The sequence below is a fragment of the Amphiura filiformis genome, unplaced genomic scaffold, assembly GCF_039555335.1.
Source record: "Amphiura filiformis unplaced genomic scaffold, Afil_fr2py scaffold_82, whole genome shotgun sequence".
In the NCBI taxonomy this organism is placed as follows: Eukaryota; Metazoa; Echinodermata; class Ophiuroidea; order Amphilepidida; family Amphiuridae; genus Amphiura; species Amphiura filiformis.
This window is the reverse complement of record NW_027305546.1, coordinates 179,722-323,900: the sequence shown is the minus strand read 5'-3', so window position 1 is coordinate 323,900 and position 144,179 is coordinate 179,722. Positions and strand designations below refer to the sequence as shown.

The 144,179-nt window shown below is 37.4% G+C and overlaps 6 protein-coding genes and 1 long non-coding RNA gene across 7 annotated transcripts in view; 3 read left to right on the top strand and 4 right to left on the bottom strand.

Moving 5' to 3' along the window:
• Positions 1 to 14,659, bottom strand: part of LOC140144793 (NLR family CARD domain-containing protein 4-like) — a 20,183-nt gene extending 5,524 nt beyond the window's left edge. The window contains exons 1-2 of the mRNA XM_072166594.1: positions 14,099 to 14,659; positions 10,938 to 13,674 (exon numbers count right to left, since the gene is read on the bottom strand). Of these exons, the coding sequence (XP_072022695.1) occupies positions 11,033 to 13,674; positions 14,099 to 14,414 (2,958 nt within the window). The 5' untranslated portion in view covers positions 14,415 to 14,659 and the 3' untranslated portion in view covers positions 10,938 to 11,032. The remainder of the gene's footprint in view (positions 1 to 10,937; positions 13,675 to 14,098) is intronic.
• A 6-nt stretch (positions 14,660 to 14,665) lies between these two features.
• On the bottom strand, positions 14,666 to 31,294 carry LOC140144797 (uncharacterized). The gene is made up of 4 exons (XM_072166599.1): positions 31,191 to 31,294; positions 18,946 to 19,434; positions 18,011 to 18,184; positions 14,666 to 14,719 (listed from the first exon to the last, which is right to left on the bottom strand). The coding sequence occupies exons 2-4, from the start codon at positions 19,420 to 19,422 to the stop codon at positions 14,666 to 14,668; spliced, it is 705 nt and encodes a 234-aa protein (XP_072022700.1). The 5' UTR covers positions 19,423 to 19,434; positions 31,191 to 31,294.
• Positions 31,295 to 44,807: 13,513 nt separating this feature from the next.
• Positions 44,808 to 57,976, top strand: LOC140144796 (equilibrative nucleobase transporter 1-like). The gene is made up of 10 exons (XM_072166598.1): positions 44,808 to 44,987; positions 46,079 to 46,532; positions 47,651 to 47,774; positions 48,218 to 48,310; positions 51,460 to 51,670; positions 52,041 to 52,256; positions 53,168 to 53,272; positions 54,544 to 54,730; positions 56,055 to 56,178; positions 57,800 to 57,976. Exons 2-10 carry the CDS (start codon positions 46,138 to 46,140, stop codon positions 57,974 to 57,976), a joined length of 1,632 nt encoding a protein of 543 aa, XP_072022699.1. The 5' UTR covers positions 44,808 to 44,987; positions 46,079 to 46,137.
• A 2,172-nt stretch (positions 57,977 to 60,148) lies between these two features.
• Positions 60,149 to 75,405, bottom strand: LOC140144799 (replication factor C subunit 2-like). The gene is given in 9 exon segments (XM_072166601.1): positions 60,149 to 62,609; positions 63,423 to 63,617; positions 64,718 to 64,783; positions 65,605 to 65,863; positions 66,581 to 66,682; positions 67,357 to 67,420; positions 67,423 to 67,462; positions 67,877 to 67,988; positions 75,212 to 75,405. Coding segments are annotated over 9 exon segments (1,068 nt in total). The 5' UTR covers positions 75,328 to 75,405; the 3' UTR covers positions 60,149 to 62,495.
• Positions 75,406 to 75,490: 85 nt separating this feature from the next.
• LOC140144800 (uncharacterized) lies at positions 75,491 to 97,805 on the top strand. Its single transcript, XM_072166602.1, has 9 exons — positions 75,491 to 75,623; positions 81,267 to 81,592; positions 82,896 to 83,098; positions 90,508 to 90,579; positions 91,078 to 91,153; positions 92,354 to 92,430; positions 93,571 to 93,640; positions 96,498 to 96,578; positions 97,390 to 97,805. The coding sequence occupies exons 2-9, from the start codon at positions 81,281 to 81,283 to the stop codon at positions 97,522 to 97,524; spliced, it is 1,026 nt and encodes a 341-aa protein (XP_072022703.1). The 5' UTR covers positions 75,491 to 75,623; positions 81,267 to 81,280; the 3' UTR covers positions 97,525 to 97,805.
• A 6,118-nt stretch (positions 97,806 to 103,923) lies between these two features.
• LOC140144804 (uncharacterized) lies at positions 103,924 to 117,118 on the bottom strand. Its single transcript, XM_072166611.1, has 3 exons — positions 116,946 to 117,118; positions 108,584 to 109,886; positions 103,924 to 106,737 (listed from the first exon to the last, which is right to left on the bottom strand). The coding sequence occupies exons 1-3, from the start codon at positions 117,021 to 117,023 to the stop codon at positions 106,574 to 106,576; spliced, it is 1,545 nt and encodes a 514-aa protein (XP_072022712.1). The 5' UTR covers positions 117,024 to 117,118; the 3' UTR covers positions 103,924 to 106,573.
• A 16,297-nt stretch (positions 117,119 to 133,415) lies between these two features.
• The window catches only part of LOC140144792 (uncharacterized), a 13,390-nt gene continuing 2,626 nt past the window's right edge, over positions 133,416 to 144,179 (top strand). Inside the window, exon 1 of the long non-coding RNA XR_011857939.1 lies at positions 133,416 to 133,544. This is a non-coding gene — a long non-coding RNA (uncharacterized lncRNA). The remainder of the gene's footprint in view (positions 133,545 to 144,179) is intronic.

Below are 144,179 nucleotides of genomic sequence, written 5' to 3'. Positions count from 1 at the left end.
TTCCCATGAAGGTAAAGGGACTGTGTCAACTGCAATTGCTATCTCTGTTATGGTTTCTTTGAGAATTTCGCAACTTTGACAAATTTCATCATGTGTGTGTTGGCAAGTAGTATCTGATTCTGATCCCAAGGAAGGAGTGTTGAAAGCAGTGATCGGCAACTCTAGATGATTCTTCAACATGAACCTATAAAGGAGACAAAAAAAAGACATATTTTGACATATATTCCAAATGCATTTACATGTAGGGGCTAAACTTGAAAAATATTTACTTAATTTTCATTTTAAACAGTTTTCCTCACCTTGTAGTCACTGGTGAGGTATTGCTTTGATGTACGAAGCAGCACGTTCTGTTGCTTTCCCCATTCGCCACTCATACCAAGTTCCACCAATCTGTCAACAATGCTGTGGAGATCAAGATATGCACGTCCATCTGAAAATCAAGTAAAAAAGTGGCAAATTTAGTTATAAAATAGGGTTAGGAAACTGTAATAGCAGACAGTAAAATACTCTTTCATAAACTCAAAATCTTATGCTCAATTGTTATTTATACTTACTCTGTACAGCATAGTAATCTAGTCCCTGTAAGGATTTCCTTATCGATGCGCTGCATTCCATTAGAATTGTCCTCAATGTGGTCCTGCGGATTGGTGCAAATCCTGTCTCAATGCAGTATTGTTCGTACTGTAAGATGATTCTTTCGGGGATCATTGTCCGTATAACATTAGGCACTTTCAGCATTTCCCTGTTGACAGTTTGAGGATTTTTCTCCAAACGGTAGGTCTTGCACAACATGACCACTTGTGATGAAAGTCAGGAAATGATCAAGTTTTGAGATGTCAATTTTCATTCTTGGTGTGTGTGGGGGTGAAACTGGTACTCCTCTTCCGTGTTCCATTGCGTGCTTTCTAGCAATGGACACTTTGTATCTGGGATTAGAGTTTGTAGTTGAGGTACAGTGAGTTTGTCTGCCATGATAGACAGAATTTGTCTTTTAGTGTCCCATGTTGCAGCATTATGGTAACATTCTACAAGTCCAGTAATGATTTCAGATTGAACCAGGTCCAAATCTATTCCAAGGCATTTGTTGACGATGTTTGATTGTTGAAGCTCCATCCACAATTTATCGGCTTCACCCGGGGTCATAATGTTCAATACTGTCCCAATTACTTCCCCCACTTGTTTCAGATGGCGTCGCTTGGTCCTGGGCTGTGTTTCCTCCCAAGAGGATGTGAGAGCAACTGGTTTTTCTACACCACAAGATGCTAGAAATTTGTCAAGCAGCAATTTGGAGGTTACATCACCTAATGTTTCACTAGATTCTGTCTCACTTGAAGCAGATGAAGGTTTGTAGCCTGGTGTTTCTGGGGGTACATGTTCTTCACCACGTGATTCTCCACTGCTGTCTAGAGCTTCCTCTCGTTCTTCACTCTCCTATAGCACAGAAAAAAATTGGATGATTCGTTTAACAAAAATGAAATGCGAAATTTGATTTATCTGTGTTTTAATCCATTAGTATTATATATATTAGTATAAAGGCGGAATGAAAGAAATAAGTATTTACAATATTCAAGGCTGCAATTTTCTCCGTAATGTCCAGGGCTGCTGCTTGTGATTCTCCTGGTTGGTCTTTCAAGATACTCTCAGCTTCCAAGCTAGTCCTACAGGTTTTACATACAGCTGAAAGAGTAAAAATAAGTCCATTAGACTCTCAACAATGACGATAATAAACTTTCAAGGGATCGGATAGCAACATTTGCACAGTATTTTTGTGGGGCATGAGAGCACATCAGATACAATAAATACGAGGAATGACCTTCTGATATCAAATTTATTTATTTATTTGTTTGAAATTTTATGGCAAATATTAAAAATTGATATGTTTGACATTTAACAGTCCTTAAACTTTATCTAAGAAGGATATGTACTCAACGTGTATGTACCTGGGTGGAAAAACCATCTATTGTTTGAAATTTGTGACCTTTATTATTGAAGATGTGCCACACTATTTAAAGAAAATCAAACATTATCAGGACATTCCTCTCATTCAGAATACAAACGGTGCTATCCGATCCCTTAAAAGATGTATCCATCTGATATCTATATAGGCAAAACGTCAACATGCTAGAAATGAATGGATTAAATAATAATTTAAACACACGTTTTCGGTCTATAGATTTTGGACTATGACAGGAAATTTATAACTAAATATTATATTATGAGGTATTTTAATCACAATTTTGTGACTTAAGCAATTCATATCGCAGTAGGTTTGGACTTAAATTGACTACTTTAGTTACAAACAAACACAACCATTATACGCTTATGTAAATAGGCCCATATGCCTAATTTTAAATATATTTCTTGTTAAATCATGGTTAAATTAAATTTGAAGGTTGTGTGACTGACTATTAATTGATTAATCTTAAGTACTGCTTAGTCAATAGAGTGGTAGAAAATGACACAATAATGCAAAATGATGAAATTATCTGTACTGGTAAATATTCTTAGCAAAAAAGAGAAACAAACCTTAGTATTCGCAAGTATTAAATTAGGCCTATTTTTATCGAAATTAAAAACCACAACAAAAATTGAAGGCCTATATAGGCCTATAGGTCTATATATTTCATACTTATTTACACGTGCATGTACATTTCAGCTGTTTGTACCATAAATATTTATAACTTTTTGAACTGCTAGAAGATGAAATAAAAATTATATAATAGGCCTTAATTTATTCATTTACGTCTCAAGTTATTCAACATGTTATATTCACAAATTGAGCATGTGCAAACGAATGATATCTTATATTGCTTATACCTCTGCACTCCCGCAAAGGGATTATGTTTATGTTTGATTTTTCTGCCAAGAGAATTATTTATAAATGGAAATTGAAAGTAACCAATGTAGTAAAAATTTAATGTTATATAAATTAACAATAAATCAAAACATAAATACCTGATCCAATGGGAACCAGAATCTTGATGGTTTCCATAATCTTTTTAGATTGGAAAAACCCCAGTCCTCTGTCACCAATAACAAATTTCTTAGAGGTGCTCCTGTGGCCTGCAATTTCATCTGGTACTTGGCATCGTTTAATTCTCGATCTCCAGTAAATCCCCAAGTTTCCTCTATGTGCAGGGCAAATTGTCAAATGCAAATAACTGCTACAGTCAAATATTCCAACTCTTGCTAGAATTAATGACGCTTCCGATGTTATTGAAGGTGGCACTCGTAATTGCTCCAAGTGTGAAGTTATATCATTATCGCATGAGTTTAAAGATACAATAGAGTTTCCATGTTTTTGAAATCTCGGATGTGACCCACAGTCGGTACCAGTCATCACATAAAATGAACAAGCCATTATGACAGTTTTGATTATACGAAGAAGAAACATTTATATGTAGGCCTACATACATAAGAGCAACTGCAAAAGTTTACTTCTACATCTACATGTACTATGACTATTTTGAGACATTCAGCTCAGGTCAGTGTGCTTAGCTTGAAGCACCAATACTGACTGGCCTGAGCATGGTTTGACCAATTCTTCTATTGTACATGCAATTTTATAATGTAAACAACCCATGCATTTTTGATTTTTCATAACATTAGCAATTTCTAAGGCAAACATATTTTGCTTGACCATGGGTCAAGTTGACCAGTATAATGTAAACAAATCCCAGCCAAATATAAACAATGTCTGAGTCTGATGACCCCTTTCAGACAAGCAATAGATTGAATGATTTTATAGAAGGGATATTATCATATTGATGATAACTGGGGTATGTGTATAATGCCCAGGTATATAGGCCTAAATGAAAAAAGTTTCTTAATGATCCAAGACATCAAAACATTACGATATTTTATGTTGAGAATATAATTCACAAAATAAAAATGATACATGATGATATTTATAAATCAAATGCCGGGATCAAATGTAAATTTGTGTATTTTTAACACTATTTTGAAAGTCACAAAATACATATAACAAACTAAATGAAACTCAGATTAAATGAGTCACATAAAGACATTGTAGTTTGTGAATTCACGTGAATATATCTTTTCTATATACCTTTTGGCATCTGGCAACACTGTATGATGAACTTTTTTGTTTCCAAACATTCAAAAGAGGTGATTACTGATTATGATAAAATGACTTATGATAATACACCATATTATCATAGATTCATACATGAAAACTTGACTATTTGGGCTATTTTGCTGAATGTAGCTTTCATAATTTTGGGCATCTGGCAACACCGCATTAAAATTAAACTTCATTTATTGTTTCCAAACATTCAAAATAGTTGACCATGATGATAAAAGTGACTCTACATACAACTCATTGCATCACATGTGCTAAATCCACTGCTAATTGCAGCAAATTTTCCTTTTATGAGAATTTTGGATTTTTACAAAATGTATGTTTTTCTGGCAACACCATCCTTAGAGAAATACATTTCCCCAAGCTGTTCTTATTAGATATGTTGGGGGCAAGGTATGGTCTACCAATAACCGTAACGTCAAATTCCTAGGTGAGCGCGAAAGTTATTTTTTCGTATCGCCAAAATAGGTAAAAAAATGACATTTTTCAAATTTGAAAATCTTGCAGTGTTGCCAGATCCAAAATCGATATTTAAGAAAGGAATTTGCAAACCCTACTTCGTTAGTAAAAAGAACAAGGATATGGCTTTTTTATGATACAATTGATTTTTAAATACCAACTTGTATATTAAGGTAACGACGCACCCTTTTAAGGGCAATTTTCACTTTTTTAAGGTTCAAAATAGGCGAAAATTGTCAAAAACACAAACCGGGCCGTTGCCATGGCAACGGACTTCAGCTGAATTTTAAAAATGCATTTTTGTAACCTTCAACCAAAGTCCTTTCACCTCAGCAAGAAAAAAATTTTTGACCGTGGCCAACCCTACTAAATAAATATCTGATATTGCACTTAAGTACGTTGGCTCCCTTTACAGAGTTGTTTACATTCTTGAGACTCTCCAAATTTACTCCGGCTTGAAGATCAACCTAGATAAATCAGAGTTGCTCCCTTTAGGTTTGTATAGGGAAAATCCTCCTGATCTAAACAATGATGATTTACATTTTACTACCAATCCTGTTCGTCTATTGGGTGTATTTTTTAGTTCTGATCTGAGCAATATTTTTGAATTAAATTTCGTTCCAAAACTTAAAAAGCTCAAGGAAATCTTAAGAATTTGGTCGATAAGCGATTTAAATCAAATTGGTAAAATTACAATTGTTAAATCCTTGGGTCTTTCTCAATAATTTTGTTTTTTGTTTTCTGTCTTACCTAAACCACCTGATAATTTTTTGAAGGAGGTGGACTCGATAATATTTAAATTTATTTGGTCTGGAAAACCAGATACGAGCAGTAGAAAGTCCATCATTGGTGACTATGAGAAAGTGGGCCTTAAGATGGTTCAGTTATTAATGGGCTTAAAGTGGCTTGGGTTAAACGTCTCTTGGATGTGAACAACAATGGTAAATGGAAGGGGTTTTATATGAAACAGGTTGGTGGTAATCATTTTTGGGAATGTAACACTAAACCAGAGGAGAAATGTATTAAGCTTATTAAGAATGTGCTTATTGGTGAAATCCTCAATGCTTGGTGTACAATATTACTTATGATTCTTCTTCAAGTCATTTTAGACATCAAATATATGGAACAATTCATCTATTGTTATCGCCCAAAACACTGTTTACAAAAAAGTCTGGCATGAGAAAGGTATTAAATTTATTTCTGATATTTAAAATGAATTTTAAATGATCATGATGATATGCTTGCTCTTATCTGTTCCTCAAAGAAGGTCGCAAATTGGTTCACAAAATTTGCGTTGACAAGTTATTTAACTTAAACTTTAAGACGCCCAAAGCCGAGGCCAAATGGGCTGTCTTTCGTGATGATATGAATTTAAATTGGAACGATATTTACAGGATTCCCTTGTCTTCCTCTACCTCCTATCAACCAAACTTAGGTATTTTCAATTCAAAATTCTGCATAGAATTATAGGTATAAATGAAAATCTGTTTAAATATGGTTATGTTGATTCAAATCTTTGTACATTTTGAAATAAGGAGTTAGAAAATACCCCGCATTTATTTTGGCAATGTGGTACTTCGGCTCAATTTTAGAAGAAGGTTCAAGATAATATCTATAAAAAATAATAATAACACATTGCAAACAATAAAGGTGAAATGTATGAATGGAATAAAAGATGGAACTCTGTAAATATGTAATAACTGTTACTTTCATCAATGTAATATTATTGTACTTCATTTGTTTTGTATAATTGTGGCTAATATAACTATGTATAACTGAGATTATGTTTGATAAATAAATGCACAAGGCACCTTGTGTGCTCTGTGGAAAGATAAAAAAGCTTTTAAGTATTAAATTGTCAAACACGTTTATCATGTATATGGTATTTTCAAACAAGAACAACGCTTCGGACATTTTTGCTTTCAAACACAGTCCAATTATTTCGGAGTAAAATGCTTCAATTGTCACACTATAATACCTAATTAGCTTCGTATGGAATTTTGTTGTCTGTGATTTAGTGATGGTATTTTAAACGACATAAATATACGGTGTGTCGAAAGTCCGTTCCGCCTATATTGCGACTTCCCCTGGGGCATAGCATCAATATAGGAAGTACCCCCTCTATTTATTTGCCTTTGGGCTACTAGCTGCAATGAACCCTAAGGCTCATTGCAGCGAAAAAAATATGATGGCCGTTGTACTAGATTTTTAGAGCTAATTTTGTATGTTTTGACAGATTTAAAGGTCTGCAAACCTTGATTTTCAATGGAAAAACAACAATAACCGAGGTTTGCAAACTTTCGGAGGTTATCGACCATAAAAAGACAACAACTTCAAATAAATTGCTAAGTGACATTTATATTAATCTAAAACAATAACCAGTAACAAATTTATATCAAATTAATTGTGCAAGTTTAATTTAAAATGGTTTTCTTATGGGGGAGGAACAGACTTATGACACACGGTATATATTAAGAAGTTCATCAAACTAAACTGAGCTCAAAAAGAAACTTATAATTTTGTACAACTTGTGAATCACAATCTCATATCTTAAAATACTGTCAATCAAAATGAACCAAAATTACACACAGGATTACCTTAATAGACCAGGTTAAAACTGAGCTAAGTACCACTTGGAGAACAAGAAATTATCATATGGTTTATCTGGACCAGTTTTGCATGGGGAACAAGAATTTCTTGGGTAAAAAGCCTGTAACCTGAGAACTTTTCCGTGAGGGCGCTTTTTTCAAAATGGCCGCCAAAATACAATATATATGGTTAAATTAGTCACTTTAGGGCATATTTAACCAGATTTTGGATTTTTATTGATAGCAATAATGTACTACTAAGTCAAGTTATTAATATGGAGGTAACAGGAGGTCCCAGCTGAGGGCGCTTTTTTCAAAAGGGCCGCCAAAATCAATGAAAAGACATATTATGGTTAAATTGGTCACTTTAGGGCATATTTAACCACATTTTGGATTTTTATTGATAGCAGTAATATACTACTAAGTCTGGTTATTAATATGAAGATAACAGGAGGTCACAGCTGAGGGCGAGTTTTTCAAAATGGCCGCCAAAATCAATGAAAAGCATATATATTGTTAAATTAGTCACTTAAGTTGTATACTTCATCAGATTTTGGATGTCGTTATTGATAGCGGTAAAGCAGATTATTAATACGAAGGTAATAGGATGTCACAGGCGAGGGTGCTTACATGGTGGTAGTAAAGATATATCTGCAATCTTTTTCTCTTTTAAAAACTTTCGATCAAAGATATCTTCTTCTTCTTTTCTTCTTCCACGGTAAGTGTAACATCAATGATGACAGGCACACTTCAAGTTACGTATGTACAAAGGATCAGGAACGCAGCTTCAAAAACAACAGTGCAAAATATGTACAGTGCGCTGTGTGATAAAAACCAGCACTCGGTGGAGGAATATTTGTGCTGGGGGCCCCCCCCCCCCCCCAATGCAGACTTGACAGCATTGAGGGACGACGAGATGGCTGGGTCTGGCTGAAGAAAGTTCCAGTCCTTGGCTGTTATCTGAAAGAAAGAGTGCAGGTAGACCTGGGTGTTGCAGTACTGAAACTGGAATCTGGAATCATGGCCTCTGGTGTTTGTCACAGATTGGGTAAGGTACTGGTTCCACTGGATGTCCACAAGGTTATATCTGATGCGATACATCATCAGTACCGGCTCTGTTGCCGTCTGGCTTGTAGAGATTGCCACTGGAGGTTTTGCAGAATAGCAGACACATTGCTCCTCCTGTCATAGTCACTGGTGACATAGCGAGCACACCTGCGCTGGACTTGATCAAGTCTCTTTATGTTCTTTTGGGATCCCAGACAGGTGCTGCATATTCAACTATAGGCTGACATAAGTGGTGTATACTGCTTCTTTGGTCTTGCGTATGCAGTGACTGAAATTGCGACTGAGAAATGCACGGGTGGAGTTGGCTTTCTTAAAGATGCTGTCGTTGTGGGTGTTGAAACTGAGTTTGGAGTCAATGTGGACGCCCAGATACCTGGCAGAATCAACTTCCTCAAGTGTGTGGCCATTAATAGAGTATGAGCTCTGGAGGGATTTTTCCTGATATGGATGACTTGGCTTTTTGATGGATGGAATTTCATTGTTGTTCCCACTCCTGCAGATTATCCAAGTCTTTTACTTGCAGTTGCAGACTGTCCTCGTGTGATGTAATTTTTTATACAAGATGCAGTCATCTGCAAAGAGTCGAACCGAGGAGTTCTTGATGCAGGCTAGTAGGTCATTAATAAATATTACAAACAACAACGGCCCGGCTGCCTTGGGTACACCAGAAGTCACTTCCACTTCAGTGCTGAACTGGCCATCAACCACTACTTTTTTGGTTCTATTTGTGAGAAAGTCCGAAACCCACTCCAAGGTTGTTCCTCTGGTACCATAATGCTCTGCTTTCATCGGCAAACGATGACGGGACACCTTATCAAATGCTTTTTCAAAATCAAGCAAGATAAGGTCTGTCTGCCCTCTTATCGTCCAAGCTTCTGGCAATATCATCAATGGTGACAATTAGTTGGGCAAGATAAAAAGATTGCAGATATATCCTTACTACCACCATGCAAGCAGGCGCTGGCGCTTCATATCCTTAGCGCAAATTTCATTGCAAGAGAGTGGAGAACAGCAGATGTCACTGTATGCAATGGTGGAATCATTGTTGACAATGGGTGGAACGAAAACATGGAACCTAAATGGGTTGAAACGGTAATGCGCGCCTGAGGACGTCCAGGAACTATTGGTAGAGAATAACTATGAAGACTTTTTAGAAAAAAAGCGATTTGAGTGATCCTGAGCTTTAAAACAAAGAGAAATGCATCATTGAAACCATGCACAAATGGACACTTTATAACACTGTAATCAACACTTTCATGACTGTTGCGGCATTCTAGTTTACAAGTTGCTTTTGGGATCTTCTTTAATACATAAAGGCAATTCTGGTAGTCGTCATTGCCGCCATTTTAAATCAGAATCTACTTTTACCACCCTGAGTACTTCATTATATGTTCAAAAAGTCAAAGACAACTATTACTTTTTTTCTACTTCAGTAACATTTCCGGACGCTTTTTCGTTGATATCATACTTTCCTTCAATTTTGTCGGCCATTTTGAAAAAAAAAGCACCCTCGCATGTGACATCCCATTACCTTCATATTATTTATCTGACCTAGTAATGCTTTAATACCGCTATCAATAACAACATCCAAAATCTGATGAAGTATACCACTTATAAGTGACTAATTCAACAATATATATGCTTTTCATTGATTTGGCGGCCATTTTGAAAAAGGCGCCCTCTGCTGTGACCTCCTGTTACCTTCATATTAATAACCTGACTTAGTAGTACATTATTGCTATCAATAAAAATCCAAAATCTGGTTAAATATGCCCCTACAGTGACTAATTCAGCCATATATATGTTTTTCATTGATTTTGGCGGCCATTTTGAAAAAAGCGCCTCAGCTGTGACCTCCTGTTACCATCATATTAATAACCTGACTTAGTAGTACATTATTGCTATCAATAAAAATCCAAAATCTGGTTAAATATGCCCTAAAGTGACTAATTTAACCATATATATTGGATTTTGGTTCTTGTTCTCCAAGTGGTACTTAGCTCAGTTTTAACCTGGTCTTAATACTTTACTCAAGACACATGTCAGTAACCAAGCAGTTGTCCAACTGACACAACAGCAAAATGCACTATCATGGGACAGCTTCCTGGACTTCCTTCACTTTCACAGCCCAACATTTAGCACCAGGACAAAAAATCTGGGGGAATGCACACAAGATCCTTGCACAGATGATAAAACGGTGCCGCTTTCTGCTTTTCATACATTTTTTTCATGAAACAGGGCTGGGCTGTGAATGTGGTCCAGGAAGCTGTCCCATGTCAGTGCATTTTGCTGTTGTGTCAGTTGGATAACTGCTTGGTTACTGACATGTGTTAAGAGTAGAGTATTGAAGTAAATCTGTGTATAATTTTGGTTCAATTTGATGGACAGGATTTCAAGATATGACCTTGTGAAAAATTATAAGTTTCTTTTTGAGCTCAGTTTATATTTACATTTTGCTTTTTTATTTATTTCTTTGACTCAGGTTTCAATATGTAACTCGGTGTTTGCCGTACAAATACGACGTCGTCGTGAGAATGTTGCATCAGCTCTTATTGTTAATTGCAATGTTGACAAAATATGAGAATTAATCATTGTTTCAGAAAAGAAAATAAGAAACAAACTCACAAAATGTGAACCAAACCCTATAAACAAATCAAGGTGAGTAAAGGTTAAAGACAAATTCAAGATGATATTATAATGAATAAGTAAATTATATGTACCCTAGTATAGTGTCTTTCATTCTCCGGCAAAGCTTCACAAGGTCACTAAAATCATCTCTCTGAAGGGCAATGCGAAATAGTTCGAGCTCCTCGAGTTAATTAATTTTCTGTAGCTTCGTCTTGAAGTACTTCCAGGTGCCGCTGTTGACTTGTGGTGGTGTGTTTCCGTAAGTAGACAATGATGGTGCGTTTCCGTAAGTAGACAAATGAAGCATATGCAAGTCAGGTAGTGATTGCATCACATCAGCTACACTCATCATCAAGTCATCTGGATATTGGCTACCGTAGATATTCAGGATTTGTAATCGAGACAAATGACGCATAACCCACATCAGCTGATTATGATGTAGCCTGCTTAGACCAGCCACACTGATGCCGAGTTCTTGCAATAACATGGCTGTAGGTAGTTGCTTAATAAGCTGTGATGCAATATCATTATTAATATGGTTGTGGTTTATAGTCAGTTGTAACAGCCGTGGTCCAAACTGGTAAAGGTTCTTCACAAATACCGCCATGTCGTCGTGTGATGCCCATAAATGGCTAACATCGAGAATTTTCAGTGCGTGCATGGATGGCAGTGATTCTGCTAGGGCCGACAAGGTCCTATTTGATTTGTTATAAGACACATCCATTTCACTCAGATGTGGCATCTTCTTGATTTCTAATGTCAATCGCTCCATTTGATTTTCATTCATACCACTTTGCTGCACACGCAGTTTTAGTAATTGTGATAGATATCCTTCCTGAATCATTGTTAGCAGGTGTTCTATATTTGATTCGTCTACGTTGAATTCTGTAATGTCGAATACTTCCAAATGAATATGTTTCAAGCTGTCTACAATGGGTCTGATATTGGATTCATGTGAAGATGGTAAACCTTCACATGCTTGCCACAGCTGAATATAATACATCATTTCAGCAGGTGAATGTGAAGCAACATTCCTGTATACACTATTCATATTTGGATGTTTTTCTATATATTCTTCACATATACCACGAATCACACTGATTGGGATATTTTTTATTTCTTTTTGCACGCTACTGCGAATATCATTGAAAGGTCCTGCAGCATGTCCTACTCCATCTGCGACATGCGCTGATGGCATCAGTCTAATGGATCGAATGTAACCAGCTTGCGAATGCGACAGGTAGTATCCCAGTGCTACAGCTGTCAATGCTGATATGCCAATGAAGAAGACTTTACCCTCTGGGAAGAGATCATTCAGTAAATGACTGAGCTTGCCTTTATTTCTTGCTTCATAATTACATCGCAGACACATATCAAGGAAATGTTGGACGGTTAGTATTTCTTCCCATTCTAGCTCTCCCATGACATATCTCAAAATCAATGGCTTCATTTCAGATTCAAATATTTGCATGAGTCTGCATATGATCATAGCGGCTGCTTTGATATTAGTACTGCATGCAAATTGCATGATGAGTTGTACGCTAAGTACATCCTGGACAGTTCTCACTTCATGTAGTTTTGACAATAAATCGTCTGGATTTTCATCAGCAAGGCTTGCTAAGAATTTCCCTGCACATTTCTCACCACATGTCTTGTGGAAAAATGACAGCGATGTTTCCTTGCGGTTAGTAAGAACAGATGTCCTAGTTTCCTGTTGGCAAATCAATCCAATTTGGCAAGCTAGCTCAACATCGTCAGAGCTTTCAGCCTCATCAAGTGAGAATACAGTGCGATTTTCTGGGGGCCAAAATCCACGCAGAGCCATTTGACCCATTCGTAATACCACTTGTTGAATATCCTCATCGGACATGTTTCCCGCCTCCTCGTGCAGCTTCTCCCGATAATGCTGGTACATGATATTGATGATCGCATCAAATAGTTGACTGATTTTACGTGGCAGATCTTTCTCCTTTATCTCTAGCCAGTAAATACAAACTAAAAGAGCCATAAGTGGTTTCGAGGCAATTTCATCTACTAACGGATTTTGATCCAAGTGCTCAATCAAAGAATCTCCTAGATTCTTTTTTTGATGGAAGAATTTTCTGACGTACCCTCTAACATCTTCCTTGTTGAATCCAATTAGCTCAAGTTGAGTAAATGTTTTACACATTCTTGTTATTTCTGCAATTCGCCATGGACGGGTCGTCACAAGTACTCTGCAAGGTGACATGACTCTGCCTTTGAGGAGTTCTACGATGTTACCGCAGCTCTCTACTTGATTAAACAGTCCTCTATCGGATTCGTCCACAGCGTCAAGTATAACGATGACCCTGTCTCCATATCTGTGGATCAGACTTCGAATCTGATCTGGTGTTATTGTAGTATCTCTAGGAAAGATCTGATTCAGAATGATGCTTTCAAGGTTTGATGTATGATCAATCCATCTCATGTTGATTACAAAGAGCAGGGTGATGTCTCGAAGTGGAGATCCTTCCAGCTGCGTCGCCCAATCATAGGCAATCTTAGCGGTTAATGTGGTCTTACCCAAACCTGCTGGAGCAGAGAGCAACAATTTCATATAGATATAACCTTCACGTGTTCTTCGTGTAAACATCTCATCATAAGAACTAATTGGCATCTTCACAGCACGGCAAGGTTTCGGAAGATTTATTTCTATGGACACTTTTGTGTAAATGTCTTGTAGGTCGACACACGAATCGAAATCTCCGGGAAATAATGGTATTTTGCAGAGAGAATTGATGTAGTAGGCACGAAGCTGCTTCTGGCATCCCATCAAGATTTCATCTGGTGCTTCTTCTGTTTTAGACTCTAAAATTAAACAAAATGCATTGTACAGTGCTGGAATGCTGTATATTATGGTTTCTTTTATTTACAACTAACCTGTTAACAATACTATAACAATACTGCATTCACCAATTGTTGCTTGTGGTAATTCAAAGTATGAAATCATCCACCAATAAATTTAAATCAAATGTTTGTGATATCATTACTTAAGCGAATATTGTAAATTTAAACAATTTGTCATTTTATTGCTGTTTTTTAATTGTTTTTTATTTTTAGATATTGCTCATGAATTGCTCGTGTCTCAACATACATAAAAATAAATTTAGTGCAGTTTGACGATATCGTCTTGTAAAAAGGCAGATAATACTAGTTTAAAGTATGTTAACGTCTCATCTTGACTTCATAATAATCCCATAATTAGACCATTTTTGTATTTGTTTAGACTCACCACTCTCAATGAGGGTCTTGCTGACGAGGTCAGACGTAACAACTTGCAAGTTGTCTACCTTTCTTGTTAAATCATTTGTTGATTGATGGACTGATTGTAAGTCATGGCGCAGCTTAGTTGTTGCTTGATGCATATCATGGCGCAACTCAGTTGTTTCTTGATGTACATCATGGCGCAACTCAGTTGTTGCTTGGTGCACATCATGGCGTAACTCAGTTGTAGCCTCCTTCACGGACTGCACATCATGGCGCAACTCAGTTGTTGCTTGGTGCACATCATGGCGTAACTCAGTTGTAGCCTCCTTCACGGACTGCATATCATGGCGCAACTCAGTTGTTGCTTGGTGCACATCATGGCGTAACTCAGTTGTAGCCTCCTTCACGGACTGCACATCATGGCGTAACTCAGATGTTGCTTGATTGGCGGACTGCACATCACGGCGTAACTCAGATGTTGCTTGATTGGCGGACTGCACATCACGGCATAACCAAGATGTTGCTTGATTGGCGGACTGCACATCACGGCGTAACTCAGTTGTAAGTTGATGGACAGATTGCAATTCCTGTCTCAACTCCAAGTACATGTCTTTTTCATTTTTGCTGTAATTGGTTCCGATTGTATCTAAATCGGTATACAAAATGATTTAATAATCACTATTAATCCTTTAAAAAGCATAGATGGTCTAACAATTTCAGATTGTTCATGTTCTGACAAACATTTTAACAAGATAATGATACTTAACAGTAGACTTCGGTTGTATATATAAATGCGCTTTTATAAATGCGCACGTGACCAGATGGCCAGCGCCATATTTGCATTACATCACTGTCAATCACTGAAATGGCGACCATTGAAGGAGTGGCTACTGTAGTTGTGACCTTGTTTCGTGGCTAGCACTGGCAAGGAACATTGGCTGGAGGTTCGATGCTATAAATTTGCAAGGATAAATCATTATCAAAGGATCATGATTATTGCACAGCACCCCCCATGTACAATCATAACTAATGTTTATTTATTTATTTTTATTTATTTATTTATTTATTTATTTATTTATTTATTTATTTATTTATTTATTTATTTATTTATTTATTTATTTATTTATTTATTTATTTATTTATTTATGCGACGAAAAACGAAAAGCCTGTTCTATTTTGAACAAATTGGGAAACAAATTTTTCCTGTACAAATGAATGCCGACCCCAAATTTCGGAAATTTCAGGACAATTTTTTTTGTATTTTCTCAAATTGAAATTTATATACAGATTTTTGTGATTTTTGGGTTATTTAAAATTAAAAAAAAAACAAAAAACCGACCGACCGACCCTACTTGAAAGGTCCGTTCGCCCGTAGAACAGGGTTTTCTCTCTTTCTCGCCTTACTTATATTTTTATAAATATTATTTGCCCTCCCCTTCCCCCAAAACAACCCCTCCCCATTTTACACTCATAAATTAATTGTTTTTTTGCTAACTTTCCCCTTCCGTGTAAAGTAAAACTTTATAAGCCGGTTGAATCAAACTGAACAAAATTGACGTATACAATTACAATATACCATGACAATAATGTGTATGACGAGATCTAACTTACTAGCTGAATAAACCTCACACCATGCATCACATACGTGATTGTACGTCATATTGTCATATAACGTATGAGCGTGATGTATAGTATACGAGTCTTCCTCAACATCTTCCAGCCGGGATGATTAGATCATGTACAGTCATTTACGTGTTTATACTCTAAATTGTACGTCAAAGGGTGACAAAGGGTGTACAGATTACCGATTTAGCATGGGGGACACAAAAAGGTGCTTAAAACACATTTTGAATTTGTTTTTTGTCCATTTGCGAGCGAATGAGTAAGTTAGAATTGAGGTGGTCGGGCGGGGACATCTAGCCTATTAGTTTGAGAGGGTCATTATACCGAAAAGGGCTAAAGTTATAGTTTCCTCAATTTACGTTATAATTAGAGTTAAAACTAGGGTCAGAGTTATGTTCATTGGCGGCGCTACGGGGGGGGATACTTATCTTGACTCCCAAATAAATAAATCCATGACCCCTTCCTTCCGAAGAAAATGACAGCCCCTAAGTTCCCTACGTGCAAACATTATCAAATAACATCATCGGCAGCTACCCAGTTCTGACCTTAATGCCAGTAAGAATCACATTTCGTCATCAATATGGCCAATTGCCACGCCCATTTAGCACTTTAACTTTTTAAATCAGCTATATCTAGCTTTTCCGTCATACATTTTTTTTCCGTAATGGAAAATCCAAATAAAGAGTTTATGTTTCGGGTCAAATTATTTTGCCCTTTGCAATCAATGCCACTATTTTGCAAAACCAATTTTCCTTGTAACCTGTCATTTTCGCCTATACTTTTGCGTGTGGAATTTGTGCACATCCGGGTACCTTACATCGTTGAACACGGTATGGCGACTTGTAGATGTCACGTGCGCATTTATATATGCGCATTTATATATATACTCGAAGTCTACTGCTTAACAATAACGCTCATCATGTCCATGGCTGTCTTTTATTTTACGACTCTGACTTACTCCATAAAAAATAGAAGCTTTAACTACACTTTCCGTATGTCTGTTATCAGACGTTCTAAATATCATATTTACGGCGAAGCTTCTAAATTGTTCGGTCTGTTAAAATTATAAAATCATTGGCATTACTCTGTCATAAATGATTTATAATGATCTTATGTTCAACTTTTAAAATTCATAAATCATAATTATAATGATGACATTTATTAATTTAGACTTCAACACTACTTGTTTATTTCGCTTACCGGGAGCGCTTTCGAGGAACTTCCTCGTCATCAGCCGATGTTGTTAGCTCTGATGTTTTCTTGGAAACGGCTAGATACCAACCTGATCAGGTGACATCACACGTGATGACGTCACCGAAGTCGGAAGTTTCCTGCCCCTGGTGCCGCTGGGTTTGATCAGGTTGTCCCACACAGGATCTAGATCCAATCCTGTGTCTCGGTTCAATGCTGCTTGATCTGGATAGCTTTTAGGACCCTCCTGGGAAATTCTTTTGTTTCTTTCTCCAGTACAGTTACGTTGTCCCAGTCTATTTGGTGCGTGTTCTTGCTCGCTTTCACGTGTTCTTGTACAGCCGATTTAGAGCCAGCCGCTTTCGACTTATGTTCTGCAAGTCGCTTTTCTAGCTTCCTGCCCGACTCTCCGATGTATGTGGCGTGACAATCAGCACATGTAATTTTGTAGACTGTTCCCGACTGTTTCAACTTGTCAACCTTGTCTTTTGGGGAGACCAAGGTCTGACGTAATGTCTGATGGGTTTAAATGCGGTAAGCACACCTGCTGTATTAAACGCTCTACGTAGACGTTCAGAGGTACCTTCAAGGTAAGGCAAGGTGACAGTGAAGGCCCTACTCGCTGACTCGGACACAGTTTCCTGTGGGTTTGATTTATCCTTCTTTTCACGAGCACCTAAGAAGGTCCAATCTCTGTATCCGCAACTACGGAGCGCTGACTTAATGTCCAATACCTCCTCTTCATTATCCGATGGACCCGTCACTATTTCACTTCTGTGAATCAACGTTCTGACCACGCTTCATTGAACCGAGACACAGGATTGGAACTAGATCCTGTGTGGGACAACCTGATCAAACCCAGCGGCACCAGCGGCAGGAAACTTCCGACTTCGGTGACGTCATCAAGTGTGATGTCACCTGATCAGGTTGGTCCTTAGCCGTTTCCAAGAAAACATCGGAGCTACAAACATCGGCTGATGACGAGGAAGTTCCTCGAAAGCGCTCCCGGTAAGCGAAATAAACAAGTAGTGTTGAAGTCTAAATTAATAAATTTCATTGTTACCACTACGTATGAATCTGCAATTCTATATAATTATAATGATTGATTCTAGTTAACCGATACCTCCTTAAGTCTATCCCGGACGTCTTGTGCTGAGGTAAAGTGATTAGGATGTAAACCCTCTAAGCAGGTGACAAAATCCGCGATGTTTTGAAAGTATTGCTTCACGGTGTGGTCGACCAGGTGCATGTCATCTTTTAGTCCCATGTGAGACAGGTCGTTTCTTATCCCAGCAACCTGTGATTGATTCAGATAAAGCAAAAAACAAAGTAAAAATAAAAAGGATTAAATACGAACGCAAAGCCTTTTTAAAGCCTAAAAGCGACAAACTTGAATATCAAATGCCACTTATGAAAAGCGCAGCACGTGTTCGTTTGTAATATATTATCACCTGTAAAGTCCTAAGGAAGGGCTATTATTCGTATATTCCGTACTCTATCATGTGAATGACAGTATAAGGATGAAAATCTACAAAGTTTCCAAGTGTTGCTAATTTCTGCAATGCATTATTGCCTCTTTGGGACTACAATAATGAGACGAGTTTTTAAACAACAAATAGGCAGGAACACCAAAAGGCTCATCCATTGAATATCTACTTTCACATGAAAGAAGGATACCTTTTACTTAAATCACTTGACGTGACATGTTTTGCTCACAAAAATGAAATCGCGTCTTAATCCTGTGTCCCTCCTACAGTTAACGCCAGTGGCGTAGCCCGGGGGAAATGGTGCAGAATGGCGCCCCCATTCCGAAACAATTGCGTGCGGAGCGCGCGACAATTTGCACATATACCACTGATTTGGTTTTAATCATACATTTCGGTCTCTGCGAGTGAAGCAGGGCGAAAAGTTTGACTTTCACTGCTTAGTGAGAGGGCGCAGAATAGATCTAGGGGCGTTGAATAGGTCTATTTGCCCCCCCCCCCCAGACGACGCCCATGGCATGTGGCCTCCTTGCCCCCATCCCACCCCTTTAGCTACGTCACTAGACTTGCTCACCTTCATAATGATGTCATAACTGGCCGGGTCTCCATTGTGAAACATTGAGAACCTTGCCATCACCATTAACAGAGACGCAGAGTCAAAGTCTGACATCTTGGTATATAGCGGTCCTCCTTGTTTATGTGGTAATCTTAGCACAAATGCTTTGGCGACTTCCACATGGCTTCTTCCAAGATTTGGCTGATTGATATTAGACCACGTCAATTGTGGCTTTGCTTTGGCATGGACTGTGGTTGGTTGGTACAGAGCTGACTCGATAGCTAGACCCCAAGCAACGCATTCTGGACATGATGCGGGAGGTTTGGGTTTTTTACCACTTGGACACTGTGCGCTGCAAGGTGGCAATGTGATTTGTTGGTTTACATGCCAGCCTTTGAGAGAGTTATCTGCACATGGTATGGCTCTATGGGTTATCAGATGTAGAGCCTTGTATACTCTGTAGTATGCATCGGGATCACTGGTTGCACTGGCCATGGTAGAGGTTTACTGGAAAACGTTAAATGACAAAATATAAAGTTGATTAACCTAGCTACTAACCGATCTCGTTTACTTGGAACTTCGGAGATTTTCGGAACCACGAAATCTTCAGCCTTCACTCTAATTTCGTACTATTAATTTCTGTTAATAGAACCCTCTCATTTATTTTTGAGAAACTATATTTTAACTATAATCAATTAATTTCATGAGATGTACTGTTCATTCACTTTGATTAGGTTTATTATCACTTTGACCGAGACAATCCTATCAAATGATTATTTTATCAAGTAACTATATTCATATTGACCAAATTATCCATATCATTTTGACTAGATTCTGTCATGTCCCGACTCGGATAAGACATCCTAATCAAATTTGATAAGTTGAGTCGATAGCTCAGATTTAAGACCTCATCTGAAAACCCAATTGAGGAAGGAAAGAAATCAACAGTTGCACTTTAATATCTTCTCAATGGAAAGCACGGCACTATAGTTCTCTTCGCGATTTTGGGGGACGAATCAATAGAGCATGCAATGAAACAAATTGCATCTTTTGGTTGTTATTTGTTTGCTTTTGCTTTTCTTATTATAGATGTGAAAAAAAAAAGATAATATCTGAGAAGTAATTCATTGGTAGAGCACCAGCGCAGTCACCTTCAGAGCCTTATTTCACCCTTATACAGATGAGCACGCCATTATAATGCCTCTTTGAAGGTGTCTTGGGAAGTATTTCTTGATATCTCCTTGTCTTGAGTAGGCATCAATCTGAGACTCTGGTGGGTTAAACCGGTTTTAGGGGGCCCCAACCGTCTCGCTTCCCTCAGAGATATATTTAATTAATCATCACCAGAGATTGGGCACTCCGTCCTACTTTCAGGCTAGGAACAGCTAGCTGGTATGAGTGGCGTAAACCAGCGTGCTAAGTCAATGGGCTATTCCAGATAAATCATGCCCACCCCCCATAGAGGAACTCGGATTTCCAGGGTTTTTTTACATTATTATGGACTGGAATTCCAGTTTTTTCCCTACTGTACACAGGATTTCCAGGTAATTTTAAGTCATTACACAATTTACCAACCGTGGGACCCATAGAGGATATCGGATTTCCAGGTTTTTTACAAAATTATGGACAGGAATTCCAGTCTTTTCCCCTACTGAACCAGGATTTCCAGCTAATTTTAAGTCAACACACAATAAACAAATGTGGGACCCATATAGAGGATATCGGAAATCCGGTTTTTTTTTACATAATTATGGACTGGAATTCCAGTTTTTTCCCCTACTGTACAAGTAATTTTCAAGTAATATTAAGCAGATCTTTATTTCTAAGGGGCTCTACAAATCACACTCCTGTGATGCTGTTAAGGAGAGCTGTAGGAGCTCTGGAGCAATTGAGCTCCTTAAAAAGGAGACCCATAGAGGAGTAGGAAATCCAGCACCCCCCCGGACAGGACTTCCAGCTTTGACCTTTGACGTCATGAAATTCAGATTTTTACACAATACCTTTTTCAGAACTAAAACATAAATTTTCTTAGAGTTCACTCCGAAATGGCTTTTTTTTGTAAGTAAATGTCGTCACCCCCCCCCCCCAAAAAAAAATTGACATTTTATTCTTTCAAAAACTGAATCTGATAATACCAATATAGGATTCTTTGACTCATTTAATTTTCAAAATACGTTTATGTACTTTGGATTACTAGCAGCTGGCCAAGGCACGAAACGCTAAGGTGGTGGGTGCGGGAGGGGCATGTACTTCATATGATGAATTTTACGAATTATATATTTTACCTTAAATTGTGAAATTTACCCTAAAATTAATTTACCTTAAATTAGGGCCTATTTGGGCACTATGGTAGGCTACTTGAGGGCTGAGACGAATTCGTCTCAGCTTGGGGCCTACCCAAATTTTTCCGGTTCCATCCCGAGCCACTGGCTAAACATGTTTAAAAAAAGTCTATCATTATTTATAGCCCAGATTTTGTGCGTAAATCGATAGGCCTATGTTCATTCATCGTAGTCCCTATGCCAAGAAAAGTTTTAGAAAAGAATTGTAGGCCTACTGGATTTTATCGTTTGGTTCAAAGGGGGTTGCTAAACCCGCGATTCAATAGCAGCCCAATTGGACGAAATTTGGGGATTTTCATTGCATTGTCAGTTTCCACATTTTCCTGAACATTCCATAAGGGGGAAAGGGACGACTTTTCAACATTGGTGCACGCGATCTTCAGTAGGTATAGTATCCCACTGAAACTAATAGCTAAGGAAATAATTAGGTGACTTTTTGATGATATGACCCGCGATTGGGGCTGATATTTTTTTGGCAAGCTGGGCGGGGGCTATGCACCCCTAGAGGGCCAATAAAATTTATTCTAAAATGTCTGGAATTCCAAAACATACTTGAGGAAGAAACATTTTTCAATTGACTAACCAAAAAAATCTGGAATTCCACAGAGGTATAGTGGGTTTTTAAAAATGCCCAAATAAAAAGTTGGAATAGCAATAAAAGTCTGGAATTACATGGATGTGTATAGAGGGTTTCTAAAATTACACCAGTAAAAAGATGGAATTGTTAAATTGACTACCAAAAAAGTCTGGAATTCCATAGAGGGTATAGAGGGTTTTTAAAATTACACAAATAAAAACAAAATAAAATAAAAGAATTTTATCAGTTGACCACCAAAAAAGTCGGAAATTCCATGTTATTTTCTAAGGTCTTTTCTGCTTCAAATTGCCATGACTGTTTCCCATTGTTCTGATAACTTATATTAAACCATATTCATTTAGGAAAACTGGTCACAATTTATTAAAATAATTTTGTCACATCAAGATTAATTTTATGTCGATGTTTATTTTACGGCCCCATTTTGCAATAGATACTTAGGCCTACTAAAAAATTGTTTGATTGGTGTAACCCGACCGACCTTAAAAATAGGCCCGACCCTAGACTTTTTTTCTTATATTTTAAAAAAATTGAAATTTAAAAAAAAATGTTTAAAAAGTTCCAATTTACGCAATTTACAGCTTTAAATGTATGTAAATTTTTTTATAAATTGCCGACCGACCTAACCTATTTTTTCATGTTACGCCAATCAAACAATTTTTTTTGGCCTTACATGAAGGGAACGAGGTAATCATGTTGCTTTCTCAATGCATAGCAATATTTTGTTAAACCGAGTTTTAGGTCCATGAACAGAACCACTCTGTCGGCAGCACACATTTCGAACATGAAAGGATTGGATTGTGAAACTCAGCTTCTTGCTTCAGTTTTTGCTAAAAATTCATTAGGGCAAAGTTCTATCTTTATGTCCTTAATTATTCTTTATTTAATCCTGTTCTTTCTTTCTTGAGGTCTAGATCTGTTTTTTCTCCCTTTCAACTCGAATATTGTTGATTTGTTGTAGCCTATTGTCAATGGATGTACGTAAGAATTCAAACTTTCTTACTTTGGTTTGAACGGAGACTAAAATACCTAAAGCTAGTGTCGTTTTTATATTAAATATACCTGTATTGGAATGAAATAAATATATTATATACAGGCTACATGATAAATACATGAAGCCACAGCAAGTAGAACGAGTCCGATCATGTCACGCCGATGGTGCTTACCTTGGTACTACGCAGGTGCTCCTTTGTTAAAAGGGAATTCCCTGATTGGGGACTGTCAAAAAGCTTATTATATAAATTCTTTGGGGACTGTTACTTTTTAAAGTTTCAACGCCCGTATGTATGCCACATATATGAAACCTCCAGTCTTGAATTATTAGTTCCAAATTGCTCCAAATGGCTTTGTTATTTTCCAAGTTTCTATAAAAGCAGTGTCATAGGCTTAGGAACCGGGGGCTGGGGGTCTCTGGAATACCTTTCAGCCCCCCCCCCCCAAAAAATAATCCTGTGTGAAAAAAAAATTGTGAGTGAAAATGGGTGTTTGTGACCTATATTTTGCAAAATTTTCTGACTCCAAGGGGGGGGGGGGGAAAACCCCCCCCGGGCACCCCCAAAATGCCCCATAAAATATTTTTTAAATTGTCAGTCCCACCCCCATGTTAAAAATCTTCCAAAGCCAATGAGTGTTTGTCATAATTTATACATTTAGTGATCCCTATGAGCCCCACTGCAGCAGATATTAGGACTTACTGTGAAATTTTGTTGCAAATTGGGACTGTCTTTTACGCATTTTAATGTATGACTTTTTTTTATTGTTATTTTTATTGACACAAGTATATATTTACCTTTTCATACATATGCATATTGTCAAAGTGTCAAAGTTTTTTTTTTATGAAATGGCACTTTATAGGTCAATAAAATATCAATTTTTTTAGTCAAATCGAGGCACTGAAATCGTGCTTTTAGAATTTGCCAAAAAACATGGCCGACATGGCACAAGATCAACAGTCCAGGTAATTTTTTTTCACAACAAAATTTAAATGTTATTGGGTTAATATGCATCAAATAGTAAACTGAACTGAAAAGTTTTGTGGATTTTTTTTTCTGCAGTCATGTGTGCAGAATTTTGAAATTTTTAGGACAAAATCCCCAAAATCCATACAAGCTGAAACTTGATCAATAATTATATAAATATTATTTTGTGTATATGTGTCAGGCTCCATAATATTTTTCACAAGTAACAGCATAAAAATATCCCGTAATTAATCTTAATTCAGCAACCTTGTCAGCAAAAATCACCATTTCCCCCAACCCATCATATTGTTGGGTTTCGTAATACACAAAACAACTGAATCACAAAAAAAATGCATTTTTCAACTCAAGTATGAGTATCTCAGCCCACGTCACCTTTCAGAAATGTCAGCCGGGTAAAATAAAAAGATCATGAACGTGATTTTGGTCAAAAACATAGTTTTTGGTCTAAATTGTGATTTATTTTTGTTCTTGTATACATGTTTTGTTTTCCTTTTCTAAAACATAACTTGTTTTGAAATTGGGAAACAAATGGTAATGATGTGGATATTTATTTGTTTCATATTCATTAGTGAGTGTTCATAAATACTTTGGTGGGGGGTTGGAAAAGTTGGAACCTCGGACGTCAAAAAATTTTTGATCCCCCCTAAAAAAGGGTGGATTTTTTTAATCTCCCCTTTTTATCGTCTAAATTTTTTTTGATCCCCCCCCCCCTTTCATGTCCTAAAAAAGAAGCCAAAAATATCAGTACATCATTAACACTACAGTGGCATAGATTTCTTTTTGACACATGTGAAAATTTCTTGAAGTCCAGTGAATCCAGCACCTTTTGCTGACAAAATAAGTTTATGGTACAAATGCGCACAAAGCGCGCAAAAAAATTTGCCATATTGAAGCTAAACTGGTAAAATATAGTACAAAACTGGAATTAATTTGCACGAAGCGCAAAAAAATTGGCACTTTTTATTTTAAAATAACCCCTAACAAAATATTGGGGAGATTTATCCCCCACCCCCGGGATCTACCCCTATGGTCATTAACTCATTAGCTAAAAATTACCGTTGGAGTTATTACTCATTGGAGTCATAGTGTTACACACAAATTGTAAAGTGCGCACATTTTGTTGATTTGTAGCTTGGAATTACAAAATTGAATACTTAACATTCATGCGCGCGGAGCGTGCAAATTTTTGGAATGTACATGCCTTCTCGTACATTTTACCCCTGAATTTTACCCTCAAATATTTTTGACCCCCCTATTAAGGACTGATTTTTATTATTGATCCCCCTTTTAGGACCCAAATTTTTTGATCCCCCCAATATTTTCCAACCCCCCACCAAAGTATTTATGAACACTCCCTTACCAACCTAAAAATTCCGGACAGGTCTATATTTCGATTGAACATCTGCATTTTGTACCATTCAAAGAACAGTAGTTTTACTTTTAGCTAGTATACAGTTAATAGTGAATGAGAAATTTAGAAATTTAATATGATATTGGATTCATAGTCCCTTTTTAAATGCTAGCCTATCAATTAATCAAAGAGACAGATTCGTCTGACATTGGTTTGTAATGTGGCATTGTACAGATACAAAACATGTAAAAAAAACCCAAAATCAATGTCCGGATTTTTCATTTAATATAAATTAATTTTAATATGCACTTCTTGATTTTTGCTTTTGGATTTTTAAATGTATATTAAATTTTAGAGTCCCTCTTTCAAATGTTATACAGTTATGTGTAATCTTTGTATTTCATCGCTATATCAATTTGCTGATACTTGGTCAAAATTTAGTACATTAAAATGATCAGAAAAAAACAATTATTGTCAAAATTTCAGTTTTTTGTGTTATGTTATTTATTAATCTTAAAGTATTTTAGGCGACGAAGAAACCACACCATGTTGTACGGGCAGATGAAAGTTCAAGTAGGGTCGGGTGGTTTGTTTTGTGTGCTTTTTTTCGGGGGGAGGAGCTTTGTAGATACCTGGGGGAGGCTAAAATTACCCTAAAATATCATCAAAATCTGAAGCCACATCCCCCACTTTTTTCAAAACTGGAAACCTCTGGCTACATAATGTTTATGTACCAAAAATTGCTGATTAATTCGTTTTTAGCAAAAATATCGTCAAATTTGAATTTCGTTCAGGTATACCAGAACGAAATTATTAACGAAAAACATTGTAATGCATCATGCATATCTCGCAAACGCAAAATCGGAATCAACTGACATTTTGGGAATAAGCTTTTTACGTGGATATCCACTGAAAAATGTCATAAAAAGAGGATGCTAGGATCACGAAATCCTCCTTTAAGCAAAATAAATGTTTTAAAAAAATTCTCAAAAACACAAATTCAGGGTCACAAGCTGTCACTGTTGGGCCCGTATAGAAGGGTTTTTTCGTAGCCTTTAAGGTTAAATACAACTGATTTTCAAGGCTTGATTCCAGAGGGGCGTAAGTTAATAATGGAAACAGCCATGCAGAAAAGAATGAACTCACGCGTACAATAGTGTATCAATCTGAACTTGGGACACGGACAAACCGCGGCTCGTGAGTCATCCTATATGTTGCAGGGATAGGGAAGGGCGGGGGGAAGGGGCGACCATGATAGGACCATATGGGCTGATGGGGGTGGGGGATTGTGGGCAGCCGTTTTCGGCAATTTTACTTTGGATTTTCTAAATTTTCAATTTTGAAATTATCCTGGATGATATCTGTCGTGAAATAAATCAATGCTTCTATAGGCTATAATAGGCCTATTTATACCCTGATTATGCAATATATAGGCCTACAACAATAACTACAACGACAGTAACAAAACCAACAACCAATATTTTGTTAATCTAATTTGTAAAAATATATTCATAGGCCGCGCCGGCCAATTAGATTAGTATAGCCTAAAAATTCCTGAATTATATAATGAAAAAAAAACGGGCAAAAACAATCAATCGCTGCAGTCAGAAAGAAAGAAACGAACAAGAAAAAAGAAAAAAAGTGAGAGAAAAATAAAATAAAATAGATGGAATGGACCACATAGGGACTCGAACACGTACCAAAGTTTTCCAGCTCAAAACTATAGTATTATATAGTCGAACGTGAGTCCGGCCGCGCGCTAACCGATTGAGCTACTGAGTGATCTGTGAAATCGATTGATCTCAAACTGACTATTATGGAATAGTGCATACCAGGCTCTTATGGTAAACAATCTGATCACCGCTGTAAATGTCGGAGGTATCGATGGCGAAAAACCTCGATTTTTGCAAAAGTAGCTTAAATTTGGAATTAAATTCAAATGGTAAAGGAATCGACATACTTTTGAGAAATAATGTAGGCAGTTAGAAATCAAAATTAACGTTCCACAATCCAGATATCGATAATGTAACATAACAGTGTTTTGTCGAAAATTATCCCAAAAACGGGCTAATAAAATTTAATCGGTACTGTATTTGGTTCTTCCCCATGGCAACATTATTTCTTTGGTCGATTTGTAGTACAATACAAAAAAGGAGAAAACAGTCACTCGGCGTGGTTTTATACGGAGCGAATATTTGAAACAAACTGCATGGAACGTGTTTTTGATCTTGTGAACATGGTGCGTAAAAATGATTTAAACGAAGGATTTTCAAACGGATTCTAAAAATTTGTATAAACACACAAAAATAATGTTAAGATACATCCATGCACCAACATTTGACTCACTGCGATATTTGATTGCTGAGAAAACGCGGTTTTAGAGAACAACTTTATACGTCTTTTATACGTTTTTTATACGTTTCTTCGTGTAACCTTAATACAATTATTATTATTTTTTATTTTTTTGTAACATTTTATAAAACCTAACTAAATAACAAACACTGATGCTAAACTTAAAATTTGTATCCATCATTGAAAACCAATCAACTCCGGAAATCAAGCCTGTTATTAAAACCCCAAGCCACGATGGGTAGATTTGTATTTTTTTAATACACAGAATTAAGAAAGTTCTCTCAGCTATCCTAAAATATTCTAAAAGCGCACCTAAATTTTAAAACAGATGATAGGAAACATAAACAGGGCTACTGCAGGAGGCAAGGTTTATGACCAAGAAATACAATATTGATTTTCCCTTTGTGTGTGTGTGCCATGTACCATGAACAATTACGTAATAGTATTGACTTTTGTTGAACTTGTTAAATGTAGGCCCTAAAAGGTCAGTGAACCCCAATAGGTCTTGCAACTCATCACTCCTACCAGTGATCTTCTCTCTGCTCATAACAAGTGAACTTGTTTTCATTTACAAAAAGGGGGAGGCATTTCAGACTTTGCTCAAAATTGGGAATATTGGCTCAATTTTCATAGGCTAATAAAAACTTGGAACATTTTTGATACCAAATAAGCTAAATTTTAGTCCAAAATTGCTTAAAAATCCAAGAAATTCATATATTTTGGTGGCTGTTTCGTTAATTTGTTTTATTTTTGGGTCACTTTATAGACGATCGGATACGCAAACTGAAATCAGGACTGTTTTTAACTGTTTTTCAGCTATGCCCTACTTTAATTACAGGTTCCCCCCCCCCATTTTATAATGCTTTCCATGTTTTTTTTGGTCATCTGAAATTCCTCTATGGCTAATTGGAATTTCAATTTTTTTTTCATTTTGCAACACTTTTATAAGTTTTTTGTCCCATTCCGGCTATCTTTTGGAATTCCAGATTTTTTTGCTCCTCACTCCTGGATTTCCAGAAATTTTTGGGGGTGGCTAATGGAAATCCAGGTTTTTTTTTCGATCAAATCTTATTCCTCAACCCCCTTGAACACAATATTGTACTGGATTTCCAGACTTTTTTGCTCCTCACTGCTGGAATTCCAGAATGTTTTTTGGGATGGCTAATGGAAATCCAGTTTTTTTCCTGATCAAATTTTTTTTCCTCAACCACCTTTAACACACTTGCTATCTGGATTTCCAGATTTTTTTGCTCTTAGTGTGAGGATTTCCAGATTTTTAGAGCATCAAGTTTCCATATCCTCTATGGGGGGTGTGCATACTTTATCTGGAATAGCCCAATGTCCCTATATTACCCAGCATACCCTTGAGCATACATATTATACAGCCTGTCTCATTGTGCAAGTGAAAAGCGCCCTCTTTGGCAATTAGAAAATACCGCTGTGACATGATGCTTACATCAACGTCACGGGCGCAGTCTTAGCTCTCACATGCCGTTTATTCTGTTCAATTTGCTTGTTCCAATTTCGAGATATGTTTATTTAACAACGAAAGGGTAAAATCACAATTGTGCCACTTTTACTAGGGAAGAGAGCTGCACATGTAATTCAATGATAGCTGATGTTGATGCGTCTAATGCACCCCCCCCTTTCGGGGCGCATGCATTAGACGTATCAACATTAGCGCGCGTGCATTATTTAGTCTAATATCTCTTCCAACAAGTAATACGCGTCCATTAACCTATAACATGTATATAAGTGCGCAATATTTGTTTGTCTTTTAACATGTCTGAAGTGACTAAGAGAACAGTATTTACCATGATAAAATCATTGACATGCATATGTATTTGATTTTTTTGACAGCAGAATGTGAAACATTAGTTTATCTTTTAAGAGGCAGTCTCCCTTATTATGTACGGATTTGCGATACAAAAAAAAATAGAATTGTCTCTAAAAATAATTTTGGTACATATTAGCACCAACAACTCACATGTAAAATATAAGCGTGCACAGCGCCCTCGTTCAGCTTGAAAAAATTCTTGAAATTTCAGCCTCTCTGAGCCTTACTCCCGGGGGGGGGCACTTCAATTTGAAATGGATATAGGTGTAGGGCTGGCGCTTTCGCACTAAGGGGCATTCGGTGAGAGCAACATGTAAAAATATGGGGCATTTGGTGAGAGCATGATTTTTGGCATTGTAAAAAATATGGGGTCATTGGGTGAGAACATGACCTTTTTTTTAAATGGAATCTTTGGGTGAGAACCAAAACAGCGCCACAAAAACCTCGAAAATCGAATTTCTAGTTCTAAATGGCTTCAAATTTCTTTATTTTTTCAAAATAAGTAACAAAATCAGTGATAAATGAAAGTGGCTGTTCAAATTGAACTTGTAAGGGTCTTTGGGTGACAGATCAAATGGAAAAATAGGGGGTCTTCGGGTGACAGAGCGCGGAGCGAGCATGTGTTCGTAAAAAATATGGGGTCTTTGGGTGACAGCGATGCTGAAAAAGGGGTCTTAACAGCCCTACATACGCGTCACCTCCAAAGTTGGAGTGCCCCCCGGGCCTTACTTGCAAATGGTAAACTTTGGAGGTGCATAACATTGTGCGCCATCATCATCCCAACCTGCATTTTGCATTTTTTAAAGTACCAAATGGTTACATTACAAAAACCAAGAAAAAAATTGGGATCTTGATGGCGCACAAAATCAGCAAATCCAATGATTTGATGAAAAGCGCCCTCGTGCAAACTTCAAAGCATCATAACGGGCTGCGCCATCAAGATCCCAAGTCCGAACAAGTTTGAAATTAAAGACCTCTATGGCAAGTTTCATTTTTCAGCAAAATTTTTTTGGGATTTCGTTGGCGCACCGAGTTAACAGAGGTCAAAGGTCAAAATTTCCTATTTTCGCACATTTTTGCACGCCTGTATTATCGCGCGCCAACGTCACCTGACTCTCCGAATAGCATTTCATCAAAGAAGAGGTAATTTTTTTTGTGGTTGACTGATGAGGTAACCTAAACGCGCTTTTTATTGCGTTGGATCAGGGGCGTCGCCACACCAATATGATTGGGGGTGTACATCATGTTTTGCCGACGGAAATATTTTGTGAATTGTAGACCCAAATTGTTTTTAGCCAGGACGGCGCTCAAGAGGGGTAACGGTCAAAAAAATGTCGTCAATTTTTTAAAATTAGTAACTACTATAACACTAACAATAGGCCTATTATGCAACAACAGCACAATTTCGTATTAATCTTTAATATGACTCTTGCAATTTGCCAACAATCACATAGCTTTCGCTACATTTGCCGACAATCACATGGTTTTGACTACAACAGTCAATTTTTGCCGACAAAATTGTGTGTGTGTGGGGGGGGTGTGTCACACCCCATACCCCATAGCGTAAATCGCTCGTCGCTCAGCGACCGACGGAGGGTAGGCCTAATAGGCCTAACGATGATTTCTATGTCTTTATTTAAAAATGGTCAAACTTATGGAGATCACCGAGACAATTGGTCAAAATAAGAAAAATAAAATAAATAATGTACTATTGATAATATATCCCATTTCACCTTGCAGAAGAATATTTGAACACGTCTCAGTGACGCACGCATTGTACGATGCATGGCAGGAACAGGCAACTTACCTGTTAAGTCCTAGGATACCTCTCTTGCAGAATAACGTATTCAATATAATGGTCACAAAGCACCTTAACTCAGTATTCAAGTCGATTTATAGGACCTACGAGAGTGGTAGGCCTAATTAGCGTTAGCAGACACTTACTATAGAATATATATGATTCACTGAATTATGCCAGATAACTCCCTGTTCATTTGTATTATTTTGTATTTCCGTCTCACATACCAATCACTGTCCTGCCTCTACATTGCACAGTTCAGTTAAGTCCTAGTTTGAGTGGACTTGTACGTGACCTTTACCGGAATAGGGCCTTGCGAATTGTCCCGCGTAAAACTCAGTAGTGTGTACTGGTGTGTGGTATATAACTTCAAATTTGAACAATGCCGTTGACATTGAGATTGCCTAGATTGGGTTGCACAATATCTGTTCAACCATCCATGCATCCATTAACCCACTCCACGCGGGTGTCGACTGCAGACGACAAATTCAAAATTTTCTTAAAAATTCAAAAATTTCAAAATTGTACATTTTCATTCCCATATTTGGAATCAGCATGAAAAATGCATTAAAACTAGTACAAACAAGCCTAGTATTGGTTCAATAGTTCTTGAGTTAGCACTTGATATGTTGAGATTATCTTAAACTTTGAATTCTTTTTGTTGAAGCTAGTACGCAAATCATTTTAACGCGGGGATATATTAGGGGCTTCCCTAAGTATTTCGTAAGGAATTACGAAGTGAACACAATAGTTTGATTTTTTTAATATTTAAGTGCACAAGTTCAAGGCTAGTAAAGGTCGCTGGTTTATAATTTGCACTGCCTTATCATAATATATTGTATAATGCATGCTCAACTAGTGAAATATCATGGCATATTCTTCATGCAATTAAAGGCTATCAAAGTTTTGGAATTGCTTTGAGTGAGATATTGTCGAACAAGGGCGTACCGGGACTGAAATATTGTTTTCCGACTAAAATTGTTAATTGTCGATCCCTATTTTCTCCCGCAAAGGCGCTTGAGAATCTTACGCCAAATGGGTGAGAGTTGGCAGCCCTGATTCATGCATATAGCAATAGCAACATATGACGAAGCAAACTTGACTTACTTAAAAGGACAAAAGTATCAAATGAGAAAACATTGCCTTATTTTGATAGATTGAATACCCAAAGAGCCTTCCGAGTAGTATTTTAGGGACCCGCAGTGGACAGGACCATCTTGACCATTCCACCAGTAATTTAGGGACCCGCATTGGACAGGACCATCTAGACCATTCCACCAAAAGATACTGGACAGGACCATCTTGACCATTCCACCAAACGATAATGATTCATCCAAGTTTGTAAAGTCTGCCAGTTTGTAAACCTGTAGCTCACAAAGCCGCTTCGCGTTGTCTCTTTGCGGAATCATCTTCCAAGCTGGTTCATTTTCTAAATTCAAGTCTCAAGTTGTTAATTTTTTACAGTCCACATTTGTTTCAGACTTGGATCCATATTGCACATGCAATTGGATTTATGTTTGTCGCTGCTCAAATTATAGGCCAAATTAGAGGGGCTTAAGTTATTTTATTTTCGCTTGAAATCTTAAGGTGGGATGGTCCTAGAGGTGATATGTACCTGTTCATCCCATTCTTTTCACTGGTATTTCAATCAAGTCTATTTTGTATTTTTATATGTCTTTGATGTGCAATATATATATATGGCGCCATAGGTCTACAATAGTGTAATAAATCGTATACCAATATGCTATATACTGAAGATAGCAACATTGGTCTATTATAGACCAATAGTGTGAAGATAGCAATATAGTTCTATAATAATATGATAAACTTATATTGCATCGACCAGCACGCTATCTACTGAAGATAGCAACATAGGTCTATAAGAGTGTTCAATTGCATAGACAAACATGCTATTTACTGAAGATAGCAACATAGGTCTTTGAGAGTGTAATCAATTGCATAGACCAACATGCTATCTACTGAAGATAACAACATAGGTCTATAATAATTATGTGATCAATTGCATAGACCAACATGCTATCTACTGAAGATAGCAACATAGGTCTATAATAGTGTGATAAATTGCATAGACCATCATGCTATCTACTGAAGATAGCAACAAAGGTCTATAATAGTGTGATCAATTGCATAGACAACATACTATCTACTGAAGATAGCAAAATAGGTCTATAAGAGTGTGATCAATTGCATAGACCAACATGCTATCTACTGAAGATAGCAACATAGGTCTGTAATAGTGTGATCAATTGCATAGACCAACATGCTATCTACTGAAGATAGCAAAATAGGTCTATAAGAGTGTGATCAATTGCATAGACAACTGCTATCTACTGAAGATAGCAACATAGGTCTATAAGAGTGTGATCAATTGCTAAGACCAACATGCTATCTACTGAAGATAGCAACATAGGTCTGTAATAGTGTGATAAATTGCATAGACCAACATGCTATCTACTGAAGATAGCAACATAGGTCTGTAATAGTGTGATCAATTGCATAGACCAACATGCTATCTACTGAAGATAGCAACATATGTCTATAATAGTGTGATAAATTGCATAGACTAGCATGCTATCTACTGAAGATAGCAACATAGGTCTAGAAGAGTGTGATAATAATAGACCTTCATGCTATCTACTGAATATAGCAACATAGGTCTATAATAGTGTAACAAATTGCATCGACCAACATGCTATCTACTGAAAATAGCAACATAAGTCTATAATAGTGTGATCAATTAATTGCATAGACCAACATGCTATCTATTGAAGATAGCAACATAGGTCTATAAGAATGTGATAATAAATTGTATAGACCTTCATGCTATCTACTGAATATAGCAACATAGGTCTGCAATAGTGTGATAAATTGCATAAACCAACATGTTATCTACTGAAGATAGCAACATAGGTATATAATAAAAATGTGATCGATTGCATAGACCAATGTGCTATCTACTGAAGATAGCAACATATGTCTATAAGAGTGTGATCAATTGCATAGATCAATATGCTATCTACTGAAGATAGCAACATAGGTCTATAATATTGTGATAAATTGCACCGACCAATATGCTATCTACTGAAGATAGCAAAATAGGTCTATAAGAGTGTGATCAATTACATAGACAACATGCTATCTACTGAAGATAGCAACACAGGTCTATAATAGTGTGATAAATTGCATAGACCAATATGCTATCTACTGAAGATAGGAACATATGTTTATAATAGTGTGATCAATTGCATAGACAACATGCTATCTACTGAAGATAGCAACACAGGTTTATAATAGTGTGATCAATTGCATAGACCAATGTGCTATCTACTGAATATAGCAACATAGGTCCATAGTGTGATAAATTGCATTGACCAACATGCTATCTACTGAAGATAGCAACATAGGTCTATAAGAGTGTGATCAATTGCTAAGACCAACATGCTATCTACTGAAGATAGCAACATAGGTCTATAAGAGTGTGATAAATTGCATAGACCAACATGCTATCTACTGAAGATAGCAACAAAGGTATAATAGTGTGATCAATTGCATAGACCAACATGTTATCTACTGAAGATAGCAACATATGTCTATAATAGTGTGATAAATTGCATAGACCAACATACTATCTACTGAAGATAGCAACATAGGTCTATAAGAGTGTGATAAATTGCATAGACCAACATGCTATCTACTGAAGATAGCAACATAGGTCTATAATAGTGTGATAAATTACATAGACAACATGCTATCTACTGAAGATAGCAACACAGGTCTATAATAGTGTGATAAATTGCATAGACCAATATGCTATCTACTGAAGATAGGAACATATGTTTATAATAGTATGATCAATTGCATAGACAACATGCTATCTACTGAAGATAGCAACACAGGTTTATAATAGTGTGATCAATTGCATAGACCAATGTGCTATCTACTGAATATAGCAACATAGGTCCATAGTGTGATAAATTGCATTGACCAACATGCTATCTACTGAAGATAGCAACATAGGTCTATAAGAGTGTGATCAATTGCTAAGACCAACATGCTATCTACTGAAGATAGCAACATAGGTCTATAAGAGTGTGATAAATTGCATAGACCAACATGCTATCTACTGAAGATAGCAACAAAGGTATAATAGTGTGATCAATTGCATAGACCAACATGTTATCTACTGAAGATAGCAACATATGTCTATAATAGTGTGATAAATTGCATAGACCAACATACTATCTACTGAAGATAGCAACATAGGTCTATAAGAGTGTGATAAATTGCATAGACCAACATGCTATCTACTGAAGATAGCAACATAGGTCTATAATAGTGTGATAAATTGCATAGACCAACATGTTATCTACTGAAGATAACAACATAGGTCTATAATAGTGTGATAAATTGCAGAGACCAACAGTAGATAGCAACATAGGTCTATAATAGTGTGATAAATTGCATAGACCAACATGCTATCTACTGAAGATAACAACATAGGTCTATAATAGTGTGATAAATTGCATAGACCAACATGTTATCTACTGAAGATAACAACATAGGTCTATAATAGTGTGATCAATTGCATAGACCAACATGCTATCTACTGAAGATAGCAACATAGGTCTATAAGAGTGTGATCAATTGCATAGACCAATATGCTATCTACTGAAGATTGCAACATAGGTCTATAAGAGTGCGACAAATTGCATAGAGCAACATACTATCTACTGAAGATAGCAACAGAGGTCTAAAGAGTGTGATCAATTGCATAGACCAACATGCTATCTACTGAAGATTGCAACATAGGTCTATAAGAGTGTGATCAATTGCATAGACCAACATGCTATCTACTGAAGATAGCAACATATGTCTATAATAGTGTGATAAATCGTATAGACCAAGATGCTATCTACTGAAGATAGCAACATAGGTGATAAATTGCATAGACCAATGTGCTATCTACTGAGGATAACAATAGAGGCCTATAATATGTGTGATAAGTAATTGCATTGACCAATGTGTTATCTACAGAAGATAACAGCATAGGTCTTTAAGAGTGTGACAAATTGCATAGACCAACATGCTATCTACTGAAGATAACAACATAGGTCTATAATAGTGTGATCAATTGCATAGACTAGCATGCTATCTACTGAAGATAGAAACATAGGTCTATAAGAGTGTGATAATAAATTGCATAGACCATCATGCTATCTACTGAATATAGCAACATAGGTCTGCAATAGTGTGATAAATTGCATAGACCAACATGCTATCTACTGAAGATAACAACGGTCTATAATAGTGTGATAAATTGCATAGACCAACATGCTATCTACTGAAGATAACAACATATGCCTATAAGAGTGTGATCAATTGCATCGACTAACATGATATCTACTGACGATAGCAACATAAGTCTATCATAAGAGTGTTCAATTGCATAGACCAATATGCTATCTACTGAAGATAGCAACATAGGTCTATAAGAGTATGATCAACTGCATAGACCAACATGTTATCTACTAAAGATAGCATAAATTGCATAGACCAACGTTATACATGTATTTATTGAAGATGCTAACTATTAGTAGTGTATAACATAGTGTTATAAAACGTCTAGATCAACATTATAGTGCTACAGAAGATATTATAGCCGACGTTAATTTGTCGTCCTATATTGCATGGTTAATACATGTTGGCTGTTATTGAATGAAGACACATGTTGAACATGCTTTTCAGTCCAATTTGACACAAATTAATAAAAGTTATTAATACCTAATTCGTTGTTCAATCTAACAATCAATTGAAATATCAGTCCATCAATTGAAATATGATACTGTATAATGAAATGTAAATGACATGTTCATGAGCGCAAAATGTAGAAAGCTGCATCTAACACATTCTAATATAAATTTGTAATAATTTGCCATATAAATTGTATCCAGGCATGAGACTGCACTTTCCTAAAAAAAACTGAAAATGCGCGTGAAATTGGGCAAAAAGTACCAAAAACAGGCTGAAATTAAATGAAGTTGCGGAAATTTTGACTATAAAAAAAACTGAATTCAGTTTTTAAACTGAAAATTCTCATGCCTGTGTATCATATCACGAATTTAAGAAAAAAAAATCAAAATTATTTGATATCAGGAGGACATTCCTTGTTTTCAGAATGCAATTTGATGTGTCTGATGTGCTCTCATGTCCCACAAAAAATATACCGAGCATACATCGCTATCCGATCCCTTAAGTCATCCTAATTTCAACACAACCATAGTACACGCTGTATCAAAATGATTGGTATCCATCAATTTAGATGGTTATTGAAAAGCCTGCTTCTTCCAAATGCCACATTGGATCCTCCGACTTGAATTGACCAGAATTTATATTGCTAACTGACTTTTATGACGTTAATCAACAAATAACGCAGATCCTTTTTTTGCACTTTGATGTTGCAGTCCTAATCACTGAAAACGGACGGGTATCAATCATTTTGATACAGCCAGTACATGTAATAAACGGTGAAAGCGTTATGCGTATAATGCGTGTTTTTCAAGTTGTGGGTAATCAACCAGAACTTTCAAGTCAACGGAAAATTACAAAATAATAAATTGTTCAAATTTATCACACTTTACATTATTTTTGCAGTCATAATGACCTTGCAACTTGCAATAGCTGTCCTCGTATACACACACATGTATCGGACACCTGCCAAATAAAATGAAATTAAGGTGGAATATGGGGCATTTTGAAAATGCTCTAAACATATTAAAAACATATAGGGCAAAGTAGGCATACACCAATGCCTTTTGTTTGAAGCTATGTCTTCACGGTCGACGGTCTATGACGGTTAGTAACTTACACACGTGTTAAATTTCTTTGTATTGTACTCTTGTTATCAATAATCAATAGACCCATTCCATGTCAACTCCAGGGATGTGCACCGCAGCACCTCTTCAATTTTTTTTCTTTTTCTGTGTGGTGGTAGATATTGATGAGAAAGTAAAATTCCGAAAATTTGAGCTTCATACTCCATTTCGTTTTCCCGTGGCATTAATTTGAAATTTAGGGGGGTCAGCGTAAAAAATGTGTCGCAACGCGAAAGACAACGTTTGGAGGTCCATAAATGTATAAAGGGAACCATTTACAACTTTGAAAAGTATGTATTCTGGGGTACTTATTTGTGTAGAATTCAAATCTGGCATCAGAAAACTTGTAACTCCTTTACTTTAAAAGATATAGGGCCCTCAAAATGCAACTTCGTCCATCCAGGACCAACTTTGGGGGGTCAAAACTCCAAAAGTAAAAATAATTTTATTGTCCATTTTTTGGCCAGTCAGAGCCCTTTGGTAGGACATTACTCTTATCCAATATTGAGCCTATTAGAATATTTGTGGCTGGACGCGGCGAATGAGCCGTAAACTCGGCAAACTTCATTTCGAGCTACAGGTGAAAATATATGCAAATCTCGTATTTTGGCGAAGTTGAGATTTTTGCAGATTTGAAATGTTTAAGCTTTCTTCTAAACACATACAAAGTTTTATTTTAAAGAAATAAGTGGAAATATGAAATAATCCACATTTTCTGAGGCCCATCTGATGAATGGTCATTTTGCTTCCATAACTTTGAACGCGTTTTTCTCGGTTTCGCGTTTTGATTCGTGACAACCTATAACAAGCCATAACTTTGCTTCTGATTGTCATATGAAGTTCATTGAGGTGTCATTTTAATCCCTGAAACATGCTCTTTGCAAATATGTAAAAAAGTAAAAATAACCAGAGAGGGACTTTACGGCTTATTCGAGGTGTCCAGGCACATTTTTAGCTGAGATATTACCCATGCAAAACCCCAATTGTACATTTTTTGTACATTTTGACCCCCCTGAAAACCAATGTCAGACATTTTGCCCCACCATCAACTTCAGGTATGTTGAAGATATGTCCTTGGACAACATTTCTGAGAGATATTGGCTTTGGGACTCGATGGCTTCAACACATCAGTATGGTTTGCATTCTCCATAGAGTTGTACACATTTTTGATTTCGCATGTATAATGACTTATGTACAACTCTATGGAGAATGCAAACCTTACTGATGTGTTGAAGCCATCGAGTCCTACCAAAGGGCTCTGACTAGCAAAAAAAATGGACAATAAAATTATTTTTACTTTTGGAGTTTTGACCCCCCAAAGTTGGTCCCGGATGGACGAAGTTGCATTTTGAGGGGCCTATATCTTTTAAAGTAAAGGAGTTACAAGTTTTCTGATGCCAGATTTGAATTCTACACAAATAAGTACCCCAGGATACATACTTTTCAAAGTTGTAAATGGTTCCCTTTATACATTCATGGACCTCCAAACATCGTCTTTCGCGTTGCGACACATTTTTACGCCGACCCTCTAAATTTCAAATTGATGCCACGGGAAAACGAAATGGAGTATGAAGCTCAAATTTTCGGGATTTTACTTTCTCATCAATATCTACCACCACACAGAAAAAGAAAAAAATTGAAGAGGTGCAGCGGTGCACATCCCTGGAGTTGACATGGAATGGGCCAATATATTTAATGAGCAAATGTAACTTGAAAGTGCTCATTTATATATATTTGCCAATATTTTGCTAAAAATCAATGCATAAATGTTCATAACATTTTTAGTTAACAGAATATCGGTTTCAAACTTGGTCAAAGTGTTCCTAATGACTTCTGGATAATTTATAGGCTTACATAATTAATTAGCTAGCCGCCCCAATTTCCTTAATTAATTAGTTTTATGCAAATTAACTCATTATTTATATAAATATGCAAATTAGATGACAGGTTGACAATATGATATATTAGAACAATATTAAAAACACTTTGACAAAGTTTCAAGTCAAAATTCTGCAAAATAAAAGCATGCTCTATTTCGGTTTATTTACAGTAAAATTGAATTAGGTCTATATACTATTTCACTGAAAATAGGCATGTTAGTAGGGGCCTATACCGTTAGACTGTATTTGTTTATCTGTGTGTGTGTAAAGTGTTGCATCTTCCAATTTGTTAAACAGTGTACAGTGTGGGCCAAAAACAACTTTACCCAATTTAAAAGGTTCATATCTCAAAATTGAAAAGTCTGCTTCAAATTGTTTTCACATATTCGTAAAAAACATCTTTTTAAGAGTATTTGATGAAAAGACTATTCAAAAATGTATTAAAATAAAAACGTGACGCTAGTTTGAAATCAAAGGGTCAAAATTAACTTTGTCCACGCGAAGGCCTACTAGACGTCGCGTCGCATCGCTTGCAATAGCGAGTTCGATAGAGAATGAAAAAGACTCAGTATACGCACAAATTTGTTCAGCAATTTTATATAACACAATGAAATAAATCAAATATAAACTATTTAAATGTCAAGCTACGATATTTCGTCATGATATGCAGCTTTCATGCTGCAAAAATATAAACACAATGCTCTTCAAAATATGCGCAAAGCAATTGTAACCTCAGACCTCATTTTTTTGTCATTACGAAATTTTATCTACAAGAAAGTTAGAAGTTATTGCACTTATTGCGTTCTAGGTAGGCCTATTTTCGACAAATTGTTGCGTCGACAACTGACTCTGGGGTTAGCTGCAAGTTCACTTTGTTGAACCGCTGCAATATTTGCAGCTGAACGGTCAGTTCTTGGACGTCCGCTCCGTGCTTTGCATATTCATCACACTTCCGAGGTGGTGAAAGTTTTCGTAGTATAGTTGTGGTAGGTTTCGGCGGGACTCTTGCGTTCGGGAAACGAATCCGAAATTGACGCTGCACTTCCAAAAAGCTTTCTGTTCTTAAGTATACCTCTGCCATAACAGATCTCTGTTGTGAATTGCCTTATCTTGACACCTTGCAAACCTATTTAGAAATAAGCCACGCGGAAGCCACGCAGTCACAAAATGCACGAAGGCCTATTTTACATTCAAGAATTACGCCAGATGAAACCTTTGTAATTGTGTAATTTTATGCTAATTATTGGTCAATGACAGGAGTGAAATTCGAGTACATGACAAGTAAATGGGGGTTAAAATCGATTGTATTTCTTTCATGCATGTAAAACAATCATCACTTTTCAAAGACCAGCCAAACGTGTTTACCAAGTACATGTATGCCTAACGCATATGTATGCCTTACTCTTAGCAATCGGACACATCCCATTGAATTACGTGTGGACAAAGTTATTTTTGACCATCGGACGTAAAAATAGCACCATTTTGTTAATTTAGCTTCTTTTGCTTTCATTTCTTCATCACATACTTTTAGAAAGATATACATTTAGAATATGTAACAATATCATGAATAGCTCTTTTACAATTCGAGCAACCACCCTCTGAAATTGGGTAAAGTTGTTTTTGGCCCACACTGTATAGCCGTATTGTCCTGACAGGTTGTGTTTAAATGCTATTTCGTATCAGATGCCAGGTATTTTATACGTACTTTCTACCGTATTTTATTCAGGATTATGCATATTTACCGTATTACAGCAATATACCGTATACAGACTGTAATAATAGAGAATATACCATTGCAATTTCTCTTCTCAGAAAAAAATAAAAGAGATCATGGCAACAATGTTATATGCTGTGGAATCTGAAACATCTTGGCTAATAGAAAAACTTGGTTCCTTTACTAGTTCAGGCACAAGTTGGGCCCCTTTTGACATTTTCGCTCATAAGCTTGCATTGCGTGAAATCAACCTTTATGCAGTAAAATTTTGCATTTTTGCTGTTCAGAAAAAATAAAAGAGGTCATGGCAAAAACGTGATATGCAGTAGAATCAGTAATATCGTGGCTAACAGAAAATCTTTACTTGGTGTCTTTCATAGTTCAGGTTTAAACGCTATTACACGATTTTACTTAAACGCCCGAGTTGGGCCACTTTTTGCCAATTTCGCACATCAAGTTTCGACCGCATAAAATGAACTCTCATGCTTATCGTCAAAGATCTGAGAACAAATGCAAAGGTTTTACGACATTAGTAAATAAATAATATGATATTGATTTCAAAATCATAAATTAAAATACCACTTCAAATGCCCCATTGTTACCCATCTTAAGACTACCGACCAGATGGTTCATGATTCAACTCAATTTAGTCACATTTTAATACACAAAGACACGAAAGTGGCACAAGCTGTTTTACTTTTAGGACTACTTTTTCCAATTGGCCATATCTTCGCTTTTAGACCACCGATTTGAAAAAAAACAAAGCTTATGTAGTAGCATAATCAATTATCTTGACGACCAAGTACAATGTAATGTAATCAATAAGTGACATGTTTGCCTAATACTATTTTCTAAATTGTATAAATTTCATTGTTACAACCTGTATATGCTAATCATACGGTGAAATATACTTCAATCGTCGTTTTTACGGTAGAATGCTGGCAACTTAGCGTTGCCAGGTATTCTACCGTAAAAAATTACGGCAAATTTTTACAGTGTATGGCCGATTCACGAAGGGGGAGGTTCTTCGAAAATTGTTGTACGGGGCTGTGCATGCCACGGATGCTGACTTTCTCTATATGACAACCTACTTTTTGCTGTTTTTACCACCCATCAGTAACTCAATATTTCACAAAAAAACCCAATATTTCACAATAAACACAGGGGCGCTTTTTGCCAATTGTGCGCATTGGTTTCCACTAAAAACCCATCCCATCGATACCGAAATCGCTGAAAGGTACCCCAAAACCCCATCTATAGCTAGATTTAGATTGATCTAGCTAGATAAATTTGATAACATCATGGCGACATTTAGATGAAAGGTAGAAAGGACAATTTATAAAATATCGACAATGCTATATATCAGAACTTGGGACACAAACATGATCAAAATAGTAAGGATACGTGTTTGAACTGTTTAAAATATTGTACGCATTTAAATCAATATTGAGTGTGATATGTCACAGTTTGTAGTTATGTTCCCTTTTTACTCAACATTGGGTAATTTGTACTATTTCTTTATTAGAGTGTATGGCATGGTATGGGTGATTTTTAAGATGCACTAATGCAGTGGTCCATTCCTCAAAATATAATAAATTTAGTTATCATGCAAAACCTTGGTCAATGAAGTGTAAATTTTAAGACGATTATAATATCATGAAACTTATTTAGCTTTATTTGTCGAACTATCAGCTATAATATCTTTGCTATTTTGAGAAGGCGTAGGCCCACGACACTGAGCCTATAGGGGACGCACCATCAGATGTTATCGGGGGGTAGGGAGTTTTTGAAGAAAAAACTTCGCCCACTGGCAAGAGGAAAAAAAATTTCCCCACTAGTGAGATGAAAATAATTAAATAAAAATGCCTAACTGATGAGTAAAAAAAGAAATCCCTACCCAACTCTGTATAAAGGTATGAAAACATTAAAATTTAAAAAAGACAACCTCGCCGCCAAAGGCATCAAAAAATGCCCTCAAAGGCAGCGGGAAAAAATCTGCCTCCTAACTCCCTAGCCCTCGGCCTATCTAATGATGCGTCCCTAAAGGTGATGCTTACCATGCGATATCTTTTAAATATCATAAAGCTAAATGTGATGCGATCAAGCAAAATCAGTCGGAACTCGGAAATATTACATTTTCAGTTTCTTATAGAATCGTAAAAAGCATTTACAAATCTGGATTTTGCAGAAAACCTCATTGAAATTGAACAACCAGTTCCAAAGATATGAGCAATTAAAGCGTTTCCAAAACAAAAGGATTATTTCCTTTGTATGGTTCTATCTCAAAATCAATATTTTCGAGTTCCGACTGATTTTGCTTGATCGCATCACAAATAGGCTATATTTGTCTGTATAATGATAAAATATCATATTGAAACTGTTCAAACTGACGATATTTGCACGATATATCTTTAAAATATGAAGCTAGATTTTATAACTGACTTACCAATGCTTACTGACATTAACTGATATTGCTATAAAAGTATGATATTTCTGGTAAAACAAGAGGTTCACAAAGATATTTTCAAATGAGACTTGATAGTTAGTTCTATGATCGAGTTGTTTGACGCTGTGATGGTATTTTCAAATGAAACTTCTATAGATTTAAGACGATAGTATCGACGATATTTGATAAGTTGTGACGATATTTTACAAAAATACCAACCCTGCACCTATTTGCCCTATAGAGACCTGCTGTACTACTTTTGTTGTTATGCATGCGACTCGCTTTGCTGACATTCATGATTCGGTTTCTCACTAGCTCGTAACTTTTAATACACGTCTGTACAGAAGTGACAGAGACCATTCATCAGGTGTGTGGATACATATTCTTACAAAGCACTGAGGCGTAATTTATTTTTCGCTAAATTTCTGGCTTGGTGGTGACAAAAGTTTGAAAAAGCGGTCATAATATATCGGGTAGAACATTTCCAGAAAATGGAGCGAAATTCTATTTTTGTTGCAACTTCGCCAATTTGACTAAAGAGAATTTGGATAGTATTTTATGGTATTTTTACCGGGAATATTGACCCCCCCCGCCGGATACACCGCTTCACAGGGCCATCTAATACCAATGACTCATGCAAGCGACAAACCATGAAATTACATGCACTTTGAATATTCACGACTGGCTCGCTCAGTTTATTTTGTTTGCTTTGCTTCACTAGCTCTTAACAAAATCGGTCAGATAATAAAATTGACTGAAATCCTTCATATTTTGACGTCGCTATATGGTTGGCTATGCAGTACCAACAAGCTTATGACAAATAGTTACAAATTGCCAACTCCGAGGATTTTTCCTTGATTTTTAACTGAACAGGTGAGTGTGTGTTAAAACTAGTAGGCATATAGTAAGAGGCCTAGGGCCTAGACCAGCAAAATATAGGCCTAATTATTTTCAAGACATTTCGCCTCGATCAGCATTCTTGCAAATATAATTGAGGCCTAATATCATAGGGCCTACAACTATTTGCTGCATGCTACTGAGCACACATGATTTTCTTAAACAATTTCAAATCTGTGAGATTGTATATAAACATTTTATTAACCCGTACTGATTTCTTTGTGAGCCGTTGAAGATTGTATGTTAAGTAGGCCCTATACAGACAACGGACGTTACATAATTGAGACATCCTTCCATATAATAATACACACACTACCCTGGTTGTGTTAAATGCTTTTGCTTAATCAGGTTGCTGAAGGCATAGCTATGGATGGCATTATATTTAACCATAATTAGTTGCTATATGGCATACATTAATTTTCACGTACGTATATATTGCATATAATTTCTCTGCCATTGACCGGGCCCATTGAGCTTCAATGCTCAAGGTCACCTGTTATTTGAATTAACAGGCCTACTCAGTATACCATGCATTTCGCATTCACGTTATGGGTTGCCGATTTCTGTAATCAGAATAATTCTGTTGTGCGTGTTTATTAATCAGCTTTGAATGGTATAATCGGGTTTGCCAAAAAGATGTCTAAATGATACACTGAAAAGGTATGTGAGAATTTGTATTTGGTCTATACATTGTATTGCTTTCAAATTATTGACCACCCCCAGGATTTACCATTAGTTGGTAAATATTATTCTAGTATTTGCTGACTCTTTAATGGTCTGGGTTAACATGGTTAATTCGTCCAGGGTATTGTGAAGAGCTAGAAAGCTGCTTGTGCACATGCATGGTCATTTTCCAACATTTAATTTTTATCGTCATTCGTCAGCACATAGGCCTACATATTGACTGTTTTTTCATACTGACATTTGTTTTACGAAACACTGCTGGCGATTAGACAGCCAGATGATAAGGGAGTTAACGGCTGGAAGTTTTTTGACAATTTTTTAACGCATGTGTAAAAATGTAGGACTATTAATTTTCTATAAATTTCTCTTTTCGTGTATTTCAGATTTTTATAATGTTTCTCTTATTGGAACGTTGTAATCGTTAAAGGTCACATGCATCATAATGACATCGTCAAAACAGAGGAATTTGGCGGCCTTTGCCTTTGGTCTTGGCGAGTGCCTCCTCTTCGGTGGATTAAAGTACGGCTGGGCTTCACTCGTTTTTGTTCTGAAAGACTTAGGCTATTTCCATGGCTGTTCAAATAACCTATCAAAGGATACGTACGACACGTCTTTAAGTGGTACAGATATCAACAATTCAACTTGGACATACGGACATGCAGGGAATGCAACACAACATGACTTATGTGACAAGGAACTAAGAGGTCTTTGTAGAACTCAAGATTCGTGCCTCCATTTAGTTTTCACTATAGCAACAGTAACATGTGGGATGATGGCGATTCCAACAGGAGCTTTAGTGGACAGATGCTCCATCAGAATACCAAGATTGATTTTCAGGTACGAGTGTATGTTATATTCATTGCCGTTACCAAATAACAGAACAGGGAAAGAGCCACATTATAGATTTTTGAAAATACTGTTGTGACACTGACATGATGCTTATACATCAACGTCAAGGGATTTAGCAGTCCTATTAAACATGTACCGGTATACCGTTTATTTCATGAGCAATCCAGCCTCTGCTTCACTAAAACACAAATGTATATGAAAACCCTCTTGTGTTACTTTTTAAAAAATTGGATAGAATGTTATATCCAAAAAACATCCCCCAAAAAGTAACTAACCCCCCTAAAAATAATGGCCATTATTCAAAAACGGGTTATTGTACAGAGAAGATGCCTTTCTTCTCATCTTCTCTGTACAAATCTGTAAAATGCGTTGGAAGCAGAATTTATTTCTGCGCATTTTGACAACTCATTTGATATGATAGCCCAGAAAACAATAAAACACCGATCAATTTAATGATTAATGACTAATTAATTAATGATTATGTAACAATTGCTCGGTAAAATTTCAAACGTATACGATATGGAATATTTCGTTGATATGATTTTAATTATAACAGTGTGCAATATTTGTGTGTCTTTTAATGTCTTGAGTGACAAAGAGAACAGTATTTACTATGATATAATAATTGACATACATGTATTTAATTTTACAGCAAAATGTGAATTATCATTTAGGCCTAATCTGTTTCAAGGGGAAAAAGAGAATTATTATACCTGTATCATGATAAAACAGTAAAAAAACCCAGTCAAAATAATTTTGTATCAATTGTTGTGTCGATGCATTCTTTTGATTTCACGAAGAAACTCTTCATAAACTTGATGCAATCATTGATTTACATGTAGGCCTACAGCCCTCTTCCCTATAGTAGGCCTAGGCCTAAGTGGCACATTTTACCCTTTCGTTGTTAACTACATCCTCGAGATTAAAACAAGCAAATTGAAAACGGCATTTGACAGCTAAGACTGCGCCCATTGAAGACCACCTGACTAATTGATTATATAGATTGCTGCGAAAATCTTAAGATTTGAGTGCAACACTCTCTTATATTCATCAACCCCCTATATTCATCAACCCCCTTTTAACTTTGGTTTCTCATACTTTCGCAGTGTGGTGATATGCAGTGGTCTTCTGATGTTAGCATTAAGTACACCAGACACGTCGCAATTACTGTATCCTTCTATAGCAGGAATTACTATGGGTGGAATTGTCATAGGTATTGCAAATATGCAGGTAAGCCTGTACCGATGTCAGGAAATTTATATCGGTATAAAAAAATGTTGTTTTAAAAAAGGGGGTCATTTGGGTGTATCAAAAATGGGGTATACATTTGTGAAAAAAGTGGTCATTAGGTATAGGCCTACAATTTTGAGGGAAAAACAAACAAACAACAACAAAAAACCCAAACCAACCAACTAAAAACAAACAAACAAACAACAACAACAACAACAACAACAACAACAACAACAACAACAACAACAACAACAACAAAACAAAACAAAAAACAAAGAAAACAACAACCAATTATATATAATTATTTCATATCATCAGGACATTCCTCGTATTCAGAATGCAATTTGGAGGCTTGCATGCAGGTCCTACAAAAATATATATTTCCGATCCCTTATATATGAAGTGCATAAAATGTTTTCTTTTCCCCGCTTAATTTTGTGTAGATCGGCAACTTATTCATAAGCAAGAGGAGTACAGTGGTGACAGTTTACAACGGAGCCATTGATTCATCCGCCATCATCCTGCTTACAGTCAAGGTAAAAATATCATAGTGGGCTATTACAGTTGAAATCCATACACCCCTAAGGAAGACATGACCTTAATCTCAGTCCGCACAGGGAGCAGGCCCCCCCAATGCAAAAGTATACAAAAAGTCCAAAAATATCACAAATTGCGAGGTTTTCAAAAATGGTCCAAATTTTGTGAAGAAAGTCCACTTTTCACGAAATTGAACACCCCTTGGGAAAAAGTCCACTTTTTCAAAATCAGCACCCCCAGAAAAAATCATGCGTACATGTACGGGCCTGACAGGGAGTGTCAATTTCTAATAGGGTTACAAGAAAGATTGTATGACGCACACCGACATCGCCTGGCTAATAATTATTTGGTGCAGCAGAGACATTAAAATGAATACACGGGATCCATACACGTGAATTGCTATGCACGATTTTGATATCAGACGAAAATCTTCGGATACTGGGTTACAAAATGATGAATACCTCCCGTAAATGAATTTTTCTCAAGAAACCAGATGTGGTCTCATACACTTGAAAATACGTGTTGAACAGATATTATAGTCGTTAGCGTGCGCTTTGAAAATTGGCCGTGCGCTTTGAAGTCAAAATTTGACCAAAACTCTCAATTTTATATTGCGTTGGTCCTATATGGACTACAGCGCGCAGCAGGCTATAGCGGCACTCACTCAAGCGGAGAGAGTATAACCCTTGACCGCAATGTCGTATACAAGCTTGCTCACAGAGCGAGAAATCAATTACCCCGTCTATACAGTAGCCTTAGTCAAGTCACTTCGCTAATAATATGCATCTCATAAGGTCCGAATAAAATGGTCACAGGTGGCTGTGGATTCAACCTACTATTAGGGATGCCCACTCTCAATACAGTTTCCACTAGAACGATTTTTCATTTACTGTGTGCGTGCACTCACACACGTATTGTCTATGGAGAAACTGATCGATACAAGAAATCCCAGGCATGTTAAATGGCGTACATACTTGTTTTGATCCAAATGTAGGCCTATATCAGGGTGTTTCAAGAAATTCCTGATTCCACCAGAAAACATTCACCAAACTTTTTCCTGTTTGGTCAGTAAATAGAGAGGACCTTCCTGCATGAAGAGATCACCTTTTTTTAATGAAAAATTTAATGAGATGAGAACTACAACAGGTTGAAGTGACACCATTCCGTGCATCAGGTGTTCAAACGCAATTATCTCCGAATTTGGAGTGAATCAGACAAGCAAACTTACATACTCATAAAATGTAACTATTTATGAAGACAAAATGTGTAGGATGTTAAGAAATTTAAGAATGTTTAAGCCTACCGCGGCCCATCTCAAATCATGCACTTCCCCGTGCACTTCTCACTACCATGTCCATTTCATAGGGAGTATAAAAACCGGGGACCATCATGGCTTCCATGCACACAGTGTATTGCTCAATGTAGTAAAGATAACCTTTGAGTTGGAGCAAATTTCTCAAAATTGGTAGTGATTAATGTTACCAAACTTATGCCATGATGAAATATAATAATTTTTGAAGATAAAATGTGCTGACCTTAAAAGATTGAACAATGTTTAAGACTACCGCTTTTCATTTGAAATAATGCACTTATTGTTCATCTCCTCTATGGAGATATTTTCCATGGCGGCCATCTATGATCATGCTTGAGGTTTCAACAAACAAACCATGGGTTTTGAGGTCTTATAGTTTTTGTTGTATGTCAACAAAATCGATTAAATTTTCAGGATGATCTTATTTTCATGTTGTTATAAGCAAATATAATGTTCCAGATAAGATAGTTAATAAATACATTAAGAAAAAGTACCTTAAAGTTGCACTTTCTGTTAGTATTCCTTTTTGGACTTTAACTTTTTAACATGTTCTAGCAGCCCTATATAAAACCGTGACACTCGAAAGGCCATATCTCTGGAATGAAAAGTCCAATTAAGATTATTTAAACGCCAAAATGTTTCTTTCATCAATTCCCATCCAATAAGTTAGGTCTGAATCAATTTAAAAGTACTTCAATTTTTAGTGGACATGCCTACTACTATGGCGATTTCTACTATGAAGATATCGGGGCGATGTCACTGTGTGACGTCACGCGTGGTAATACAAGATTGCGAACTTATACAATAGGTGATAAAGACAATATTTACTTGATGATCGTTTATCAGTCAGATTGTCTTTTAATAGACACAATAATAGCCCAAGTACGTTAACCTCGTAAGTACTGTCTGCTGCATGACTGGTACCAAGAAGACTATACCGTAAAATTCCGTCTACAAGCATATATATGCCTCTAAACGAGGTTTTTTTGAGACAAGAGGCAGACACTCTCAGCAAAAACGTTATTTGGAGTTTAAAAAACGTTATTTGGAGTTTAAACAACTATATTACTGATAAAGGCGGCTGTACAAACATGTGTATTTGTAAGACCAATCTATTGCAATGTTTTTGAGAAGGGTATTGGCCTTTCATATCTTTCGTTAAAAAAACCCTCGTTTAGAGGCATATATGCTTCTAGATGGAATTCTACGGTATTGTAATTAATTAGAGCCAATCAGAAATATGGTAAGAATGGTGGTAGGTAACCCCGTGAGTATTACCTGCTGATTGGCTACAAGACTATTTTGACTTGAGTTATTGAGCCAATCAGCAATATGGTAAGAATGGTGGTGGGTTAACCCTATGAGTACTATCTGCTGATTGGTTGCAAGAAGACTATTATGATTTACTGAGCCAATCAGCAATGGTAGGGCTGAAGAGGATTAAGGTTAATTGAAATATTAAAGATTTAGAATATGTATTTTAATTGGTCACTCAGATGAATATAAATAACATGGTATTATACGGTACCAACTATCAATTTTATTATCCAAATCAAAAATGTACAAAATAAATCTAAAACAAAATGAAACTTATGAAACTGGTGGAGCCATTCTAATAAAGAAGCAGATCTACGATCAACGGTATCAAAGGCCATTGATAGATCAAAGAGTATGACATGTCTTATTTTTTCAACTGCTGTGTTATTAATTTGGTCTAACTGAGCAACAGCAAATAGGCCTACGTTGCCTTTCGAGCAAAAACCAAATTGTTTATCATTCAAAGTATCATAGACTTGGACAAAGTTTGATATGACATACACAACTTCTCTCTTTCAGGTCGCCTATGAACACGGGATTTCTCTACAAATCAGTTGTTTCACTCTCTTTGCCGTAGCATTCGTTTTATTTGTCATTAACACATTGCTGCTACCACGTGATCGAATAGTATGGCCGCCAACATCTAAGACGAAGGCACGTTGTGACGACGAACACAAAGGCAAAGCAAATGGGATTTCTTCTGGCTCTAAATTATACACAGAAGTAAAAGGTACGTAAAAGAGATGTTGTTAGTTGTTACTCAGAACAAATTATCTGTGGGCTTTTGACCCCCTTGCAAGGCACGTATAGATGAAAAAGAAACGGCCTCCCAATACGAAAAGTGGCGTAGCCAAAGGGAGCAGGAGAGGAGGGGCAGATCCCCATCCCGGGATCCCCATATGAGAAGCCTTGGGATGCTGCCCACCCTGCTGCGAGCTAATGTAGTACGTATGTAGGCCTACTCCCCCACACAAATTCACAAGCAAAACCCTTCATTACATACTTCCAATTTCAATTATATTTTACATGTTTGAAGGTAATACTATACTTTACAGCCTTACTGATGATCTTATATAGTTCCCCTGTTTTTCCACTTAAAGGTAATGATCGCAGCAAGCGCACAAGAAGACAATCCATCCAGCTTTGTGAGGCTCATAAGGAGATGATGGAATACCCCAATATGACAAGTGCCTTTGTCTCGCCAATGTTTGCCTTCTTCTTGCTCTGGGTGTCCGTTCTACAGCTTCGTGATCTATACTTCCTTGGGACATTCCATTCATGGATAACAGAACTCGTGGGAGATGATCACAGTACAGGTACAACCTGCATGTATAAATTAAAGGTTAATGATATGATTTTGTTGTAGTGCAAATGAAAAAAATGCATGTGCCCTTTAATACTCACCGGTAAAAATCACCTCGAAGGGGAAGTGGGAAAAAAATTAGAGGTCGAGTACATTCATTTTTCTCAACAAAATCATATCATTCATATAAACATGAAACCGTTAATAAATGCATATCACTTGTTGGAAGTGAAATTGTACAAAATATTGCACGCGTACTAAGATGTTGATGCACCATCACTCCCAACAATTGATACGCATTTATTAACATATAATTAAATATTACAGACTGTAATTTGACGCTAAGGCCTACAAGATAGTTTCAAATGTGGCACTATTTCTATTAACTCTTCCTTATACATTATATCACGCTAATAACAAATAAACAACAAAACAAAAAAGGGAAAGGGGGTAATAAAACACCATAATTGCCAAAGGATGCAATCCCAGATGCAAGGCGCTACGAAGATGAAGAAGCAATGGGGGGAAAGGGACAAAAGAAATCACAGTGGCTTGGAATAGGGGATCCGCGGGAAGAGGTGTGTTTTAAGGAGACTCGTGAAAAGCATATGCTCGAAAACTGACATGCCACAGTGATCACTTTTCAAACAAAGCGGGAAAGCGCTTCTAATGACGAATAGCTCAATATGTTATGTTTAAAGTCTTATCCGACCCTTTCTTCTAAAGTGGTATATTTTGCTCAAATAAGGTAGTAGGGCCTACAGAATTTTACATGAAGTATCAATATGTGCAAAAAACAAATCCGTGGGATTTAATAATTTTCTGATGCAAATGCATGTTATTTCCGTGTAAGGATACTTTTCATGAACATTTTATGCAATTTTGTTGTAAATAATGTTTGACTAAAATCTTTTCTTCATACAGTAAGTCATTTCACGAGTATAATGACTATGGTGCAATGTGCTGGGGTGGTCATATCTCCATTGCCAGGACTTCTACTAGATAGAAACAAAAGAAAAGTAATTGACGGTAAGGATATACTGTAAAAGTCAATATTTTCGTGAGAAGATATTTTCGAGATTTTGAAGATTTTGTCAATTGCGCGAAATTAAATTTCGCGGTTTTGATATTGATACAATAGAAACCTAATGCAAAAGGTTATTTTCGCGAGTTTTTATTTTTGCGATTTTATGTCCACTCCCGAAATTCGCGAAAATAAAAACCTCGCGAAAATTTCTACTTTTACAGCAATACAGTGTATGGGATAAATCTTTACATGCTGTTCATAGGCTTCGACATAAAGACCATGCAAACACAAAAATGTTCTTAAAACGTTATAAAACAGGTATTGGTTTTATTCAAATTGAACGTTTTAATAACATTTAAATATTAAATGGTCATGATATGAAAACACACTAAAACTACATTTCAAACATGTTAAAATGTTATTGTAAAATATTATAGTCAACTCTTAAATAACATTATGTTCTAGAATGTTTTACACAAAGTTTCTGTAAAACGGTTTGTGTTTGCTGGGAGGTTATTTCAGTTAAAATCCATAGACATCTTCCACACATGGAGTGTGGATTTCAAGAATGATCAGAGATGCCAACCCTCCCTATTTTTGAGGGAGGCTCCCTATTTTGGGAAACATTTTTGTCCATTTTGACACCCAAATTTGGCAACCTCCCTATTTCTGACAAGTTATGTGCCAATGAAGTTGCATGTAATTTTGAAAACCTCCCTATTTTTTGTTTTTTTCCTCCCTATTTTCTAGATGTTAATGTTGGCATCTCTGAAAAAATGGTGACTCCATTTGAATTCTAGGCCTATATCCCCCTTAAATGGGAGAAAAAGGTCATGTCTTCCATAGTAGGTATATGGATTTCAACTGGAATAGCCCATTGCATTTTCACATCTACATATTTGCAAGCTTCAGTTGAATTTCCTTGTTCCGGGTCTTCCCCAAACAAATGTGTTGACAAAACATAATAATCTTTTGAAATTGTTCCCAAAAATGTTTGACTAAACAATTTATTTGTGCTCAATCATTGTATTCACAAACTTTTTGATACATTTATTTGAAGCTATGTATTAGCTAAGCTAATTATTGACTTTGCATTGAAGGTGTCTGGTGGACAGGCCATTATTAAAACATAAAAACATTAGGAGGCCTAAATGAAGTGATATTTGAGACAAAATGTTTTGAAGCTTAATATAACCAGATATTTTCATGTTATCAAAACGTTTTACTAACTCATAAATCTTTCAATTTATACCTTTTTTTCTTTTCTACACAGCTGAGAAGGCGTTATACCAGGACTTAAAGGACAGTATACTAGTGTATGTAATCACCACTGCTGTGTCCGTTTTATTTTCCATATCTGTGATATTACCTGTAATCCAATTACAATATGTGTCATTTGTTTTACAAGTTGTATTGCGAGCATTCCTGTATGGCATAGCTTCAGCATTTCTACCTATGGCGTGAGTATTATTAGGCAATTTGATTCATACAATGAGAGAGCGAAAGAAAGAGGATCATTATGCTGTAATTCCCACTAAGTTTTCAACAATTCTTTCATACAGCTTTAGTTTTATGTAAAGGGAATTTCCCCTATCCCTGAAATGAACAGTTTCAGTTTGTCATACAGCTAATGGCAATATGTGACACGATCTGGTCCATGGGGGCCAAAGGAGGCATTTTTGAAAATTAAGTTACTGTAATTATTACATTAAGCATACAATAGACTACCATTTACTGATGACACCAAAGGTCTAGCATACTTGGTTCTAAAGTTATGAAGTTTTTTGATGTCTATTCTATGTCTATGTATTTTATTGTTTTTTGCACCATATTTTTACCTTTATCTCAGTTTCAAATTTGCCACCTTTGGCCCCATGGACCAGATCGTGTCATATAGGACCTATAGATGTAGCCTTCCCAGAGGGCTGTTTTTAAAAAACGCTATAATCCGAGACACCCTAGACTCCGAAAATCCATTCACCACTCCACCTAAGTCACTGCAGGTGTATAGCGGTCACTGGGTTTTAGCGTGTCTCGGAGTATAGTAACATGTTTAAAAAGTGGTCCTGTGGTAGGGGTTCCCAGAGCTACCCAGATGGGGAGTCGATTACAATAGATGACATTGTTCAGTCCAGCTTTTGAGAAAATGACCTTTGCTTGAGGCAATTGGTTGTCAAATGTTGCCAGTTAGTTACAAGTACGATATAAAATTGGATCGATTGAGCCCATACTTATTGGTCAAACTATGAGTTTTAAAATATTGGACGAGACATAGCCGAGTCCCAATATTTTAAAACTCATAGCGAGACCAATAAATATTGGGCGTAAAGCATCCAATTTTATCATTATTATGTTTTGGATCCAATATTTTCACACACTTGGATTCACCAAAACATAATAATGTGTCATATATTGGATACATTTTTGGTCATAGTATATAATATGCTTGTATGAGTTATTACCTTCTTTTCATTCACACATTGGTAAAATAGGACTGATTGAGGAGTCTGTAGCTTGATACATGGAAACACTGAGAAAAAGGACGGAGGAAAGAAGGAGAGAATGAATGAGAGACATTTTGTCACATAATTCACTTGCAGACATAGAAAGGAGAGACAGTCGGAGAGAGAGGGAGAGATATAGGGAGGGGGAGGCGAGACAGAGAATAATGGGGGGGGGGGGGCGGTCAAGTGGTAAAGACAATGTTTTGCAATTTAGTAATAGCATGTTAAAAAAAGTAGTTCCTATCCATGAATTACTATTTGTGTATTGTGTCCAATACAGGTTCCCAACCCGATACTACGCTACAATGTTAGGTGTACTCTTTGCAGCAGCTGGGTTATTTTCACTTCTTCAGTACCCAATCTTTCTCCTAGTACAGGGACCATTACAGGGAAATCATTATTATGTAAGTTGCAGATTTATCAATATATTTATATTAAATTCAAGTTTACCAAAAACTTTGGGAAGGGACGAGAGAGTTATTAGCTGTGTTGTGTCAATTTAATCTTTTTTTACAGTGGGTAACAACTTCAGTGACCACTGACCAGCACTGCTTTCCAAGCAGGCCATCATACAATATAAAACTGATAGTATAATCCTGGGAGTATACTACAGTATAGTATACAAAAGCGATATAATATGAAATAGAAAAAAACAGCAATGAAAATCAGGAATTCATTGAGAACATTTGCATTGAATTGGCTCAAAGAAATATTTTCCACATCAGTTTGAATAATTGGATTCATACCGTATTTCCTCAATTTATCAATAAGTATATCATGGCTTACCACATCAAAAGCTTTTTGCATTGAATTGGCTCAAAGACATATTTTCCACATCAGTTTGAATAATTGGATTTATACCGTAGTTCCTCAATTTATCAATAAGTATATCATGGCTTACCACATCAAAAGCTTTTTTTAAGTCAAGATAGACCATACCTGTAGCACAACAATAAATTATCCATGTTATTTAGAACAAAACCTTGAACATCAAGAAAAGTTGTAGTGGTTGAATGATTGGTATTAGAACAAAACCTTGAACATCAAGAAAAGTTGTAGTGGTTGAATGATTGATACGAAAACCAAATTGTGCACTTGAGAGAGTATGTGATGGATCAAGCAAAATCAGTCGGAACTCGGAAATATGAAATTTTCAGTTTCTTACAGGATAGTAAAAAGCATTTATAAAGCTGCATTTTTCAGAAACCCCCATTGAAATTGAACAATCAGTTCAAAAGATGGGAGGAGTTGAAGAGTTTCCAAAACAATAGGAAACAATAAGAAATACTTTCTTTGTTTGGCTAATCTCAAAATCAATATTTCCGAGTTCCGACTGATTTTGCTTGATCGCATCACATAATATGCATCATTTAAGTACTCATATAATTAGAGGTTAATAACTGCGCATCGGTTATTTGGAGGGCATTGTGAAAAATCTAAACATTTTGCCTTTGGAACCGAGGGATATTCCGAGGTCCAAAGCAAAATGTTTAGATTTTTCACAATGCCCTCAACATAACCGATGCGCAGTTATTAACCTCATTCATAACCGTCACTTTGATCTTTTAACTTTACAAAATAACACAAAATTTTCCTCAAAAGTTTGTAAAAATAAACAATTCTTACATCTTCCCTTTCCCAAAATCGATCAGGCTAAAACAAAACGGCCAATAACAAAAGTGCGCATCAGGATCTGTGCAAATATGGTAGCGCGCAATCCAAATACTGCAGCCAGCGCACAAGAAGTTCGTTGGACGCTGTCACGGGCGCACGAGAAGTCAATTGTGTGCGACATTGGAACAATTACGCATTTTGCGGTCAATTGTGTGATATTAATGACCTCGATTTTGCGTTCGCGTTTTCACAAATAATAAAATATGATTGGATCGCACGCATCGCGTTTATTAATGAGGTTATGAATTGATCATACTGCCCTTTCCATGATCTTGGATCTTTTATGTTGAAGCCTATTGCCCAGCATGCAAACATTAATACCCATAATTTTCCATTTCTTTTTCCTTTCAGGTCAATGTTGCATTCATAGCGATGTGTCTTTCAACCATGCTCTTTCCAATTTATATCCATATTTATGTGAAAAAGAAAGAGAAACTACTAGAATTAAACAGGTCTTCTAAAGAATGGATTAAATTTGAATCAGACTTATTGACTGATGAAGATAAAACAAGGTCCGATAAAGTCTAACTCTATTCACACTTTTATTCGACATCGAATATTCGATATAGAATGTACTCATTATTCAAGCTTTTTTCGGTCATTTTTATCTTTTAACAAAAGTTTGTTTTAAACGTAAAATCAATTATTTCCCCCAAACTATATATATATTATGTAAAATATAATTGATTTTATTTGTCAACAACCATTTCGTTACAAGATACAAATAAACTGAAATAGATTGAATATAACATAACAAATACTTGTTGCATCAAATATTCGATTTTAAAAATCAAAAGTATGAACCAGGCATTAGTAGTGAACTTTCTACCTCTCGTTTTGCGGAGTTCCAGATTTAATTGGAATTAAATATTGCAAATATTTTATATATTTTAAAGATTAGAATCTTGGTATCCGATTCGGGAATCACTTTATGATTAGTATTGATTGACTGCAAACTGGTTTAAGTGGTTCCCGACGATCTGTTTTTATTGGCCTACTCCAGTTGAAATCCATACACCCACCTACTATGGAAGACATGTCCTTAGTATCTCACACACAGGGGTGTAAATTTCAAATAGAGCCACCCATTCAGGGTCGTCTGCTCCAAAATGGGCTATTCTATTTGAAATCCATACACCCCTATGGAAGACATGACTTAATATGTGTGTATAGATTTCAAATGGAGCTGACTATTTTAAAACATATAATTTTAGCAGATTCAATAACAAGATTACAAGCTTTTCAAATATGTAAACATTAAATCTACAGCTCTGCAAAAGAACAATGCTGGGATTTTATATACAATTTATACCTCTTAATTTACGACCACAAATACAAGAACAAGAACCACCATGCTCTTCATGTAAACCTACATGAATTCGAAATTGCATACTGTCAAGACTTCACAGATAAACAAACTATAATATTTACAGTAATTTCTTGGCCAAACTGGAACATGCGTGTTGCGTCCATGTAGCGTACTAAGCGTGTACGCAATGTAAGGCGCGTGTATGCTTTCTTCTGTACCGCGTTATATTCGCGCGTGTTTAACGCGGAGCCACTAGCGTTTATAGTGTTCCAGTTTGGCCATGAAATTACTGTAAATATTATAGTTAGCGTCCGACAATCCTATCAAACTCCTGCACAGCCTTGGTTAGTTGTGCATAAAAGGGAGTTTGATTCCTTGTGCCTTCATTGGAGAAAAGGAATCACATAAAATGGAGAATAATGGCAGTACTTTTACAAGGCAAAAAAGAACTTTTATCTGGACATTGATGAAATGTTGTCTTCAGGAAAGAAATTTTTCTATTACCTGGTACTACCACCTTTTGAGACAGTTTCAAGGTGCAAAACTAACCAAAGGCTACGCTGTTGTTCCCCTGCGTTCAGAAATTTCAATCATCAAGACGAATCATATGAACCATTTCTGAGTTTGATTGACAGGTGACATAAGCGGACTAGTTTCTTTATCTCCAACTTTTATCATAGTGTGTATAAACAAGACTCATTTGAAATGTGACGCATGAAAAGATGATGCTAAAACTTAAGACGGGCATTAATCATACGGCAATGTGATGTCTTATGTACTTCTTACATGTGAGCTGACAGCAGCTAATACATATAGTATTAAATATGGTAAAATATGCAGCGTAATGTAATGATTACAAATTAACACTCAGGTCACATAAGTGTATCCAATGTATCCAAGGTCTAAAAAATTGTTTGATTGGCGTAACCCGGCCGACCCTAAAAGTAGACCTGATCCTGACCTTTTTTTCTTATTTTTTGCAAAAAATAAAATTTATAAATTTATAAATAAAAATAAATAAATTTAAAAAAAAAGAAGAAAAAAAGTTCCAAAGCCTTTATCAAACAAAATTTACAGCTTAAAAAAAAAAAAAAAAAATCCTGACCGACCTACCCTAATTTTTTTATGTTACGCCAATCAAACAATTTTTTTAGGCCTAATGTAAAGATATGTACAGTAGTCAATATAATTATGGCGAAGAGCATCAACACATGCTAAACCATGGATGTCCAAGATGCAATTGTCAACATCCAAGGCTTGAACATTGAAAATGCATACAATAGTGTGGTAAAAAGAGTGGAAATTTTTGCAATTTTGTGTTTTTACTGGGGGAAGAGTTCTGACTGGGGGATATCCCCCATGAGGGGAGGGGAAAACACGGGGGGGGTGAATATGAATATGCATCAGACTGGAAAATGACAAGTGTTTTGATTCTACAAAGTGTCCCATAAAAAGGTTACATGTAGAAAATGGACCACATTGTGTGACAATAAATGTCATTTTTTCAGATATTATTTATTCATCTTTGTGATAGTGTGCCAAGTTTCAACTCCTTTATAATATTTAAAGCATCTAAACGGGAGCGCAAGATGACATGTCAACAGCAACTAACCATCAAAATGTTTTAAATAACCATCTCACAAATAAGTATAAATGAGAATTATATCTCAATTATTGTTATTGACAAGACTACCTCAATATTCTATTGTAATTAACAGAAATGTCTGATGTAGTGTATTTTATCCATTTGGGGGTCAGGGCTTAGATTTTGACGAGAATCAGAGAATTGATTCTCGTAAGATTCGGTTGTGAGAATCAACTTCTCACATTGTATCATACAGTAATTGCAGTGACTATGATGGAGTTTGATTCTCGCAAACTAAGACGAAATCAAGCCCCAGGGGATTACACTATGTTTTTTTATTACTGTCGTACACCGCACAAGCATCTCAAATAATGTAAATGATTGTCTCATCTCATCTACTTTTGAAATTAAACTCTTTTAAAACAATTTCTCAATTGTCCACTATTCTTTGTGTGTCAGACATTAACTTCAGGTTTTTGTGGGGTTGGTTGAAAGGTAAATAGTCTTCCCAGAGCTATGAAAGTGTTTTTTTAAACAATATATGAATATGGCTTAAAAATTACAAAAAATGATATAAAAACATATTCAGAAAACTGGTGCAAATTTACTTCAATCTCAACTTGTACATACTGATATTCAGCAAATATTGGTAATTTTCTTTTTTTTATTGAATTAATTGCTGTTTTCCACAAATTTTTTTCAGCAACTTTAATGTCGGATTGTCGGGGCTGAAAAAAATCTACCTGTGAAGTAGATGAGATCCATCTACTGCCACTTCTTGTGTTATGTGCCATATGTGGAGGCAAGGGAGGTGTGACCCTCCGCCACATGTTTTCATGGCTCTGACCAGCACCCTAGCAATGCAATTTGTCAGCTTATTTGCTTTCTAGAAATATACACTTTTATATAACTTAAGCAAAAATAGATTTAGAAAAGACAAATTCTCTCTGTTAATCCCCCATGAAATGCCTACCTTTATATCAAATAATGTTTCCATACTGGAATGTTTTGTCATCTTTCTAGTTTATTTGCATTATGTTTTTGGCATTTTACTAAAATTAAGTACAAAAATAAAGCAAGTTCATGTTCGCATGTTTTTATCAGCTCACTTGAAAGCCTGGAAATCCTGTTTGCTATATTTGATTTGTTATGAATTCGGCAGACAGCCGAATCTAGATTTGTCTTTTTGATAAATTTATGTTACGAATAAATTACTTTGAATTGGAGAACAAGGGATCAAGCGCTTTAGCTCTAGATGGCAGCGTATTAAGTAAGCTATAGAAGGCAGCATACAGAGTGAACCAATAGTGCAGCGCAGTGTGGTTGACGCTGATCACCTTTCAAACATATACTGCCATCTTGAACTAAAGTGCTGGTCCCCTATTCTCTAATTCAAAATATTTGATACATATTGAATCAATTTATGTAAAAATAAAAGATGAGTTTTTTAGGCTACATCTCGCCTAAAATTTATAATATAGAACTGAGGTCATACATTTGTAGTGCCACACAATGACCACTTTTTTCAAATGCGGCCTTTTCACAAAAAAGGATACATGTTTATATTCATTGTTTAATAATTCAATAGTCGGTGCCTTTTCTTTTTGTATAGAATGAAAATGTCCGCTGAAGTCTGGAATATTAAGGAAACCTTGATCCATTATTCTATTAAGGCTTTTTCAGGTGGAATAGCTGATTTTTAACATACATGTAACCTTCCAAGGAGTCCAGTGAGTTCAAGAAGTGAGTTCACTCCTCTGAATTCTCATATGAGTAATCTTCCTATGTCTCAGACTTCAAATAGAAGGGCCAATTTTTGACATACCCTTGCTTAGAGTCCAGAAAGTTGAAGAAGTGAGTTCACTCCCTCTGCATTCTCTATAAGTGACCTTCCTATTTAGTTTCATCTTAGGTTTCTTCAGGTGGAAGAGTTGATTTTAGACATAACCTTGCTAAGAGTTCAGAAAGTTGAAGAAGTGAGTTCACTCCCTCTGCATTCTCTATAAGTGACCTTCCTATTTAGTTTCATCTTAGGTTTCTTCAGGTGGAAGAGTTGATTTTAGACATAACCTTGCTAAGAGTCCAGAAAGTTGTAGAAGTGAGTTCACTCCCTCTGCACTCTCATAAAAGTGACCTTACTATTTAGTTTCATCTTAGGCTTCTTCTGGCGGAAGAGCTGATTTTTGACATAACCTTGCTAAGAGTCCAGAAAGTTGAAGAAGTGAGTTCACTCCCTCTGCAATTCTCATATGAGTGAATCCAATCTCCTGAAAACAAAGAAGAGGGAAAATGTAAATATTAAGTGAAGTACCTATAATATTAACTGTTTGCCTATTTAACAGTCAATTTCTTATAATGAACAGTTAAAACAAGCTTTCAACTTTTTTTAAAAATGATTTTAATTTACCAACATAATAAATGCAATGAAGTAGTGTACATTACAGTACAAACTTCTTGCAGTTGTTGTCTCTGTTCTTGTTTTTATATGGAATTTTGTTCCTATGTTTTCCCTTCCTTGTAAAGGACCCAAATGGGAATAAGCTTTTCCCCCAAGGCTTTTTGGGCTATCCTTGGTACTTGTGTCGGCATAATAATAATAATAATAATAATAATAATAAATACACCTATAGCTTCTGAACCAATAACTGTTTTCACAATATTTTAACATAGAAAGAAGGGCAATTTATTTCCGCGCATTTTGATACCCCATTTGTCCAATTTCGTTCAATATTAACATCATAGCAGTGTTTTTAAAGAAGAGACCCATATTTAAAAGTTGCCGCTATTTGCATTGATTTGAAGTCAGCGCATAAGATTAAGGTGGGTTTTATGGGCCACAATGTTTGGGTAATAACTATTGATCACTGTAAATTGCAACTTTTGAATTCAGGTATTTTTCTTTAAAAGCACTACTGAACCAATCAAGGAGGGTATTAATAAGATCATCTGCAAATGTAATTTGACCATAAATAGTTTAAAGCCTAGTTATAATTGGCAATTAAAAGTTATCAACCAATCACAAATGCTGTTAGAGGACCAGTAGTGTACCGGGGTTAACCAGTGACTACTGAATATCTTACCTTGATAAATTCTAGTTTAAGGTACTCTGCCATCTGAAAAGTCTTGCAAACTCGGAACATGTTTCCTATGATGTCCTCCGGGGAGTATCCCATACGCCACATATGCTGCATGACTTCGAAAGCCTTATCAATGTCAGCCTGGAGACAATGCCCTAACATATCTTTGATTAATAGTGGATGTGGCTCATCACAAACCTGGGAAAACAATGTGTAAGGAATGTCAGGCTAGTTACAATGGTCTGATTTTTTTTATGTCGTTGATTAAGTGGGCACTGAACAGTAAAATTCCCCATGAAATACATGTATGTGCGCCGAAGCCTTAAAAGAACAAGCTATTACCAAGTCCATCCAATTGATGGTATTATTTAAGGTGGTACTACACCCCTTGATAAATTTATGACTATATTTGCATTTTTCTCAAAAGTAATAACACACTGGTAACAAAAGTTATGTATATTATAGGGGCAAGGAATCCAGTTATTACACTGGAATTTAAGTGACTGAAGACAAGCAGTACCGCTAGAATGTACCTCATTTCTGAACATAATTAACCACTTGTCTTGAATCACTGAAATTTCAGTGAAGTAATTGGATTCCTTGCCCCTATAATTATAACTTTTGTTACCAGGGTGTAGTTATTTTTTGAGACAAATGCAAATTTAGTCACAAAGTTTATCAGGGGGTTTATTACCACCTTAAACTGTTTGGCGATGGAGCAACACTCTTTAAGTTTAATATATCTTTTTGTACACATATATCACCAAAGAAGGTTTTTCAAATTCCACTTTATTTTCAACCTGTCCTATATTTTTTAAAGCTTTCACCTCTCAAAATCTGGTTTTCGATGCATTGCACTGTCTGATAGCTTATGCATCACAAAAGTCAAGTTAATTTTTTCACATCCATGGGAAACAAGAACATTTCAGCTTTTACATATCATCCTACAATTATGTCATTCACACATTTTGGTGGAAATGGGCATGGTTCTAAATTTTATGTTTTCTAAGGTACTATATCGATGTTGCATTTCCGGTCGTGGAAGCCCCCTTTCTGTTCAGTGCCCCATGATTTGAAAATTTAAAAATGTTGCTATTCTGTATGGGCTTTTCCAGTTGAAATCCATACACCCCCTATGGAAGATATGACCTTCATCTTTCACACAGGGAGTGTAAATATCAATAGAGTTACCTGAATGGGTGACTCCATTTGAAATCTACACACCCTGTGTTTGTGATTAAGATCAAATCTTCCATAGGCAGTGTATGGATTTCAACTGGAATAGCCCAATATCTTACCTTGAAAACATTTTCACTATTGACCACTCCAAAACCTGAATGTGTGGACTGTAGATTGTTGACAGCCTGTATAAGACAACAGAAGAGTAAATCCCATTAATCAGTGATATTCCCCTATTCACCTTTTCGATAAATCCCATAAGCCTTTGCGAGTACACCTGAGATGTCATCATTTAACGTCACACCGACATGCAATGCGCAGAAATGATGTTTGCTAAACGATGTACGCATCGGCGTGACATGTGCTGATGTCCAATGACAACATCTCAGTTGTCATTGTCATTAATGCGAATGGTTTATAACTAAAAACTTTCTTTGTAAACTTTACCATGGCCTATCAGTAAGCACCGGGAAAATGTGTGATTTTTGAGAGCAAATTTTTAACTGCAGTTTTGGAAAATTCGCGATTTGGCCATAATATTCAAAAGTTTAACTGGGGAATAGTTGCATTTTTTAAAGTTATTAAATATTTGTTCTCCTTTTTTTCTCTGAAATATTTTTCCCCGGTGTGGTTCAATTTCTGCAAGGATTATATTGCAGATTGCCATTTCTTTCAATTTTAGTGAAAACTGAAGTTTTTTGGAAAATTAATACTTTAAAAATGGATATTTTAAAAAAATCTTAAAATTCTCCCGGTGCTTACCTATATGAGCAATAAAATAGGCCTTTTAACCAATCAGATGACAAAAATCTATATTAATGAGGTATAGAAAACAAATATTGACTGCTTTATTTGGGTCATGGTTAAAATTATACGCCTATGGTGATCTCAAAACCATGCTATGACCCTCGGCTGTGCCACAGGTCATAGCATGGTTTTGAGATCACCTTGAGCCTATAATTTGAACCACATTCCTCATAGCCATCAATATTTGTATGCTACTAACCTGTCTCATATCTCCTTGTGCTGTGTAGATGATTGCTTCTAAACCATCATCAGTATGATCTACATTCTCCATCTCACATACTTCAAGTAATCGCTTCAGCAGTTGTTTGTCGGTGAGTTTGGAATATCGTAAGACAGCGCATCGTGATTGGATGGGTTCGATGATTTTGTCGGATGCATTGCACGCCAGGGCAAATCTGGTTGTCTTGGAGTAGATTTCCATTGTTCGCCTCATGGCTTGTTGAGCTCCACTCGTCATACTGAATCATAAAAATAGAACAAAATGGAATGTTCCAGTTGAAACTCATACATCCCCTATGAACGACATGACTTTAACCTTCCACACAAGGGGGCGTAGATTTATGGATGACATCATTTGAAATATACACCCACTATATTAAGGTCATGTCTTCCATATGGGTGTATGGATTTTAAATGGATTTGCCCTGCATTGCTCATATCAGGGGGTGAAATAGTAGCACAGTATCACATATTTTCTATCCTATATACATGTAGGCCAGAGTGCTATTGGGCTAGACTCTTCCATTAAATGTTGTTATGGGGTCGCTACACCTCCTCCATATCCAGTCTGTTACCTTCCAAGACTGATTAAATCCGGTACCCACTTGTACACTTGGGTGGGGACAGGTAGTAGAGGTGATGAGCCCTGCCTAAGTGAACAACATGTTGGCGCCGTGGGGATACAAACCCACTTCCTCACCACCGTGCCCTCTATGTGACACAATCTGGTCCATGGAGGCCAAAAGAGGCATTTTTGGAAATTGGATTACTATAATTATTCCCTTATGTACAAACATAAGGCTATCATATACTGAAAACACCGAAGGTCTAGCATACTTGGTTCTGCCTAATGTGTTCATTCCATATGAAATTAATACACCCCCTGTGAAAGATGTTTGTAAAATCTTTCACAAGAGGAGTGTGGACTTTAAATGGAACAGTTAAAATGAGCTCACCTGTCTGCCTCATCTAAGATGATGATTTTATGCCGTCCTTTTGGTAATGTGACTTTCTTCTGAGCAAACATCTTTATCTTATTCCTCACAATATCAATACCCCTGTCAACAACAAAAATACAAACAATTAAAGTTCTTTGGACAAGAGAGAGAATTACAGGTGAAACGCGGTGAGAGACATCCGATTGCTTGAAGAAGAAAAAAAAACGCATGGAAAATATCAAGTTTTAGATGTCTTATAGTATTGTCAAACACAGTGGACTAATTCTAACCAGCAAGGGTGAAATTAAGTGGGAGACGGGAACCGTTTGGCCCCCAGAAACTCTGAAATGGCCCCTGGTTCCATCTCAATTGTAGTTGACAAGGGGACACTTTTCTCACAAAACTGGCCCCCTGGATAGTGAACCAAAAATATAAAATTCAAAGTAACTAGTGCTTATTTAACTCATCCAGCACATCTTTATTGGCCCCTTGATACATGTAATTGGAAATGGCCCCTGATTCCTCCAAATCTTGGTGAACCAGGGGCCACTTTTTTGCCAAAGTGGCCCCTGGTACAAGCTTTCTTATTTTCACCCTTGCTAACCAGCTTGACGTTAAAGAGATCTGGATCTGCCGAAAAGGAAAAGACACTCTATAGTCTTCTAATTTGAGCTATGTGTTATCACTTAATCAATGTAACAATGCGTCAAGTGAGAAAAATCTTCACAAGTAGGGTATATTATGTTTGACTTGACAACCCTGTTTTTTTTCCCTTTTATGGCAACCCTGTTTACCTGTCATTTGATGCATTCATTTCTAATACTGCTTCTTTATAAGATGGTCCCAAGAGCGCCTCGCTAGGCAGAGAATACTTGTTGTTTTTCCAGTTCCTGGAGGACCCTGAAAGATAAGAATCACAGAAATATCATTGCATGCAGTGGCCGCGAAAATGTACTGACAGGCAGGCAAACAGATGTATAGCAAGGCCAGTCTTTTAGAATTTGCAGGAGAGCATTAAATAGCTGATAGCTCCTTCAAGGAGAGCTGTTCAGAGCATTATACAATAGAATGTACGGAAATAATGCTGAACTAAGGAGCGCTAAAAATCACTCTTCTATATTTACGGAAAACAGTAAAGAGATCCCTCTCTCCTTAAAAGGGAGTCCCTTGGATGGACTTAGTCTGGATTTTTAAATGTAAAATGGCCAAAAGATCACCAAAAGCTTGGAAAATCTAAAACAAATCTACAAATATTTGCAAATTATATTTTAAAAACACAATTCAATTTCAACAAAAAAGAAGCTGATAACTCACAGCAATAATGATATTTGGTACATTTCCTTCTTTGGCAAACACACCCAGCCTGCTGATAGTTTCTTCATTTCCGACAACATCTGATAGCAAAGTTGGTCTGTACTTCTCAACCCTACAAAGCAAGAAATAAAATGGACAAACCAAATGGATAAGAAAAATTTACTTTTTTTAGAATGGATATATAAAAAATTTTCACAAATTAAATTTTTTCCTACCTACATGGACCAAATCTCTTTTTTTCATCATGTTTCAGGAAACAAAGCATTATTTTGTTAGGCCTGATGCAAATCTGAAAACACAACATAAACCCGACCTCTAATCTCAAATTTGCACACGATAGTTATGCATTCGATGCCAGAGTATGTTGCTATTGTTTTTGGACAGTCAGCGCTGACATACCGTATTGTCTGTAATAAACACCCTAGGAATTGTATTTTTCCAAAAGGGGGGCATATTTTTTTTTTTTATAAAATTGAAAAAAAAAGAAGAGGTTATATGCCCTAAATTACTTGTTATTCAAGTTTGGAACCAGAGAAATACTGATGAGCACTACAAAAAAAAAAAAAGAAAAAAAAAAAAAAAGGTGCAATTTTTTTCCTCCAAAGTTGTACATTTTAATTACGGTACCAGTACTTTTGCTTCTATTTAACAGGCAGGGATACATTGAATTAGTATGCATTCATAACCTCATTAATAAACGCGATGCGTGCGATCCAATCATATTTTATTATTTGTGAAAACGCGAACGCAAATCGAGGTCATTAATATCTCACAATTGACCGCAAAATGCGTAATTGTTCCAATGTCGCACACAATTGACTTCTGCGTGCGCCCGACAGCGTCCAACGAACTGCGGCTGGTGGCTGCCGTATTTGGATTGCGCGCTACCATATTTGCACAGATTCTGATACGCACTTTTGTTATTGGTCGTTTTGTTTTAGCCTGATCGATTTTGGGAAAGGGAAGATGTAAAACTGTTTATTTTACAAACTTTTGAGGAAAATTTTGTGTTATTTTGTAAAGTTAAAAGATCAAAGTGACGAAAGTTATGAATGAGGTTAATAACTTTGCATCGGTTATATGTCGGGCATTGTGAAAAATCTAAACATTTTGCTTTGGACCTCGGAATATTCCTCGGTTCCAAAGGCAAAATGTTTAGATTTTTCACAATGCCCTCCAAATTACCGATGCGCAGTTATTAACCTCTAATTGGTAGCTGTTCAATGAAACAAAAGTAATTAATAAAATGTACAACTTTACCCAACTTTGTAAAAAAATAATAATAGCAAAATCAAATTTTGTGTGTATTTCAATGGGAAGTGGACAAAAAAACATAAATTAAAATATTCAACGAGCCATAACTAAAAAATGACACGGAGTTGAGACCTACTGTTTGAAATGTGTTCATTTGATCCATAGGGCTTTGTCAATTGATTTAAAACAAAATCTGAGAGGGTGACCAGCCAACCTTCAAGTATTGGGTGACTTGAGATGGAATGACTCTTTAGTCAAAGTCAAAGTACGGTATTGATTTTTAAAATTATATTCTATAGCCAGCCAAATCAATGCAGTTAAACATATGTGTTGAATAAACTTGATACATTGTTTGATCTGCACACCTGCACATGCAGGTGACTGTGCAGGTAGCACAAGTGCATGTAGAGTTTTAGTTGTAAGAAACATACAATGTGCCTCTGAACCAAAGAAGTAATTTAAACTATATTTATATCCCAAGGTTACAAAATGACACCAATTTTTACTTTCATCTGTAAAAAGGATGATTAGTTTAATGGCACAAACTTTATGAATATGGTTTAGTGTGCAAGTTACTTTCACTTTGTGCAAGTATAGATTTATGTTACCTGCACAAATGCAAGAAATTTTTTTTCTGGTCAATCGAACACTGACTTGAAAGAATATGACAATGGCAGCTGAGTGTATTGAACTTCCACTGCCCAGACAGGCATGTGATTACGGAATTCCCTGAATGAGGAAACTTGCGAAGCGGAACGAGCGTAGCGAGTGAAGCTCTCGCCCCTCACGACCGGGGGTCCAGGGGCCCGCTGAAGGGTTAGGGTCCAGGGGCGGAGCCCCCGAAGCCAGAGGGCTTCTACACTGTAAAAACCCTATTGAGGCCCTCTCAGGAGAGCAATTTTGCAGGAAAAAACGACACATAAATGAAGACAAAATGTTTAATTTGAATGAAAAAATACCACTTTTTAGTACAATGTGAGTGAAAATCAAATACTTAACCTCACTTATTACTTATTACGTAGTTGGTCTCACGAGTCGTTACTTGTGCAGAGTACTTTTCTCGATGTTTTGTAGATTTGGTAATATGGTCCGTTAAGGTTACGCTGAATTTGGATGGTTCCAGGTTCAAATTGGCTGTTACGTAGCCACCTAAACCATTTTTTTTTGCAGAAAATAAACATCGTAGGCCTAAAAATCATAGGTCATCTCGAAGCTAACATTCTAAGCATTATTATTATCATGATAATGAAGTTCATTAAAAAAGAGAGAGATGCTCTTTGCCAATGTTCAGGAGCTTAGAGGGGGCCCTACCCCCCCAAATGTCTCAACGGATTTACATTGATCTCAGGGGGGTCGGATTTTGGTCTCAAATTCCGCGGATTACCGCGAATCCGCAGAAAAATCACATGCCTGACAGTTAGTGCATTGAAAACCAACTGAAAACAAATCAAATTTTCTGATTTTTCTTGGGATTAGCAACTAGGCACTGCGTAATGAGCATGCACAGATGTAGTAAAAATTAGTGATTTTAGAAACGCCACATTCGTAATGGGGAAGAAACATGTATTTTTATCGTAACCGGTGGTGCTTAGCCTGAACAAACTCGCCATGCGTGGCTATTGAAGCGCGAGTGGATTCGCTTTAATAGGCCTACTATCTTGGCAATTTTTGACAGGAAGATCATGAAGATATAGCGATAATGCATGATGACGCCGCACTGTGCAATTATGTGGTTGTGGAGAGTTCAGACTCAGAGGTCAAACAGTTTGTTTTGTTAATATCAATATTTTGCGATATTTATAATGAAAACAATTATTAAACACTGGAGACACCCTTTCTACATGCAGGGGTCGAAATAAGCGATAGCCCGATAGCCATGGCTATTAAGTTTTCTGTCGGGCTATTGGGTTTTATCTCCATGTAGCCCGTCGGGCTACTGGGGTTTTCATGCGCGCAGAAAAATGAAAACATGTGAAAGAAAAATAAAAGCTTCGATCTCCAATATTTACAGCCTGTCCAGAAATTATGTAACATAAAATGCAATGTAACGACACTTGTTGAAGTGAAGTCACCGTAGCATTGTAACATAATTTAAAAAATAGAAATAAAATACACTCCGCCGGCATAATTACACAGATTGCGATATTGTCTAGAACCACTGCTGCTAAGTTATTGCAGTGGCAGTGCTGAATGATGACACGTGCATGAGTTGGAAAATTTTCTAATTCTAGGGATCGAAAAGAAATGCTGTGTTGGTGGTGTGTAGAGATATGCCATCGGTGAAATACGACACAATGATCGGCCGTAGAAAAAAAAAAAATGACAAAAAGTTGCCCTTGAATTATGTTTTATACTAGTCATCATACTCCAGTAATTCAATAAATATCATAATATTTGGCCTAAACTTGAACTCATTTGCAATGAAATGTCATTTTTTATTGAGAAATACATGGGTTCCATGTGGTGCCAATGGTGTTGAATTCTGCACTTTGCCGAAGTTTACTGCATTTTGTGGAATTCAGCGAACTTTTATGGCACAAAGCAACACTTTGATAGTAAGTAAACTGCTTGGGAACTTTCTTAAAAAGCGAGATAGTTGGTTACAGGTGAGAATCGTGGCGTGGCTTTAACTATTTAAGCTTAATACCATGAATCTATACCGGTAACACATCATTGTAACCAAAATCAAAAAATCTGATACCAATTAATTAAAACGGTACATTCAATACTTGACAGATTCAAGATTAAGAACCCTTCATTTTAGGATTTGAGCGCATATTTTTAACACTTTCAGGGGGTTCAGGGCCGTTCTGAGAACCCCTGGTTTTAAAACCTTGTGCTACCCCTGATTATGGGGGGTAAGGGTTACCCAGGAGGGTTACTCACTAATAACTGAATATTTGAACAAACGATTGGTTTGAATTGTGCAAAAACAATGTTTTTTTTCAGGGCTATTGAATTTCCTTCAGGGCTATCAGAAAAAATGGCTAGATAGCCCAGATGGCTATCAGGAAATGGTCCCTTATTTCTACCCCTGTACATGTACATGACACTTCCTACATGTACATTACAACTTGAGAACCAGTGTACGAAAAAAAAATCAGGTTATCCGGCGGATGACCAGGTCATGAAATCTGGTCATCCGCCAGAGTTTTTGGTAATCCGTATATCTGCCACAATTGGGATTTACATGTAATAAAATATCATAACTACTAAAGTATTAAAGTACCGTACTCAAAATAAAAGAAAAGACACAAATCAATATAGGTATGCTAGGTGGATTCAAATTTGCCATCAAACTGCATCATTTTATATCAAATTAAAGCCCTTGATTAAACAAAGCCAAAACTGAAAACCCTTTTTTCATAGCACTTTCCGTAGCAAAGTTACATCTTGTCAAAGATTGACTTTCATCAAAAGATTCAGCTAGCAAAATTCCCCAAAACGGCATTTCGGGGTGTTTCTAGATCTTAGTCTCATTATGATAGCAGCTTTTTTTAATGGAACTGCTATCAAAATCCCTCTAAAATTTCATGTGCGATTGTCTTATCACCATAAAAAATCATATATTTGGGTCAAGTGAAGTATAGAAAACATTTATGTATATAGGTTTCCTTCTTCGGCCAGTTGTTTTAAATTTCTATGTAAATTTGCATTGACATTTTCGGCGAATTTGGCTGACTAGCAAATGTGTACTAGGTTTGCCTGGGATACTTACAATATACATTGTAGAGTGACAATGTCATAAGATTTAGTTTTTTTGCTGATGTCAAAGCCTCATCATCATCACAGGCACCGCTATCACTAAGTATTCATGTTGTATTTTTCGTAAGCTTAATAAAATATCGGGACTAAATCATTTTTATCATGCATGTGCATGTTTATATTGCATGAAGGTGAAAAATGTGCATGTGTGTGGGTGTCCGACGGATAACCTGAATTTCTGGTTATCCCTCGGCAAATCTGGGTGTCAGGACTACCAGATTACGGTACCACATAATTTGTAGTTAACTTGTACTGTTGAGAACAATTGCTCAAAGTCAAATATGCAATTGTGTGTCAGTTCAGCTCTTGACCTAGCTCGAGATACTCTAGCTAAAATGCAGGTTTACATTTACTATCTTACATTATCTTGCTGTATTTCAGCTAGAGCTCCAAACGACAAGCTTCCGGGTTTTTTTGGAGAACAATACTGTTACGTATAAAGATGAAGAAGAAACCCGCCTCGGAGCCCGCCCTACTCATTATTTCATTGTACTTATTGCAATTTGCCTCCACACATTACGTAATCATCACAAAGCTTTTGTGAGGATTAGTGAGTGGATAAGAATTTGACAGTGGAAGATACGAAGGATACGCCGATTGTTAGTTGTCAATCATTAATTTCCGCATCGTATTAATATTTTACTGCATGGCATTCCGCAAAACACCAAGACAAATTATGCCGTATTTTTCCAAAGATCATCTCATATGAAGTAAGCTGAATGCGATCTGTACTTTTGTAACATTCCGATCGCTTTTGATCATCTATTATTGAATTTGCTTGAAAACATGTGAGTTCATGTTGTACGTGTAAACATAATTAGCATATAGACACAAATGAAATTACGATGCAATACAATGCAATTTGAATGCGCAGCAGATCTATAGAAATAACGTTGCCCGGTTTTATGCAGAATTAGACCCTGTCTGTCTTGACCCAGAACAAAATATTACATACAGCCAAGTGCAGCTAGCAGCTGTCAATCATTTTTGCAATGGCTGTCTAAAACTAGATACAGACTTTAAGCATGGAAGTAATACACATGGAAGCTGGTCAAATACTACATCAAAGTGAGTATCATACTTGCCGCGATACTGAACAAAAGCAGTACAGTTGGAAGTGGAACAATTGAGTCAACGCATGGTCAACGTGTACCATGTCTAAAATCAAAGTTCCCGCTTAAAAATCAATAGCAGTACCAGGTCGTGTACTAAGTCCTGATAATGGGCTGTGTTATATTACCGCAGTGCATGACTAGTTTTATGAACACAAACAGATTTTATATTTAAAATCCCTACGTAATGGTCAGAATGCTATCAGTTTAATTTATACAATTTTATTAAAAGTATGTAATTATGTGAAAACCTACCGATTAAATGTATACTTTCAGATAGCAGTTTTAAAACAGAAAATGAAATGAAATACAATTTATTTTACATAAAATGTAAAGATAATACCAGACTCTGGAACATTCTGGTCAACAGCAATTTCGGGCAGCCCGGGCACACAAATAGATGCGGATTCATTTTATAATGTAAAGCATGTGCCAAGTGCGCATATCAATTATTACCGCTAATTAGCGGTTTAGACGTAAATGCATGATTTCCAATATTTTGAAGTTTAAGAAAATCTGTACATGTAAGTATAGGGTAGAAATCGATATTTTGATTGGATTTCTGTAATTATGGATTACAAATCTAACATCCCTGTCACTTTTTTCCGAATAAAAACAACATACTTGAAACATAATCAAGAAAAACACGATTTTTGCTCAAAATAATAGACCTGTAAATAAACGAACTGGCAATAAAGGCGGCAAGTCTGATCCACTTCAAAGACACGCTGACTACATTGTTATCACAATAGCTTGATACGTACCCTCTATAGAATGTTACGTAAATAATTCAATAGGTGTTCGATCGACCAGCTTCCATGTCTCTTACTTCCATGCTTTAAGGTACATATTTCGAGGTGCATAACAGACACCAAATTTGTGTCATAACAAACACCAAATTGGTGTCGATGACCTGACATGCATGCATTCTTTTGTGATGGTCTTTCAATTTGTACCGAGTGTCCTTGGCAGACTTGACTATGCTTCAGTGGTCATGAAAGGATTCAATAGATAACCTCTGCCCCACTAATCCCCAGCTATTGTCTGAAATTGCACCTCGGAAGATATATTATAACAACTCAGTCCCTCAAATGATAGTCATATAACGACCAAAAGATTAAATGACTGACTATCATCGAGGACTGAGTTCCGCAGTCTAGTCTAAAACTGATAATAAGCTTATCAAAATATTAAATAAACCTACCATGGAGCTTGGTACGTCGATGATCCTGATTTCCCAGATTTACTTGGAGCATCTTTCTTTGTATTCGACTCGGTCTCCATTGCCTCAACTTTTTCTGATGCCATTTTTCCTAACATTTTAAAGTGAAACACTCGTCTTCGATGATCAGCAAGAATTTCGCGCGGAATGAATGAAGTACTTCCGGAATTTAGAGCTGTAAGTAACGACGCACACTATTGGTCAATAGTTATGAAAGCTGAAATGATTGTCCAATCAAAAGTATCTATAAAAATGTCATTGACATTGCGGAAAGTTGTTGTTTATTTCGATTTTCATTTCGACAAGTTGACGGTGAATGTTAATCTTACATGTTTAATACCTGAACATGTGAACGTAGGCTGATTACAAGCTGATTATTGTCATGATTGCGCAGGTAAGGGGGTCGGTAGCTTTACATTGCTTCACTGAATCTTTTAAGGTACCACTTTACTTTAAAAAGTAAAGTCAAGTGGTACCGTAATCCGTTTTAAGCAATACCATCTATCATGTGTCTATGTATATCTGTATCTGTCTTGTCACGTACAATCACCATCTCTGGTTGTCGCATACGTTGGGGGGGGGGTCATGTGCAAAGTCGCGGTTAAATATTAAAGTGGGCCTTTGAAGTCAGCGTCTTGATGTTGATGGTTTCTAGATTGGTCTTGAACTTGAAGGTCTTGACGTCGGGTGCGGTGCGTAGGTTCTGGTCGAGTTGGTTCCATTCGCGAATAGTCTTTGGATATAGCGAGTGCCTTAACAGTCTTTGTTTGTGGTGATTATGTTGTAAGATCAGGGTTCGAATTCGGCTGTATCGCATAGCAGTTTGCTCCTTATTTTGAAGCAACTGCTACCCAATTTTGCAGTTGTATAGCACTTTTTATAGTGCTTAAGTAGGCATGTTCATAAAATTTTGAAAGTTAATAAATTCATCTAAAATTGCTTTCATTAAAAAGAGAATCATTTAACTTAAAAAATGAGGGGTCAATCATGTATGTAGGCCTATAATTGGCAATGTTATGAGGAAAAGTATGCTTGCCTGAATGTCCGAAAATGGGCCAAATGTTTCATGAAATGTGGCTTTCATTACTTGATAGTATCAAATATTATTCAAATGCAGTTTTTTTAAAAATCATGCTAGGTTGGAGTTTTGAGGGTCAAAATCCAAATTTTCTTCATTTTCCTATTGGATTACACAGTTAAGACAGGATTTTGGTGCACAACTAAGCTTAATGAAGCCCGCCCTCACATGTTCAAAATGTGATCATGTCTAGCTTAAGTATATGGAAGTATCCCGATTATGATGAATTAGCCAAAAACTGCTACGCAAAATTTTTAAACGAATTCGAACCCTGTGTAAGATAAGGCCCCCGATTGCCTGGTCCTGGGTTGACTGGATGAATTTGTATCACGAAGATGACATTTGATGTTACTTGGTATGGTCAGATCAAGATACGCAGTTATTTCAGAGTGACTTGGATGCCTTAACCAAATGGAGCTCTGACTGGTTGATGTCTTTTAAAGGAGTATTTCGTGATCCTAGCATCCTCTTTTTATGACATTCTTCAGTACATATCCACGAAAAAAGCCTATTCCCAAAATTTCAGTTGATTCCGATTTTGCGTTTGCGAGTTATGCATGATTATGTGTATTAAACTGCTCCATAGACATGATAGACAATGCGTTGTAATTTCGTTCTGGTGCACCAGAACGAAATTCAAATTTCACGATATCTTTGCAAAACGAATTAATCTGCAAGAAATATTTTGTACCTAAACATTATGTAGCCAGAGGTTTCCAGTGATATAAAAATCTCAACTTTTTTTGAGAAAAGTGGGGGGATGAGGCTATGGATCACGAAATGCCCCTTTAACACAGAAAAGTGTTACACAATGCATTTTACATCCAAAAAGTTACCTTCAATCACCCCTTATAAGCTATGTGAAAATGTTCTTCAAGTGACATCAAGCCATCCTTATCTTGGTATCACCTTTAGTAGCTACCTTAAATGGAATTCTCACATTAGCAAAGTTACAAAAGGATGCAAAAAAGTTTTAGGTGTTATTCGTCGTAACTTCAAATCTTGTACCCCGGACGTGAAATCAAGACTGTATTTGTCCCTTGTCCAACCAAAATTGGAATATGGTACCACTGCGTGGTACCCTAGCACCAAAAAAGCTAAGCATCAGCTCGACCTGGTTCAACGATCAGCTGCAAGGATGTGTCTCAACGACTACTCACGTGAGTCCAGCGTGTCAGCTATGATTTCATCCCTGAATTGGACTGATCTTGAGACCAGACGTATCATCGTTAGACTTGCTATGATGTTCAAAATCAACGGTGGACTTGTGGATGTTGATTGGGAACCCCACCTGACCCGACCTACACGACAACTAAAACGCACCCATCCTTCTTCATTTCAACGACCGAGAACCAGAACGACCATCTACTCCGACAGCTTCTTTCCTTGGACCGTAAAGCACTGGAACGACCTACAAATGTACCACACCACATCTTGACGCCCCAAATTCAAAAATCTTTAAATCAAGGCTCGCGACCTTTTGACGATACACCGACTCCACCTCAAGTTAGCTTTATGTCACCTCCTCCGACGCTGATGCGGGATCCCGCTTAGTTGGAGTAATCAACCAGAACCAGAGAACCAGATGTACCCGTGAGTTTCTTTGTAGATGGTCGTCAAGCGTAATTTGGTCCTACGGTCCTGAAGAGGTTCCCACTCTAAATCAGCAAGAATTTTAGTGATACTGGACTCCCTGCTGTAGTCGCCAACAGTAAACCTGGCAGCTCTCTTTTGGATTCTTTCTAACTTATCCCCATCTGATTTGTGCTGTACCATGGTCCATGCATCATGAATGATAATGATGCCATAGCATATATGATCCTACATGTATAATCCTGTTCATGTTTTATTAATTTTTCATAATGTTTATGATCATTCTTTGTGTTCTTACTTTTGACCCCCAACAAAAGTTTGAAGCAGGGGATGGCACCAGGGTATTTTGATAGGACAATGATTGAATGTACTTTTTTTTTTTTTTAGCTTTTCAATTTTAATTTTCATTTATTATTTTATTTTGGAAAGGTTTTTGTACGGCGGTCGGCAGTCGGCGCAACAGCGCTGCCTGTCACGCTCATGCGCTTGTGGTGGGAGGCAGGACCAGGGTGAAAATTCAAGGTTTTATTTGTGGGTTTGGAGTGTAGGCCTGCCCTAGGATCATTCATGGTTGACCTACAAAAAAAAAATTAATGTTTTTAATAATATACAAATTTGTGTTCATGTCATACTCTATTTGTAATAAATGATTTCAAAGTGGATACAAATTCAATGCATTTTGAAAACATTAATTAGATTTATAAATTTAGACGTCCCAGAGTCTGCATGAAGCATTCACGATAATTACAGGTATTGGAATGAAATGGCAATTTTCTTTGTTTTACCTCATCCTTGTTGTCTCGCCTGATAAGGCAGGAGACTATATAATCACTTTTCCGTATGTAGGGGTGTATGTGTGTACTGTGTAGGGGCGTATGTGTGTGTGTATGTGACAAATTTGGTTAAAGTTTTGGTTAAAGTTTGCTTTCCGCCTATTTTCTCAAGCACACTAGGAGTCGTACGTTCCTCAAACTTGGTGGTGGGTGCATCTTGACCCAAGACAGAACCGGTTTGTATTGGTTAGTGGGTCAAGGTCACTGAGGTCATGTAGGGGTCATCTTAGGTCAAATGAGTAAAAACTGTCGTATGGGCATGAAACTTGGTTGGTACAGTCAACATTTAAAGCCAAATTTTGGAAGGTCATTTCAAGGTCACCAGGGTCATCTGAGGTCAAATTAGTAAAAACTGTTGTATGGGCATGAAACTTGGTGGGTGCAGTCAACATTTAAAGCCACATTTTTGGAAGGTCATTTCGAGGTCACCAGGGGTCATCTGAGGTCAAATTAGTAAAAACTGTTGTACGGGCATGAAACTTGGTGGGTACAGTCAACATTTAAAGCCAAATTTTTGGAAGGTCATTTCAAGGTCACCAGGGTCATCTGAGGTCAAATTTAGTAAAAACTGTTGTAACGGGCATGAAACTTGGTGGGTACAGTCAACCTTCAAAGCCAAATTTTGGAAGGTCATTTCAAGGTCACCAGGGGTCATCTGAGGTCAAATTTATTACAAACTGTTGTACGGGCATGAAACTTGGTGGGTACAGTCAACATTTAAAGCCCAATTTTTGGAAGGTCATTTCGAGGTCACCAGGGGTCATCTGAGGTCAAATTAGTAAAAACTGTTGTATGGGCATGAATCTTGGTGGGTACAGTCAACATTTAAAGCCAAATTTTTGGAAGGTCATTTCGAGGTCACCAGGGGTCATCTGAGGTCAAATTAGTAAAAACTGTTGTATGGGCATGAAACTTGGTGGGTACAGTCAACATTTTAAAGCCAAATTTTTGGAAGGTCATTTCGAGGCCACCAGGGGTCATCTGAGGTCAAATTAGTAAAAAATTACAGATAGGCATGAAATTTGGTGGGTACAGTCAACATTTAGAGCCAAATTTTTGGAAGGTCATTTCAGGGTCACCAGGGGTCATCTGAGGTCAAATTAGTAAAAACTGTTGCATGGGCATGAAACTTGGTGGGTACAGTCAACCTTCAAAGCCAAATTTTGGAAGGTCATTTCAAGGTCACCAGGGTCATCTGAGGTCAAATTTATTACAAACTGTTGTACGGGCATGAAACTTGGTGGGTACAGTCAACATTTAAAGCCCAATTTTTGGAAGGTCATTTCCGGTTTGTATTGGTTAGTGGGTCAAGGTCACTGAGGTCATGTAGGGGTCATCTTAGGTCAAATGAGTAAAAACTGTCGTATGGGCATGAAACTTGGTTGGTACAGTCAACATTTAAAGCCAAATTTTTGGAAGGTCATTTCAAGGTCACCAGGGGTCATCTGAGGTCAAATTAGTAAAAACTGTTGTATGGGCATGAAACTTGGTGGGTGCAGTCAACATTTAAAGCCACATTTTTGGAAGGTCATTTCGAGGTCACCAGGGGTCATCTGAGGTCAAATTAGTAAAAACTGTTGTACGGGCATGAAACTTGGTGGGTACAGTCAACATTTAAAGCCAAATTTTGGAAGGTCATTTCAAGGTCACCAGGGTCATCTGAGGTCAAATTTAGTAAAAACTGTTGTACGGGCATGAAACTTGGTGGGTACAGTCAACCTTCAAAGCCAAATTTTTGGAAGGTCATTTCAAGGTCACCAGGGGTCATCTGAGGTCAAATTTATTACAAACTGTTGTACGGGCATGAAACTTGGTGGGTACAGTCAACATTTAAAGCCAAATTTTTGGAAGGTCATTTCGAGGTCACCAGGGGTCATCTGAGGTCAAATTAGTAAAAACTGTTGTACGGGCATGAATCTTGGTGGGTACAGTCAACATTTAAAGCCAAATTTTTGGAAGGTCATTTCGAGGTCACCAGGGGTCATCTGAGGTCAAATTAGTAAAAACTGTTGTATGGGCATGAAACTTGGTGGGTACAGTCAACATTTTAAAGCCAAATTTTGGAGGGTCATTTCGAGGCCACCAGGGGTCATCTGAGGTCAAATTAGTAAAAATTACAGATAGGCATGAAATTTGGTGGGTACAGTCAACATTTAGAGCCAAATTTTTGGAAGGTCATTTCAGGGTCACCAGGGGTCATCTGAGGTCAAATTAGTAAAACTGTTGTATGTGCATGGGCATGAAACTTGGTGGGTACAGTCACCATCAGCCAGATAATCATGCCCAGCCGATAACCGCCAAATTCATTTACCTCTACCAAAAGTAATCGCAAAAGCAGGTGGTCGCGAAAGCAGGCGAGACTCGTGGTTCGAGAACCGCCTTGTTTTAAAATTAAAAGGGGAAAATGTGAATGTGATCAGTGCAGTGAAAACCAATTTAGAATCTATTCAAATATAAATTTATTCAGTATACACTCGACAGACTGTTAAAATTGTAAATAATTTGATTGTTTTATTATGTTTACCTGTAACAGGAGATCAAATCACAATGCCTCGAACCAAAACCACCGCATCAAAAAGTAGCAAGGAAACTAGTAATGCATCAACATCAAAACACCAATCAACATCAATAGTAGATTATATTGAGAAATTAAACCAGAGTTCATCAACATCTACCAGCGGGAAGACAAAAAATCAGAGTTCACGGCGAGGGAGAAACAGAAAAGACCCTGAATCTTCCGACAGTGCGGTAGAGAATAGATCGGCTAGACCTTCAACGTCTACCAGCGGGAAGACAAAGAAGAAAGGGTTGTCTGAGAGGAATACTGTTGAGGAAAAGACAGACGTGATGAAAACCAAAGTAAGGGAATGCTTTGTATTGAATTTATACTTCAAAGTTCAATGGTAAAGGGAGATGACCGATTGCATCATCTGTACTGTTTCTGTCTTGGTTGAATGACCTTTACCCTACTCCCCACTTTTGAAGTTTTATGCCAGTATTGATTCTAAGCACAGGAAGAAAATGTGCATTAATTTTCCAAAATTTGCACCAAATAAAATGTGATTTCCCCCCAAAAAAATGCAAAAAAAAGTTACATAGATTTAAGTTTTTTCAAAGAGCACAGATAATTACTTTTTCATCTATTGAACAGCTAGCAATGAATGCCAATTCAATAAGAAGCAACAGTAATGAAATCGTTCAACTTTTTTCAGCTTTGAAAAAACCCTTTTTAAAAAAAAAACCGCAGTTGTGGCTATGAATACCGCGATCGCGTTTTCTATTGTGCTAATTAGTATTCAAATCGATGTTTGATAAAGAAGCCAAAAATGTGCCCAAAGTCGGTTATTATTAGACCACATCTTGGCTTACAAAATCCAAACAAATCATTTTTGAAATACCAAAATCTCCACTTTGATGAAGAGAAAGTGGGGATGAGGTTGTTCGGACCATCCTCCTGGATTTATGAAACACACATACATGATGCGCCATCAACAGGTGTTATGTAGAGTCAAGAGGTATTGTGTCAAGCCTACATTATAATATTGACAGACGTTTATTGACAAGCACATGATTACTGTCTCAATTCCTGCATTTCAGAATGTGAAGGAAAAGCTGGGCAACTGTTGTTCTCTCAATCCCTCTTTCTCTCCTGTCATACCCTCTCTCTCTCCCTCCCTCCATCCTTCCTTCTTCCTCTATTCTTCCCTCTCTCTACCTTTTCCTCTCTCTCTCTCTCCTTCCTTCCTTTTCCTTCCCTCCCTCTCATTTTCTCCCTCTGTCCTCCAGCGACCTCCTACCTGTCCTCCCTCTCATGCTCGGTTGATCTCTCCCTCTTAGTCAGTCATACCATTTTTCACCCTGGTGTGGTGACAGTGATGTTATCTTGTTGAGACTGCTGTTCTGTGTCGTAAGTGTGTGTGTGTTCTCTGTGTGTTAGCATTTTGAGTAAACGCTAGTGATTTGAAGCTGCGTCCAATGAAATACACACTATACGTCACTGCCACATCAGAGTGAACAATGGTGTAGTCATCTCTCTGAAGGGTATCAGGGAACTTGAATTCAAGAGATTCAAGATTAATTATGCAGGAATCATACTACATTCTAGACTGCCTAAATAGGGCTCCCTTTAATTTCTTTTCTCTTTCAATTATTCTTTTAACAGCCTCAAGCAAAGAGAAAGAGAACACAACCCTCCTCAACATCCACATCCTCCAGAGTAAATAAATCTAAGCGACATAAGGAGGCGGATGATGAGGAGGATCAGTATGCTCAACGTGTTGTGTCCGCTCAGGCAGCATCTAGATGGAAACCACTCAGCAAAACTAGTAAACAGTATGTGCTGGATGCACTGGATGGCGCTATAGTGTAAGTATGCTATATGGAAACCACTGAGCAAAACTAGTAAACAGTATGTGCTGGATGCACTGGATGGCGCTATTGTGTAAGTACATGTATGCTATATGGAAACCACTCGGCAAAACTAGTAAACAGTATGTGCTGGATGCACTGGATGGCGCTATTGTGTAAGTATGCTATATGGAAACCACTCAGCAAAACTAGTAAACAGTATGTGCTGGATGCACTGGATGGCGCTACTGAGTAAGTATGCTATATGGAAACCACTCAGCAAAACTAGTAAACAGTATGTGCTGGATGCACTGGATGGCGCTATTGTGTAAGTATGCTATATGGAAACCACTCGGCAAAACTAGTAAACAGTATGTGCTGGATGCACTGGATGGCGCGATAGTGTAAGTATGCTATATGGAAACCACTCAGCAAAACTAGTAAACAGTATGTGCTGGATGCACTGGATGGCGCTATTGTGTAAGTATGCTATATGGAAACCACTCAGCAAAACTAGTAAACAGTATGTGCTGGATGCACTGGATGGCGCTATTGTGTAAGTATGCTATATGGAAACCACTCAGCAAAACTAATAAACAGTATGTGCTGGATGCACTGGATGGCGCTATAGTGTAAGTATGCTATATGGAAACCACTCGGCAAAACTAGTAAACAGTATGTGCTGGATGCACTGGATGGCGCTATAGTGTAAGTATGCTATATGGAAACCACTCGGCAAAACTAGTAAACAGTATGTGCTGGATGCACTGGATGGCGCTATTATTGTGTAAGTATGCTATATGGAAACCACTCGGCAAAACTAGTAAACAGTATGTGCTGGATGCACTGGATGGCGCTATTGTGTAAGTATGCTATATGGAAACCACTCAGCAAAACTAGTAAACAGTATGTGCTGGATGCACTGGATGGCGCTATAGTGTAAGTATGCTATATGGAAACCACTCGGCAAAACTAGTAAACAGTATGTGCTGGATGCACTGGATGGCGCTATTATTGTGTAAGTATGCTATATGGAAACCACTCGGCAAAACTAGTAAACAGTATGTGCTGGATGCACTGGATGGCGCTATTGGGTAAGTATGCTATATGGAAACCACTCGGCAAAACTAGTAAACAGTATGTGCTGGATGCACTGGATGGCGCTATTGTGTAAGTATGCTATATGGAAACCACTCAGCAAAACTAGTAAACAGTATGTGCTGGATGCACTGGATGGCGCTACTGTGTAAGTATGCTATATGGAAACCACTCGGCAAAACTAGTAAACAGTATGTGCTGGATGCACTGGATGGCGCTATTGTGTAAGTATGCTATATGGAAACCACTCGGCAAAACTAGTAAACAGTATGTGCTGGATGCACTGGATGGCGCTATTGTGTAAGTATGCTATATGGAAACCACTCGGCAAAACTAGTAAACAGTATGTGCTGGATGCACTGGATGGCGCTTATTGTGTAAGTATGCTATATGGAAACCACTCGGCAAAACTAGTAAACAGTATGTGCTGGATGCACTGGATGGCGCTATAGTGTAAGTATGCTATATGGAAACCACCGGCAAAACTAGTAAACAGTATGTGCTGGATGCACTGGATGGCGCTATTGTGTAAGTATGCTATATGGAAACCACTCGGCAAAACTAGTAAACAGTATGTGCTGGATGCACTGGATGGCGCTATTGTGTAAGTATGCTATATGGAAACCACTCAGCAAAACTAGTAAACAGTATGTGCTGGATGCACTGGATGGCGCTATTGTGTAAGTATGCTATATGGAAACCACTCGGCAAAACTAGTAAACAGTATGTGCTGGATGCACTGGATGGCGCTATTGTGTAAGTATGCTATATGGAAACCACTCAGCAAAACTAGTAAACAGTATGTGCTGGATGCACTGGATGGCGCTATAGTGTAAGTATGCTATATGGAAACCACTCGGCAAAACTAGTAAACAGTATGTGCTGGATGCACTGGATGGCGCTATTGTGTAAGTATGCTATATGGAAACCACTCAGCAAAACTAGTAAACAGTATGTGCTGGATGCACTGGATGGCGCTATTGTGTAAGTATGCTATATGGAAACCACTCGGCAAAACTAGTAAACAGTATGTGCTGGATGCACTGGATGGCGCTATTGTGTAAGTATGCTATATGGAAACCACTCAGCAAAACTAGTAAACAGTATGTGCTGGATGCACTGGATGGCGCTATAGTGTAAGTATGCTATATGGAAACCACTCAGCAAAACTAGTAAACAGTATGTGCTGGATGCACTGGATGGCGCTATAGTGTAAGTATGCTATATGGAAACCACTCGGCAAAACTAGTAAACAGTATGTGCTGGATGCACTGGATGGCGCTATTGTGTAAGTATGCTATATGGAAACCACTCAGCAAAACTAGTAAACAGTATGTGCTGGATGCACTGGATGGCGCTATTGTGTAAGTATGCTATATGGAAACCACTCGGCAAAACTAGTAAACAGTATGTGCTGGATGCACTGGATGGCGCTATAGTGTAAGTATGCTATATGGAAACCACTCAGCAAAACTAGTAAACAGTATGTGCTGGATGCACTGGATGGCGCTATTGTGTAAGTATAAAAGGCAGTCCTCACTTGCAAGAAGCAGGTGATTTTGTGCTGCATCGCTGTCTTGAACTCCTCAAAAAATATATTATATGTTTTAAATTGCAGATGTCATGATGGTTTTGTAATTGGGCTATTGCAGTTAAAATCCACACACCCCTGTGGAGGATATGACCTTAATCTCCCACACACGGGTGTAGATTTCAAATTGAGTCGCCCATTTAGGTAACCCCATTTGAAATTCACACTCCCTGTGTGGAAGATTAATGCCATGTCTTCCAAAGGGGGGTGTACAATGTATGGATTTCAACTGGACTAACTTAATATATCTACCAAAATGGAAGTTGATTGCTCCAAAAACTCCAATGATCTTTCCATGAAAAGTGGTGATCATGAGCAACCATCAAAATATATAATATCGTCGGTCGCAACACATAGTGGCGTACGTGAAGGACAAAATACGTTTCCGATTAAAACATTTTTGAAGGATATGCTAATAGTAACGGAGTCGATACTACTCCACTGTTATCTCTCAGTGGCCCGATTCTATTTGTAATTAAGTTTAAGGTTCAAACTATTAAACTGTATCTTTAAAAGTTAACAAGGGATAACTATTATAGGATAATAGCTAGCTCTAAACCTATACGCCACGATGTGAAACGGAAAATTTTGAAAATCACTCTACGCCACTATGTGTTGCGACCGACGATATAATCAATCAATTTCTGGTAATTTCGTATTTGACAAATACATTGCTTCAGGTAAAAGCAACACTGTATGATTGTCGCGCTTTCCCCAGTGTGTAATTGGGTCTGGTGGTTTTGTTTACCACACAGCATCCTTCTGAAGATTGCAACTGCTGAAAAGGTTATTGATTGAATTACTGGACTATTCCAGTTGAAATCCATACACCTTCATCTTTCACACATGTAGTGTAGATTTCAAATGGAGTCACCCATCCATTCAGTGTCGTCTGCTCCAAAATAAATTATTCCAGTTGAAATCCATACACCACTTAATGGAAGACATGACCTTCATCTTCCACACAGGGAGTGTGAATTTCATTTTCAAAAGGGGTTACCAGAGTGGGTGACTCCATTTGAAATTCACACGTAAAATAATGTCTAGGGATAACCTGAATAACATACTACTACTACCTACCAGTCAGCTTCATGCATTTCTGCACATGCTGCCTGGCTCAAGAGATGCTTCCAAATCCTACGGTCCAAAGCTGCAACCTCAGCCTCCTTTACAGTCCACCCTAGGTCCAGCCTTGAGATGTCTCTGTGGATGACGTCTCTCCATGATGTCTTAGGGACGACCAGGTTTTGCGTTTCCCATGGGTTGGCTTCCAATGATAGAGCTTCTTGGGGTGCGGTCTCCATCCATTCGTTGCAGATGGCCAAACCACTGTAGGCGGCGCTTTCTGATAACTGATGTGAGTTGGGGCTGTTTGGTCTTGGATCGAATACAACTATTTGATATATGTTGTGACCATATCACTCGAAGAATTTTGCGTTGGCAGCGCATGTCAAAGGCATCAAGTCTAGCCTCGTCCCTCTCTGTGAGAGTCCAGCACTCAGCGGCATAAAGGAGTGTGGAGATTACACAAGCATTGTAGAACTTCAGCTTGGTCTCCATGTTGATGTTACGATCCTTCCACACCTTGTCCAGCTCTCTGAAGGCTCCTGTGGCTTTACCGATTCTGTTATTCAATTCTTTGACATTGGACCCGTCAGCACTGCAGTAGGCACCAAGGTACTTGAAATGGTCAACTACTTTGATGAGACCTTCATTGCCTAGGTGAACAGCTGGTTTTGTAACATTGGATCGGCTAATGGTCATGATCTCTGTCTTCTTATAGCTCATCTGGAGTCCTAGTTTACCGGCAGTAACACGGATGGCTTCTGTTGTCTCTGCCATCTTGACATCAGTCTCTTCAAGGAGAGCTATATCATCAGCATAATCCAGATCAGCTAACTTTTCTTCTGGATATCTTGAACTCCTCCTTGGCAATAGGATTAATCCTCTGTTGTTTTCATCAACAGCCCTCTTCATGATGAAGTCAATGGCTAAGCCAAAGAGTAATGGAGACCAGATGTCACCCTGTCTGACTCGGTGATGATCTTGAACCAGCTAGAAAGGGTCCTTCTGCTTTCACTGCACATATTGTGTCCCGATATGAACTCCTTATGATGTTAATTATCTTGGGAGGTATTCCATAGATGCGGAGAATTTCCCACAGGGAGGGCCTGTGCACTGAGTCAAAAGCAGCCTTGAAGTCAATGAAATTAATGAGGCAGGGTAGCTGTTGGTCCAAACACTTCTCAATGATCTGGTTTAGGCTGAAAATTTGGTCTTGACAAGAACGGCCCTTTCTGAAGCCTGCTTGGTTGTCTCTCATTTTCAGGTCCACTTCATCTTTTACTCTCTGGAGTAGAATGGTTGAAAACACTTTTCCAGCGATGTCAATAAGGGTGATGCCTCGGTTGTTACTACAGTAGGAGAGGTCTCCCTTCTTTGGCAAGGGTAGTATTATGCCTTTTCCCCACTCTGCTGGTGTAACCTCGTTCTTCCATACATGCTGGCAAACACGGAGCAACCATTCTCTGATGACATCTCCGCCATCCTTTAGGATTTCGGGAGTGATATTGTCTACTCCTGGAGCTTTGTTTCGTTTTAAAAGACCAAGGGCTTTATCAACCTCCTCCCTAACTGGTGGATCCATATTGATGTTTAGTTCTTCTGCTTGGGTGAAGACAGAGAAATCTATGGTTTCCTCAGGTTCATCAGCATTGAGAAGACCTTTGAAGTACTCGGACCATCTCTGAAGTCGTGCAGCTTCATCCTTGATGATGTTGCCATTGACATCTCTTATCTGAGATGCTCTCCTGGAGGTTTTTCCAATTAAGATGTTCTTCATTTGGTATACTTCTCTCATGTTGTTACTTCTGGCAGCAGACTCAAGATCATCAGCAATCTTACTGTACCATGCTTTCTTATCATTCCTTAGACTTGCTCTTGTCTGCCTATTGAGCTCCTGATAGTCACTGCCAAGTGATGGTTTGGCTCTCTTTCTCCTTGATATCAAATCCCTAGATTCAGAGGAAATCCACTCTTCTTGCTTCCCTTTCCTGTATCCGAGATGTTCTCTTGCTGCCGAGTTCACAGTATCAGTGAAGTTGGCCCACTCTTCGTTAATATCGGAGGTATCGTCCAATTCAGCAAGGATGTTGAATTTGCCGCCAATTGTAGCATTGAAGCTTGCAAGTATGTCTCTGTTTGACAGGTTTGAGGAGTTGAACTTCAACTGCTTCTTCTGTTGTTTCAGGACTGCCAGAGATAAGCGGACGGTTGTGATAGCAAGGTTGTGATCGCCTCCAACGTCAGCCCCTCTGTATACTTTAACATCTTTCAAAGAGTTTCTCCATTTTCTGTTAACCAAGGTGTGGTCAATCTGGTTCACTGTTTTACCATCTGGAGAGTTCCAAGTCAGCTTGTGGATGTTCTTGTGCGGAAAAGTGAGGAGCCAACAATAAGGTCATGTGCGAGGCAGAAAGTCAGAAGTCTGATGCCATTGTCGTTTAGGGCCCCTACAGCATGGCAGCCAAGTGCAGGTTTCCATGTATTCACATCATCTCCCAGTTGAGCATTCATGTCCCCGACTACAAGTTGTATGTCATGTTTAGGGATGTTTGATACCACATCATCCAGTTGGTTATAGAAGGCATCCTTATTTGCAGTATCACCAGGACGGGTTTCACTGTTGGTAGGAGCATAGCATACTACTATGGTGAGTTTCACATGCTTGCAGTTGAATCTTGCTATGAGCAGCCTGTCAGAAATGCATTCATATGACAGCAGGGATTTTGCAGCTGTGTGGGATAACAAAAGGCCGACGGTTTTCTCTTCTGCTGGTGTCTGGACCGGAGTGTATGATCTCCCAATTCTTGTGTCTACTCCTTCCTTGGCCTGGCCAGTGCAGTTCTGTCAGAGCGACTAAGTCCAACTTATATCTATCACATTCATCAATCAGCACATCGATCTTTCCTGGGGCATTGAGGCCCTGAACGCTCCAGTTTCCTATCTTGAGTTTGGTTTTGTGATGTTTATTGAAGTTGTTTCTTTTGGGTTGTACCTAGTCTTCCTCCCTCTCATCGAAGTTAGTGGCTTCCCTGGAGGGGCTTTCACCACTACCCTTCATATGGACTGGTTTAGTCTGAGGTGGCTTTTGGCACGAGTTTTGGTAGTTTCTCTTTTGTCAGGTTTAAGTAGTGAATAGGTTTTTTACACTGGATGGGACACTAGCCTGTCGCAATAACCTATGCCTGGATGATGTATTTCAAGAATACACCTTGGTTAGGGGAATCCAGATAGGCTGCTCCCCTTTGGACACTGTGGTAGTTAGAAACGAGCTGTTATCAATGTGTCCTTACTCACATAATCACGAAAACAAGGGGGGGAACCCTTGTTGGTTTAAATTAGGGTTTTCCTTCCCATACCCAGAGCCCCGTCTGTTTCCTCAGGCCGCAAAGCCTGAGTTATCCGCCTGGTACCAGCTAGGAGGTGGGGTTGAGTTGCAAGCAGAGTGGCGATTATGGACAAGTGGGCTGATGGAATTGCCACCTGTACATACAGCTGGGAGAGTTAAAGTGAAATTAGAATGAAGAAGAGTATAAAGGGGGAAGGCATGCAAGGAGAAATGCAGGGGTGAAATAAAACAGAGGTGAAAAATAAAGAGGAAAGCAAGCTGGAATTGCGCTTCTACAAGCCATATACCATATAACATGTACTTGATTATTCTCTACTTTGCAAACAGATATGTGTTAAATGAGACCGGCTCATCAAGCTATGATGATGTACAAGACACTCTCAACATACTACGGCAGAGGTAAGATCGATTTCAGGGATTTAAGTTTTTTTATGTAATTCTGTTTCTTATGTAAGTTTCATACTTTTATGCCTCTTGCCGCTGAGCGACATGACGCATGAGCATTGACCGGGGGGTGGCATGCACACTCAAATCAAGCTGTAATTGGTAAGTCCATTTAGCCTGGCCGACTTTTTTGAAGGGCGAAATTTAAGTTGTGATAAAAAATACAGGCCATCCGGCCTTCCGAGAACCTCCACATTCAAATTTATGTGTTTAATTGCTGTGCTGTTATATTTTATATTTGAATGAAATAAAGATGAATGAATGAATGATTTGGTTGAGGTTGTGTGATGAGTGAAAAATGATGGTTATGAATTTGGTAAATAAGTTTGCATCAGTTATATGTTGGCCATTGTGTGAAAAATCAAAACATTTTTCTTTGGACCTCGGAATATCCCTCTGTTCCAAAGGCAAAATGCGCAGTTATTAACATATAATTGTAATTTATCCTTACAGAATTGTAGGCAGCTTGTCAGCCATAACAGTGCCCTCTGTAAGACAGCCAGACTACAGACACATGGAGGAACAATGCGTAAGTGTTAACCATGTAGATAAAAGTTGCTTCCATAAAGTGACACCCAAACATGGCAGAGTCAGTACTCCTTGATTCTACCTCATTGGGAGGTTGCACTATTTGCCCTTCAATGAGTGACACCCAAACATGGCAGATTCAGTACTCCTTGATTCTATCTCATTGGGAGGTACACTATTTGCCCTCCATGAGTGACATGCCAACATAGCGGAATCGGTACTCTTTGGTTCTACCTCACTGGGAGGTATATTATTTGCCCTCCATGAGTGACACACAAACATGGCAGAGCCAGTACACTTTGGTTCTACCTCATTGGGAGGTTGCACTATTTGCCCTTCAATGAGTGACACCCAAACATGGCAGAGCCAGTACACTTTGGTTCTACCTCATTGGGAGGTTGCACTATTTGCCCTTCAATGAGTGACACCCAAACATGGCAGAGTCAGTACACTTTGGTTCTACCTCATTGGGAGGTTGCACTATTTGCCCTTCAATGAGTGACACCCAAACATGGCAGAGCCAGTACACTTTGGTTCTACCTCATTGGGAGGTTGCACTATTTGCCCTTCAATGAGTGACACCCAAACATGGCAGAGCCAGTACTCCTTGATTCTACCTCATTTGGAGGTTGCAATATTTGCCCTCCAATGAATGATACCCAAACATGGCAGAGTCGGTACTCCTTAATTCTACCTCATTGGGAGGTTGCACTATTTGCCCTTCAATGAGTGACACCCAAACATGGCAGAGCCAGTACACTTTGGTTCTACCTCATTGGGAGGTTACACTATTTGCCCTTCAATGAGTGACACCCAAACATGGCAGAGTCAGTACTCCTTGATTCTACCTCATTGGAAGGTTGCACTATTGGCTCTCCAATGAGTGACACCCAAACATGCAGAGTCAGTACTCCTTGATTCTACCTCATTGGAAGGTTGCACTATTTGCTCTCCAATGAGTGACACCCAAACATGGCAGAGTCAGTACTCCTTGATTCTACCTCATTGGGAGGTTGCACTATTTGCCCTTCAATGAGTGAACCCAAATATGGCAGAGTCAGTACTCCTTGATTCTACCTCATTGGGAGGTTGCACTATTTGCCCTCCATTGAGTGATACCCAAACATGGCAGAGTCTGTACTCTTTCATTCTATTTCATTGGCATTTCCTGATCACAGATTTATGTTTGATTTTCTTGTAGAATTCAATGGAAGTATCAGTAGCAGAAGCTAGTAATCATGTGGAACTGCTGGAGAAAGAAATAGATAACCAACTAAGGTAAGCTATCAAGAAATTAATTAGAGGTTTTACTGTGCATCAATTATTTGGAAAGCATTGTTAAAAATTTAAAGATTTTGTCTGTGGAACTGCAAAATATAATGGAATCACCCATTCAGGTAACCCCATTTGAAATTCACACTCCCTGTCTTGAAGATGAAGGTCATGTCTTCCATAGCGGGCATGTGGATTTAAACTATAATAGCCCATTGAACTAATATTTTGGGTTTATGTCTGCTAGTTCTATTACCGTATTTCGTCAAATAAACGCCCCCGGGGGCATTACATTTTCCCAAGGGGGGTGCGTTTATTAGAGGTCATTTTTAGCACGACAATTCCCGTTAAAGTCATTAGGTAAGCTTAAAAGTCACGCTAAAATGATGAACTATGAACTTTTGACACTGACTTTTGGTTCACTTCCGGTTTCTGATGCAGATTTTCGCCATTTATTGCTGCTATTACCGACCATGTGAGCAACTTGGTGAGCTTACTACACAAGATAGCATGGAAATATCGGAATTTTTGAAACATCTTGGTTGAAAAAAGTGGTGGGGGCGTTTATTTGAGGGGGGCGACTATTTGACGAAATACGGTATATAGGTCTACTACATTTTGTTACACCTTAATGATCGCGCATGTAAACACTCCCGAGTCCAAAAACACACACTAGAGCACACACTGATATCACTCTCTCAAGGAAGCAAAATGCACTATATAGTCCTAGGTTCGCTAGTCCTAATAAAGTTTGAATTTTTGCTAGTGTTGTAATTCTGTCGCATAGAAATCATCTGCTCCATGTAGTCATTTTCACATTTGTATGTATATTAGGCTAATCCATTTAAAGTCCTCATTCCCCTGTGAAAAATTTGGAAATATCTTCAATGGGGAACTATGAATTTCAAATAGAATTTAAATTAACACATTAACCTACTCTTTTTGAAACTCACCCTCCCTCTGTGGAAAATTCAGACTGAATCATTCTCAGAGTCAGAGGGTGTATGAAATTCAAATGGAGCTGCATGTGTAATGAGCTAATTCCATTTGAAATTATATAATACTCCTCCTGTAGAAGATATTTCTAACATCTTCCAAAGGGGTAGTGGGGATTTAAATGGAATAGACCAATTTCTTCCACCACAGGTTTATAGACGAGAAAGAGGCGATGATAGAGGAACTGAAATCAACTTCCCAGGCACCGAATGTCAGTAGAGTAAGTAACCAATTAGAGGAACTGAAATCAACTTCCCAGGCACCAAATGTCAGTAGAGTAAGTAACCAATTAGAGGAACTGAAATCAACTTCCCAGGCACCAAATGTCAGTAGAGTAAGTAACCAATTAGAGGAACTGAAATCAACTTCCCAGGCACCGAATGTCAGTAGAGTAAGTAACCAATTAGAGGAACTGAAATCAACTTCCCAGGCACCAAATGTCAGTAGAGTAAGTAACCAATTAGAGGAACTGAAATCAACTTCCCAGGCACCAAATGTCAGTAGAGTAAGTAACCAATTAGAGGAACTGAAATCAACTTCCCAGGCACCAAATGTCAGTACAGTAAGTAACCAATTAGAGGAACTGAAATCAACTTCCCAGGCACCAAATGTCAGTACAGTAAGTAACCAATTAGAGGAACTGAAATCAACTTCCCAGGCACCAAATGTCAGTACAGTAAGTAACCAATTAGAGGAACTGAAATCAACTTCCCAGGCACCAAATGTCAACAGAGTAAGTAACCAATTAGAGGAACTGAAATCAACTTCCCAGGCACCAAATGTCAACAGAGTAAGTAACCAATTAGAGGAACTGAAATCAACTTCCCAGGCACCAAATGTCAACAGAGTAAGTAACCAATTAGAGGAACTGAAATCAACTTCCCAGGCACCAAATGTCAACAGAGTAAGTAACCAATTAGAGGAACTGAAATCAACTTCCCAGGCACCAAATGTCAACAGAGTAAGTAACCAATTAGAGGAACTGAAATCAACTTCCCAGGCACCAAATGTCAACAGAGTAAGTAACCAATTAGAGGAACTGAAATCAACTTCCCAGGCACCAAATGTCAACAGAGTAAGTAACCAATTAGAGGAGCTGAAATCAACTTCCCAGGCACCAAATGTCAGTAGAGTAAGTAACCAATTAGAGGAACTGAAATCAACTTCCCAGGCACCAAATGTCAGTAGAGTAAGTAACCAATTAGAGGAACTGAAATCAACTTCCCAGGCTCCGAATGTCAGTAGAGTAAGTAACCAATTAGAGGAACTGAAATCAACTTCCCAGGCACCAAATGTCAGTAGAGTAAGTAACCAATTAGAGGAACTGAAATCAACTTCCCAGGCACCAAATGTCAGTAGAGTAAGTAACCAATTAGAGGAACTGAAATCAACTTCCCGGGCACCAAATGTCAGTAGAGTAAGTAACCAATTAGAGGAACTGAAATCAACTTCCCGGGCACCAAATGTCAGTAGAGTAAGTAACCAATTAGAGGAACTGAAATCAACTTCCCAGGCACCAAATGTCAGTAGAGTAAGTAACCAATTAGAGGAACTGAAATCAACTTCCCAGGCACCAAATGTCAGTAGAGTAAGTAACCAATTAGAGGAACTGAAATCAACTTCCCAGGCACCAAATGTCAGTAGAGTAAGTAACCAATTAGAGGAACTGAAATCAACTTCCCAGGCACCAAATGTCAGTAGAGTAAGTAACCAATTAGAGGAACTGAAATCAACTTCCCAGGCACCAAATGTCAGTAGAGTAAGTAACCAATTAGAGGAACTGAAATCAACTTCCCAGGCACCAAATGTCAGTAGAGTAAGTAACAAATGGATACAAAAATGAAACAAAATACATTTAATGCTTTACGTGCTAACCATAGGCTTCAACTTTAAAAGAATCCAAGTTTTGAGATATTTTCTCACAATATCAAGAGTATCTCACAAACCACTAAACCAATACTGGGCCTGTTTGTACTCATTTAATGCATTTTTCATGCAAATCCCAAATATGGGCTTGTAAATCTACAATTTTGAAATTTTTGAATTTTAAAGAAAATTTGGAACATGTCGTCTGCAGTCGACACCCCTCATGCCTGTGTGGAGAGGGTAAATAAAAATAAAAATAAAATAAAAACAGGTTTGTGATATGCACTTCATCGTAAGGTACCAGCACAGTTACAACCATTTATACCGTTACCACTGAGAGTGAGATACATCAGAATTATGTTACTTTCAACGGGTGCAATCAAAGTGTGGCTCCTCTCAGCACTTAGATTGTGATTATCCCCTTCCCATTAAACCTTGGCGGAGTGATACAAAGTACTAGGCTATATTGTTTATGTGCACAATATTTTACTACGCAAAGGACTTGAATCCATAACCTCAAGCTAACCAATGATTATCAAACCTTTAAGCTTGATTTTGTGGGAGTAATGGAACACCTGGTATGTATTTCTGATATGTGGATTTGTAGGTGTTCACCATTCATTTATGGCATCAATTGTTGATTTGTGAGTTTGAAGTCTTACAAATTGTCACACATGAACTATTCCATACACACCCTATAGATAAAGACATGATTTCTCTGTGATACGGAAAAACAGAAAATTTCTTGGAATTTGGGGTTTGCTCATGGAAATTTAAAAATGCCACAAAATAGTAAAAAACTGTGCAAAATGTCTACCTTATTAAACTGTTACACTTTGAGTTTGTTCCCATAGTTTTAAAACCTATGAGCACATAGATGTTGGCTTATTTTAAACACTGTAAATATGTCAATTTTAGTTTAACTGGTTTTGGTAGTTTGATGAAAATTGGCAGTATTTACTGTTGTAGCCGTAATAGTACAGTAAAGACATTGTTTATTCCTTTCTGTTGTATGTGCACCTGATACATTTTGTAGATACAACTTGATGAAGAGGCTCAAATCTTGCATTGATTGATTGATTGACTTTGTGCATTATGATTCTCAGATTCACCCTATTCTGCAAACACCATTGATTGTTTGAATGATTTGTTGATTGACTGATTAATATGTTGATTGGTTGATATTCATGTATATTGCGATTCATTTACAGATTCATCCTATTCTGCAGAGTAACAGTCCAGAGAAACTAGAATTACCAGCAGTGAAACCGTCAAATTCTAACACACAAAAGGTGAGTGTCATTGGGCATGTGAGGTATTCCAAAATGAATGAGACTTGAATAGTCCATCCGCCATGTTTGCATGTCACTCATGGAAGCAAAAATATTGTACCTCCAGATTATTTCACCATATGATGGAAGACTTCGATTTAAAGCTTTAAAATGTAAATTATTGTTTGATTTCTGTTTCTGCCGGTACATACTGGAGGAACACCATTTTGGCCCATGCATGATATTCAAACCTTTCGGATTTATGATAGCATTACAAATGGGGCTATTCTGAACCTAAATCTCGATTGGGCCTATCGGGACACACCCCAAATCTATAGGTTTAAAAATTCAGTCAAAAGAGGATATTTCCAGAAATGTAGTAAAGAAAGTTACACCAGATTGGTTTTGAAAACTGATTGCAGGCTTCATAAAGGTATGGCTCTCTGTGTACGGGACCAACAACATCCTAAATCTCATCCAAAGGACAGGGCACTTGGATGATTCATTGACCTGATTGGGCTATTCCAGTTGAAATCCATACACCCCCTGTGGAAGACATGACCTTAATCTTCCACACAGGGGGTGTGAATTTTAAATGGGTACCTGAATTAGTGACTCCATTTTGAAATCTGGGAGATTTAAGGTAATGGTTTCCATAGGGGCAGTGTGAGGTTTAAACAGGGTTGCCTGAATGGGGACTCCATTTGAAATCTACACCCACCGTGTAGGAGATTAAGGTCCTGTCTTCCATAGGGGGTGTATGGATTTCAACTGGAATAGCCCAATGCATCTATTTAATAAATTTATACTTGTATTTGTTTGTATTTTCCAGGTATCAGCAGCATCATCCTCGAGTACTCATCACAAGAAATTAGTTGATGTCCTTAAGAAATGGCAGTCGCAAGACACTGTAAAGGATATGACCACATTCATGGAATCACTTACAAATGTTGCTAGCACTCTGTAAAGGAACTAAATCAAGTACATTGTATGAGCTTCATAAACCGACAGAGATAAGCATAAAAATTATTTAGCAAAAGATGTACAATTGATACAAACCAGTACGCGGCAGATTTTTGAAAAAGTCACTGAATTTTGAAAACTGACAAATGTCATGGAAGAGGTCATTGCATTCTTTTCAAACAAAGTGAGAATGAAAAATTGGTCAAATTTGGAGTATGAGAAAGAGAGAGGAGTAATATTCTTATTCAGTGGGAGTGGTCTATAGTATAAATTTCATTTGAATAAACACAGGTACACTGATTAATGCGTATAGCACAGAAGAGAATCAATTCACTTGTGCAGTTAGTTTTTTCATAGCAAGGCTGTGCATTTGCATTGTATTTAGAAATAAGATCGCTGTCAGATCGCTTACAGCTGTTAGCAGCCGTGTTCATTCAAATGAAATTTTTACTTTGGTTCGTAGACACATAATCTAATTGGACAATCGCATGATTCCAGTTGTCGTCTATCAGGCTACAGATGACCCCACATCATCAATCACAAGTATTGATAATGCATAACGCTTGTAGAAGTGCACGTATGTAGCGTGTTGTATGCGTTTGCGTAGACCTAGTGTGTAATTAATTCTTGCACTTGCTTGCAGTACGCGCAACTGAATATGTGAAGTTTTAAACAAATTAAATTTTTTTTTTGCTCAATGAAATAGTTAAATATTAATTTACTAACTAAATAAGAATGAGAATAAACAAAAAGAAATTTTGTTTTTACTATCCTCTACCGTCTACCGAGGATAATAAAAACAAAATTTCATATCGTTTATTCTACATAATAAATGTGAGGCAGGGGTGGGTTGACAAGGGAGAAGATTTAAAAATTCAAGTGAGGGAATCCTACAAACTATTGGGCTGTTTCAGTTGAAATCCATACACCCCTTTGAAAGACATAACCTTAATCTCTCACACAGCAGGTGTAGATTTCAAATGGAGTTACCTGTTGCCTAAATGGGTGACTCTGTTTGAAATCCACACCCCCTGTGTGGGAGATTAAGGTCATGTCTTCCATTGGGTTGTATGGATTACAACTGGAATAGCCCATTATTGTTTGCCCTATGTGCTGGCATCTTGAAAATTGTGAAACATGTTATATATCAGAGCCAGAGATAAAAATACTTGTTTGCATCTGACGTCACTTGTCAAACACAGAAAAGATTTGCTTACCAGTTAGTTAGGTCTTAGTTACAGGAAACTTTTTTTCATGTCAACAATACCTAGAAAAGTTGCCTTTTGCCTTGTAAAAGTCAGTAATTTTCAGGCATTTTCTGTGTTTTGTTTTCTCCAAAGGCACCAGATGAATCAATCTTCCTTTTACGCGCTACTAACCAATCAAGGGCCATGGGGAGTTTGATTGACAGTAACATCGGACTAGTCTTTTTAATTCAGTCTCAGATTATAGATAAGAATTAGATTGAGTTCGGTTTATTTTGGTGACATTGTGTGCCAAGCAATTAGCCAAAATGGAAGGAGAAGAAGTTGTCGTTGTGGACAGAAATTACAACAACAACAACAACAAATTTATGTCTAATGTCCCTGCCGATCAAACTCCCCATGTGATTATAGTCTATCTTGTCTGAAGTTGAGAGTAACGCCATGTTGGATTTCGCAGTGGCAGATTCGAATCGTACGTTAATCATGCGGAGCGTATACACACGTGTAGAAGGGCGATTTGTCCTACGCTGGCAATGCAACCGCCTTAATGCACCGATTAGAATTTGCCACTGCGAAATCCGATATAGACAAAACACACCCAGGGTTATAGCTAGGCAAATTTTAGTGTAGGGTGAAATTTATATGAAATGGTAAAGAAATTGGCATTTTGATAAGAATTGTTAATTTTTATACTGATTGTTCATTGATTTCGAAGCATTTGAGACTGGAGTGCCGGGTATTTGGGCTCAAAATTAACTTGAATGCCGAGTGGAAATTACGAGTGCCGGGCAGGTCCGCCCGCCACTGCCCAGCGTAGCTACAACCCTGAACCCACCATAGTTATACAGTAGTTATAAGGGCGGTGGAGTTTTATTCACCACAAACTATTTTGACTATTATATTATTGATTGTTTTATTGAATTCACCCTGGTGAAGAAACACTATAGTGTGTCTCGATCATCTCAAGTTGAGAGTAACGCCATGTTGGATTTTGCAGTGGCAGATTTGAATCCATGCATATTTTACCGGGTTGCGCTGGCGGTGTACAAACAAATCGCTCTTCAATGTCTATGTATACGCCCTACAGGATTAGGTTAACACATGATTTGAATCGGCCTCTGTGAAATCCAGCATGGTGTTACTCTCGACTTGGGACAACACAGACTATACTCAAGAAAATTAAAGGATCAGAATTATTTATTAGCATTTTCCAAAAACAGCAGCAACATTGTAAAATAGATGCATGTAATTTTGTTTAATGTAGGCAACTGAACACTTGCACTACCGAGTGTTGAAGTCGCATGGGTGGATAGAAACACAATTCCTCTTTTCACAGATTTTTTAATTTTTCAAATCAACAAAATGTATGTCAATTAAGTTATGCAAAGAAATGTTTTGTAATTTTAAGCCAAGGGCGCTATTTTTTTTAACCCTTTGGATAGCATTTATTTTCATCAAAAAAGAAGGGATCACAATGGGCTATTCCAGTTGAAATCTATACACCTCCAATGGAAGACATGACCTTAATCTCCTACACAGGGAGTGTAAATTGCAAATGGAGTTGCCATTCAGGTAACCCCATTTTGAAGATTAAGGCCATGTCTTCCATAGGGGTGCGTGAAATATCCCAATATCAGTATGAAATTCCATCGATGCAAGGGTCCTTCAACCAAGGTTTAAATTGCATGTGATGATATTGGACCAACCTTGTAAATAAGGATAAACTTTTGTACACATGTAAATATTTTGTACATTGGATGTATTGGAACCAAATAAATGGCATACTGATAGTCCAGTAATGCACTGTACATATATGGGTGTATGTATGCAAGTCTCATTGTTACAGTCAGTGGGCTGTTCTAGTTTTATACACCGGCTTTGGAAGACATACCTTGATCTCCCAAAAAAGGGGAGTATATTTCAAATTCTTCATTACTAATACATTTGGGGTATCTTGATTTTGGATTGGATGGGGATGCGCAAATTGGATTCTGAAAACTTGTCCCAAAATACATAATCTACTTCAACAAAAGAGATCCAAAAATATAAATATTTCCTTGTCTTCTGGCATTTATTTTCAAATGTTGCTAAAAACCTTTGTGAAATTATCAATATCTATTACACCCCCCTGGGATTTTAATAATAGGATTAAAAATCATGTTTTGACACAAAAGAAAACCATGCATCTGGTGCAATGACACACAAATCATAACTATTTATATAAAACTATTTTTTAATGTTTCATATCATACAAGTTTACAATGAGATTGTTCCACAGCAATTAGTAGTAACAGCTGACATATGGCTTAATTTCTACTGGTATACAGGCTCTATCAAAATGATTGGTACCCATCATTTGGATGTTTACAGAAAAACCTGTCTCTTCCAAGTGCAACATGGATACTCTAAAATTGTCCAGAATGTATATTGTAAAATTTCATGTACAAGCGAAGCATATATACCTCAAATGTGTTTTGTTTGTTTGTTTTTTTTGACGAAAGAGATGAAAGGCAGACAACTGCCACACAAACATAAGTTTGATCAACTATCTATTACTGATACAGGCTGCTGTGCAAACATGAATTATTTTAAGAATAATCTATTGTATGTTTTTGTGGAGGTGTCTGCCTTTCGTCAACCCGCATTTAGAGGCATAAATGCTTGTAGATGGAATTATACGGTAGTTTAGTGACTTGTTATACAAATTAATTGTATCTTCTCATTTATGTTGAATTTTGATGTGTTATACTCATCCATTATCAATGAAAACTGATGGATATCAATCATTTGGATATTGCAAGTGCAAGCAAAAATAATATCATATAATTTTGAATGCAATTATGTCATAAAGATGGGTCTATTCCCATTGAAATCCATACACCCTATGGAAGACATGACCTTATTACTCATCCACAGGAGTGAGAATTTTAAATGGCGTTACCTGATGAATAGGTGACTCCATCTGAACTCTACACCCTCTTTTGGGAAATTAAGATCATGTCTTCCATAGAGGGTGTATGGATTTCAACTAGAATAGCCATTTAATAATAATAAACCTTTTAAGACTCTTGTAGTCATTTGACTTTTAACAAAAAATAAATAGCTATTGCAGCTGTCATGTAATATAATGGATATGATACATTGATTTACAATCAGCCTTACGTGTACATACAATTTAAATAAACTTAACACTTTAGCTAAGTATAAGGCTACGATCACACAGAAGTATAGGGTATACAGTACTCGCTATACGAAATACGCTCATTCGATCAGGCTGAGTTCACATAGGAGTATACTATGTGAACTCAGCCTGATCGAATGAGCGTATTTCGTATAGTGAATACCGTATACTTCTATGTGATCGCAGCCTAAGGCAACAAAAAGAAGAAGAAAAACTGTTCTATGGGCATAAGGACCTTTCAAGTATAGGATCGGTCAGACCAAATTTGGAAGCTAAATCAAATTTACCCAAAATTTAAGAAACAGACATTCACTGCAAAATATATTTCCATATGTAATACCGTAGTAAATAACAAAACTATAATTATGTAAGCATTACTGTTTATGTGTGAACTGATAATCAATAGCACTCATATCAAATTTCTATATAGGCACTACATTAATTTTGCATTTTGCTGCATTACAATTACATACAGGGTGACTCAAAATGATATGTACCCAACTTAACTCATTTTTTTCTGGAATTGTGAACACCCTGAATTAAAATTACACTGCACTTTTGCATGTCCAATAATTGATATTGTTTTTCCAGTAGCTAATGAACAGCTGGTGTTTTATACCAGTAATAAAAAGAATTATGATTAATTAAAATCATAAACTTTTCCTATAAATATTGATTATTCAAAACAATTATTAACTGATTTGACAATTTTAGGAAGCATAGTTTACAATAAATCTTGACACGCAAAAACACAAAACAATGAAGTAAAATTATAAATATGTTTAAAAGCTGTCACTTTCCCCTTGTTTAATTTCCTGAAGATAGTAAACTATAAATGTCTCATAAAGATAATATTTCTACAATTTCTCAATGTATTTCTATATTTGGGGAAACAAGGTTCCCTTAAAATTACAAATCTTTGCAGCACACATCATCTTCCTGATTCCGAGGGCAGCACCATGGGGTTGGGAGCAGCAAAATAAGGGACAACATAAAAATTTAAAGGAATGAGACCCGATAATCAACCTCATTCCCCATTTTTCTTCATCAATACTGAGATTTTGGCACATGACATGAAGCTCATATTTTTCTTATTACCCCGGTCAATACCCTAGTAAAATGAAACGCCTGAGTAAATGATGTGAAAATAAAATGTGAACTGTGATAATTACCACGTATCCTATGGGGCATTGTGCATGTTTTGTCTTCTCATATCAAAACCACTGGAGCAATACAACCGACCCATTTGGAAATAGAAGAATATGAAAAGACACACCCCTTTAAAAGATTTCTAATTTTGACTGGGAGAAAGTGTGTGTGTGGGGGGGGCAAAGCCAGAAAGTTTGTTTGTTTGTTTAAACGGTTGCTCCATGTGGAGACACACTTGGGTCCTGATGGGACCAGGCTTAAACAAAATGCTCAAGCCAGGCTAAAAAGCCTATAAGCATGCTGGCCTATGGAGAGAGTAGTGAGAAACAGATTTGAAGATAAAAAACAAGGAAAAGAAGGCCACTCCCAACAATCAAGTGAACAATTGGGGAGAAAATTCCCACTCCGCACTTACACACATACACCCACTCATCTACAAATAATATAATATCAGGATCAGATTTGCAGATTACTTCTCAATTAGTGTAATTACTAATTTACAACCAACTGACATTTCCGCTACTGAACCAGATGGTTTTCACAATCAATAGTATAAAAATATAACACAAAAGTACATCAAAATATGAAGGACATGTAACACAAGCTACATCACAATGTGTTATTCTATTTAAATTCCACACTCCCCCTGTGGAAGATTTTGGAAATATATTCCAGGATGGGGTATAAAATGGAATGAACACATTAGGCAGCTTTGTTTGAAATTCATACCTCTGAGAAATTTTCAATCTGAATCATCCACAGAGGGAAGGTGAGTTTCATTATAAAGTCCATTAATGTGCTAATTCCATTTGAAATTCATACTCCCTCTGTGGAATGTGGAATTTAAATGGTATAGCCCAATACATTCCGAGATCCGTCAATCCCGCACTTTTCCCACACATGTCATTTTTTCACGTTTGCAATACTTCATAATGCAGGAAGTAAACAAACCAAACATTAGATGCCATCCTAAACAGGAAGTATCTTTGTTAAGAGGCTGCCCTCCTCCCTTTCTGAAACACAAGACAAGTGTGAAATGTGATTCCACCCAAAAAGTTAGGTTTGACCGATATTTTAGCGGTTTGCCATCAGACAAGTATTAGTATTTAAAATCAATCTGTTTGCTTGATCTCACCTGGCTTACCTTTATCTTGATTTTTTTTTTTTTACTGTACAAAAGAATATAATATCAACACTAATTTAGCACACTTGTACACAGGCCTGTTTTTTTTGCGATTTTTCGAACAAAAGGTCCACTTTTTAGTGATAAGGCATTCAAAAATTGCACATTTTTTATAGGGTGGGAGTTAGGTTCAGAAAACATCTGTGCAAGTGCACTTCTTATTAGAAAAGGGTTAACTTTTGGGAAGTCCCACACCCCAACAATAAATCCTGCCTACAGGCCTGAATGTAGATGTAGTTAATCAGCTGATACAGTACACACACATAAAATATGGCAATTATTATACAGGACATTATATAAATATTGAATTATTTAGTACCGGTAAATGGCAATAGAGCTATTCCAGTTGAAATCCGTACACTCCCTTTGGCAGATGTAACCTTAATCTTCCACACAAGGAGTGTGAATTTCAAATGGGTACCTGAATTAGTGACTCCATTTGAAATCTACACCCCCTGTTATGGACGTTTAAGGTCATGTCTTCCAAAGGGGGTGTACTGAATTTCGACTGGAATAGACCAACATACATAAATCTCAAGTATAATTAATAGTACGTTTTGTTCTTAGGCAACAACAAAAAACCAGTCCTACAGGCAAACAAACTTGCCAAGTAGGGTCGCTGGGTCGGTTTGTCAGGATTCTAAACATTATTTTGTGAATTTCTTTCTGGAAGAGGCTAAATTAGATGTCCTCAAAAATCAAAGCAGTCAGGCCCTGGTTTTCTAGTTTCTTTGTCGCCTTAGAAAAATTATTCACGAGAGACAAGTTTCTTCCGGTCAACAAGGAACTTTAAACAGCTAGATACCAAAGGTATCTCATCTTGTACATAAGTTATGTATAATATAGATTGCATAATAATGTTTGGGTTTCATTTTTTTTTGTTGCTTTTTTGTTTTTGTTTTTATTATCAAACTACAGATTGTCAGAGCATCGGATGATTGAAATAAATCATTACTCACATACAAAATACTATACCACGGGGATTGAAAGTGATGATTTTCACTTTTAGTTAATTCAGGGAAGGGAGTTAAGAGGGGTACTTACCATACCACTAAGGGAAACATCAAAGAACACCGCTAACCGGATATATTTTCATATCTAGTCAGCGAGTGCATACTTACGTTTGATATCTATCTAGTCAGTGAGAGCGTATTGCGTAAGCATGATACGCATATACAGCGAGATACATATATAAAGGCGATTCAACAGATTTTGTGTAATATGTTTTTGTCTTTTTTTAAACAATTGAATGCTTAAAAACTCAATTATTTCAATATTTAGAATCACTTAGTGGTATGATAAATTTGCAATGAGGTTCAGCGTTGGTATGTATGGAAATGGAAAATATTGTGCGCTAGTGTCATACTTGGCTTCACCCAGTATGACAATTTGCACACAATAATTTCTCATACCACACCTCCGCTTCACACAATAACTAATAATATTTTGTGAGCATGAAGGGGGTAATTAGTATTGAATTTGAATGACACAATCGATGCTACGATATTCAACAAGATATTTTTATCAAATTATCAAATCTACTTTCAGATCAGCTTGGCAGGAAATGGAATACAACTACAAATTTAGAAAAGCACATTTTTTTTAAAAAGTTAAATGTTTGTTCTCTTTTTTGTTTTTGTTTTTAGTGTGAAATTCTTAGTTGTTTTTCTCTGATGAAAGACGAGGTATATTTACATAATTATTTTGAATCAATTTACAGATGAGAGTATGTAAGCAGGGAGAGAAAGAGTCCGACTAGTCCTTCCAGAAGTACCTCCGCAGCTGGTGGAAGTAGAGCTACAAAGCCACAAGGCCAACATCCTTGCCTCAGAGAGCTGCAAAGCCACCATGGCAACATCCTTGCCTCAGAAAGTCAGCCAATATAGTCTGCTTGAAGGATCAAATCCAATATAAAATTGTATTGATTGAGTCCATATTTATTGGTCGAGCTATGACTTAAAAGTTAAGAGCACTGCAAGCCTGGTCTTGTTGATCAGCTAATTAGCGTGATTGTTTATGCATTCATACTCGTATAAAAATCAACAAAGAAACTCTGAAGAATTAGAAAATTTACATTAGATTGTCTATCGTTAAGTTCATCTTGTACATGGCGCAATAAAATAGCATGTCTCAAAACTGCTCGTTTCACAGTGCACATTTGCCTTGAACAAAATTTTTACATGTGTAAAAGCTCTATTTTGATTGGTTACTCAGATGATTATATCATGTAATAACCAATCAGGGCAAGCTTTGAGACAGACTATTTATTTGGCCTAATTACTATTTAAATCTCTAGAAATGTCTTCATAAATTAAGTTTACTTATTGCTTACTGATTACACATATCTCTGGTTTTCTTCTTCATCTTCCATTAAGCTATCGCTATCATGCTCTGTTAAATCAGGAAGCCTTCTATACTTATTTCCTTGGAAGTGACGTCTTGGGTACTTGATACTACGGCTCATATGAGACAGGTGGGGTGGGATCTTCTTCAATATATCTGTGATAAGAATTAGAATACAAGAAATCTTTTGAATTACATGTAATTGAATATAAAGCACAAATGGGCTACTCCTGTGTGGAAGATTAATTGAGGTCATACATAGCGGGTGTATGGATTTCAACCGGAATAGCCCATCTTGGTTGTGCATGCATTAAAACACCAAATGATTTCCATCAAATTTTAATTTTGTTACCCAAAATGCTGAAATTTAAATAAATTGAAAGAAACTCTGCTAGTTTGCTATTTTGGCTGTTTAGCATAGAAATCTATGGGGGGGTTATGAGAATTTACTCTGTTGACCTACAAACATGACAAATTGTCTGATACCATGTGTCAGTTCGGATTTGTGTAATGTCTTTACAAATATGCCAAAATATCAGGTTTGACAAATTTGATAATGGCTTTTCTAAAAACTTATTCCCCCTTCCTCCTGGTAAACAAAATATATCAAATGACCATTGCTAGTGTTGTAACTGCATGGCACTCACTCACTATACCAGCCACCCACCACTCAAAACATGCATGAAAGTATTAAAATAAGGTTCAATGCCTTTTAGCAATAAATTACCAACAAACTTATAATATACACACTGTATACAGTTCTGAAAGTTTCTCAAAAGTTCACTGAATGATTTGAAATCTAATCTAATACTCTTGGTTTTGAAAATGCCAGCCAACACCATAAAATTGTTGGCTACAACCCTGATTGCAAAACATGTCATTTTTTAGCCCAATTGGGCAACTTTTGAACATTTCCTATCCCATAGAAACCAATGGTTAAGAAAACAATTGGGTGCCTTTTTGATTTTTTGATCAGCGATTTCTTGTGGCAACTTTACAACCCTGATTGCAGAGGATACCAAAAATGAAGTGTAAATGAGCTTTCACAACTATGAGTGCTTACTTTCATTTCTGCTACTGAATATTAACTCATAATGACAAAAGATAAAATTTCCTGCCCTTCCTGAAGTGTATAATAGGTCTATCCCATGCATGCTTTACACTATGTATCTTGTGATATTTGATAGGGCCTCACTAAATTAGTGCATCTCATCATATTCAGCTGGTGTGTTTACTGTGATGACTTTATGACAACATTTTTATTTTGATGCATCCAATTTGTCCCTTGTAATTGGGCTGGTCCAATTTATGTGTCATATTTTGTTAATGTTATTTAAAATTACTGTTTTATTAAATTAATTTTTAGTGCCTAGTGGTATGTGTGGGGTGTGTTTGTGGCAGGCTGGTAGTTGGGGTCAGCGTGTATGTAAGTGTGTGTGGAGCCGGAGATGAAGGTGGGGTGAGCTAGTGTGAGTGTGGGATTTTGCCTCAGCAAGTGCAATTTCTTTGAGCAATTTGAATTAGCAAGTACTTGACACAACAGGTACCGGTACTTAACCCTGGCAATCTGCTCCATAAGGGTTACCACCCCTGATTGGGCTTGTCCAGTTGAAATCCATCCACCCCTATAAAAGATATGACCTTTAATCTCACATACAGGGCATGTAGATTTCAAATCCCAATTGAACTCCCTGTGTAGAAGATTATGGTAATGTATTAGGGGTTTATACGTATTTCAACTAGAATAGCCCATTTTCTATTGGCTAAAACCTGCTGACTCCTGTTAAGGTGTAGTATACATGTAGCAATGTTACTGATGTTATGCGAATTTAACTGAACATTTGGAAAGTTTGCAGTGTTTTTTATTTGTAGTTTAATTTAAAGCCTAGTTTCAAAAAATTACTTTGCAGGGTTTTTTTTAATTTAAAGAAATTAAAAGTGGAAAGCATTATAAAACACCTCACAAATATTTGCATGTAAGACAGTATCCATGGCAACTTACTTTGAATATTCAGTGATGAATTCATAGTCTCCATCTCCACTCCGTCATCTTGGCTATCATCAGAAAATGTATCAAAATCATTACGTCTCCTTAACAGACCTGTGTACAACACTGCTATAGTGAGTATCAATAATACTGATAGCAAACTCCCTGCTGCCCAGTACGCATCAGAGGATAACGGCTGTGTCCTTGTTGCTAAGCAACCATTTGCCAGGGTGCACTTTCTGTCCGGTTCTCTGTCCTCAACTATTTCTACCTCTGATCCGGTTATAGAGGTCGTTTCTATGTCCGCAGTACTGCTTGCTCTTGTAGTAGACACATCTTTATGAGCACCCTTATGTTTATTCAAAATACTATTAATATTGATTTTTGCAGATATCGACGTTGGTGGCACTTTTGTAGATACATGTACATGTACTACCGGTTTCTTAGGTTTCTGCACTGGAGGGGGCCCTGCAAGCCGTCGTTTTCTCAACCACTTATTTCTATCATCTTTGTAATCAACCTTTGTGCTAATTTTAGCATCAAGTTTTGGCATAATCTCTCTTGTTCCGCTTGATTTGACTAATATTGGTTCTTTCGGCTCGGATAATTTGGAGGACGGCAGCATACTGATATCAGTCTTGGGATTTTGACTAAAAATTTCTTCAAATTTAACAAAATTATTACTTGTATCATCCTGGAGAAAATTATTTGAAAGACTCAAAGTACTTTTTTCTGATGGTAAATCAGCCATCCCTGAAAATGTTTGGTGCTTACGAAAATATGAAAAAAGTGGATTAATAACTGCATTGTTTTGCTCAAAATGGGAAGGAATTTTTGTTTTTGCTGATATTAGTAATAATAATACATTATTTGTTTCATCCAATTTCTCAGAATTGGAAAGAGTATCAATATAAGAAGTTCTCTCATTGGTTGACAACTCAGGAGAGTCAATGTAAGGAGTCCTCTCATTGGTAGTTGACTCACGAGAGTCTATTTGAAGATACAGTTTATCCTGTTGAGTAATCATGATACTGTCTTCTAGACTTTCTCCTCCTGGTACATTATTTACAAATATTTTCTCTCCACCTTCAGTTCTTGCAGAATGTATGGGTGTCCTCAATACAGCTTTGGCAACAGAATTTGACAAAATTTTGTTAGTTCTAAAATCACTTCCATCATCTTCTGCTGGTGAATTAATGTATTCAGTTCTCTCATTGGTTGACAAGTCTGATGTTGCTATAGCAATGTCAGGAAAAATTTGTACTTCCTCTTCAACAAGTGCAACTACGGATGCTGATGCTAGAGTCTTATGATGTCCCTATGTAAAACAAAACAAAAACAATACTGTATTTTAATAAAGTTACATGTAGACTGATGTTACGTCATACCCAAGTGACTACATAGACTGCTGCCCTCATTTGTTTCTAGGTTGATGACTGAGAAAGTGTGAGACTTTTCCCACAGATTCTGGTGATCTGAGACAGCACAGTGCAGGTGTATTCAAACTGATCTTTTGGCTGTGTTTGTTATTGATTTGAACCCATATTTGTAGAACCTACATGTAAGAGTGCAATCTTATGGTGCTGTACAATGGTACAGTACACAGGTGCTGACTGTTAGCTCCGCTATGTCGCACAACACAACCAAAGTCATTTTTTTAATGAGTCCGAGCGCTATGGTTTTCAGTCATCACTTCAGCAGTGTAGATGACTGATTGATTTATTCTAGTGATTAGGATACTCATAAAACTCATACAGGTGAATTAATTACATCACTGAGCTATTAGCGACTGGTTTTTAGCCAATGATTGGTTTTTAACCAATTGCTCACCGAGCGCAGAGTATCTTAAGCTTATTTTGTAATAGAAGCTACTCTCGGAAGCCGGCGGGCAGTTATAAAGACACATATAACACAATTAGTGGGTTTTTAGCGGGCTCGTCGTTGGACAAGTTTAGAACTGTCAAGCTTTCGTCAGGAGTAGCTCTGACTTCTTCAGGACAAAGTACAGTACGTAAGAATGAGACATGCATGTAGGCCGCCCCTTGCCTACTGATAGCTCTGAAAAGAGCTGTTCCCTCAAGACTGCCCCTTGTCAACAGAGAACAAACAGATCTCGCCTATCTGCTAATTTTAAAGGTTATAGTAAACTGGGGTGGCGTCTGATGTTAATGGCTTCCCTTACACCACGGTTAAACCAGTTGGAGTCCTGATCAGCACCTGAACATCCTTCCACGCGATGGTGTGTTTCGCGACTTGAGCGACTAGCGTGGAGGCATTGCTCTTGCGTTTATGTTCCGTCAGCCTGGTGCTTAGCGTGCCTTCAGATTCACCAACATATGCAGCGGGGCAATTTTCACATGAAATGTAATAAACAGTTCCGGAGCGTTGCTCAGTTGCGGTCTTGTCCTTGGGAGCGACGAGGTTCTGACGGACAGAGTTAACCGGCTTGTAGTGTGTGCGAATGCCTTTGGCTTGGAATAGGCGATCAACAGTCTTGGAGACCCCCTGTATGTAGGGGATCACCACACTACCTTTGGCCGGTGGTCTGTTTTGGTACTTAGCTTTCTGTTTGTCCTTTTCTTTGTTGTCACTGACAGCAAAAACCCATGGCTAGTAACCACACTGGTGAAGACACTGTTTGATGTAGTTCAACTCATGCTGTATGTCTTCTTCGCGGGTAATGATCGTGTTGGCTCTATGTAGGCCTGCTAAGAATACACGATTTTGGAGGCCAAAAAACGCACCCCGATTTTCCAAAAAACACAAAAATCCGTGATTTTCCCGCCAAAAATGCAAAATCTAAAAAATAATAAGATATTTTTAATTTTTTTTCGCACATTTGGAGTGCTACCATCATTAAAAAAATTTGAAAAAATTAAAAAAAACAAAAACAAGAGCGGTAACCGCACCATAGCTGAACCATGCCCGATCGGAGCAACTCTAAATTTGACCTCACCTTTGACCTCAGATGTCCTTTGAAGTTTCATACTTCCCAAATGCCACAGATTGTTTTTCCCCAGTTACAGCCCCAAGTGCCGGGGATTGTTTTCCCAGAGTTACAGCCCCATCGGAGCAGCTTTAACATTTGACCTTTGATGATCTCAGATGCTGTTTCATGATCCCTTACGATCAAGGATTATTTGTACCAAGTTTTAGCTCAATCGGACATATTTCAAAATGTTGGTAGAAACAATATAGCATTTACCTTGAAGCTTTATAGTGTGTATGTATTGATTTTCATAAATGCATCATGGGAAGGAGTAACATTTGACCACCAAACCCCCACCGCACAAGTATTCGCCATTATTGCACAATCAGAGGCAATATATAGCATTTATCACATACCCTTAGTGTGTATTTTCATAAATGCATCATGGGACGCCGTAATTTCCTGTGATCTAAATACTAACCACAAAATGGGCTATAGTGGGCGATTTTAGACATGTCCAGTTTGGTCCATACTGTGGTTAAGATACTGTTTTAATAATACTTTGGGAATTTTCACAATATTTACTTCACTTTCTTGGAAACAATGTGCTTGTTATCAAAATAGCAGACAAGCTGCCTCCCGTCACAGGCAGTAATTGTTATATCTAAAAGAAAGTTGGCAAACCCGTGATAGAAGCCCAATTGGGCGACTTCTGATGATTTTAAAGACAAAATGGACCACAACTTTAAAACTATTATGAGTAGAACCCCCTGTGTTTTTGTATTATATTCTTTACTTCTTTCTCTTTCATTTCACACCACTTGGGGGTTCATACCTTTGTGGCATTTAAAGATATGTCCATTTCAGACCAAATGGTTGGTAAGTAAGTAAGTAAGTAAGTAAGTAAGTAAGTAAGTAACATAGACTAATATAGGCTGAGACCATTTCATGGTTCAGCAAAAATTAAGAAAATAAAAAAATAAAAAAAATAAAAAATTGCGTTTAAAAAAAAAAAAAATTTCGCGGATTTGGAGAGTCCCTTGACCTAGAGTGAGGTACTGCAATCATTTGTGGTTGATTTAAAAAAAAATAGGAAAAAAGATACAAAAAAATTACAAGTTTGTATCCAAATGGGATTTTTGATTTGATTTGATTTGTTCAGGTTTTGACAACCCTGGATAACCCAAGAAAGCCTCTATTGAAGCTTATTTCCATTGGGGTCCAATTTGTAACTTGTGTTCACTGCATAGTCTATTGAGGATATAAAAATGCATTGGTTTTGTACACAAGTCTATATCTTAGATAGATTTTGAAGTGAACACAAGTTACAAATTGGTCCCATTTGGATACAAACTTGTAATTATTTTTAATGATGGTAGCACTTGATGTTAGGTCCAGGGACCAAATTCGTGAAAAAAAAATTAAAAATCGCAAAAAAAAAAAAAAAAAAAAAAAAAAAAAATTTTTTTAAAAATTTAGATTTTTTCAAAAATGTCAAAAACGCAATTGGAGCCAAAATACGCAAATTGCGGCGCAAATAACGCAATTGCGTATTCTTAGCAGCCCTACATGTAGCTCTATGGGTCAAGGTCCTGACAACACCCAACTTGTGTTGCAAAGGGTGGTGTGAAGCAAAGTTAAGGTATTGGTCCGTGTGGGTAGGTTTTCGGTATACACCACACGTCAAGGACCCATCTGGCCGTCTTGTGATTTGTGTGTCTAACATAGGGATACAGTAAGGAAAATTTTCATTGAAACAAAACCAAATAATTTACTCACTATTGACGGTTTCGCCTATCATGGTCGACAGGCATCATCAGAATGATGATGGATAATCCTTACTTCCGGTAGGACGAATCCCGACTGTAGAGGGTGTATTTACAGCCAGGAGAGAATCATACATGTGACTCAGGTAGTGGGCCCCCTCGTCTCTGTTCATGACGTTGGTTCCTCTTCTCCTGATCCAAATTGATTCTTTGACATGTTTTGCGTTAGTATCACACTCCTTGCATAGAACTTTAGCATTGTCCCAATTGATGACATGGTTTTGTTGTACTGCATGGTCTGTTATAGCTGACTTAGACTGCTCACTTGTGGATTGTTTACGGGTTTGCCGGGTGTATTTAGCTTTGGTTTTAGACACCCTGTCCGTTTCTTTTCGGTGCTCTTTAGCTTTTAGGCTTTTTGGAAACCAGAGAAATACTGCTACTAAAAAAATGCCAATTTTTTTTTACAAAGTTGGATAAATTTGTATATTTTGATTACCTTTGCTTCTATTGAACAGTCAGGGACACATTGAATTAGTATGCATTGCTAGCTGTTTGATAAAAGCAAAAGTAATTAAAATATACAACTGTATCCAACTTTGTAAAAAAAAATTAGCAGTAGCAGTATTTCTCTGGTTTCCAACCTTGAATAACAAGTCATTTTGGGCCTACAGTATAACTTGAATTTCTGGCCAAAAATATTTTTTGAAAATTAAAAAAAAAAAAAAACATTCTATGCTTGTACCGAGCAAGTACCAGACATTTTTCAACACAGAGCTAGCGGAGATTACTACAAATTCGTCCAAAGGTAAGCAAAGGGTTGGGGATCGCATTTTTAACTTTGACTAAACTGTTTTGGAGTTAAGGTGCGCTAAAAGTAGACCATTTCGGAGGCTGTATTTGGTGTACATGTCGTCGCTGTTTTGACATAGGCCTACTGTCGTATGATGAAAAATGCAGTTTTGAGAAAATCGCATTTAAAGTTTCTCCAATTTTTGAAGACCCACTGGAGAGCACCAAAGTAAAATATCCATATAATAATACGCAACGTCTGTCTGTGTGTCTGTCTATCTATCTATCTGTCTATCTATCTGTCTGTGTGTGTGTCTGTCTGTCCGCCTATTTTCTCGGAGACTAGGGGTCGCACGTTTCTCAAACTTGGTGGGTGGGTGCAGCTTGACCCCATACAGAACAAGTTTGTATTGGTTAGTGGGTCAAGGTCACCCGAGGTCATCCAGGGGTCAAATGAGTAAAAACGGGTTTTCTCAGAGACTGGGGGTCGCACGTTCCTCAAACTTGACGGGTGGCTGCGTCTTGACCCGGGACAGAACAAGTTTGTATTGGTTAGTGGGTCAAGGTCACCAGAGGTGGACGCAGGGGTCTTATTAGAAAAAACTGTCATATGGGCATGCAACTTGGTGGGTAGGTGCATCTTGACCTAAGATGGAACAAGTTTGTATTGGTTAGTGGGTCAAGGTCACCCAGGGGTCATCTGAGGTCAAATTAGTAAAACTGTTTTCCGCCTATTTTCTCGGAGACTAGGGTCGCATACGTTCCTCAAACTTGGTGGGTGGGTGCATCTGGACCTCAGACAGAACAAGTTTGTTTTGTAAGTGGGCCAAGATCACCCGAGGTCATCCAGGGGTCATCTGAGGTCAAATTAGTAAAAACTGTTGTATGGGCATGAAACTTGGTGGGTACAGTCAACTTTTTGGATGGTCATTTTGGGGTCATCCGGGGTCACCCAGGGGTCATCTGAGGTCAAAATAGTAAAAAATGTCGTATGGGCATGAAACTTGGTGGGTACAGTCAACTTTTAAGAGTCAAATTTTTTGACGGTCATTTTGGGGTCATCCCAAGGTCAAATTATTAAAACTGTCGTATGGGCATGAAACTTGGTGGGTACAGTCAACTTTTGGATGGTCATTTTGGGGTCATCCGGGGTCACCCAGGGGTCATCTGAGGTCAAAATGGTAAAAAATGTCGTATGGGCATGAAACTTGGTGGGTACAGTCAACTGTTAAAGAGTCAAATTTTTTGATGGTCATTTTGGGGTCATCCCAAGGTCAAATTACTAAAAACTGTCGTATGGGCATGAAACGTGGTGGGTACAGTCAACATTTAGAGCCAAATTTTGGAAGGTCATTTTGAGGTCACAAGGGGTCATCTGAGGTCAAATTAGTAAAAACTGTCCTATGGGCATAAAACTTTGTGGGCACAGTCACCATCAGCCAGGTAATCGTGACAGCCGAGAACCGCCTAATACGGGTAACCGCCTAGTATTTATTATTATCAAAGAATATAATCAATAATATATCTGTCTTTGTTCTCAACATAATACAAACTGTTTATTCATTCACTAATAGTTAATCTGCAAACTCATACGACAGTATGTCAAAATATGCACAATTTGAAAAACCTAAATGTATTAATAATGATACGACATTGTGATACGACAGTATGTCAAAATAATAGGCAACTACAGTTACACGGTGGCCTATGGCGACGTATCATTGATACGACTGTACAAATGTACATGTACATGTATGTCAAAAATACAGAATGACGTTTTCGGGGGGGTTTACATAAAAAAAAATGTTGTATCACACTAATTAGTGCCATATCTCATTAACTACATTTAGGTCTCAAAACTTTGAGAATATATAGAGTTTCATTCACAGATTTTGAAAGTTTATATAACTCATTTTGCCCCAAAATCGTCATACGCCAGTATATCAAAACAGCGACGATGTGATGTTTTGAACAGAGTAATAAAGACCACTTATTCGCTGTTGCTGATTTATACTCGCCGAACCATGTACCAATACACAAGGTATTGGTACATGAGACCAGGTATAGGCTTTACCTTTATTAGTTTTAAAGTAGCCCGAGGCCGAGGTACTCACACCTCCGTCCATGGCCATGCGTCACTACGGCTAGCCTACGACGATTTCCACTGGCCTTCTCCTTACTGTCATGACTGTGAGGAAAGAGCAACGTAGGCCATGATGTATCGGGCTAGTTTTAAAGCTTATAAATGATTATCATGTAGGTAACCCAGGCAAACCTTAGTTAACACATTTGCTAGTCAGCCAAATTCGCCGACAATGTCAATGCATTTTTACATAGAAATTTAAAACAAGTGCCCGAAGAAAGAAACCTACATAAATATGTTTTCTATACTTCACTTGACCCAAATATGTGATTTTTATGGTGATAAGTCACCGCACATGGAATTTTAGAGGATTTGGATAGCAGTTCCATTAAAAAAAAGCTGCTATCATAATGAGACTTAAGATCTAGAAATACCCCCGAAATGCCGTTTTGGGGAATTTTGCTAGCTGAAACTTTTTGATGAAAGTCAATCTTTGACAAGATGTAACTTTGCTACGGAAAGTGCTATGAAAAAATGGTTTTCAGTTTTGGCTTTGTTTACTCAAGGGCTTTAATTTGATATATGAAATGATGCAGTTTGATGGCAAATTTGAATTCACCTAGCATACCTATATCATGTCAGAAATTAATATTTTGTTCTGGGTCTGATTATTCGGACTAATAAATGATGATCATTGTACTTGTAGGCCTATCATCATCCATGTATCACTACACTGATTATTCATTTATTGTTTATTTAATATTATACATTGTGTATAATTATAAATTTAATATCACGTCCACCCACCTTATCTTCTGATTCACACATGACAATGTAAATCGATAACGTGAAGAAAGCACGTATAAAAGTGATGTTGAATTCCATGTTAAGACATCATGTAGCAGCCAGGATAAGTGAAAGCTTACATAGAATTCTTGTGCACGTAGTACATCCTGTGTGTGCTGTGTGTGTACACAACATTCCGGGTCGATGGCACAATAATTTTGCAATCAAAATCAATCTATCGGTTTTTGGGCTGATTTGGGCGTTGTGGGTGTTATTTTGGGTGCTCTTTGTTAAACGTTTTCCAGTCGTTTTCAACTCGCGACCACTGACCAATCAATTACGGGGCTGTCATTTTCTTCGGAAGTGGCCCCTCATGGTCATGTGACGTCATGGATATCAAGCATGGGGGGTCATAGAATTTTTACACCAAATAGGGAGGTCATAATATTTTTCACCAAAAATAGGGATTATAAAATTAGTAAGGGCGTCAAAATTTTCGACGTATGGGGGGGGTCATATACCAGACACAATGGCGTTGATTTATTTTTGACAGGAGGGAATTTTTTTTTTAAAGTATAGTGAATCCAGCACCTTTTGGAGACAGAATAAGTTTATGGTACAATTGTGTGAGAAGCGCGAGAAAAAAATTGCTATTTTGAAGCTAAACTGGTGAAATATGGTGCAAAAGTGGAATATATTTGCACTTTTGGGGCTAAAATGGGCAAATATGATATGAGGTTAATTTGGTCAGAAACCCACATTCAGGCGTCAACATTTGGGGGGTGATTGTATGGACCACCCCCTGCCATAAATATTGGGGATTTATCATCTCACCCCACCCCCACCCCGGGATCTACTCCTATGACCAGATACCGGTAGCTAGGGTACCTGCAGGTAATATGGGACCATTAAGGACGTTTAGCTTATGTGCATAAAAACTATAGAAGATATGCCCAAAAGAGATTGTTATGATGAACAACCTGTCCTTTAAGATTAATAAAACAGGCAATGTTATCTTGTTTTTATGTTTGTTTGGACGCTATGACGTCAAAATGACGTCATCGTCAAGTGTCCCATATTACCCGCATGTGCAGGTAATATGGGACACTGTGTTATCTCTATGGTGAAAATCAAAATGTTCAGAAAATCACTCTTTTGTTCTAAAAACATTTTTGTTACATGATTTTGAATGTTAAATGCAAATTTCAACAAGAAAATTCAATTTTCTAAATAGTTTTGCTTTTCGCATTGACAATGCACACAATTTCCTATGTGTCCCATATTACCTGCATCCATTCAGTTGAAAATCAGAGAAAATAATCATTTATAAAAGGAAAGTGCCACTTTTCAGTGGAATTTTACCTGCTGATAAGCTTAACCCATCACCTAAAGATCATAAAAAGTGACAAATGCACCCTCAGTACCAGAGTATTTGGATACACAATCATAAAATGTGGCGTCATTGATTTTATATCAGGCCAAAAAAACGACGTACATTTTTGGGCAATTTCACTCTTTTTGGCATTGATTTCCAAGAGTCCATACACAGACTCCAAAACTGCATTTCTAGAAGCACAATTGATGTCTCTAAACACTTAACAAATCAACTTAAAGTGTGTACCTTCTCTAAGCTACTTTTTGTTAAAATGAAAACAGGTGTCCCATATTACCTGCTGTCCCATATTACCTGCAGCTACCCTATAGTATTTTATACAAAGATGTTGCTATCTTCAATACCGTAGATATCAATACCAGATAGCTTGTATGTGATCATGTTGCTATCTTCAATAGATGTCAATACCAGATAGCTTGAATGTGATCATGTTGCTATCTTCAATAGATATCAATACCATGTACCAGATAGCTTGTATGCATCATGTTGCTATCTTCAATAGATATCAATACTTCAATAGATGTCAATACCAGATAGCTTGAATGTGATCATGTTGCTATCTTCAATAGATATCAATACCATGTACCAGATAGCTTGTATGCATCATGTTGCTATCTTCAATAGATATCAATACCAGATAGCTTGTATGTGATCATGTTGCTATCTTCAATAGATATCAATACCAAATAGCTTGAATGTGATCATGTTGCTATCTTCAATAGATATCAATACCAGATAGCTTGTATGTGATCATGTTGCTATCTTCAATAGATATCAATACCAGATAGCTTGTATGTGATCATGTTGCTATCTTCAATAGATATCAATACCAGATAGCTTGAATGTGATCATGTTGCTATCTTCAATAGATATCAATACCAAATAGCTTGAATGTGATCATGTTGCTATCTTCAATATATATCAATACCAGATAGCTTGTATGTGATCATGTTGCTATCTTCAATAGATATCAATACCAGATAGCTTGTATGTGATCATGTTGCTATCTTCAATAGATATCAATACCAGATAGCTTGTATGTGATCATGTTGCTATCTTCAATAGATATCAATACCAGATAGCTTGAATGTGATCATGTTGCTATCTTCAATAGATATCAATACCAGATAGCTTGTATGTGATCATGTTGCTATCTTCAATAGATATCAATACCAGATAGCTTGTATGTGATCATGTTGCTATCTTCAATATAGATATCAATACCAGATAGCTTGTATGTGATCATGATGCTATCTTCAATAGATACCGTATCAATACCAGATAGCTTGTATGTGATCATGTTGCTATCTTCAATAGATATCAATACCAGATAGCTTGTATGTGATCATGTTGCTATCTTCAATAGATATCAATACAGATAGCTTGTATGTGATCATGTTGCTATCTTCAGTAGAAAGCAATACCAGATATAGCTTGTATGTGATCATGTCATGTTGCTATCTTCAGTAGAAAGCAATACCAGATAGCTAGTATTTTGTACAGGGATGTTGCTATCTTCAGTAGAAAGCAATACAAGATAGCTAGTATTTTGTACATCAGATTTCATCAAATTTCTTATGTTAAATGCTGTCATTATAAAAATTTTTAAAATAATGACATTTAAGTTTCAATATGGTTTCATGTTAACAAAAACATAGACTTCGTCACATACATATAAATGGAAAAGCTGAAATTGCAGTGTACATTTTAGTGTAGCTTATGAGGTCCTCTTCCACTTTTGACTTTTGAGAATTATTTCGGTTAATTGTTCCTTTCTCTTCTTTCTGCTCCTCTGTCTACGTTTCTTTCCTCACAATCACAATTTTGCCATTTACTTCTGGTTTGATCTTGCTTCTGACCTGTTGCTAGCTGTTGCTGTATTCAGTAGATAGAAATACCAGATAGCTTGTATTTTGTACAAGGATGTTGCTGTCTTCAGTAGATAGCAATACCAGATAGCTTGTATTTTGTACAGGGATGTTGCTATCTTCAGTAGATAGCAATACCAGATAGCTTGGATTTTGTACAAGGATGTTGCTGTCTTCAGTAGATAGCAATACCAGATAGCGTGTATTTTGTACAGGGATGTTGCTATCTTCAGTAGATAGCAATACCAGATAGCGTGTATTTTGTACAGGGATGTTGCTATCTTCAGTAGATAGCAATACCAGATAGCTTGTATTTTTGTACAGGGATGTTGCTGTCTTCAGTAGATAGCAATACCAGATAGCTTGTATTTTGTACAGGGATGTTGCTGTCTTCAGTAGATAGCAATACCAGATAGCGTGTATTTTGTACAGGGATGTTGCTATCTTCAGTTAGCAATTATATTTTGTACAGTGATGTTGCTGTCTTCAGTAGATAGCAATACCAGATAGCTTGTATTTTGTACAGGGATGTTGCTGTCTTCAGTAGATAGCAATACCAGATAGCTTGTATTTTGTACAAGGATGTTGCTGTCTTCAGTAGATAGCAATACCAGATAGCTTGTATTTTGTACAAGGATGTTGCTGTCTTCAGTAGATAGCAATACCAGATAGCGTGTATTTTGTACAGGGATGTTGCTGTCTTCAGTAGATAGCAATACCAGATAGTTTATATTTTGTACAGGGATGTTGCTGTGTTCAGTAGATAGCAATACCAGATAGCTTGTATTTTGTACAGGGATGTTGCTGTCTTCAGTAGATAGCAATACCAGATAGCTTGTATTTTGTACAAGGATGTTGCTGTCTTCAGTAGATAGCAATACCAGATAGCTTGTATTTTGTAGAAGGATGTTACTGTCTTCAGTAGATAGCAATACCAGATAGCTTGTATTTTGTACAAGGATGTTGCTGTCTTCAGTAGATAGCAATACTAGATAACTTGTATTTTTGTACAGGGATGTTGCTGTCTTCAGTAGATAGCAATACCAGATAGCTTGTATTTTGTAGAAGGATGTTACTGTCTTCAGTAGATAGCAATACCAGATAGCTTGTATTTTTGTACAAGGATGTTGCTGTCTTCAGTAGATAGCAATACCAGATAGCTTGTATTTTGTACAGGGATGTTGCTGTCGTCAGTAGATAGCAATACCAGATAGCTTGTATTTTGTAGAAGGATGTTGCTGTATTCAGTAGATAGAAATACCAGATAGCTTGTATTTTGTACAGGGATGTTGCTGTCTTCAGTAGATAGCAATACCAGATAGCGTGTATTTTGTACAGGGATGTTGCTATCTTCAGTAGATAGCAATACCAGATAGCTTGTATTTTGTACAGTGATGTTGCTGTCTTCAGTAGATAGCAATACCAGATAGCTTGTATTTTGTACAGGGATGTTGCTGTCTTCAGTAGATAGCAATACCAGATAGCTTGTATTTTGTACAAGGATGTTGCTGTCTTCAGTAGATAGCAATACCAGATAGCTTGTATTTTGTACAAGGATGTTGCTGTCTTCAGTAGATAGCAATACCAGATAGCGTGTATTTTGTACAGGGATGTTGCTGTCTTCAGTAGATAGCAATACCAGAGTTTATATTTTGTACAGGGATGTTGCTGTGTTCAGTAGATAGCAATACCAGATAGCTTGTATTTTGTACAGGGATGTTGCTGTCTTCAGTAGATAGCAATACCAGATAGCTTGTATTTTGTACAAGGATGTTGCTGTCTTCAGTAGATAGCAATACCAGATAGCTTGTATTTTGTAGAAGGATGTTACTGTCTTCAGTAGATAGCAATACCAGATAGCTTGTATTTTGTACAAGGATGTTGCTGTCTTCAGTAGATAGCAATACTAGATAACTTGTATTTTTGTACAGGGATGTTGCTGTCTTCAGTAGATAGCAATACCAGATAGCTTGTATTTTGTAGAAGGATGTTACTGTCTTCAGTAGATAGCAATACCAGATAGCTTGTATTTTTGTACAAGGATGTTGCTGTCTTCAGTAGATAGCAATACCAGATAGCTTGTATTTTGTACAGGGATGTTGCTGTCGTCAGTAGATAGCAATACCAGATAGCTTGTATTTTGTAGAAGGATGTTGCTGTATTCAGTAGATAGAAATACCAGATAGCTTGTATTTTGTACAGGGATGTTGCTGTCTTCAGTAGATAGCAATACCAGATAGCTTGTGCCTATTTTGTACAAGGATGTTGCTGTCTTCAGTAGATAGCAATACCAGATAGCTTGTATTTTGTACAAGGATGATGCTCTCTTCAGTAGATAGCAATACCAGATAGCTTGTATTTTGTACAAGGATGTTGCTGTCTTCAGTAGATAGCAATACTAGATAGCTTGTATTTTTGTACAGGGATGTTGCTGTCTTCAGTAGATAGCAATACCAGATAGCTTGTATTTTGTAGAAGGATGTTACTGTCTTCAGTAGATAGCAATACCAGTATACAGGGTGTATCAAAATGATTGGTACCGAAGACTTCTCATTTTTTGCCGATTTTTTTTACTATTTTCTGTGCCAGTTTGGGGTTAATTGTTTAAATATGTGTAATTGTAGTAGTGTTATCTTCTCTAAGAATTTTAGATCATAAAGATAGCACATTCTATTCAGAAGTTACATGATTCTAAAGGAAAGTAGGTGTTTTTACACTTTTCATCGTAACGCTGGATCAGTAGCGCACCATTTTCAAAGCTCTATTTTACTGCAAATACCTTGTGAGGATGATACGTTGAAAATCATGGAAATTTTTAATATTTTCCTTGCCTATTTCTTCATTCATAAGAATGTTATAATCAAATTTATTGCTTGAGAGTAATATTATTGACTTGAATAATTTAGGCAGAAGTTTGTGTATCAACACCATCCAGGGCGGTAATTTAAATTGTATTATTGTGATTACTATAAGTAGATGGTGTGGCAGAATGGCTATTAACTGTAGACAGTCCCTCATTTCAAATCATTAGTTTTGGTTTCTCTTTGTTCAGAAACCAAAAATCAAGGGATTAAAAAGTGGAGATGAACTGGTCTGCAATCATAACACTATTGTGCTGGGAGGACACAAGAGGGTATATATAACCAAAAGTATAATGGCCTATAACCATACGTATATAATAGCCTATTGTGCTAACATTTTCATTATCGGATATCTATCAACGCGGGCGACAGTTGCTCTCTTCCGTAGGTGGCACACTTTCATGACACCTTATAATTACACCCGAGTTCTATATACGAGGGCCTATATGTAGAAATCATGTGCATATATTGAGGGGGTGGGGGGGGGGGGTGTTTTGTTTATTTGTCTGAAATATAAACGATGCATGATGATGTAGATGATTTGATTATGAATTAGATTATTCCCCGGAAAGCACAACACATACCTCTTACCTATGTTCCCTCCGCCACCTATATATAACCTCCTCCCTCCCCCTCCCCACACTCGATATCGACTCTTCCCTATTATTCCACTCCACTTTTGAGCTCCCCTCTCCCCCTCCTTCCCTTCCCACTTCCAATGCTCTCTCCCCTCTGTTTCTCTTTCTCCCTTACCCTTACCCCCCCCCCCCGACACACACACCATCTTTCCCTGACGATCTCTTCTCTCTCTCTTCTCTAATAAATAAATTGAATAAAAGTCAATTTAAACCAGCTTTCTATGATATTGATCTTCCGTCATGCGACATGCACATAAATAGGGGTGTGTATAATAGTGTTTATATCACCATGATCACTGAAGTGTTTATTATATCGCTCAAGTGTATAATCTTTCAAGTGTCTATTGTAATGTCTGTGGAAATATTTCGATGGTCTATATATTTTCACAGTGAAATAAGCTAAGGCTATTTCGTAGTCTCAAGTCAATGCTTTCAAACTAAATCAATGCTTTCAAATGTAGACTGCTTTGTTCGACTTCTCTGCTCGTGAATATTGCACTGCGAAATTTAAACATTTCTTTTGTATACTTAGATCAGGTAACTTAAAACCCTGTAATTTTCTTCGTCACACCACTTATAAGAAACTGAAACCAAAACCGAAACTATCTGTTTAGTTTTTAACAAAAGGTAGAAACAATGAGTTCGATATCTTGTGATTCAAGTGGTAAGGCAGGACAATAGGAAACCACGTGACCAAAACCAAAACCAAAACTAAAACTAAACATTTGAAATGAGGCAGTCCCTCATTTCAAATATATAGTTTTGGTTTCTCTTTTGTTTAGAAACCAAAAATCAAGGGATTAAAAAGTAGAGCTGATCTGGTTTGCAATCATAACACTATTATGCTGGAAGGACACAGTATAGGGTATATAACCAGAAGTATACAATAGCCTATTGTTCTAACATAATTATTATCATGATTGATATCGGAAATCTATCCCGCGGACGACAGTTGAATGCTCTCTGTCGAAGGTAGGTGGCATATTACACTCACGAGTTCTAGGCCTAGAAATCATATACATGCGCGTATATTGAAGGCTGGGGCGGGGTGGGGATTTGTTTGTTTGTATGAAACATAAACGATGCATGGAGATGATTTGATTATGAATTAGTTTATTATCCCGGGAAGCACAACCCATACCTCTTTAAGAGGGGGCTCCCCTCCCTATATAACCACCTCTTCCCTAAATTACCCCTTTCCCCCTCCTCCTTCCCTAAATTTGATATCTTCATATCGAGCTCTACTCCCCCTTCTCTTTCACTTCCAATCTCTCTCATCTGTTTCTCTCTCCCCCGGCCCATATCCCCCTCGCCCTCCACCCACCCCCCCCCCCCCCACCACACACACACACACACACACCCCACACAATCTCTTTTCCCCTCTATCTTCTACTTTTTGCAGTAAAAATTGCTTCAGTGAAATTAGAGGTCATATAATGGCCTTCCATCGATTCTGGTACATGGGATTAAGGACATGAATCGATTTTGTTTATAGCACCTATACAATTACAATAGTGACCCCTTTTGTAATACCGAATGCAAATATTTCGATGGTCTATATTTTTTCACAGGTGAATTAGCCTAGACTTATTCGGTTTTGTAAACCACGTCTTTCAATGCCTCATTTCAAATATATAGTTTTAGTTTTGGTTTTGGTTTTGGTCACGTGGTTTCCTATTCTCCTGCCTAACCACTTGAATCACAAGATATCGAACTCATTGTTTCTACCTTTTGTTTAAAACTAAACATTTGTGGCAGGTAGTTTCGGTTTTGGTTTCAGTTTCTTATAAGTGGTGTGACAAATAAAATTACAGGATTTTCGAGTTACCTGATCTAAGTATACAAAAGAAATGTTTAAATTTCGCAGTGCAATATTCACGAGCAGAGAAGTCGAACAAAGCAGTCTACATTTGAAAGCATTGATTTAGTTTGAAAGCATTGACAAGAGACTACGAAATTAGCCTAAGCTGATTTCACTGTGAAAATATATAGACCATCGAAATATTTCCACAGACATGACAATAGACACTTGACAGATTATGACTTCAGTGGTATAAACACTATTATACAAATCTCTATTTATGTGCATGTCGCATGACGGAAGATCAATATCATAGAAAGCTGGTTTAAACGGACTTTTATTCAATTTATTTATTGGAGAAGGAGAGAGAGAGAGAGAAAGAGATAGCCAGGGAAAGAGTTTGTGTGTGTGTGTGGAGGGGGGGGGGGTAAGGGTAAGGGAGAAAGAGAAACAGAGGGGAGAGAGCATTGGAAGTGTGAAGGGAAGGAGGGGGAGAGGGGAGCTCAAGAGTGGAGTGGAATAATAGGGAAGAGTCGATATCGAGTGTGGGGAGGGGGGAGGGAGGAGGTTATATATAGGTGGCGGAGGGAACATAGGTAAGAGGTATGGGTTGTGCTTTCCGGGGAATAATCTAATTCATAATCAAATCATCTACATCATCATGCATCGTTTATATTTCAGACAAATAAACAAAACACCCCCCACCCCTCAATATATGCACATGATTTCTACATGTAGGCCTAGGAATCGTATATGTGACCGTACAGCACGAATGAGCCGTAAATGTCCTCAATTGTATTCTGAGTTACAGTGTGAAATGGGCATGAAGGTCATATTCATAGGTATTTCAATTTGGTGCTACGTGTATCTCATTAAATGAGGTACACGTAGCACCAAATTGAGGTACCTATGAATACGACCTTCATGCCCATTTTACACTGTAACTCAGAATACAATTGAGGACATTTACGGCTCATTCGTGCTGTACGGTCACATATATCCATCCCAACGATGTCTATGCATAACTTATTTTATGGTGTCATGGAAGTGTGCTACCTACGGCAAGAGAGCATCAAAAATCGCCCGCGTTGTTAAATATGATAATGAAACTGTTAGCACAATAGGCTATTATATACGTATGGTTTATATAGGCCATTATACTTTTGATTATATATACCCTCTTGTGTCCTCCCAGCACAATAGTGTTATGATTGCATACCAGTTCATCTCCACATTTTAATCCCTTGATTTTTGGTTTCTGAACAATAGAGAAACCAAAACTATATATTTGAAATGAGGGAATGTAGATTACCATGCTCGATTTCTCTCCTCGTGAATATTGCACTGCGAAATTTAAACATTTCTTTTGTATACTTAGAGTAGGTAACTTCAAATCAAATAATTTTACGATCCACACCACTTATAAGAAACTGAAACCAAAACCTAAACTGACTGACACAAATGTTCGGTTTTAAACAAAAGGTAGAAACAATGAGTTCGATATCTTATGATTCAAGTGGTTAGGCAGGACAATAGGAAACCACGTGACCAAAACCAAAACCAAAACTAAAACTATATATTTGAAATGAGGCACTGTAGGTTAGTATAGACCTGGTAAAAGTTATTGGAATGGCTCCACAGTAGTACACACTTCAGTGTGCATTCATAGTTAAGAATTACTAATCGACACGAAGCTATGGAGAAGTGCAGAGAAGATTTAGGAGACAGTTTCTAAGAGCAAGGCGTATCCCATGCAAACATGCTATAACTTGCAATGCTTCAAAATTTGATATGGGCAGTTACAGAATGGACCCATCCCAGGTGTTAAGTTCTTTCAAGACAGGGTTTCACCTCACACTGCCAGAGTCGTAAGGCAGGGACTTCAGGAACTATCTTTCTAAAAGCATGTGTAAAGCAATTTTATGTTATGTATACTGCAACTGAGGCGAGATATTGACGAGTATGTATGCAATAAATTCATCTTGTGTTGTGTAAGTCAAACCATGATTACGCCGATCTTCGTTTAAATGACAATAGCTCCCAGATGCATCAACCTATCAACTTCAGATTAATAGATCAACAAGTTAACATATGCCCCTTTCTATTTATAGTACTGTGATGTGCCCTGAGTAATTTAATTTGATTATCTTTGTTTACAATTAAAATCTATTTTATGAGACATTTTAGGGATTCCCCTTTCTTGCATCAACTTGATCAAAAACAAATTGAATCATTTCTAATTTTGGATTATATGGGAATACCCCTAGAGAGTGTAAAGTAAAGATGACATCATATATGGGATTCCCCTCCCCTCAGGAAGTGATGTAATGAGAAAGGTTAATGTTATAATTAAGGCTTGGGAATTTCCAAGTTCTCATCATGTGTATTAATACTTGGGATTTCCCAGGGCCTGATATATAAGAAAATGTAAACACAATTATTGTCACAGTTGATAGTGTTGATCTGGGCTAGCTAGCTAATATGCTTACAGTCCAATTCCTTCAAAGAAAGGAAATTGCAAACCAGAAATATTTTATGTAGTCAAAGTACTACTATTTACCAGTGTTGTCGGAGAAGATCTAGAATACGTCAAAGAACGTCATTCTTCCAAGAAAGGAATATATATTCTTCTGTCGACTTGCTGAAGTCTGGTGTTTTGATTCAACGCAACTGTCAAAATAAGTGGGGACAACTGCATCGCAGTCCTGCTTCCTGAAGATATTGTGTGAAAGGTGGAAATAGCACCAAGTTTGGAGAAAGCAGCGCAAGGAGTTTAATATTGGAGAACGGCGCAAGGAGTAAAGTGATTTGGAGAACTGAGCAAAGAGTTACGAATGTGTTTGGAGAACGACGCAAGGAGTTTGGTACTTGGGAGAAAGTAACACCATTTTCGTATGAGGATTTTATACGCAAGGATTTATCAATGCAAGTGTACAAAGGACTTCGCTGATTTTCGCAGGACAAGTGAATAAGGATATTTTACATCAGTCGTCCGGAACATTGCAAGAACTTTATGATCGCCAAGAAGAAGAATGCTGGCTAAGTACAAAATAGATAAAGAGTGATTATATTTGATTATTGTGTATGTGCATTTGTTGTCATATATTGTACCAATAATAACGTGCTTTCAATTAAAGACTCAGATTTTGTTAGCTTAATCAAACAGTGTATTTGTGTTGTGCATTCGTGTGAGTTCGGGTAAAAGGTGATTTTGGCCTTGAGTCAAGTACGACTCGTAACAGTACAAAAACTATATTAATTAGCAATTTTATATTTTTGAAAATGTCACATAGCCCGGTACCAATCATTTTGGTACACCCTGTAGCTTGTATTTTGTAGAAGGATATTGCTGTCGTCAGTAGATAGCAATACCAGATAGCTTGTATTTTGTACAAGGATGTTACTGTCTTCAGTAGATAGCAATACCAGATAGCTTGTATTTTGTACAAGGATGTTACTGTCTTCAGTAGATAGCAATACCAGATAGCTTGTATTTTGTACAGTGATGTTGCTGTCTTCAGTAGATAGCAATACCAGATAGCTTGTATTTTGTACAAAGATGTTACTGTCTTCAGTAGATAGCAATACCAGATAGCTTGTATTTTGTACAAGGATGTTACTGTCTTCAGTAGATAGCAATACCAGATAGCTTGTATTTTGTACAAGGATGTTGCTGTCTTCAGTAGATAGCAATACCAGATAGCTTGTATTTTGTACAAGGATGTTGCTGTCTTCAGTAGATAGCAATACCAGATAGCTTGTATTTTGTACAAGGATATTGCTGTCGTCAGTAGATAGCAATACCAGATAGCTAATTGTATTTTGTAGAAGGATGTTACTGTCTTCAGTAGATAGCAATACCAGATAGCTTGTATTTTGTACAAAGATGTTACTGTCTTCAGTAGATAGCAATACCAGATAGCTTGTATTTTGTACAAGGATGTTGCTGTCTTCAGTAGATAGCAATACTAGATAACTTGTATTTTGTACAAAGATGTTGCTGTCTTCAGTAGATAGCAATACCAGATAGCTTGCATTTTGTAAAAAGATGTTGCTGTCTTCAGTAGATAGCAATACCAGATAGCTTTATTTTGTACAAGGATGTCGCTGTCTTCACTAGATAGCAATACCAAATAGCTTGTGTTTTGTACATTGATGTTGCTATCTTCACTAGATAGCAATACCAATTAGCTTGTGTTTTGTACATTGATGTTGCTATCTTCAGCAGATAGCAATACCAGATAGTTTGTATTTTTACAAGGATGTTGCTGACTTCAGTAGACAGCAGATAGCTTGTATTTTGTACAAGGATGTTGCTATCTTCAGAAAATAGCAATACCATTATGCAGTAAGCTATATAGTATTTTGTTATAATAGTAGATAGCCATACATACCAGGATAACTAGTATTCTGTACAAGGATGTTGCTATCTTCAGTAGATAGCAATACCAGATAGCTAGTATTTTGTACAAGGATATTGCTATCTTCAATAGATAGCAAATTATATACTAGTAGCAGTATGCAGTAAGCTAGTATTTTGTACAAGGATGTTGCTATCTTCAGTTGATATAGCAATACCATTATAGCTTGTACTAGTCCAAGTTAAGCTAGACTATGCCATAGTCGATTTTTGATAAATAAAAGCATGTTATTAATGTTAATCATGATGAAAGCATTTAGTTGAACTCGAAATTATAAAATTGTTACGAAAAAGTTTATATAATTATATTAGTGACAGTAAAAGTAAAGTGTACGTAGGCTTAAATTATTGAATGCAACATACCATAATGTCATAATCGCGAAATTCCATGTTAAAAATAGACTATGGACTTTCAATTTTAAACGGGATTTTGAACGGGCAAAGTCAATAACACTCACACTGTCAATCATACTTGTTTATCAATCAAATTTAACCGCAAGCAATTACAAGACGCGCTCATACACTCACTGACGCGTTCATGCAATTACACAACACAAAAGCCGCATACTTGTGTACAGTCAGTCCACTCTGAAGTACAAAGTACAGACGCAGACGCACACATTGTGCCGACTTTGAAGGCACGCATACCTGCAGCAGAGACGCAGCACTACGCACTGTTAACTCGCTGTATACGCGCGCGTTGTCACTTTGTACTTCAGAGTGGACAAACTGTACCATGTAGTTATTAATGGTAATGACAGGTACCCGGAGGATTTAAACCATAACGAGATCTAGGCGACCAATCACAAGCCAGATCCATTTAAAGATGCATTACATCATGGCCAATTTTAGTAGGCCAGATTTCCGACAATCTCATCCATAGAAGCTCATAGGCAGCCGTGTTAAGCATGAAAACCACAATCCAAAGTCAGTAGTCCACTTGGGAAGCTAACAAACAGAGGGATTAGGGTGAGTGTGACTGAAAAGATCAGATGTGAAAATCTATCAATTGTGCACACATTAATTAAATCAGAGTTTTAAGCTTAAATAAGTATGCACAATGGGCAAGTGGACTACGGGGTAGTCTAGGACAAGCGCAGTGTTTTTCAAAATCAGACTATCACAATGGTTTTCAGTTTCGGACTAGTGCAATTATTTTTTTGGACTAGCGCAGTGTCGGACTGAAGGAGTGTTTTCCAGATTCGGACTAGCGCAGTGATGTTCAGTTTCGGACTAGCGCAGTGGTTTTCATTTTCGGACTAGCGGCACTCGGACAGGCAGAGTGTATAGATTCGGACGAGCGGCGTATCGGAGTGGTGCAGTGCATTTCAGATTCAGACTAGCGGCGTGTCGGAATAGCGGAGTGTCGGACTAGCGGCGTGTAGGACTAACCGCCCTAGTACCACGGTATTGAACGATTTATCAAAATATATCAAGTATATACCCGATCAAATCATTATTATGGATGCAGTGGCGTAGCGTCATAGGGGCACGGGGGCACGTACCCCCAGCCCCCACCCAATCGATTGCAAAATTTAAAAAATCCCATAGGAAAATTTCCAAAAAACGGCTTGTGTCCCGCGATCAGATCCGGTGCCCCTACGCTACGGCACTGAATGGATGGTTTATTAATTCTGGCACAAAAACATACTATGAGTTGCTTTATAAAATGACAAGATTTCCACAATTCCACACCTTTGGTACAATATTTCACTGCGCATGAATACAAGTTTTAGTATCGTTAAGTTTCCCTTTAATATGAAGAATAGTACATTATAATGGGGGGGGTCAAAATATTTTGTACCCAATATGAGGGGGGGGTCAAAAAAGTTTTTGGTCATTAAGAGCAGTGGCGGCGCTACGGGGGGGGGGGAGGGGTGGCAAGGGGGCATTTGCCCCCAAATATTTTTGTTGCCCCCTACTTTTGAGGCAAAACCCCCCAAATCACGTAAATTTCCACTTTTTGCGGCAATTTTTTTTGCCCCCCTGAAAAGTTTTGTCTTCGCGAAGGGGGGGGGGGTAAAATAATTTTCACACGAGCCCCCCCCCCCCAAAAAGTATTTCTGAACACTCCCTAAACGGACAATTTGCCACCATTTTGGCAAAATTGGAGCAAGTTGAAAATTAATTTGTAGGGGAGACCGGGGATGGACGTTACAAAATTGACATTTTGCTCCATCTAATTCCAATGAAAGAACTCGAACACTCCATCTTGGGTCTGTGGTTAGCACATTATGTTAACTAAAACTTGGGGCATACAAAACATGAAAACATCAAACAACTAATTAACTACTACTAATAATAATTTATGGACCTTTTATATAGGCCTTTAGAAGCATTTAGATCATTTTTATTCTATAATAAATTCATTTATATTAAACTATGATGCTCTTATATTATGGTCAGCCGCAACTCGCACAGAATCATCATATTCCAACACGTTGGGCAGCAGCTTCCAAGTTACATTAAGAGGTGTTTTCCCCTCTCTGTCTTCCTTTTCCAGGTTCTTGGCATCATTAACAGTAGAACAATTACAGCTCTAGGTAAAGCAAAATACACAGTAGACATATGAAATATTTAAACCTGAAAATTGAAACAAAATTTAGTTCAACACATGCAAAAATGTAATTGGGGTAGGTTGTTACATGGGGTAGGTTGTTACAGTATAACAACTATCCCCATAGGGAGTTTTACACACATAAGCCATTATAACACAACCCTGAGGCAGAATTAGGCTACAGGTCATGACTCGGGGATATATATATTAGTGACCGTACACATACTATATTTACCATAACAAGCTAGCATAATGCACCTGTTGTTAGAGCTATATTACAATATTTATAAGTATAAGGACAAAAAAAGTTTTTTTGACTTAACATTTTAGTAGAACAATCATGGAGAAAGCTCGCGATTGGTAGTATACCCCAGTGATGTGTAGGCAACATATCTGGATGTCAGTTAGCCTGCCCTCTCTTATTCCAGCTTGGCACACTGAGAGGTGTAACAACTTCCAGTAACTTTCATTCCCCGGGGGGTACTCAAGTTTGGTTTTGGTAGGGACGTGCCGCTGAGAATTTGAGTGGACCCATAAATAGGGCCTATACCAATTTTTCAAGAAATTTGGACCCATTGATATACCAAAAGTCAAAATTTTCGGCCGAATTTAACCCAAATTGTCCTAGTTTTTACAAATTTTCCCAAAATTTTGGGAAAATTTTGAAAATTTTTGAAAAAAGGACCCATTCATATACCAAAATAGGCTTTGAAAAAGGGGTCATTGATATACCAAGAGGCTGAAAATGCTACCCATATTTGCGGCACGTCCCCGTATGGTCATTTGTACTGAGAACCCCCCCCCCCCGGTTTCATCCCCGGTGTCGTGTGCCAGACCCCTCTCATGAAGAAATCGTAGTAGTATATATGAATATTAATGAACTCTACGTCATCCGCGTCATACATTTTTTTAATAATCGACTCGTACAGATCATGAATGATGGTTAGATCTAGCTCGTCACCACAGTGAAATTAATTAACACACACACGGCGGTTGAATTTTAAACCACAGTATTATAGAAAAGTGTACTTTTGTTCCAGTTTCTAACCAGTAATTTCGGAATTCAAGCATTTTAAACAACAGTAAGTGTACATTTCGTCCAGTTTCTTAATGAGGTCAATGAATTATGGTACCGTAAGCTTACCAATATTAATACCAAAAGCTGTGATAGTTTCTGCACTGTACATACATGATACTGTACAACCCTGTACAGTGTGAGTATGTACGCGAGTATAACAACTTGAGCAAGTCACAATATTTTCTCAAGTTGATTTATCCTTTCTATAAATAGCGATGTATACAGAAAAAATATACACAACCACGTTCTCCGAGTACTGTACATACTACATAGTATAATTTAAAACTCTAGTCCGGGACTCTAGCGGGGTACACCCATCGTATGTGTACATGGACCTAATCCATGGGTTCCTACAAGGCCGATATGACTGGACTGATGACACACATTCAATGGGTGTATCGTATAATATGTGTGAGTTACGGCTTTTGACAATTGGCTCCCTAGTCCTACATATAGCCCGAGGTACTCACACGTCTGTCACTACGATTTCCACCAGGGGTAGCGGGGGTGAATGACCCCCTAAATTAAAAAAATATTAATTTTTCATCCTCTATTGGAAATATGTGCAAGCTCGGGGGTGAAAACTGACCCTCTAGCTACTTTTGGACCGTACTCCTACCCCTGACTACACTGCAAAATATTTTTCACCCCAAGATTTAATTTTCACCCCATGTATTTGGATTTTCTGCAAGCTCTGGAGTGAAAAACACAGGAAAACAACCCCGACTTTTGGGCCTTAATGCTGTACCCCTGATTTCCACTGTCCTTCTCCGCACGAAGGTCTGAGACTCCTGAGCATATCTGGTCCAGGGTACACATAAAATACCACGTTTTCTCATAAATACCACTTCCTACCATTCCTCACGTGAAGATGAGACTTAAACAAAACATATTTGGTGCATGTTCGTAAATTTTGAGCACATTTGAGGATGGAAAATGTTTTGAATTTTTTCTATAAATAGATGCCGTCAGTGTGGACGTCATCACCGCGACATGAGTTCACGGTGCCCGTTTTTTACGTGACGTAGGGGCATTCATGGCCCTAGTGAGGAAGGAACAGGGCCATGATGTTTCGGCTACCCTAGTCCATACATTCGACATATAGCGGGACTCTAGTCGTCTCTACAAATATGTCAATGACAGCAAGAACATGATGAAGTCTAACTTGGAATTTGCACATCATCTTGATCTTGATACTGCCCAACAGTCCTAGAGGAGTAAAACGGTTAGGTTGATATGCGCATGCATGCAAATTTTAGTCTATTTCTTGTAGATGTTGGGTTATGTTGGTTTTAAATTGTGTGGGATCTATTATGTTTAAGGGGGTACTACACCCCTAGCCAATTTTTTGCTTATTTTTGTGTTTTTCTCAAAAATCATAGTGCATTGGTGACAAGTAAGATATAGGGCCTAGATATGTATATTATAGAGACAAGGACTATAACTACCCTGTGTAAAGATAGTCACTTGTGCTGAGCATGAAATTGGTCACTTATCGCTCACTGTTCAAAATGTGACATCTACACCAATTACAGTCCCCGAAACTGTCTACTTTTTAGCCGACCTCAATTCAAACATTTAGTGATAGTTAAAAATGCGATCCCCAACCCGTTGGTTACCTTTGGACGAATTTGTAGAAATCTCCATGGAGTCTCCGTGTCTGAAATTCCCGGTACAAACATCGAAAATGTCGCAATTCTCAGTTCTCGGTGATGATACTATATCCGCATCGCTGTTTTCATACATGAATATGCATATCTCTGACCCCTGTAAGGTCAAAAACGTGGCGTTGATTTCAACCAATCCGATCCACCGCTTAATAAGCAGCTTGATACTGACGTCATATCTGAGGTGACCAGGAGGCAGGAGCTACCATTTTGGTAAACTGAACTCGACTCGTATGCGTTCTTTTGGTTCACATAAATCGAACAAAATTTTCAATAACGGGTAATAGTATGATTTCAATTTTTTATTAATGAAGTTACTTGTAGTTTTGAGGAATGACAAAGTTGTTTTTGGAAACTTAGATGTTTGTTTCAACTGATGATGTTGGATCGCAAGGTGAGTGAATTCGTGAAGAGATTTGCTTGTTTGAGTGATAGTAGGATACAGGATGTAGGCTAGTCCTCTGTGTTTGACCGGCTCCGATGTCTCAATTCACAACGTCTCAATTCGTACCTGCTTACCAGACAGCAATACTGCGTATTGCTGTATGGAACCAGATATAGACTATAACTACTGCACTGAAAATTCAGCAACTCAAGGCAAGTAGTTATTGATTTATTGATCAAATATTGGTTTTCCCTAATTTTTGACTGTAACTCCACAACTGCTGTCTGTGCTGAAATAAAATTTCCAGTGTAGCAGTTGTAGTCCTTGCCCCTATAATATAGTATACATATCTTACTTGTCACCAATGCTCTATAATTTTTGAGAAAAATGTAAAAATAGGCACAAAATTGGGCAGGGGTGTAGTACCCCGTTATCCAAATGATTTGATCGAGTAATTTATCAACTACATGTATCCACGACAACACAATACTATAGGGACTGTGCAATAATTATGTCTACACCCAGGGTGATGTCTACACCCTGGGCCCTTAATTACTTAGTAACTCGGGGTCTGAAACAGTAACTTGGACCCCGAGATAGTAACTCTTTGTGAACACAATTCAGAATATTGATTGGGAACAAGTAAACTGTATTGATGATGTTGATGACGCTCTATCTAAGTGGCAATCATTGTTTAATGAAGCATGCGATGAACATGAACCTTATAAAACTAAGCGTATAAAGGGCATCTCCCTGAATGGGTAGACAGTAATTTTCTTAAATTGTGTAAGGATAGGGATTATTTTTATGCCAAGGCTCATAAAACCAATGACCCTGATGATTGGGAAAAGGCTAATAGCGTGTTTCTATTGAGTTCCCTGCATTTTACCGGTAAAACTGTTCGCCGTCAAATAGCGGCGAAAGGCGGATAACGGTCAGTTTCCATTGCACGTTGTTTACCGGTAAACACTCGATGAACAGCGTGAATTGACACACCTTTAAAGTTTGCCGGCGAAAGGTCGTGCACTGGGGTCAATCCTCGGTCAATCGCAAAGCATTGTGGATTTTAATATTGTAGTATTTTCTTAATTGTTTGGCTAAAAATGAGGTAGCAAACATGAGAAAAGAAGACTGAAAAATAATGGGTTTTTTATTAGCGTTTTCATTCGTTCTCGTACATCAAAATACGCCATTGCTTGGGAAATCCCCCTCAGTGATATCGATGTGAGTACTCAGTATTGTTGCGCGCAAAAACAAATAGGTCTTAGAATTTAATCTTTCACAGTTTAATTTCAGTTAATTCTTTTTAGCAAATAGTAATTTAACATCAACAACATAATATTAAATTCATGAAATCTTTCTAATTTTCTGAAGCACACAACGCCCATGGATCCGAAGTTGATTTCTATTTTTTTTCGCATGCACAGCTGGATTCATCCGCTGATGTTGTTGTTGTTTTATTTCATGGCTTTACTAGGGTCATAAATCATAACTCATGTTAAATATTTAGCATAATATGTATAATGCAGGGATAATGCATTATGAATATTTCTTCCATTTACTTTATTTATAGCAAGTGAGTCAAATATTTGTATGTGATTAGGCCTAAGAATTTTTGCGAACGGAATGGTATAATCATGGTAAATACATAAACAAGCTAGCTCATTGATGATGCAGAGGTCAATTTCGCGACTCAACTTCCGTTTTCTTCCCTGTATGCGCATTCAATCGAACGGAGTGAGTTTCTATTGACGCTATCGGTAAGCGCCCCGCTATTTTCCTTCCTCAAGAAGGAAAACGTTATCGTAAAAACTCGCCCTGTTTACCGGTAAATAGCGGGAAGGTCAGTTTCTATTGAGCAGAAATAATCCCTTTACCGTCTTTTTACCGGTAAACGGTCCCACTAGAAACACGCCTTAAGTCAGTTAGAAATAGAGTTAATAATATGAAATTTTATTTGAAGAAGAAGCACTTTGAAAGGGCAATTAATGATAATGTACATGATAGCAAAAAGTTATGGAAAACACTTAAAGAAGTAATTCCAAGTACAAAAGGTAAGCCAAATGTGCCTAACATTATAAGCCAAAATGGGCAGCAGTAAAGATACTGCTGACTCATTTAATCAATTCTTCACCTCAGTTGGTGAAGAACTTAGTAAACAATTTGATAATATTGATATCATCTGCCCATGTAATGATGGGAAAAGTAGTATATTTCGATGTAACCATAGTGAGAGTTTTAAATTCTATTCTGTATCCTATGATTTTGTATATAACCAAATATGTAATATGGATAATAATAAGTCACCAGGTTTAGATAAATTCAATGTAAAACTGCTCAAATTGGCTGCACCTTATGTGTCAAAATCACGTGCTCATATTTGTAACATTTCTTTAAACAGTTCCAAATTTCCTGATGAGTGGAAGAAAGCCAAAGTCACTCCAATTTTTAAATCTGGTGATAAGAATAACGTAAGCAATTACAGGCCGATTTCTGTCTTGCCAATTATTTCAAAGATTATTGAAAGAACTGTTCATAACCAATTATATGATTATCTTTGTAGTAGAAATATTCTTTCTGATTCTCAATCTGGTTTTAGATCCAATCATTCTACAACAACAACTTTACTAGATGTTCAAGATTATATTCTTAATAATATGGACAATGGTTTTGCAACAGGAGTTATATTTTGGATTTAAAAAGGCTTTTGATACGGTAAATCATGAAATTCTAATTAATAAACTTGCTGACTATGGTATTAAGGGTAATGAACTTGGTTGGTTTAAATCATACCTAAGTAATAGGGCTCAAGCTGTGCATGTGAATTCTTTTCTGTCAGATTTCAAAACTTATAATACTGGAATTCCTCAAGGCTCAATCTTGGGTCCTCTGCTATTTATAATTTTTGTTAATTGTTTACCTGATGTTGTAACTTGTAAGACAGTAATGTATGCAGATGATACTTCTCTTATGTGTAAAGCAAAAAATGCTGATGACCTAAAAATGCAACTTGAATCTAACCTAAAAACTGTTGCTAACTGGTTTAAAGCTAATAAGCTCACATTAAATACTGATAAAACTAAGTTTATGGTTTTTGGAACTAATCATACGCTTAATCATTACAAGGACATAACTCTCACATTTGATGACAAAATTATTGAAAGAGTTGATGTTTTCAAATATCTTGGTATTAAGTTTGATAGTAATATGTCTTGGTCATCACACATTGATTATGTATCTGGAAATATCTCCAAGAGAATTGGTGTTGTAAAACGTGCTAAGTATTTCCTTCCTCATAAAACCTTAGTTATGCTCTCTAATGCTCTTGTAATTCCACATTTCGACTATGCCAGCAGTGTGTGGTCTAATAATTGTTCTGCAACCAATCAATATCAGCTTCAGTGGCGTACCCAGCTTTTTTTGTAAGGGGGGCAAAATAAAATTTTTGGGGCACAGACGAAAAAAATTACAGTTGCATCATACAATACATAGAGACAAAAGGCTTTATTGGGACGATGTGCGCAAAAAAAATGGTATTTTACACTATTTTCGCCCATTATCAGGATGGAAAGGGCTTAATCTTTGCAATAAGCGCGCGAAGCACGGAAAAATTGTGTATTTTCAGGCTGAATTTCGGTAGAAAAGGGCTCCTTGCCCCTTTTCTTTTCCTTTGCCCTCCTGATTTTCCCTTTTATTTTTTGTCAGAGGGGCACTTTTTTCTTTCAGTTTTTGTCAGGACTCTGCCCCCCCTGCCCCCCCCCCCCTCCCCCCTGGCTACGCTACTGATCAGCTTCAAGTACTTCATAACAGATTAGCTAGAACAATTCTCTTTGCTGATATTAGAACACCAGTAGATGACATGTTAAATTCTTTAAATTGGATTAAACTTTGTGATAGATGGTCTAATCACATGATTATTCTTACCTTCAAATGTATCAAAAATATGTGTCCTGAATATTTATGTAATCAATTTGACTTTGTCCATAATGTTCATGATCACAAAACAAGGAGTCATTCTTCTAACACATTGATCATGCCTAAATATAATTCTAATAGTGGTAAACGTACATTTATTGTAAGAGCTTCAAATTTATGGAATAACTTACCACCATCATATCGTATAAACCTTGAAACTCTGTCTTTGCATCAATTCAAGACGAGCATCATTATATGTGACGTGTCATGTCAAAAGGAGACACTTTTGGGCAGGATCGTAAATAGAGAAATAGCCAAAAATCTGCTGGTGGGTGATTTTTTCACAATTCGGGTTTGTTGCGAATTTGTGATGTTATTAATGTTAAAAATATTGTCTGATAGTTTCAGACCGGAATATAACTGGCATCTTGTATTTTTTGAGACATTTTTCAAGTTAATTCCTACTCTCAACATTGTAAATAATATTTTTAAAGGCCGATATCTCAATTTCCAATTTTATAATACCACAACTTCCGAACTCAATATCTTCGCTTAGGAATGTCCGATTTCATTGGGGAAAACGGCGTTGTGGAGCAAAATATCTCGACATTTAAGATATGTAAAAACCTCAAAATTCTTAACCTGCCCAAAAGTGTCTCCTTTTGACATGACACGTCACATATCTGCTAAATCATAATCATTTATTATCATATTGTATGTATTTTTGATTTATATCGTTCATGTACTTGAGATGCATTATTTTCTTTCTTTCACATTATTATTCATGTTCTTGTATATATTTTAAACATCATGTTATTTTGTAAATATTCTGTAAAAATGTTGTAAATATTGTTGTATGAGGGCCTGCTTGGAAAGCAGTGCTTGCCACTGAAGTAGTTTAAATCCCTCAATAAAGATTTCACAAATAAAAAAAACCTCGACTTTAAGTAACTCGGGCCCCGACTTAGTAACTCTGGGTCTGAGATAGTAACTTGGGGCCTCGACTTAGTAACTTGGGGTCTGAGATAGTAACTCGGGGCCTCGTCTTATTAACTTGGGGTCCAAGATTGTAACTCGGACCTCGACTTAGTAACTCGGGTCTGAGATAGTAACCAGGCATGAGAATTTTCAGTTTAAAAACTGAATTCAGTTTTTTTATTTTCAAAATTTCCGCAACTTTATTTAATTTCAGCCTGTTTTTGGTACTTTTTGCCCAATTTCACGCGCTTTTTCAGTTTTTTTTTAGGAAAGTGCAGTCTCATGCCTGAGTAACACAGACCCCGAGATAGTAACCCGGGGTCCGAGATAGTAACTTGGGCCTCGACTTAGTAACTCGGGTCTGAGATAGTAACTTGGGGGCTCAACTTAGTAACTTGGTATCTGAGATAGTAACATGGACCCCAAGATAGTAACTCGGGGTCCGAGTTACTATCTCGGACCCCGAGTTACTAAGTCGAGGCCCCGACTTACTATCTCTGACCCCGAGTTACTATCCCGGACCCTGAGTTATAAAGTCAGAGTACTGACCCAAGTTACTAAGTCGAAGCCCCGAGTTACTATCTCAGACCCCGAGTTACTAAGTCGAGGCCCCGACTTACTATCTCTGACCCGAGTTACTATCCCGGACCCTGAGTTATAAAGTCCGGGGCCCGAATTACTATCTCGGACCCGAGTTACTATCTCGGGTCCGTGTTACTATCTCGGATACCAAGTTGAGGCCCCAAGTTACTATCTCGGACCCCGAGTTACTAAGTCGAGGCCTCAATTACTATCTCGGACCCCGAAGTTACTAGGTCGGGCCCTGAATTACTATCTCAGACCCCGAGTTACTATCTCGCGGTCCGTGTTACTGTTTCAAACCCCAAGTTATTAAGTCGAGGCCCCAAGTTACTATCTCTGACCCCGAAGTTAATAAGTCGGGCCCCGAAGTTACTATCTCGGACCCCGAGTTACTAAGTCGAGGCACCGAGTTACTAAGTCGAGGCCCCGAGTTACTGTCTTAGACCCTGAGTTACTAAGTCGAGGCCCCAAGTTACTATCTCGGACCCCGAGTTACTATCTTGGACCCAGAGTTACTAAGTCTGAGATACTATCTCGGGCCTATCTTGGACCCAAGATACTAAGTCGGGGCCCGAGTTACTAACTCAGATATCGAGTTACTAAGTCGGGCCCGAGTTACTATCTTGGACCCTGAGTTACTATCTCGGGTCCCGAGTTGAGGCCCCGGGTTACTAAGTCGGGCCCCGAGTTACTATCTCGGACACACAAGTTTTAAGGTGTATTTTGGACGAAAAGAATTCCCCGTTTCATCTCTACATAATCATATGACCTATTTTTTCGCGATTGCAGGGCTTTTTTCATGAGCCACTCCCGCCTAGGCGGAAGTACCTATACACCCTACGCAAGTCAATTGAAGCCGTACAATTTATCGCTAATTTACGACCATAAAATTTAGACACTTCTCTTGTCTGTATTAGCATCAACTCTCTCATGTCACGTTTTCATGTCAGAAATTAACATAACTCCCAAACCGAAAACAGAAATTATCTCGCGTTCAACTTTTCAGTAGGCAACAAAAGACTAGAATAAACACTCTAGTGTATGCCACAACTTTATCATGCTCACAAGTGAAACAGGACATTGAAGATTCCCATTGTGCTACATGTGTATACCACACTCTCATGTGTACAACAATATTATCACTATAGATGATTTCCATTGTGCTATACAACATTCCCATGTATACTACAACTTTTATCACAGGTGGAACAGAGTACTATAGATGATTTCCATTGTGTTAGACAACACTCCCATGTATACTACAACTTTATCACAGGTGGAACAGAGCACTACAGATGATTTCCATTGTGCTATACAACACTCCCATGTATACTACAACTTTGTCACAGGTGGAACGGAGCATTATAGATGATTTCCATTGTGCTATACAACACTCCCATGTATACTACAACTTTATCACAGGTGGAACTGAACACTATAGATGATTTCCATTGTGTTAGACAACACTCCCATGTATACTACAACTTTATCACAGGTGGAACAGAGTACTATTGATGATTTCCACTGTGCTATATACAACACTCCCATGTATACTACAACTATATCACAGGTGGAACTGAACACTATAGATCATTTCCATTGTGCTATACAACACTCCCATGTATACTACAACTTTATCACAGGTGGAACAGAGTACTATAGATGATTTCCACTGTGCTATACAACATTCCCATACTACAACTTTATCACAGGTGGAACAGAGGACTATAGATGATTTCCAATGTGTTATACAACACACCCATGTATGGGTGGAACAGAGTACTGTATACTACAACTTTATCATGGGTGGAACAGAGCACAAAGATGATTTCCATTGAGCTATACAACACTCCCATGTATACTACAACTTTATCATGGGTGGAACAGAATACTATAGATGATTTCCATTGAGTTATACAACACTCCCATGTATACTACAACTTTATCATGGGTGGAACAGAGTACTGTAGATGATTTCCATTGAGCTATACAACACTCCCATGTATACTACAACTTTATCATGGGTGGTACAGAGTACAAAGATGATTTCCATTCAGCTATACAACACTCCCATGTATGCTACAACTTTATCATGGGTGGAACAGAGTACTGTAGATGATTTCCATTGTGCTATACAACACTCCCATGTATACTACAACTATATCACAGGTGGAACTGAACACTATAGATGATTTCCATTGAGCTATACAACACTCCCATGTATACTACAACTTTATCATGGGTGGAACAGAGTACTATAGATGATTTCCATTGAGTTATACAACACTCCCATGTATACTACAACTTTATCATGGGTGGAACAGAGTACTGTAGATGATTTCCATTGAGCTATACAACACTCCCATGTATGCTACAACTTTATCATGGGTGGAACAGAGTACTGTAGATGATTTCCATTGAGCTATACAACACTCCCATGTATGCTACAACTTTATCATGGGTGGAACAGAGGACTATAGATGATTTCCAATGTGTTATACAACACACCCATGTATACTACATCTTTATCATGGGTGGAACAGAGCACAAAGATGATTTCCATTGAGCTATACAACACTCCCATGTATACTACAACTTTATCATGGGTGGAACAGAGCACAAAGATGATTTCCATTGAGCTATACAACACTCCCATGTATACTACAACTTTATCATACAACCCTCCCATGTATACTACAACTTTATCATACAACCCTCCCATGTATACTACAACTTTATCATGGGTGGAACAGAGCACAAAGATGATTTCCATTGAGCTATACAACACTCCCATGTATACTACAACTTTATCATGGGTGGAACAGAGTACTATAGATGATTTCCATTGAGCTATACAACACTCCCATGTATGCTACAACTTTATCATGGGTGGAACAGAGTACAAAGATGATTTCCATTGAGCTATTCAACACTCCCATGTATACTACAACTTTATCATGGGTGGTACAGAGTACAAAGATGATTTCCATTCAGCTATACAACACTCCCATGTATACTACAACTTTATCATGGGTGGAACAGAGTACTATAGATGATTTCCATTGAGCTATACAACACTCCCATGTATGCTACAACTTTATCATGGGTGGAA

What these genes read in the sequence shown, in the direction of transcription:
- LOC140144797 (XM_072166599.1), bottom strand. Translation starts at nt 19,422, where the DNA reads ATGGCCAGTGCAACCAGTGATCCCGATGCATACTACAGAGTATACAAG. An exon ending in GTTATGACATCATTATGAAG is followed by an intron (nt 18,185 to 18,945) that starts GTGAGCAAGTCT and finishes AATCAATCACAG; the next exon opens with GTTGCTGGGATAAGAAACGA. An exon ending in TCCGGGATAGACTTAAGGAG is followed by an intron (nt 14,720 to 18,010) that starts GTATCGGTTAAC and finishes ATACCGATTTAG; the next exon opens with ATACAATCGGAACCAATTAC.
- LOC140144804 (XM_072166611.1), bottom strand. Translation starts at nt 117,023, where the DNA reads ATGGAATTCAACATCACTTTTATACGTGCTTTCTTCACGTTATCGATT. An exon ending in TGTGTGAATCAGAAGATAAG is followed by an intron (nt 109,887 to 116,945) that starts GTGGGTGGACGT and finishes TGTTTTACATAG; the next exon opens with GGACATCATAAGACTCTAGC. An exon ending in TTCATCACTGAATATTCAAA is followed by an intron (nt 106,738 to 108,583) that starts GTAAGTTGCCAT and finishes TTCTTATCACAG; the next exon opens with ATATATTGAAGAAGATCCCA.
- LOC140144796 (XM_072166598.1), top strand. Translation starts at nt 46,138, where the DNA reads ATGACATCGTCAAAACAGAGGAATTTGGCGGCCTTTGCCTTTGGTCTT. An exon ending in TCATCCTGCTTACAGTCAAG is followed by an intron (nt 48,311 to 51,459) that starts GTAAAAATATCA and finishes TCTCTCTTTCAG; the next exon opens with GTCGCCTATGAACACGGGAT. An exon ending in GGGAGATGATCACAGTACAG is followed by an intron (nt 52,257 to 53,167) that starts GTACAACCTGCA and finishes TTCTTCATACAG; the next exon opens with TAAGTCATTTCACGAGTATA.
- LOC140144800 (XM_072166602.1), top strand. Translation starts at nt 81,281, where the DNA reads ATGCCTCGAACCAAAACCACCGCATCAAAAAGTAGCAAGGAAACTAGT. An exon ending in CTCAACATACTACGGCAGAG is followed by an intron (nt 90,580 to 91,077) that starts GTAAGATCGATT and finishes TTATCCTTACAG; the next exon opens with AATTGTAGGCAGCTTGTCAG. An exon ending in GAAATAGATAACCAACTAAG is followed by an intron (nt 92,431 to 93,570) that starts GTAAGCTATCAA and finishes CTTCCACCACAG; the next exon opens with GTTTATAGACGAGAAAGAGG.